Source organism: Saccopteryx bilineata, chromosome 3, assembly GCF_036850765.1.
Source record: "Saccopteryx bilineata isolate mSacBil1 chromosome 3, mSacBil1_pri_phased_curated, whole genome shotgun sequence".
Taxonomy (NCBI): Eukaryota; Metazoa; Chordata; class Mammalia; order Chiroptera; family Emballonuridae; genus Saccopteryx; species Saccopteryx bilineata.
This window is the reverse complement of record NC_089492.1, coordinates 103,983,250-104,123,403: the sequence shown is the minus strand read 5'-3', so window position 1 is coordinate 104,123,403 and position 140,154 is coordinate 103,983,250. Positions and strand designations below refer to the sequence as shown.

Sequence of the window (140,154 nt, the reverse complement as noted above, 5' to 3'; positions counted from 1 at the left end):
TCTGTGATACCTCACAACAACCTTGAATTACACTAAGTGTATGAAATAGCCAATATTTAACCTTTTTGAAATACAAAAACTCTATTTCATTTTATTCAAATTAATATGATATTTGTGTTTCACAATAAGGAAATGGAGGCTCTGAGGGAGTGAGTTATGGGACAGGTTGAGAACAAGTGCTTTGGGTGATGGGACCTGGCTCTGATCGCAGCCCACCCAGCTGAGTAATTTGTTCTCATCTGAACTTTTTTCCTCATCATTCATGAGAACAACACTAACTTTGGGCCAAATTTTGGAGGCTATAGTTAAGATGCATGGACAAAAAAGGGGCCACATACTACACCTGACAAGCTCAGGGAAGACCTGCATGGAGAGCTTTACAAACTCAGAGACCTAAAGTGACCAGAAAGGATGGTTTGAAATTCAAACTTTCTGCCTGACCAGGCAGTGGTGCAGTGGATAAAGCATTGGACTGGGATGTGGAGGACCTGGGTTCGAGACCCCAAGGTTGCCAGCTTGAGCATGGGCTCATCTGGCTTGAGCAAAAAGCTCACCAGCTTGGACCCAAGGTCTCTGGCTCAAGCAAGGGGTTACTCAGTCTGCTGAAGGCCCACAGTCAAGGCACATATGAGAAAGCAGTCAATGAACAACTAAGGTGTCGCAACGAAAAACTAATGGTTGATGCTTCCCAACTCTCTCCGTTCCTGTCTGTCCCTATCTATCCATCTCTCTGACTCTCTCTCTGTCCCTGTTAAAAAAATAAATAAATAAATAAAATAATTATTATTTATTAATTTTAAAGAGAGGAAGGAGAGAGAGAGAAACATTAATTTGTTTTCACTTATGCATTCATTGGTTGATTCTTGTATGTGTCCCAAATGGGGATCGAACCCACAACTTTGGGATACTGGGAAAGATGATGCTCTAACCAACTGAGCTGCACTGTCAGGTTGACAAAGGTCAGTCTTTACCTCAACTGAACCTGTCATCTTTTTTTCTTTCTTTCCTTTTTTTTTTTTTTTACAGAAACAGAGAGAGAGTCAGAGAGAGGAATAGACAGGGACAGACAGACAGGAACAAAGAGAGATGAGAAGCATCAATCATCAGTTTATCATTGCGACACCTTAGTTGTTCATTGATTGCTTTCTCTTATGTGCCTTGACCGTGGGCCTTCAGCAGACAGAGTAACCCCTTGCTCGAGCCAGCGAGCTTGCGTCCAGGCTGGTGAGCTTTGCTCAAACCTGATGAGCTTGCGCTCAAGCTGGCAACCTCAGGGTCTCGAACCTGGGTCTTCCACATCCCAGTTCGATGCTCTATCCACTGCGCCACCACAGGTCAGGCGGGTCCTGTTTTCTTATCCACTCAGCTACCCTATGTCTTTTGATCAAATTATTTAATCCATTTACATTTAAGGTTATTATTGATATGTAATTGTTTATTGCCATTTTATTCTTTAAAACTGTATTCCTCTTTTGCTATATTCTTTTTCTCCTTTGATCTGTTTACAACAGGCCCCTTAGCATTTCTTACAGCATTGGTTTGGTTGTAGTGAATCTCTTCAGTTTCTTTTTGTCTGGAAAGCTTTTTATTTCTCCTTCAATTTTAAACGATAGCTTTGCTGAATAAAGTAGTCTTGGTTGTAGGCTCTTGTTCTGCATTACTTTGAATATTTCTTGCCATTCCCTTCTGGCCTCAAGTGTTTCTGTTGAGAAGTCGGAGGTCATCCTTATGGGGGCTCCTTTGTAGGTGATAGCCTTTTTTTCTCTAGCAGCTTTTAATATTTTCTCTTTATCACTAAACTTTGGTATTTTAATTATGATGTGTCTTGGTGTAGATTTCTTTGGGCTTCTCTTTAATGGAGTTCTCTGTGCGTCTTGAACTTGTGATACATTTTCCTGCCTTAATTTAGGGAAGTTTTCAGCTATGATATGTTTGAACAAAGCCTCTATCCCTTGTTCTTTTTATTCTTCTTCAGGAACCCCTATGATGTGGATGTTATTTCTCTTCATGTTGTCACAGAGCTCTCTTAGTGTTTCCTCAGACTTTTTGAGTCTCTTTTCTTTTTTCTGCTCTGCTTCCATGCCTTCATTTATCTTATCCTCTAACTTGCTGATTCAATTCTTAGCCTCATCCATCCTGATTTTAATTCATTCCATTGTGTTCTTTATTTCTGATATTATATTTGTCATTTCTGACTGATTCTTTTTTATTATTTCAATGTCCTTTTTTATATTTGCTATCTCTTTATTTAGGTGTTCTTAATGACCATCTATTGTCGTTCTAAGATCTTTGAGCATCCTAACAATCATTATTTTAAACTCTGCATCTGGTAATTTGGTTATATCTGACTCATTCAAGTCCTTTTCTGGGGATTTCTCTTGATTCATTTGTGTTGCTTTTTCTGCCTTCTCATTTTGTCTGTGTAAAAGAAGGTTTTGGCCACTGGAGTCCACTGGGTGTGTCCTCTGTATTCCCTAGGCGAGGTCTGTCTGCAGGCCCACCACCCCCTTTGCTGTTGCTGCCTAGGGCATTCAGGTATGGGCATTGTCGGTGCCTGCCCACTGGGGCTGTTGCTGTGGTTCCGCCTCTCCTTCATGGGAGTGGCTGTGATCACGTTCTCAGGTGTACAAGCCTCAGTGGCCTCATCCTTTGCCCCGCCCCTGCAGGTGGCATTATGCTCGGCTCTGAGGGCAGGGCTGAACACCTTTGCTCAGCTGTGGGTTTCCACCTGATTTCGGGCTTTCGCCCTGCCCCTGAAGGAGGAGCCCACCCGTGGGATGGCTGCAAGCTTTGGCTCCACATGCTGGGTGGTACTGCATGCCCACACTCAGTAGCAGGACTCCGCCTGTTGTGGGCTTTTGATCCACCCCCACAGGAGGAGCAGGCTCCCACATCAGGCCACAAGCCTCAGTTCTGTGGGCAGGGCAAGGCCACACTCCTGCACCCTTGCTCAAGGGCGGGTCTCCGCCCCTTCTGGGGCTTCTGCCCTTCCCCCGCAGGCTGGATTGCAGGTGGCCCACAGCTGGGCTTGACCACTTTCGCACGTCCCCTCCTCCCCAGCTAGGCAAGACCAAGCTCACACTTGGGCCTTAGTGGTGGCCAGCTGGCTTCCACCCTTGCCGATAATACCACGATTCTGCTGCCCACCCTCAGGGAAGCCCTCAGCCATGTGGATGGGGACACTGCAGCTCAGACCCTAAGACTCACTACTGTAGTCCTGTAAATTCTCTCCTTCTAAGCAACTCTGCTCTAAGTACCACAGGACAGCTTGTTTGTCTGGTGTCCTGCTTCCCTTTGCTGGTATTGCTGTTTCCAGGGGAAATATTCACTTCAGATTTGGGGAGTGACTCGTCCCAGGGGTTAGGGTGGCTATCTCTCAAAGTGTTTCTCCCTGTGCCTCCTCGATTACACTCTCTCTTTGCTACTCCAGTCCTCTTCTCTCTCCCTGTCCCCTGGAGCCCCGGGTGAGTGGTTGTGAGAGAGGCTTTCTGTGCGGTCCCTTTAAGAAGAATCCTGGGTCTGAGAAATCAGTCTCTTTCTCACAAACAGTATCCTGACTTGTTTCCAGCTAAATACTGTCCATATGCCTCTTCTAGGCTCTGGGGCTGCATGCTGGGGTTTGTTCCTGGGACTCAGGACCCTTCTCTCTCTGCTAAACTCACTTCCCACCATGCGAGTCTCTCTGGGCTGCTGTTTGCTCCGGGGAGCTGGGCAGCCCTCTCCGCATTTCTGCTTTTCCTACCAGTCTCAGTGTGGCTTCTTCAGTGTTCCTTGGTTGAAGAGTCCTCTTAGTTTAGTCCAAAGTTGGTTTTTCCAGATGATGGTTCTTAAAATTAGTTTGTAATCCACTTTGGTTCTGGGAAGTGAAAGTTGGTATGTCCGCCTACTCCATCGCCATCTTGTCTCGCCAAAGGAAAATTTATTTTAAAATGCTTGGGTGCAAGCTAGCTGAATCCAGCAAAGGGTGTCAGCCCTGAGCTCCAGGATATAGGGGCTAGCAGTGAATTAGCATATCCTGGTTTATAGCCTTGGTCACTGACTTGACAATGAGCAGGAGGTAGGAGGTTTATTTGGCAGGAATGTCTCCTGGTAAATTAACACTTGGTCGAATTAGTGTAAGTCCATTACCATCCATCTAACATTCTCTCTGGAAGACAACATAAAAAAAAATTTAAGATTTATGATTTAGCTCTCTTCAAGATTGACTCTCTCCTTAGGGTTGGGTTTCTCCTAACTGTTTGCTCCCAAAGACACTTCCCAGATCCTGCTGTAAAGATAAACACCTTTCTACATTTCAAAAGGGAGGCCAGGAAGCCCTTAAGAAAGAATAGCAAGCCAATTAACTATATAACCTTACATTGGGGAATGAGAATATTGTTTCTTAATTTTTTGCTGCATCTGTTGGCATGAAATAATTTTCTTCATACATGGATTTTAGTGGCACCACAGCTCAGCTCCTCAAAATAGTTTGCAGCCCAGCTCACTTGGGCCTGGTCAAAAGTCTGGGCCAGGTTACTAAGTAAGTGAACCTTTCTACCTCCTTTGGGCCTGCATTGTTCTTGGGATGGTAGCTGAGTAGCCATTTTATCTATCAGTTGTCAGTCTGGCTCAAATAAATTCAGACAATTTTCTACAGGTTTAGACTCTTACGTTGACAGAAGCCTCTTACAAACTTTATTCAAGAGTTAGACAAATAGCCTGACCAGGCGGTGGCGCAGTGGATAGAGCATCAGACTGGGATGCGGAAGGACCCAGGTTCGAGACCCCAGGGTTGCAGGCTTGAGCGCGGGTTCATCTGGCTTGAGCAAAAAAGCTCACTAGCATGGACCCAAGGTCACTGACTCGAGCGGGGGTTACTCAGTCTGCTGAAGGCCTGCAGTCATGGCACATATGAGAAAGCAATCAATGAACAACCACGGTCTTGCAACAAAAAACTGATGATTGATGCTTCTCATCTCTCTCCATTCCTGTCTGTCTGTCCCTATCTATCCCTCTATCTGACTCGCTCTCTGTCCCTGTAAAAAAAAATAATAATAATAAATATAAATAAATAAAAAGAGTTAGACAAATAGCCCTGGCCAGATAGCTCTGTAGATTAGACCATTGTCCCCAGTCAGGGCACATATAAGAACAGAACAATGTTCCTGTCTCTCTCTCTCCCTTCCTGTCTACTGTGAACATGCTGAGAAAACATGCAGTTAGGATAACAATCAGAGACAGAAAGGTGCCCTAGGGCCCTGGTCAGCAAACTGTGGCTCATGAGCCACATGCGGCTCTTTGGCCCCTTGAGTGTGGCTCTTCCACAAAATACCATGTGCGGGCACTACCTCGATAAGAAATATACCTATCTATATAGTTTAAGTTAAAAAAAAAATTTTTTTTAAAGGAACCCTTTTTTAAAAATTTTATTTATTTATTTATTCATTTTAGAAAGGAGAAGGAGAGACAGAGGGAGAGAGAGAGAGGAGAGACAGAGAGAGAGAAGGGGGGAGGAGCTGGAAGCATCAACTCCCATATGTGCCTTGACCAGGCAAGCCCAGGGTTTCAAACCGGCGACCTCAGCATTTCCAGGTCGATACTTTATCCACTGCGCCACCACAGGTCAGGCCTAAGTTTAAAAATTTTGGCTCTCAAAAGAAATTTTAATTGTTGTACTGTTGATATTTGGCTCTGTTGACTAATGAGTTTACCGACCACTGCCCTAGGGCAAAAGCTCTAGGCTGACGAGAATCTGGGGGCGTCTCTGACCCTGTGCTGGAGACAGTGCATGCTGGAAACAGCAAAACAGCAGGATAAGATTTAGCAAGAAAAATATTTAGGCTCTGTCGGTAAAATAAGTTTGTAAATATGATATATATGTTTGCTTGCTTATAGTTTGCATTGGGTGTGGGGGACAGGATGCAAGCAGGCAGGGTCATTATAGCCTAAGGCTTAGTTTTAAGACTAAGCCTTTCCTGACCTTTTAATACTAAGATCTTTTCAAAACTAAGCTAAGATTAAAGCTAATGGCCCACCAGTTCTTGGCTCCGTTGTTTCATTACCGTCTGTCTGAATCAAATGAGAACCTGCATGGGCCAGGCGGCTGTGATGGTGGCGTGGCTACTGGCCATACAGGCTTTCAGTACAGAGAGTAGTCGTCAGCATGCTCCTTGTCCTTTACTTCACCCCCTGAAAACTTCTTCTATCTTCTCCTTTGAGTTATTTGTACTGGCTAATAAATATCTGAGTAAGGTTGGGGACGGGGCTTCAGTCCTTCAATCTGCTGACCAGGACTGTTTGCTCCTCTCGGCCCCTCAATGCATTTCATCTGGTCTCCGAGCAGTTTTTGTTGTTGCAGCACTCTCTCTCTCTCAAATCAATAAAATAAACATTAAAAAAAAGAGACAAGTAAGAAGTTACATATCTTAGAATTATCAAATAGTGCAGAAAATAAAATGAAATGAACATTGCTAAGAAAGTCACTTAAAATAGTCAGGAGGCTATTAAAGAAGTGAGACCTATAAACACCTTGTACCTCAGTTCTCAGAGCTGCTATTAAATTGCTATTACTGTTGCTAAACTCAGCTCAAGACCATAAACATCCTGGAACCATAAACATCCTGGAACAACAACTGTTCAAGGACACATGTGGACTTCCTTCCTTGCAGTTGCAGCCTACACTCCATTTGCATATGGGAACTCACCACTCTCTGCAATTCTGCATTTGGTGAAAGAATTACATTTTGTGGTGTTTGGCTTTATAAACGCTGTTTTTCTTTGTCCTCTCCAGAATGCAGTCTAGGTTGCTACCTGAGTCTGCATCTCTCAGGTTGTAATCTTTTTTGCTCAAATTTTTTTTTGTTCTTTATTACAGTCTGAACCTCTTCTTTGGTTAATGCATCAGACACAATCCCTTGATAGAAGAAATCACCTAGTCATCTCCAGAAGGTGTATACTGTATATAGATATAAATGAAGAACATCCAAGTAAGAACAAACAGAACAAGATATTCAGAACTTGCTACAGCAAGGGAGTCATCTACTATTGCTTGCATACAGCAGAGACTCAAAGGCAGGCAGAGAAGCAGGAAAGCTTCATAGTGAACAAATGGAAGGCTTCAGGTGTGCCATAACTGGAGGTAGTTGGCATGGAAAAGCTGGAGGTGGGCTAACTAGAAGGGGAGCATGCTCTGTGATAGGTTTGGGGAGCATATTTAGCTTTCTCTGCTTGGACCTGAGTTTGAAGTGGGAATAAAAGATAGAGAAACGGACCGTATAATCCCAGACTGGTTGCTGTAGAAGTGGTTTGGCTTCAGTCTGCAGCAACCAGCTCAGGAAGTCAGCCATATCTGTAGCAACCAGTCCAGGGAACCAAACAACCCTAGTAGCAATGCCTTTGAGTTACTGCCAATACAAATGATGGTGTCTGACTCCCTTGCTGTAGTATGCTCTGAATAAACAGCCTTTGCCTGTTCCCATTTGGGTGGTCTTAACTATTGCCACGTGTCTGTGTGAAGAGCCTTCCAGGCAGAGGAAATAACTCCTAAGTGAAGAGCAAATATTCTGAGATTGGGAACTGCAAAAAGGTCCAATGGCTGAAAGAGAATGATCTGGGGGAGAAGGAAGGGGGGAGCAGCAGGACTGAAGTTCAGGGAAGAAAGTCAAGGACAGATTATCTGAGCCCTTATGGGGCTTTTAGCTTTGACTCTCAGTAAGCTGGGGAGCAGTTGCAAGTTTTGAGCAGACACACGATCTGATCTGATGCAGACTGCTGAGGTGAGAATAGATTGTAATATCGTATATAATGAACAGTAACCTGCCCTGGCCAGGAACCTCTCAGTTGGTTTGAGTATTGTCCCAATACTCCAAGGATGTGGGTTCAATTCCCAATCAGGACACATATCACATATAAGAATCAGCCAATGAATGTATGAATAAGTGGAACAACAAATTGATGTTTTTTTTCTCTCTCTCCCCCTTCCTCTCCCTCTAAAAGCAATAAATTTAAATAAATAAATAAATAAATAAATAAATAAAATAAACAGTAACCCAATTCATCTGTAGTGTTCTCTACAAAGAGTGTGCAAATACAAAGAATATGGCCTCCATAAAGTCTAAGAAAAAAGAGAAGAGGCCCTGGCCGGTTTGCTCAGTGGTAGAGCATCGGCCTGGCATGCAGGAGTCCCGGGTTTGATTCCCGGCCAGGGCACACAGGAGAGGCGCCCATCTGCTTCTCCACCCCTCCCCCTCTCCTTCCTCTCTGTCTCTCTCTTCCCCTCCTGCAGCCAAGGCTCCATTGGAGCAAAGTTGGCCCGGGTGCTGAGGATGGCTCCATGGCCTCTGCCTCAGGCACTAGAATGGCCCTGGTTGCAACAAAGCAATGCCCCAGATGGGCAGAGCATTGCCCCCTGGTGGGCATGCCAGGTGGATCCTGGTCAGGCGCATGTGGGAGTCTGTCTGACTGCCTCCCCTTTTCCAACTTCAGAAAAATACAGAAAAAAAAAAAAAAAAAAAAAAGAAGAGCAGGGACTAGTAGAATTTATATTCAAAAGTCTGAACACATTTACTCTGGGATGACTCATGAATAGAGGAGGGTAAAATATCCCTCAAGAGTTTACAGTATAGGTCTGACCAGGCAGGAGGTGGCTCAGGGGCTAGAGCATCAGCCTGGGATGCTGAGGACCCAGCTTCAAAACCTGAGGTTGCCAGGGTTGCCAGCTTGAGCATGGGATCATAGATATGACCCTTTGGTCTCTAGCTTGAGATCAAGGTCACTGGCTTGAGCAAGGAGTCACTGGCTCAGCTGGAGCCCCCGGTCAAGCACATATGAGAAAGCAATCAATGAACAACTAAGGTGCTGCAGCTATGAGTTGATGCTTCTCATCTCTCTCCCTTCCTGTCTGTCCCTGTGTGTGTCTCTCTCTCTTTCTCTCTATCTCACTAAAAAAATAAATAAATAAAAGAGTTAACAGTATGGACCCTGAATAAAGCATTGACCCAGCACATCAAGGTCACAGATTCAATCCCCAGTCAGGGCACATACAAGAAGTAATTGAGTATACAACTAAATGGAGCAACTAAATGAAACAACAAATGGAATCTTCTCCCTCTCTCTCTTTCCTTTCTCTCTTTTTCTCCCCTTCTCTCCCTACCTCTTTTTCCCCCTCTCTCTCAAATCAATGGAAAATTAAAAAAAAATAAAGTTAATAGTGCATGATCTCCACCTGTACTCCCTAAGCTCATGTGACAACCCCTTCAACTAAGTTCTTAGTTGTTCCAGGCACTGATGTTGGCACAAGGGATACAGCTGTTGTTAATATTCAGGGTCTCGTGAAGAGAAGCCGCAAAGGAATGAGGCAGCAACAATACTGCAAGTGGAGGACCCCAATCTCTCCAGGATTGAGGTGCCTTAGAGAGATCAGTTATCCAATTTATTAAGCAGAAACATGACATCATGCATAAGAAACTAACAAGCAGAATAGTGTACAATTTTATTTAGTTTTGCAAAACTGATTAGATTGCTCTTGCCTTTTCTGAGACATAACACCACACCATCTGCTGTCTGATTCCTGACCTACAGAGAGCTCCTGCAGGGCCAAGCATCTGTGTCCTAGACGCAACTGCTTTCAGTCATGTATACCTGATCTCGACCTTCACTTTCTCAGGACGGGAACAGAAAGTCACTCGTTGCTTTGGCTTTCCTCCAACAGACAGCCATAGACCAAACACATCTAGAGAAGACGGAGACTGCTGAGCAAACAAGCAGTGCAGTACACCATAGATGTTAGATCACTTTAATAGGGATTTAGGCCAGCACCATGGTTCCCAAACTGAGCATCAAGGCACCCTACTGAATGAGAGTAAATTCACAGGAATACCATCGGGTCACTGCAGAAAACTACTAACTTCAAGTGGTTCAGTTTCAATATTGAGTCATGTTATATTGCTTTTGATGACATTGTTGAAGAGGAAAAAACATTTCTTCTACCATCTTAGGTTTAGCTTGGGGAGTTAGCAAATTAAACTGACAGAGAGATTAGCAAGAGGAAAGAAAGTTTATGTTTGAATTTAGCACCAATACATGCAGGAGTGCTCAGTGATAAGTAACTCAAAGGGGTGGTTAGCATTGGGGGCTTATATATCTAACTCAGTGTAGGAAAGAGAGGGGGAAGAAAAGACTTCTATAGAAAGGACAAATAGGTTTCTTTAGGAACAACAAATGGGTTTTTAGTAGAACAAACAGGAAAAAAGAAAGTTTGTGATAATTGTTTATGCAGGTATGAGTGGTCTTTCTATCTTTTTTGTGGCCACGAAACTCTTCTGGAGAAGAAATTTGAGGCATCCTCGTTTCTCATAAGTTGTTACTTTTAGTCAGATGTAGGAAGCTTTATTGAATTTCAAATGTCTTCAGATTAAAATAATCTTTATACAAACTCTACGGTTCTGAATGGGTCCTAGAGTATGTTATCTTTGTAAAGCTGAGCTTTTGTTTTTTCTGTGATAAAAAGCAAGTACCATGAGAACAATTAATGTGGAATGATGGTGGAGGTATCCAGATCTGATTACAAAGTTTAAGAAGCTGACCTGTGGTGGCACAGTGGATAAAGCGTCGACCTGGAAATGCTGAGGTCGCCGGTTCGAAACCCTGGGCTTGCCTGGTCAAGGCACATATGGGAGTTGATGCTTCCAGCTCCTCCCCCTTTCTCTCTCTCTGTCTCTCCCTCTCCTCTCTAAAAATGAATAATAATAAACAAAGTTTAAGAAGTTGTGCAATACGCAACCAGCACCCTTATCTCATTAATATTATGGACGCTGAGAAAGAAGATACTTACCAAGAAGGGCTCATGGTGGCTAACTGGGCTCAAATTTACAAAGAGCCTAGCAGCTATTTCTAAACAGGGATTTCTCATACAATTCACGCTTTAGGGAGAAGCCTGCAACTAAACTGCCTGACTCATGCATTGCACTGCTGTTCAGCACTGTGTTCCTGCCACTTGAGCCAGACCTTATAAAAGACTTCCTGGTATTTTATTTCAATGGTCAGGACCAAGACTTTCCCCATCCAATTGTGGGGCGATATCCCCATCAGCATCTTCATTGACCAATCAGAGCTGCTCCATTCTGACCAATTAGGACAGTCTAAGGGACAGGTTGCCTGACCTGTGGTGGCGCAGTGGATAAAGCGTCGACCTGGAATGCTGAGGTCGCCGGTTCAAAACCCTGGGCTTGCCAGGTCAAGGCACATATGGGAGTATGGGAGTTGATGCTTCCTGCTCCTCTCTCTCTTCTCTCTCTCTCTCTCTCTCTCTCCTGTCTAAAATGAATAAGGGACAGGTTGACCCAAAAATCTTTGCCTCTTTCTTGGGCCTTGGGAGTTAAGGTAAAATCTGAACAATGGCATTTTGTGAAGGTCCTGTCCTAGCCCAATCAGCTCTTGGTCACCAGGGAGGAGCCTACAATCTGACAAAGTCGGGGTTTTGAGGCCATTTACAAGGAAAGAGACAATAGCACAGTGAGGAACTCTGGGTGCATCTGGTCAAACAAACTAAAAGGTTGTTTTGTGCTTTGGGACAGGATGGAGCACGCTTAAAGAAAGCTGTGTGTAGTAAAATCTATATTGCAAAGTGGATCCAAGGTCCCATTTCCTTAGAAACTACAAAGTTAAGATAAATGTGGAATGGAGTATCGAAAAGTCCTTTATCCAATGCTGTCTACCTGGTTTGTAATTCGAAGCTGCTTCTCTGTGTCAAAGTGAATTAGGGACTCTACTGCTAATAGTTTCAAACAGCAAAGTTTCTGTTGGTCTATGATTTTAATAAGAGAGAGAGAAAGACAGAGAGAGAGAGAGAGAAAAACAGAAACAGACAGGAAGAGAGAGAGATGAGAAGCATCAACTCAGGGTTGCGACACTGTAGTTGTTTATTGATTGCTTTTTCATATGTGCCTTGACCGGGGTGCTTCAGCCGAGCCAGTGATCCCTGTTCAAGCCTGCGACCTAGGGCTTTAAGCCAGTGACCTTTGGGCTTCAAGCCAGCAATCGTGGGGTCATATCTACGATCCCACACTCAAGCTGGTAACCTTCAGGCTTTGAACCTGGGTCCTCAGTCCATGTTCTGTTTGCTGCACCACCGCCTAGTCAGGCAAAACCTATATAATCTATTAACCAGTGTCACCCCAATACATTCAATAAAAAGGAAAGAAAGAAGGGAGGGAGAGAGGGAGAGTAGCGCAGGTGGCCGCCGCCATGGCTGTGCACATGCAGGTTCTCATGGGACTCAGGCAGGCGGTAAAGGAGCTGTGGAGCCAGAACATGGTGGGCCATTCAGTTCATTAAAGTCTCCTAACGGGGGACAAGCAAGCAGGCAGGGAAGACCGCTTCCCTTTCTCCCTCCGGCCTCACCTGGACTCACAGGCCCCAACAAGCAAAACAGCAAAACAGCAGTCCCCAGCAAAACAGGCCGGGCCGAAATTCTCAGGGCTCCCAAATCCTTCATCTCTCTCTCTCTCTCTCTCTCTCTCTCTCTCTCTCTCTCTCTCTCTCCCTCTCCCTCTCCCCCTCTCTGGATTCTCCCTGAACTCTTTCTAGATCAGGGGTCCCCAAACTGCAGCCCCCTGAGGCCATTTATCCGGCCCCGCTGCATTTCCGGTAGGGGCACCTCTTTCATTTGGTGGTTGGTGAGCAAAGCGCGGCATCGCTCACGTACAGTACTACTTCTGGTGACGCGGGATGCACGCGTCATGGCTCCAGAAGTGCGTCATATCACTTGTTATGGCTAGCAGTGACAAATATGGAACCGGATATTGACCATCTCATTAGCCAAAAGAGGCCCATAGTTCCCATTGAAATACTGGTCAGTTTGTTGATTTAAATTTACTTGTTCTTTATTTTAAACATTGTATTTGGCCTGACCTGTGGTGGCACAGTGGATAAAGCGTCGACCTGGAAATGCTGAGGTCGCCAGTTCGAAACCCTGGGCTTCCCTGGTCAAGGCACATATGGGAGTTGATGCTTCCTGCTCCTCCCCCCTTCTCTCTCTCTCTCTGTCTCTCTGTCCACTCTCTCTCTCTCTCTCCTTTCTAAAATGAATAAATAAAAAAAAAGAAACTTTCTAAAAAAATAAAAATAAATAAATATTGTATTTGTTCTCGTTTTGTTTTTTTACTTTAAAATAAGATATGTGCAGTGTGCATAGGGATTTGTTCATAGTTTTTTTTATAGTTGACCCTCCAATGGTCTGAGGGACAGTGAACTGGCCCCCTGTGTAAAAAGTTTGGGGACCTCTGTTCTAGATTCTCCAGCCTATACCAGCTGGGGGAAAAAAAACCTTCTCCAGCAAACAATGGCCCTCACAAGTAGGAAGGCAATCCGCAATTTGCAATCTGCTGCCCTGTGGACAAGCACTGCAGCCTTCCCTAGACTACTCACACACGGCTCTGTCCCAATACAAGTGAGCAAACTTAAAAAACATTTGTTTACTCAACAGGAAGGAAGGAAGGAAGGGAGGGAGGGAAAAGAAAGAAATCCTCATGCCACTTTGCAGCTGCAGCTTGTCCTTGGGAGAAAATAGTGTTTCTTTTTACATTGCAGTTGGCTTTATGTTTGTTATCCCCTCCCAATGAATGGCAGGGCACATTTTTAACTTCTCATTCCTTGCTAATTATTACTTTCTCAGTACCAAGAAATAAGGAGGGGAGTAACTTCGTGGCGGCCAGGTAAAAGGAGAGGCCAGCTGCAGCCTGCCTTTCCAGCAGCAAGGGGACAGCATTCCAATGTGCCTGTGTACTCCTCCAAGTGCCCAAGGTGTGACGTAGGCACTGAGTGACTGGCCGGAAAGAACAGCTGGGGGAGGAGAGACAGGCCAGCAGCTTTCAGCAGCCTGGAAGCATTCTCCTACCTCACTCATGGCCGTCTCTGACTTGTGGCTAGCTTTCTTAGAAACTTCCATATTACCTCAGACCACATCAGCGCCAGTATTGGGAGAGCTAGCACTAGCATTCTCTGGCTCCTGGAGACATCCTGGGTGGAATTGCCAGGTGCTTTTCTAATTACTAAAGTGCTCCTTTCACGTTGAATATGTCTTAGCCTCTGATCTCCAAGGTCAGGCCCCAGTCTCCCTTCCTAGATAACTACATTCTTACCCTTTGCCTTCACTATTCTGGGACCACCCTACCTTGAAGCACGCAGACTGGTTTCAGTCTTGATGACCTCGCCCACAAATTCTGGCTACCAACAGGGGTGTTTCTGTAGTGTAGTGATTATCATATTCACCTAACAAATTCTGGCAACCTGGGTGTAAAGCCAGTAGCTGCAGCCACCATCACAGCTGCCTGGCCCATGCAGGTTCACACTTGATTTGCACAGACGGTAATGAAACAACGGAGCTAAGAACTGATGGGCCATTACTTTTAATCCTAGCTCTCACCCGGCGGGCAAGAAATACACACAATGGGAAAACACTTCCTTTTCCATTCAGGGCTCCCAAAGCCACAGACTTATCTGGGTTTCTACCTCACCAGCCTTATTCATCTCTGTTGGTCAAGTAAGTTTGTAAATATGATATATATGTTTGCTCGCTTATAGTTTGCATTGGGTGTGGGGGACAGGCTGTAAGCAGGCAGGGTTGTTATAGCCTAAGGCTTAGTCTTTCCTGCCCTTTTATTTTATTTTTTTTTACTGCCTTTTTTTTTTTTTTTTTTTTTTAGAGACAGAGCGAGAGTCAGAGTGAGTAATAGATAGGGACAGACAGACAGGAACACAGAGAGATGAGAAGCATCAATCATCAGTTTTTCATTGTGGCACTTAGTTGTTCATTGATTGCTTTCTCATATGTGCTTTGACCGCAGCCTTCAGCAGACTGAGTAACCCCTTGCTCAAGCCAGAGACCTTGGGTCCTAGCTGGTGAGCTTTGCACAAACCAAATGAGCCCGCGCTCAAGCTGGCGACCTTGGGGTCTCGAACCTGGGTCCTCTGCATCCCAGTCCGACGCTCTATCCACTGCGCCACCGCCTGGTCAGGCCTTTCCTGCCCTTTAATACTAAGATCTTTTCAAAACTAAGCTTTTCCCCACACCCTTGACTGTTGCATGATGTGGGGTGGTGCACTCTCATGAGGAATCCCATTATGCCTCAGATAAGTGACTTTGTATCAGAGACTTCCTTGTTTGTATATTGGATTAAGGGTTTGGATTTCTACACTATAAAATGGGGCAGAGGAGCTCATGCTGGAAGAGAGCAGAGAAAGGCCACATGGAGGAGAGGAGAAGCAGCCAAGATGGCAGAGTGCTGAAGGAGAAGCCAGTTTGTGCAGAGTTTGTACAGAGAGAAGGAGATGGGGAACAGAGGTGCATAAGGCTGGTGAGGTAGAAACCTTTGATTCTAGGAAACTCAGATAAGTCAGTGGCTTTGGGAGCCCTGAATAGAAAGGGAAGTGTTTTCCCACTGTGTGTATTTCTTGCCCGCTGGGTGCGAGCTAGGATTAAAGCTAATGACCCACCAGTTCTTGGCTCTGTTGTTTTATTATGGTCTGTCCGAATCAAATACGAACTTGCATGGGCCAGGTGGCTGTGATGGTGGCCGTGGCTACTGGCTTTACAACCTCTGTTCCCCATCTCCTTCTCTCTGCACAAACTCTGCACAACTGGCTTCTTCAGCACTCCACCATCTTTGCTGCTTTTCCTCTGCAATACTAATTTCAGGAACGGAGCGAAAGCCCCTGGTCTGACTCATTTTATATTGTAGAAATCAAAGCCTTTAAGCCAATACACAAATAAGGAAGTCTCTGATACAAAATCACTTATCTGAGGCATAAATAGGATTCCTCATAAGAGTGCACCAGTCAAGGGTGCAAGGAAAAGCTTAGTGTTGAGAAGATTTTAGGATTAAAAGAGTGGGAAAGGCTTAGTCTTAAAACGAAGCCTTAGGCTATAAGGACCCTGCCTGCTTACAGCCTGTCCCCCACACCCAATGCAAACTGTAAGCAAGCAAACATATACATCGTATTTGCAAACTTACTTGACCCACACTGGGTAAATTACTTGTGTTATAAAGTAGTGTAGTCCGCAGGTTACACAGAGACACCAAGGCAGGTTACAGAAGAAATTTTAGGAGGAGCTTTTATTAATATTAATATTAAGCTGACAAGGCATACATGGGGTATAGCTAACCCAAATCATGCAGCCCAGAAACTAGCTCTGAGGCTGGTTATATAGACATGATCACATACTGGTTGGGGGAGAAAAGGAGGAGGGACATGGTACAAAAGTCATTTACTGATAAGCTTACATCGAGTTATAGGATTTATTAAAAGGAAAAACATTCCTACACATCAAGACCCCAAGATAACACAGTAGTGATAAATATTTTACATATCAACACAGTAGCAGTAAATGTTTTACATATCCAAGACATTCCCAAATCTTCTAGGATCTACCACCTATCCCTGTCGCCACAATAGTGGGAAATGAAATGTTTAGCTTAGGATAAGGAGAGAAGCTAAATGAAATTACCTTTGCTAAGACTGTTGGGGATAGCTTATTAGGATACCTATTAAGCTAGTCCCTGCTTGCTTAGTTTACAAGTTTTATACATATAAAGAATTTCAGAAGGATAATTATTAGAAAGCTATAAAATGTTATAGAATACAGGTTTTTCAAGCAAGGGGAGTGGGCTCGTGATCCTTTTGTCTAGAGGTATATGTCACTCTCATGACTCCAGGAGGGGAGGAAGAGTAATTTTTAATTAAGATATGTAAACATTGTCTCCTAAAGGCTCTTAAGGAAGGGTTAGAGGAAGTTTTCAGATAAGCTCGATCTTCTTGTTTTTTCTTCCTCAGAAAGGAGGGGTTAGGGGGACTGACTCTTCCTTTTAAAATACTAATGTTAACAATTTTTGCAAGTCCTTGGCACCTTATCACACTTGCACTTGTGCCTTGGTTGCCCAATCAGATAAATGGGGATCAGGTAAGATCTACCTCATAGGGTTGTTAACACAGTGAAAGGCTCAGTCTCTCTGGCTCCATTTTATTTAGGCCTACATTGTTCCCACAGCCTTCAGGCTAATAACACCTCTTTAGATATGCTAATCATGAAAGGATTTTTGCTTGGGGCTTGAGTTTTTACAAAAACAGCCCTTCCCATTTTCCCTTCCCTTGACATAAAAGAAGTCTGAACTCTGTACTTTCTTAAGACAGATTTGATGATTAGGGTTTTCATCCTCTTGATTGGTGCCTTCTTGATCAATAAAACTTTCCTTACTCCAAGTTCTGATATTTTGAGTTTTGGCCTCTTGAAGCACCAGACACATGAACTTTGAACCAGTAACAAGTTAATGGAAGGATGGAATGAGATGCAATATAGATGGCTACCAAGCATATAGTGTGTGCCCAATAAATATAAATCCCTTCCCTCCCCATGCTCTTTCTGCCCCTGCAATTCTCTTGCCCGCTTCCCTTCACCAATCCAAATCCAAAAAGCCTCTGCCAACTCAACTGAAGTTCCTGCCCAGCCCAACCCCTCTTCCAAACACACAGTCCCCTCTCATCAGGGGAATTACCTTTTTTTTTTTTTTTTAGTATTTTTCTGAAGTTGGAAACGGGGAGGTAGTCAGACAGACTCCCGCATGTGCCCGACTGGGATCCACCCGGCATGCCCACCAGGGGGCGATGCTCTGCCCATCTGGGGTGTTGCTCCGTTGCAACCAGGGCCATTCTAGTGCCTGAGGCAGAGGCCACGGAGCCATCCTCAGTGCCCGGGCCAACTTTGCTCCAATGGAGCCTTGGCTGCAGGAGGAGAAGAGAGAGACAGAGAGGAAGGAGAGGGGGAGGGGTGGTGTTGGGCAGATAAAATGTATTATGCTCACTTTGTTAAAGATGGTGCTACCCATGTGGAGGCCGTTGCCCAGGTGATATTAATGTGTGTCTCTGTGGGCTGTGGGCAAGCAGAATCCTTGTAGCCTGGGGCTTGGTTCTAGGACTAAGCCTTTCCCACCCTTTTTTTTAAAAATTTTTTATTTATTCATTTTAGAGAGGAGAGGGAGAGAGAAAGAGAGAGAGAGGAGAGATAGAGAGAGAGAAGGGGGGAGGAGCTGGAAGCATCAACTCCCATATGTGCCTTGACCAGGCAAGCCCAGGGTTTCGAACCGGCGACTGCAACATTTCCAGGTTGACACTTTACCCACTGCGCCACCACAGGTCAGGCTTTCCCACCCTTTTTGATGTGTGGTGGTACAATCCCATCATGCCTCAGATAAGTGACTTTGTATTAAAGACTTCCCTATTTTGTGTATTGGATTAAAGGTTTGGATTTCTACACTTTAAAATGGGGGCAGAATGGGAGCTTGCTGTCTTGGTTCCTGAGATTAGCATTAGAGAGCAGAGAGCAGAGAAAGGCCACATGGAAGAGGCCAGGAGAAGCAGCCAAGATGGTGGAGTGTTGAGTGAGAAGCCAGTTAGTGCAGAGTTTGTGCAGGGAGAAGGAAGGAGATAGGGAACAGAGGTGAATAAAGTCTGGTGAGCTAGAAACCTTAGATTCTAGGAAACTCGGATAAGTCAGTAGCTTTGTGAGCACTGAATGTGAGTGGGTTTTGGAGCCCAGTGTGTGTTTTTACTTGCCCGCTGAGTGCAAGCTAGGATTAAAGATAATGGCCCATCAGTTTTTGGCTCCGTTGTTTCTTTACCGACTGTCCGAATCCAATGCGAACCTGCATGGGCCAGGCTGCTGTGATGGTGGCCCTGGCTACTGGCTTTATAGGTGGAGAAGCAGATGGGCGCTTCTCCTGTGTGCCCTGGCCGGGAATCGAACCTGAGACTCTACCACTGAGCCAACCAGCCAGGGCCTCATCAGGGGAATTTCAATTTCAAAGAATAGTATCTTCAGGTCACAGACCCCAACTTGTCATTTGAGAGCTTTGGCCCCAACAGCTGTGGCATGCATTTGGTCCTGGTGATATATCTCAAGTTGTCATTTGCTATTTCATGGTGAATCAAAAGAATGAAGAGACTCAGTAAGCCCGATGGAACCCTAGAGTTGGTATATAGATTATTTATTTGTTTGTTTGTTTGTTTATTTTTGAGAGAGAAAGACAGCAAGGGAGAGAGATCAGAAGCATCAACTCATAGTTGTGACACTTTAGTTGTTCACTGATTGCTTCTCATATATGCCTTGACTGAGGGGCTCAAGCTAAGCCAGTGACCCCTTGCTCAAGCCAGCAACTTTGGCCTTCAGGTCAACGACCTTTGGGCTCAAGCTAGTGACATGATCCCACACTCAAGCTGGTAACCCTGTGCTTAAGCTTGGGAAGACTGCACTTAATCCTCAGCATTCCAGGTTGACACTCTGTAAAGCCAGTAGCCACGGCCACCATCACAGCCACCTGGCCCATACAAGTTCGCATTGGATTCAGACAGTCAGAAAAGAAAAAATGGAGCCAAGAACTGGTGGGCTATTAGATTTAATCCTAGCTTGCACCCAGCGGGCAAGAAATACACATAGTGGGAAAACACTTCCCTTTCCATTCAGGACTCCCAAAGCCACTGACTTATCCAAGTTTCCTAGAATCAAAGGTTTCTAACCTCACCAGTCTCATTCACCTCTGTTTCCCATCTCCTTCTCTCTGCACAAATTCTGCACAAACTGGCTTCCCCCTCAGCACTCCATTTTGGCTGCTTCTCCTGGCTTCCTCCATGTGGCCTTTCTCTGCTCTCCTACAGCATGGGCTCCTCCTAGAACGTAATCACTCTTCTCCCGGAACAATGTGATCTCTCTTCTCTTTAAAACCTTTTGGCATGAAAGCCCTCCCCCAACACATATTAACATAATCATGCCCATCCCAAGCAATCACCTGGGCGACAGGCTTCCACGTGGGCAGCGCCATCTTTAACAAAGTGAGCATAATATATTTTATCTGCCCAACACACTCTATCCACTGTGCCACCCCTGATCATGCAGTATAAAGATTATTTCAAGGTGAAGATATTTGAGATTTAACAGGAGCAGATAGAAGCCTTCACAAAGCTTTTCTTATCTGACTAAAAGCAGAAACTTCTATTTTATTTATTTTTTAAAATATTTTATTTATTGATTTTTAGAGAGAGGGGAGAGAGAGAGAGAGAAGGGGGAGGAGCAGGAAGCATCAACTCCCATATGTGCCTTGACCAGGCAAGCCCAAGGTTTCGAACCAGCAACCTCAGTGTTCCAGGTTGACGCTTTATCCCACTGCACCACCACAGGTCATGCCAGAAACTTCTATTTTTTTTAAATGTATGTTGTATTGATTTAGAGAAAGAGAAAGGAAGGGAGAGGGGGTGAGAGACAGGAACATCAATCTGCTCCTGTATGTGCCCTGACCAGGGATCAAGCCAGCAACCTCTGCACTTCTGGATGATGCTCTAACCAACTCAGCTATCCAGCCAGGGCTAAAAGCAGAAGCTTCTGAGAAGTGAGGACTGCCATAAATTCCTTCCTTGGGATGGGTCTTCTTCCAGGAAAAAGACTGAGAACAAATGTACCATAAATTCCTTCACCAGGGATACTTTATGGCTCAGAAGACAGAGAGACCACAGGTACTACAACACAGGAGTTCCATGCCAGGGATGTCAACCTGGCGATTGGTTATTCCGGAAAACCACCAGAAGGACCAGAGGCAGAGGACATAACTGTCTATTACTCACAGTTGCAGGGGAAGCCCCAGTGGCAGCAGATCAAGGCAAACAAGAACTCAATACACTTCATGGGAACATCCTTGAAACAGGCTGTGTTTCTGCCTCCTATGGCTGCTGGCCAGATAGCCATCTGGCATCTCGGGAGGAGAAAGGGCCATGTCCTGCATGGACACTACAGGCACCTACATAAAAAACATTCACACAAACATTCTTATCTGTCTTTTGTTCCCCCCCCCAAACCCACTTATCTTTCCTAAAGAAACCTATTTGTTCTCCCCATAGGAACCTCTTTTCCTTCTCCCTTTTCTCTACTAAGTTAGATAAGCCCCAAATTCTAACCACCCCATTGTGTTACTCACTGAGCATTCCCATGGTTATGTGTGGTCCACCTATAAATAAACTCTGTCTTTTCCTTTGCTAATCAGTCTTTTGCCAGTTTAATTTGAAGGCCCCATTCTCTCTCTCTTTTATTAATGTAAAATTTTCTCTGAAGGTAACCAAAAATTAATAAATTATTTTTTTAAAAGGTCTGGTTTTATTTTTTATTAATTTATTTTTTTTACAGAAACAAAGAGAGAGTCTGAGAGAGGGATAGATAGGGACAGACAGAAACGGAGAGAGATGAGAAGCATCAATCATTAGTTTTTCCTTGTGACACCTTAGTTGTTCATTGATTGCTTTCTCATATGTGCCTTGACTGTGGGGCTACAACAGACCAAGCCAACAGACCCCTTACTCAAGCCAGCGAACTTGGGTCAAGCTGGTGAGCTTTGCTCAAACCAGATAAGCCCACGCTCAAGCTGGTGACCTCAGGGTCTCGAACCTGGGTCCTCCGCATCCCAGTCTGACGCTTTATCCACTGTGCCACTGCCTGGTCATGCTAATCAATTATTTTTTATGTGACTGTGAAGTATTGACTCGACTGCATCCAATAATCAAAAATTACTTTTATAACATTAAAATAAAGTCATTTGGCCTGACCTGTGGTGGTGCAGTGGATAAAGCGTCGACCTGGAACGCTGAGGTCGCCGGTTCGAAACCCTGGGCTTGCCCAGTCAAAGCACATATGGGAGTTGAAGCTTCCTGCTCCTCCCCTCCCTCTCTTCCCCCTTCTCTAAAATAAATAAATAAAATCTTAAAAAAAAATAAAGTCATTTGTAAATATAATATTAATTGAGACTTTCCTGTACTATGACTAATCCATTATAAACAGATGCCAATCTTAACACAATTCTAGAATAACTGCAGCTATACCATGAATAGACAAGAAAGCACAAAGACTCATTGGCTATACTATACCAAATGGATAAAAGGTATAATTGATGTTATAGTGTAGGTCTATACAGGATGCGACCAAGAGTTGGTTTACAGTTGTGAGTACACAAAAGACAGTTTATTCTGTGTTGTTTATTAGTTATTGTATTATTTTCCAAATGAACTATAAACCTACTTTTGCTCCATACTATATAAATAAATAAATAAAATCCTATCTCTTTTTATTCTGTATATATGCTTAGCTTTCTTGTACAAACAAGAGAACATTCTATTCCATTTAATTCAATAAGATGAACTCTAGAAAAAGATTGACAAGATTTGATAATCAACTTCTAAATTTTATGTTTATTTTTCTATTTATATCAATTTCCTGCCATATATGACATAAGTAGGAAAATATTTTCAGTAAAGTGACCAAGTAAAAATTCAAGGAAAGATGCAAAAGTCTTGAAGAACTCTGGCAAGTTACATACATCTCATGTTGCATTTGGTTTCTCATCTCTTCTTTGCTTCAAATCTATGCAAGTTTCTTCTTTTTTTGAGCAATCTGTGAATTTTCAGCTTCCTTTTTGGCTTTTACAAAGTTATGGCAGGCAATCACTTTGGCAATTTTTAAAAATTTATTCTTTTTTTTTTTTTTTTTTTTTTTTTTAGAAAGTACAGAGAGAGAGAGAGAGAAAGAGGGGGGAGGAGCAAGAAGCATCAACTCCCATATGTGTCTTGACCAGGCAAGCCCAGGGTTTTGAACTGGCGACCTCAGCATTCCAGGTTGACGGTTTATCCACTGTGCCTCCACAGGTCAGGTCTCACTTTGGCAATTCTTACACCAAACTCTTTGGTAGCTTGTTGGTTGCTGAATTTCTTAGCTTTCTCAATATTTCACTGTTCCACAGCCTGGCTTATGCTCCTTTTAAGGCCTGACTTCTCAATTTTTAAAAAAATGTTTATTTTATTGATTTGAGAATGAGAGAGAGAGAGAGAGGAAGAAGAAGGAGAGAGGGAGAGAGAGACAGGAACATCAATCTGTTCCTGTATGTGCCCTGGCCGGGGATTGAACTGGCAACCTCTAAACCTCAGGACGACGCTCCAACCAACCAAGGCTCAATTTTTTTCTTTTTAACAGGGGCTTCAAACCTGTCATTTACTCCAAAATACAGAGTCAGTTCCTCTCAATGGGTCTCATTTGAGAACTGTTCACTATGAGATTCTTCTTCATTTCTTTTTTAAAAATGTTTATTTACTGATTTTAGTGAGAGAGAGAGAGAGAGAGAGAGAGAGAGAGAGAGAAACATTTGATCTGTTCCCGTATGGGTCTTGACCGGGAATCAAAGTGACAAACATCTGTGCTTCATGATGATATTCTAACCAACTGAGCTATCTGGCCAGGGCTCTTATTCATTCTTCAATTTACCTTTTCCAGAGTGTTTTTTTTTTTTCCTTCTGAATCTTGAAGTTCAGAGTGTTTTGATGAAACTGAAATTTATTTCACTCATGTAAGGGAATTCCAGAACACTCCTCTGATGCATTTACATTGGCCTCTGTTTCAGTTTTTAGTCCCTCTTGTAGGGAAATCTGATTGATATCTTAGAGGGAGGGGATTGTTTTGTTTTGTTGTTTGTTTGGGCTTTTTTTTTACATTGTATTTATTGATTTTAAAGAGAGGAGAGAGAGAAAGTATGGGAGGGAAGGAACAAGAAGTATCAACTTGCTTCTCATATGAGCCTCGACCAGGCAATCTCAGGATCTCAAACCAGCGACCTCAGCATTCCAGGTTAACACTTTATCCACTGCACCACCACAGGCCAGGCCATATCTCTGGTTTTTCTATTTTGTTTTGTTTGTTGGTTTGTGACAGAGACAGAGAGAGATAGAGATAGAGAGAGGGACAGATAAGGACAGACAGACAGGAAGGGAGAGAGATGAGAAGCATCAATTTGTTATGGCTCCTTCATCTCTTCAGTTGTTCATTGATTGCTTTCCCATATGTGCCTTGACTAGGGGACTACAGCAGAGTAAGGGACCCCTTGCTCAAGCCAGCAACCCTGGGCTTCAAGCCAGTGACCTCTGGGTTCAAGCCAGCGACCATGGGGTCATGTCTATGATCCCATGCTCAAGTCAGCGACCCCATGCTCAAGCTGGTAAGCCTGCGCTCAAGCTGGCTGAGTCTGTGCTCAAGCTGGCTGACCCCGCACTCAAGCTGGCGACCTCAGGGTTTCAAACCTGGGTCCTCCATGTCCTAGTCCAATGCTCTATCCACTGCATCACCTCCTGGTTAGGCTATATCTCTGTTTTTGTAATGGTCTTGTCACCAGAGAAGGCCCAAATCCCTGGGGCTTCTCCCTCTTCAGTTCTTGTCACACTTGTTAGAAAGAATTCAGGCAAGAGACATGGTGCAGCATCCAAGCAAAGCAAGCAGTTTATTAAGCAAAATTATACACTTGGCACAAGGCACAGCTGGGCAAACTCAGCTAGTCTGAACATCCTGCCCATGGGGGTCTTAGGAGTTACATACTCTTAGCTTCCAGGCTTTGTTTCCATTATCAGGGCTAATAGACAAGGTTTCAAGGTTCTCCTTTGTAGTTTTTCTAGTAACTGTTGGGACACCTGGTTATCTTGTTTCGTTCAGTCTCAGGACTGCTGGCTTCCCGATTTAGGGGGTGAGACAAACACCTCTGGTTTCCTTGCCTTCTCCTGCCCTGATAAATGTCTTTCCTGCCTAGCAGTCTCACCTTTAGCTTCTCATAAGTTAAGTCCAGAGGTCTCTAATGTGTCTTCTTCTTCAAAATTTAAGCCAAGAGGTAGCAGCCCATTCCATATCTTTTCTGTGGTTAGAAACCAGCTGCCTTGCAGTGGCAGGCCCTGTCTCTTGTTGTTTTTTTTTGTTGTTTGTTTGTTTGTTTTGTTTTGTTTTGTTTTTTACAGAGACAGAGAGAGTCAGAGAGAGGGATAGATAGGGACAGACAGACAAGAATGGAGAGAGATGAGAAACATCAATCATCAGTTTTTCGTTGGGACTCCTTAGTTGTTCATTGATTGCTTTCTCATATGTGCCTTGACCGTGGACCTTCAGCAGATCGAGCAACTCCCTGCTCAAGCCAAGCCAGTGACTTTGGGTCCATGCTGGTGAGCTTTTGCTCAAGCCAGATGAGCCCGTGCTCAAACTGGCATCCCTGGGGTCTCGAACCTGGGACTTTCCGCATCCCAGTCTGATGCTCTACCCACTACACCACCGCCTGGTCAGGCAGGCCCTGTCTCTTAACATAAGATGGTAGAGGATAAGTCTTCCTCCCCACAGAGATTCTTTCCTTGACCAAACTCTAGTCAGACTCCTCTGAACTAGGCCCTGACTTTTGGGTTTCCAATTAATCTCTGCGTTGTCCACTTCACCAAGAATCCTGCTAGGTGGGTTTAGTGAAAACCCCACCAACCCTGTTTGACCACCCTTAATATCTTTTCTCTCTGACTTGCCTTCAACAAAAATCCTATTAGGTCATTTTAGCAAAGAATTACTCTGCCCCTTAGTAATTTTCTATCTACTCACCCTGCCCCACCCCCATGCCTGGACTATATATCCCCACTTTTCCTGTGTTCACACTTGAGTATGATTTCTCTTTCGTACTACAAAACCTGTTATAATAGCTCCTCTTGAGTAAAGTCTGTCTTACCCTCTTTAACAAGAGCCATGAATGATTCTTCCAATATCTGCCCCTCCACCCAACTCCCAGCCTTTATCATCTCATTGTATATAAGGAAAAACTGAGAAGTTAAGTAGCTAAACAAGTGAAAGATGAAGGGTTTGGACTCTGGGGCCCAGATTTATCACCATTTACCGCTGTGTGAGCTCAGACAGGTTACTTGATCTGTCTGTGTTTGAAAGAGGCACATTTAGAACATGAAGCATATAACAGTATCCATCTCACTTGGTTGTTGTAAAAATTAAATGAGTTAATAATATCCATAGAGAACTCAGAAAGGTCTAGCGGAATAAGTACAATATAATAGTTTTTTTCCTGTCCCTATGTTAAATAATACTAGGACCAAGCAAATATAATTTAGCTGCTTGCTCCTGGAAATATCAGCTCCTAAAAAAATAAGAGTTTAAACAAACTAAGCAGTTGACTTATCAAGATTATAATTTGCTCATCAAGACTTTCAAGACCCTTGCCTCCACATCACTGATCCATTAAGTCAGAAATTCTGCCCCATCCAACCAGTTTCTCCCCAGCATGACCCAACCTCAGGGCAAGTCTTCTTTCTGCAGTTCTAGGCCCATATGTCCAATGGCTTGCTTGTCTCACGAGCATCTCATACTTAACATAGTCATATGTTGCTTAACCACTGGGATATGTTCTATGAAATGCATCGGTTGGTGATTTCATTGTTGTATGCACATCACAGAGTACACTTATACAAACCTAGATGGTATAGCCTACTACATACCTAGGCTGTATGGTATAGCCCTTGCTCCTAGGCTACAAGCCCAGACAACATGTTACTGTACAAAACAACACAAGATTAAATCAGGTACAAGAGAAAATGATGCAATCAGGAGGCATAGTAAATGTGAGATATAGGAGGTTGCTGCCAGCATAACACAACATACTGTCTTATGACAAACTTTTTTTAATAAGTAGAAAGAGCCTGACCAAGCGGTGGCGCAGTGGATAGAGTGTCGGACTGGGATGTGGAAGGACCCAGGTTCAATACCCCAAGGTCGCCAGCTTGAGCACGGGCTCATCTGGCTTGAGCAAAAAGCTCACCAGCTTGGACACAAGGTCGCTGGCTCCAGCAAGGAGTTACTTGGTCTGCTGAGGCCCCCGGTCAAGGCACATATGAGAAAGCAATCAATGAACAACTAAGGTGTCGCAACGAAAAACTGATAATTGATGCTTCTCATCTCTCTCCATTCCTGTCTGTCTATCCCTATCTATCCCTCTCTCTGACTCTCTCTCTGTCCCTGTAAAAAACAAACAAACAAAAAAATAAGTAGAAAGAGTACAAACTAAAATAATGATAAAAAATATAATATAGTAAATATATAAATCAGTAACAGTCATTTATTATTGTTATCAGGTATTTTGCAATGCACATAATTGTATGTGCTATACTTTTTTAATTGATTTCTTTAGAGAGTGAGAGGAAGGAAGGGACAGAGAGATAGAGAGAGACATAGATTTATTGTTCTACTTATTTGTGCATTCCTTGGTTGATTCTTTTTTTTTTTTTTTTTTTTTTTTTCCATTTTTCTGAACCTGGAAATAGGGAGAGACAGTCAGACAGACTCCCGCATGCGCCCGACCGGGATCCACCCGGCACGCCCACCAGGGGCGAGGCTCTGCCCACCAGGGGGCGATGCTCTGCCCATCCTGGGCGTCACCATGTTGCGACCAGAGCCACTCCAGCACCTGGGGCAGAGGCCACAGAGCCATCCCTAGCGCCTGGGCCATCTTTGCTCCAATGGAGCCTCGGCTGCGGGAGGGGAAGAGAGAGACAGAGAGGGAAAGCGCGGCAGAGGAGTGGAGAAGCAAATGGGTGCTTCTCCTGTGTGCCCTGGCCGGGAATCGAACGGGGGTCCTCCGCACGCTAGGCCGACGCTCTACCGCTGAGCCAACCGGCCAGGGCCTGGTTGATTCTTATATGTGCCTTTACTGGGGATCAAACCCACAACCTTGGGTATCAGGTTGATGCTCTAACTGAGCTTGTGACCAGGGCCAAAGCTGAACTTCTTTAAAAATGTTTTTAATTGATTGATTTGAAAGAGAGAGAGAAAAGCATTCATTTGTTGTTCCCGTTAGTTATGTGTTCATTGATTGCTTCCCATGTGTGCTATGACCAGGGATTGAACTGGCAACCTTAGTGTTTAGGAACAACACTCTAACCCAGTGGTAGTCAACCTGGTCCCTACTGCCCACTAGTGGGCTTTCCAGCTTTCATGGTGGGTGATAGTGGAGCAACCAAAGTATAAATAAAAAGATAGATTTAACTATAGTAAGTTGTTTTATAAACATTTATTCTGCCAAACTTAGCAAAAATCTGACATAAAGTACTTGGTAAGTAATTATTATTATATGCTTTAACTTGCTGTAACTCTGCTTTGTAAATTTTATAAAGTAAAGTTACTTCCCTACTTTATAAATCACCATTACTGTGGAACCGGTGGGTGGTTAAAAAATTTTACTACTAACAGAGATACAAAAGTGAGCGGTAGGTATAAAAAGGGGTACCTGCTCTAACCGATTACACTAACTGGCCAGGGTCAAAGCTGAACCCTTGAACCCTCCTGCCAATTTGTCTTCCACCTCTTCTCTATCTTAGTAAGTGGCACCTCTCTAGTCACCCAGTTGCTCAAACCAGAAACCTTTTTTTTTGCAAGAGAGACAAAGACAGACAGACAGGAAGGGAGAGAGATGAGAAGCATCAACTCATAGTTGCATCACTTAGTTGTTCATTGATTGCTTCTCATACATGCTTTGACGGGGGGGGGGGTTCCAGCCCAGTCATTGAACCCTTGCTCAAGCCAGCGACCTTGGGCTTCAAGCCAGCAACCTTGGGTTTCAAGCCAGCAACCTTTGGGCTAAAACCAGAGACCTCTGGGGTCAAGCCAGTGTCCATGGGGTTATGTTGATGCTCCTACACTCAAGCCTGTGAATCCACGCTCAAGCTGGCAACCTCAGGGTTTTGAATCTGGGCCCTCAGCATCCCAGGTCGATGCTCTAACCACTACACAACCATCAGTCAGGCACAAGCCAGAAACTTTGAAACCTTCTCTTTTTGTACTCTCTATATCCAAAGCTTCAGCAATTTCTGCCAGCTCCACTTTCAAACACAGAGCATAACTGTCCCTTCCCTTTTCTCCACTCTTAGTACCTTCCTGGTAACTTATCTCCCTACCTTCGCTCTTATCTCCTTAACATTTATTCATCTCTATGTGACCAAAGTGATCTTTTTAAGAGCACAATCAGATCATGTTGTCTCCCTCACCCCCCACTACACTTTCCAGTGGATTCCCACCACACTTGGAGTCCAGGCCGAGTTTCATATCACTTGCCCTGCCACTTCTCCGATCTTATTTCATGCCACCCCTTTCCTTGCTCACTACGCTTCAGCCATGCTCACAGCCTCTTTCCCAATTCAGAGCCCAGAACAATGACTGTGTATACTTAGCTTTTGTGGTATACTGACTGCATCAATGGCCTCCTTTCTTCCTGTAACTGTATAGGTCCCTCGCACTTTGTCTCTGGGATCAACATGTGCCTTGCTTTGGCCAATAGGATGTTAGCAAACATGACTGCAAGCAGAGGTTTGAGAAGCACATGTGCACTCCCACTTAGCCTCCTGAACAATTGGGCTTATTCTTTCTTGGGTCCTGCCATTGCCATGACAATATACCCTGCTAGTCCGCTGGAGGGATGTGAGAGGAATGCAGAGAGATCTCAGTCAGCCCCACTGAGGCCATCCATAGCTGGCGGACTCTCAGAGGTGACAGGGAGCCCATCAAGAGGAGCAGAACCACTTACCTGGGCCACACCTGACTTCAGGCTTGTAGCCCTCCTGCCACGTGAGAGCAGAAAGAAACAAAAACCCAACCCACAGGCTCACAAATAATAATAACTAGTTATTACTTTAGCTCACTATGGTTTTGTGTAATTTATTCTACAGCATTACTGTGACGATAGGTAACTGATAAAGCACTCAATGAATACTTGTTGGCTATGTGAGTATTTGGTGGATATTAGGCAAATAGAGCAAAGCAGGAGATAGGGGAGATGTCTATGGGCCGAGGAGACCTCCCTTTTAGCACATCTCCCTGCCCCCACTCTCTCTCAGTCTCGCTTTCCCTTTGTAAGCTGCACCCATGAGGCTCTGGCAGGAATGCATCAGGCTGGGCGGAGAAGACAGATGGCATCAGTGGGATTTGCCCAGCGCTGGGCCTCCAGTTGGGAAGCTGGCCCTGGTGCTCTGCCCACAGCCCTGCAGGGAAGGTGGGATGGAAGCTGAGAGTGAAGGTGTGAGGGGGCCAGGTGACCTGAGCAAGCCCCTGGCCTTCCACCTCCTCAGCCTTCCCCAGGAAGCCGCTCTTTCCCGGAAGTAGTCAGCCTGGCTTCGATCGGAAACCAGCCACAGCCTCACGAGGGCTGCTCCCAAGTCTGCTCAGATCCTAAGACAGAAAGGACACCTTTCACCTGACCAGGCCGTGGCGCAGTGGATAGAGCATCGGACTGGGATGCGTGGACCCAGGTTTGAGACCTCAAGGTCACCAGCTTGAGCGCAGGCTCATCTGGTGTGAGCAAGGCTCACCAGCTTGAGCCCAAGGTCACTGGCTCGAGCAAGGAGTCACTCGGTCTGCTGTAGCCCCCCCCCCCCAGTCAAGGCACATATGAGAAATCAATCAATGAACAACTCAGGAGTCACAACGAAGAATTGATGTTTCTCATCTCTCTCCCTTCCTGTCTGTCTGTCTCTCTCTCTGACTCTCTCTGTCTCTGCAACAACAACAACAACAACAAAAAAAGGACACCTTTCTGCTGGTCACCAGAGAACAAAGGTGGGAGAAGAAACTCACCCCTACAGCAGTGAAAAGTGGGAGAACGGGCCCTTCCCCCTACACACACACCCTCAACTACTGCAGGGGCCTCATTTGGGTTCTTTCAAGGTGGACTCTTTCTGTGTCATTGTAGGGGAACTCACTATAGAGATGCACTATGGCTCCTGCAGCAGAGGCTCAAGAAAATAATTTTCCTTTCACCTTTCTAAATTCTTCTGGCTGGGCCAATAACAAAATTAGCATGAAACAGATTAACAGGAGAAAATGTCAAAGCCCTGGCAAGGTAGCTCCATTGGTTAGACTACTATCCTGAAATGTCAAGGCTGTGGGTTTGATCCCTGGTTAGGGCACATACAAGAATCAACCAATGAATGCATATATAAGTGGAACAACAAACTGATGTTTCTTCTCATTCTCTCTCTCTCTCTCCCTTCCTCTCTCTCTAAAATGAATAAATTTTTAAAAATACAATTTAAAAATGCCTGAGATTTATTACAGACATGCATGAGGGGTGCCACAAGAATATGAGATTGGAGGATGCATCAGAAAGTTGAGGTTTACATTCCAGTCTGGGCAAAGGAGAGAGAGGCAGGGGTCGGGGATTTTAAAGGGAAAGCAGGTACTTCACAGGTAGATGAGAAAACACAAACATATGATAAACAAATTCTTGCTGGGCCACAGGAAACAATTGGACACAGAGGGGAGTCCAACAAACAGGTCTTGCTAGACTTCTCTCTGCTCCTGTGGTTTGTATTATGTATGCCACTAAGGTGAGGCTCCTCTTCTTTCTTTCTTTCTTTGTTTTTGTATTCTTCCGAAGTTGGAAACAGGGAGGCAGTCAGACAGACTCTCGCATGTGCCCGACCGGGATCCACCCGGCATGCCCACCAGGGGGCGATGCTCTGCCCATCCTGGGGCATCACTCTGCCACAATCAGAGCCATTCTAACACCCGAGGCAGAGGCCACAGAGCCATCCTCAGCGCCCAGGCAAACTTTGCTCCAATGGAGAGGCTCCCCTTCTTTAAGCAGGTTTTGTATCTGAATTCCTATAGGCAGGTAAGAGGAAAGGTCATGGGTTCTTTCTGAGTCTCTTATATCTTTCTCTCTCTCTCTTTTAAAATTTTTTAATTTATTGATTTTAGCCGGAGAGGAAGGGAAAGAGAGAGAGAGAGAGAGAGAGACAGGAATATCAATCTGTTCCTGCATGTGCCCTTATTGCAGGAAGGAAGACAAAAATGCCCAGACAACTTGATGAAGGAAGTAGGATTTATTTAGCCGGCAAAGCAACGTGACCCCAAAAGAGGCGACCAAACACGTGCTCCCCGAAGTTAGATTTTTTACATTTATATACCTTTTACAGAACACAGGTTTATATGCAAGGGGCTCATGTTCCCTTTGTCTAGACCAGTGGTTCTCACACATTTTGAAGTTGGGGCACATTTAAAATCCTACAAATAATTGTAGGTGCACTATATACAAATTTTTGAGAAGTATGTTATAATAGTTAAGTCAAATATTAAATCAAAATCAAATATTGAAGGAAAAAAATATTGTATAAAAACCAAGCGTGCTTTTATGGTAATTAAATGAAATAAATACGACAAAATTAAATTTATTCTGACATTAAAAAACATTTTAATGCTACATTTTTTGAGTTATGCTTTTTAGAATTCACAAAAAAGAGGGTTAGAAATAAAAAAAGACAAAAAGTATCTTATTATATAAAATATATATAGATACATTCTTTTTTATTTATTTATTTTTTTTACAGGGACAGAGAGTCAGAGAGAGGGATAGATAGGGACAGACAGACAGGAATGGAGAGAGATGAGAAGCATCAATTACCAGATTTTCATTGTGATACCTTAGTTGTTCATTGATTGCTTTCTCATATGTGCCTTGACCGTGGGCCTTCAGCAGACCGAGTAACACCTTGCTTGAGCCAGCGACCTTGGGCTCAAGCTGATGTCCTCGGGGTCTCGAACCTGGGTCTTTCACATTCCAGTCTGATGCTCTATCCACTGCGCCACCACCTGGTCAGGCTAGATACATTCTTATAAGGTATTATTTTTCCCCGCTGAGGAAGAAGGAAGGGGCTGGAGCCACGAAGTGTGGAATAATAAAAGGCTTTATTGAGTACAGCACATCCTGCCCGATGAGGTTCCCTGGCCCCAGGGACATAGAGGGCAGGGAAATCGCATGGGGTGACCCGTGTGGGGGATATTTAAAGGGTCTCTAGGGTGGTCGAGCTAATATGACGTGGTGAAATCTCACTGGCTGACGAACAGTCTTTTTTTCCAAAGGGACTCCTGGGAAGTTTCTTTTGGCGTGCTTGGCTGTGGGCGGTTCTAGCTAAGTTCCTGGATCTGGGTTCCTCACATGACTGTCCCCATAGCTGACCACCCCACAATTCTTAGTAAGATTTAGTAAATTTGGCAGGTCCCAGTGCAAATGTGTTAAGTTTTTTCATTCTTGTGTTTATGAGAAACATGAGCCTGGTGTGTCCTAGCGATTTCTTCAATGTTTGGGCATATATTTGAAAGGCAAACTCTCATTTCCTTATAAATACATTGAAGAATTCCTCTCTTTTTACTCTTAATTGTGTTGAGTGCAAAAACCCCCCACCATACATATCACCTTAACTTTACACCAAACAAAGGATAGAAGAAACTTGCCTCCAGTTTTTCTGGGGAACGTGGGGGGGGGGTAGTGTAAACAATCCAGCACCACACTTAACAGCTTTTTGCAACCTAATCAAGCAAGTGAGGTAGGGGCAGACTTTCTGCTTATAGCCAATTCCCCACACCTCTGTCCCCCCAAAATCTAAACTCCAAAATCCCTGTTGGTTTTTAGTCCCCAACAGGCACATATTTCTCTGGAATACCATAGAGTGCACCGAGAAATCTTCTAGGGTGCACCAGTGCCAGGGTGCACACTTTGGAAACCACTGGTCTAGAGGTACTCAGCAATCACAGGACTCCAGGATGGGAGGTTGAGTTTAGGTGAGGTCAGAGAATAAGTGTTGGAATTTGTTTAAGAAAAGAGAAAAGAAGGGATTTTCAGATAAATTCCATCTTCCTTTCTTTCTTCAAAACTTTCTGGTGCAAAAACCTCTCCATTAGCAAAATAAAGGCCCTTCCCAATCAGGAAGGTAATTTGCAATTTCACAGACCACGTTTAGCTGGAACTGCCCAGCACCCATTGCAAACTATAAGCGAGCAAACATAAAATCATATTTTACAAACTTATTTGGCTAACATTCTACCACTTTTGCTCACTTTGCAATATAACCACAGGCATCCCTGTGCAGGGAATGAGGTACATTATATAAGCAAATTACAGTAACAGTATGTAAAGCCAGCAGTCACGGCCAGAGCCACTATCACAGCAGCCCAGCCCATGCGGGTTCGCATTGGATTCGGACAGTTGGTAAAGAAACAACGGAGCCAAGAACTGGTGGGCCATAGTCTTTAATTCTAGCTTGCACCCGGCGGGCAAGTAAAAAACACACACTGGGCTCCGAAACCCACTCATATTCAGTGCTCACAAAGCTACTGACTTATCCGAGTTTCCTAGAATCAAAGGTTTCTAGCTCACCAGCCTTATTCTCCTCAGTTCCCCATCTCCTTCCTTATCCCAGATACAAACTCAGCACAAACTGGCATCTCACTCAGCACTCCGCCATCTTGGCTGCTTCTCCTGGCCTCCTTGTTGGGCAGATAAAATGTATTATGCTCACTTTGTTAAAGAGGCCATTGCCCAGGTGATATTAATGTGTGTTGGGGTGGGCTAAAGGCAGGGAGAATCCTTGTAGCCTGGGGCTTGGTTTTGGGATTAAGCCTTTCCTACCCTTTTTGATGTAGGGCAGTACAATCCAATCATGCCTCAGAGAAGTGACTTTGTATTAGAGACTTCCCTGTTTTGTATATTGGATTAAGAGTTTGGATTGCTACACTATAAAATGGGGACGAAGTGGGAGCTTGGGCTCTTGGTTCCTGAGATTAGAAGAGAGAGCAGAGGAGAACAGAGAAAGGCCACGTGGAGGAGGCCAGGAGAAGCAGCCAAGATGGTGGAGTGCTGAGTGAGATGCCAGTTTGTGTAGAGTTAGTTTCTGGGATAAGGAAAGGAGATGGGGAACAGAGGTGAATAAGTCTGGTGAGCTAGAAACCTTTGATTCTAGGAAACTCGGATAAGTCAGTAGCTTTGTGAGCACTGAATGTGACTGAGTTTTGGAGCCCAGTGTGTATTTTTACTTGCCCGCCGGGTGCAAAGCTAGAATTAAAGACTATGGCCCACCAGTTTTTGGCTCCGCTGTTTCTTTGCCGACTGTCCGAATCCAATGCGAACCTGCAAGAGCCAGGCTGCTGTGATGGTGGCCCTGGCCTTGCCTCCTGGCTTTACATTTGGCGTAGTCTGTGGCAGGATTCAATACAGATCGGCAAGGAGCCTTTGAGCGGTGGAGTAGAGGACTGGCTAGTGTTAGAGTTCCCCATGGCTGTCCTTTTGGGGATTGTAGGCTGGCTGACTTTTACAGCCATGCGTGAGGAAACAGAGCTCTGTGGAAGAGGCTGCCTGGGACCTGCAAACCGAGCAGTGGAAGGAGTTGGAGCAAACGCAGGAGAAACCGATGCTGACCCTGGAGCTGGAGGAAGCGCTGGAGGAGGAGGCCGACCAGGTTTGCGAGATTCACCTGGAAATGGAGCAGCTGCTGGAGGAGGATTCACAGGTTCGTGAGTTGCCGATTGCCCTGGACGTTGTGGAGAGCCAGCAGCAGCGGGAGGCCAGGGCTGAGGCTGAAGCTGAGGCCGGGTCCGGAGCGGCAAGGTCTGCGGAGCAGAAGGTGGTGGCAGCCCGGGGCTTGTGCCTGGCAGCGGGAGCTGGTGTTTTCAGTTCCTCTTTGGAGGATGAGGAGAATCGGACTGGAATTGTGATCTGCAGTCTCCAGAAGATGGAAGCCCAGCTGGAAGGAGCACCTACTGCGGCCCCGGTAGGTCTGCGATTTTGGGACATAGGGCTGGACATGCTTTCAGGAGCAGAGATGGAAATGCTGACTGCCATTGCCACGTGCCCCTCTTTGGGACAGTGTAAGACCTGCCAGGACGGCAGGAATGAGGGGGGTGGCTGACGCCCCATGTAGGTGGACTGATTTCCTGGACTACGACCGGAGTGGGCATTGGTTCCTTTGTTGGATGGACTTACGGATTATGGATTTTGGACAATGTGAAATACCCTGATGGGGGTGGGGGGGTGGCTTTGCTGGAAGCACTCCCCTGCCCCGGGAAGCTTTTCCCATAGGCCGAGGACATTTTGCGCTTTGGGCTAAGTGCTCAGAGACTGGTGAAATGTACCTTTGTAATTGTTGAAACTGTATGATTTTTGCTGTTGTAATCTGTGTAATGTTCTAATTTCCTTGCACAGGAATGCTGGTGATGTAAATTGTGGGTAGTAAAGTGAGCATAGGGGTGGATTGTTGGGCAGATAAAATGTATTATGCTCACTTTGTTAAAGAGGCCATTGCCCAGGTGATATTAATGTGTGTTGGGGTGGGCTAAAGGCAGGGAGAATCCTTGTAGCCTGGGGCTTGGTTTTGGGATTAAGCCTTTCCTACCCTTTTTGATGTAGGGCAGTACAATCCAATCATGCCTCAGAGAAGTGACTTTGTATTAGAGACTTCCCTGTTTTGTATATTGGATTAAGAGTTTGGATTGCTACACTATAAAATGGGGACGAAGTGGGAGCTTGGGCTCTTGGTTCCTGAGATTAGAAGAGAGAGCAGAGGAGAACAGAGAAAGGCCACATGGAGGAGGCCAGGAGAAGCAGCCAAGATGGTGGAGTGCTGAGTGAGATGCCAGTTTGTACAGAGTTTGTATTTGGGATAAGGAAGGAGATGGGGAACTGAGGAGAATAAGTCTGGTGAGCTAGAAACCTTTGATTCTAGGAAACTCGGATAAGTCAGTAGCTTTGTGAGCACTGAATGTGACTGGGTTTTGGAGCCCAGTGTGTATTTTTACTTGCCCGCCGGGTGCAAAGCTAGAATTAAAGACTATGGCCCACCAGTTTTTGGCTCCGCTGTTTCTTTGCCGACTGTCCGAATCCAATGCGAACCTGCAAGAGCCAGGCTGCTGTGATGGTGGCCCTGGCCTTGCCTCCTGGCTTTACACTCCTCCACGTGGCCTTTCTCTGCTCTCCTCTGCTCTCTCTTCTAATGATAACCTCAGGAACCAAGAGCCCCAGCTCTCATTCTGCTCCCATTTTATAGTGTAGCTTCACAACCTCTAATCCAATATACAAAATAGGGAAATCTCTAATACAAAGTCACTTCTCTGAGGCATGATTGGATTGTACCACCCCACATCAAAAAGGGTGGGAAAGGCTTAATCCCAAAACCAAGCCCCAGGCTACAACAATCCTGCCTGCCCCCAACACACATTAATATCACCTGGGCAACGGCCTCCATGTGGGCAACGTTATCTTTTACAAAGTGAACATAATACATTTTATCTGTCCAACACAGTACATGCCATACAATTTCAACAATTACAAAGGTGCTTGTAAAACCAGTAGTCACGGCCACCATCACAGCCACCTGGCCCGTGCAGGTTCACATTGATTCGGTAATGAAACAACGAAGCCAAGAACTGATGGGCTATGACCTTTAATCCTAGTTTGCACCCAGAAGACAAGAAATACACACAGTGGGAAAACATTTCCCTTTCCATTCAGGGCTCCCAAAGCCACTGACTCTTCCAAGTATTCCTAGAATCAAAGGTTTCTACCTCACCAACCTTATTCACCTCTGTTCCCCATCTCCTTCTCTCTGCACAAACTCTACACACAAACTGGCTTCTCCTTGCAATGCTAATTTCAGGAACTGAGAGAGAAAGCCCCTGGTCTTTCTCATTTTATAGTGTAGAAATCAAAACCTTTAAGCCAATATACAAATAAGGAAGTCTCTGATACAAAGTCACTTATCTGAGGCATAAATGGGATTCCTCATAAGAGTGCACCACCCCACATCATGCAACAGTCAAGGGTGTGGGGAAAAGCTTAGTGTTGAGAAGATCTTAGTATTAAAAGGGTGGGAAAGGCTTAGTCTTAAAACTAAGCCTTAGGCTATAATGACTTTGCCGGTTTACAGCCTGTCTCCCATACCCAGTGCAAACTATAAGCAAGCAAATATATATATCATATTTACAAACTTATTTGACCGACAGTACCCTTCTCTGAACACTTTGCCTAAAAGTAAAATGTCCTCTCCAACAGGAAGAAAAGTTTCCTGGTTCAGGAGGGCTTCCTTCCTTACCCTGACTGGAGATTAAACCAGTAACCTCTGTGCTTCAGGCCAATGCTCTAACCAACTGAGCTATCTGGCCAGGGCTGGCTCTTGTTTCTTAAAAATAACTGATAGATATGTGTATTCCAAACTGCCCTCCAGATGTTCCGCTTATCTGTCAGACCTCACCCTTACTGGACTATTGCCCCTGAGACAGAGGAATTCCAAAAAGCTGACAAGCCGACCCAAGGAGGGGCTCCGGACATACCAGGACTTTTGATTCAACACCCACATGCTCGAAATTCTTCTTGACCCCATATAATTTGTCCCCCTAGCCTGTACTGGTGCTCTTCTCCCTGAGAAGTGCCTGGCAGGGTTCCTTTCTTCCTTTCAATAAAGCCTGTTATTCTGGTCTTTCGGACTCCCATGGATTCCAACATTTGGTGCCGAAACCCGGGACAGGGTACTAACTAACTGCCTAGTTCAGGGGTCCCCAAACTATGGCCCGCGAGCCACATGCGGCCCCCTGAGGCCATTTTTCCAGCCCCCGCCGCACTTCCAGAAGAGGCACTGTTGGGCAGATAAAATGTATTATGCTCACTTTGTTAAAGACGGCGCTGCCCACATGGAGGCCGTTGCCCAGGTGATATTAATGTGTGTTGGGGCAGGCAGGATCATTGTAGCCTGAGGCTTGGTTTTGGGATTAAGTCTTTCCCACCCTTTTTGATGTGGGGTGGTACAATCCAATCATGCCTCAGAGAAGTGACTTTGTATTAGAGACTTCCCTATTTTGTATATTGGATTAAAGGTTTGAATTTCTACACTATAAAATGGGGGCAGAACTAGAGCTTGCGTTCTTGGTTCCTGGGATGATTAGCATGAAAGAGCAGAAGGAGCAGAGCAGAGAGCAGAAAGAGGCCATGTGGCCAGGAGAAGCAGCCAAGATGGCAGAGTATTGAGTGAGAGGCCAGTTTGTGCAGTTTGACGCTGGAGAAGGAAGGAGATGGGGAACTGAGGAGAATAAGGCTGGTGAGCTAGAAACCTTTGATTCTAGGAAACTCGGATAAGTCAGTGGCTTTGTGAGCACTGAATGTGAGTGGGTTTTGGAGCCCAGTGTGTGTTTTTACTTGCCCGCCAGGTGCAAGCTAGAATTAAAGAAAATGGCCTATCAGTTTTTGGCTCCATTGTTTCTTTACCGACTGTCCGAATCCAATGCGAACCTGCAAGGGCTGGGATGCTCTGATAGTGGCCCTGGCTGCTGGCTTTACAGGCACCTCTTTCATTGGTGGTCAGTGAGAGGAGCATAGTTCCCATTGAAATACTGGTCAGATTGTTGATTTAAATTTATTTATTCTTTATTTTCAATATTGTATTTGTTCCCATTTTGCTTTTTTACTTTAAAATAAGATATGTGCTGTGTGCATAGGGATTTGTTCATAGTTTTTTTTATAGTCCGGCCCTCCAATGGTCTGAGGGACAGTGAACTGGCCTCCTGTGTAAAAATTTTGGGGACCCCTGGCCTAGATGATCCCTCTTTGCCATCCAAACTTACAACCAGGGAAGCAATGGGCAGCGGCAGCTTGTCCGGGCTTACTCCCTGATTCTGTTTGGATGTGTAATTGTAGGTTGATTGGCCGGCAGTCTAACCCTGTCCTGAACCCCTCCCTGCTGGACCAGAAAGGTGAGGAGTTTCTCCCTTCCCCTTCCCCGGTTGGCCTCCAAATTTCTCTCTAAAAACACCCCTTCCTGGTCAGATGATTTTGACTTCAGACCCCATATCTACAGGTGGTCTGCCTCTACTCCTCTACTGGACTTCTACGAAAGTCTAGGCGCGCCTAGCCAGGCCACTCTCCTACGTCCCGGGATCTCAGCCTTGGGGTGTGTAAAGCCAGCAGCCAAGGCCACCATCACAACCTCCTGGCCTATGCAGCTTCGCATTGGATTCAGACAGTCGGTAAAGAAACAACAGAGCCAAAAACTGGTGGACCATCATCTTTAATTCTAGCTTGCACCAGGCAGGCAAGTAAAAACACACACTGGGCTCCAAAACCCACTCACATTCAGTGCTCACAAAGCTACTGACTTATCCGAGTTTCCTAGAATCAAAGGTTTCTAGCTCACCAGCCTTATTCACCTCTGTTCCCCATCTCCTTCCTTCTCCCTGCACAAACTAGCTTCTCACTCAACACTCCACCATCTTGGCTGCTTCTCCTGGCCTCCTCCACGTGGCCTCTCTCTGCTCTCCTCTCTGCTCTCTCCTGTAATGATAATCTCAGGAGCCAAGAGAGCAAGCTCCCGTTCTGCCCCCATTTTATAGTGTAGAAATCGAAACCTTTAATCCAATATACAAAATAGGGAAGTCTCTAATACAAAGTCACTTATCAGAGACATGATGGGATTGCACCACCCCACATCAAAAAGGGTGGGAAAGGCTTAGTCCTAAAACCAAGCCCCAGGCCACAAGGATCCTGCCTGCCCACAGCCCGCCCCCAACACACATTAATATCACCTGGGCAATGGCTTCCATGTGGGCAGCGCCATCTTTAGCAAAGTGAGCATAATATATTTTATCTGCCCAACAGGGTGACGACCTCTTGTCTGAGACTCTCTTTCTACGGAGATTTTCTCCTCTTGGAACTTTGACTGAAGGCGGGGTCGCCCCCTTCTCTCACCAGTCTCCTCTACTGTGGGTTCCTCCCAGTCCAAACCTTCCAGCCAGACTCCCCTCAGAACATGGAGTGCTCCCAATCTCAGGCCTCAGAGACTACTTGTTGGGCAGATAGAATGTATTATGCTCACTTTGTTAAAGTGGCGCTGCCCATGTGGAGGCCGCTGCCCAGGTGATATTAATGTGTGTCTCTGGGCAGGCAGAATCCCTGGGGCTTGGTTTTGGGATTAAGCCTTTCCCACCCTTTTTGATGTGGGGTGGTATAATCCAATCATGCCTCAGAGAAGTGACTTTGTATTAGAGACTTCCCTATTCTGTATATTGGATTAAAGGTTTGGAATCTACACTATAAAATGGGGACAGAAAGGGAGCTTGCTCTCTTGGTTCCTGGGATGATTAGAGGAGAGAGCAGAGCAAAGAGCAGAAGGAGGCCACGTGGAGGAGGCCAGGAGAAGCAGCCAAGATGGCGGAGTGTTGAGTGAGAGGCCAGTTTGTGCAGTTTGACGCTGGAGAAGGAAGGAAATGGGGAACAGAGGTGAATAAGTCTGGTGAGCTAGAAACTTTTGATTCTAGGAAACTCGGATAAGTCAGTAGCTTTGTGAGCACTGAATGTGAGTGGGTTTTGGAGCCCAGTGTGTGTTTTTACTTGCCCGCCGGGTGCAAGCTAGGATTAAAGACTATGGCCCACCAGTTTTTGGCTCCGTTGTTTCTTTGCCGACTGTCCAAATCCAATGCGAACCTGCATGGCCCTGGCTGTGGCTCCTGGATTTACACTACTCCTCTACTCCTTCAGGACTCCTCTACTCCTTCAGGTCTCACCCTACTCTCTGAGGTTCACAGTTTGGGAGATTTCTACTCTAAGCGGCTGGTTCCTACAGACTTTCTTAAAAGTCTAGGCACCTAGCCAGGTTGCTTTCTACTACCATTACAATATCCTAAGAGTTCTTGACAATTTCTGCCACCGGACGGGGAGGGCATCAGAGATTCCTTACATACAGGCTTTTATTCTCCCTTCTCTCCTATCCTTAATTTCTGTGCCTTCTGTTCTACACACAGGTCGTTTTTGGCCAAAGAAACCTCACCTAAAACCTTCACTCCTAATCTCTCCTTCTCCGTGGACTCCCAACTCTTTCTCTCCTGCCTGACCCCTGAAAGCACCCCTCTCTTGGGACCCCTCTTTGGTCCCTCTGCAAATCTCTTCAACTTGAGTCTCTTCCCTCCAAGAGCCCCCTCCCTTCACAGAAACTTGTTTCTCACTCACTTGCAAATACCACACTCTCTTTCTCCTCCCCTGCTGGTCAGTGGCTTCTCCCTTCTCCACTGTGTTCTTCATCCCCTCCCCCCTCCTTAGAAGCTGTGGCTCTGGCTGCAGAGCCTGTCTCTTCTCTGACCCCTTCTCCCTCCTTACAAACTGTGACTGTGCCTCTTTCTTCCTCACCCCCTCCCCTCTCCTCAGAGTTCTAAATCTTTTTTGACTCCTCTGACCACATGGCGCTTTAATCTTCTCCTCCTCTTACAGATTCTGACCCTCCTTCTTTCCAACCAGCTGCTCACACTGTCCATCCATCTGCTTTCTCTCTTCCTCCCCTCTATGCTGCCAACTCCCTGCCATCTCAAAAAACTTAAAAAAAACAGAATTGTATATTAAGCTATGTAAGTAATCCGTCTTGTCTCTTTGTTTGTCAGAAAATATCTCTAGTATAATTTGAATTGAAACAAGTAAATTGTGCTAATTTAAATTCCTTAATTTATAACTTTTATGTAAAGTCTTTGTTTAATGTGTAACTGTGTCTGTTTCTAAGGCCTTAAACCAATAATTACCCACCTCTTAAACCAGCCTTACACATCCCCATGGACTCTCCCTGCAATACCCCCATCCTTCCTGTTCAAAAACCTTCAGGAGTTTATCACCTCATGCAAGCCTTACACCTAATCAATGAGGCAGTAATTCCCCTCCATCCAGTAGTCCCTAATCTCTACAAGTTACTGTCACACATTCCCTCAAACACCATTCACTTCACGGTCCTAGACCTCAAGAATGCCTTCTTTATCATTCTTTTACACCCTGACTTTTACTTTCTGTTTACCTTTATTCGGACACTAAAGCAGCCCAGCAATTTACGTGGACTGTCTTACCCCAGGGGATCAAAAACAGCCCACACCTGTTTGGGCAGGCACTAGCTCAGGATTTAGCAGCATGCAATCTCAAAACTAGTATTCTCTTACAATATGTAGATAACCTACTCCTCTGCAGCCCCTCACTGCCTGCCTCAAGGAGACACACCACCACCCTTCTTAACTTCCTCGCCATAAAGGGATATCGTGTCTTCTCTGCTAAGGCTCAACTTTATTCTCAGTCCATATTCTATCTAGGCATAGCCTTAACCCCCACCACCTGAGGTCTCACCCTAGATCAAACTCAGACCCTTCACAGTCTCCAACCACCTACCACCACAGATCAAATCTTTTCTTTGCTCAGTCTAATAGGCTTCTTTAAACAGTGAATTCCCAATTTTGCTCTCTTAGTCAAACCCCTCAGTGAGATCTTCTGAGCATGGCTTTTAAGGTCTATAATGGCCAAGGAAATAACAGAAAAGGCAAATAAGGCCCAAAAGAAGTCAGGAAATACCAGCTTTTGGCATACACTCTTAAAGGTTCCAGTGCCCTAAAGGGTTTTATAGGATTTCATCAGGGCCCTGCTTCAGAGTGGAAAGAAAAGTCATTGAACTGAAGCCTGCCAGGCTTCCTGGCCCCACCAGTTTACACGTCTGTGCTGTGGAAAGAAGGGCACGAGAAGGTAAGCTGCCCCCTTGCTCCATGGAGGAAGGGTTCAGTCTCTTCTAGCCCTGCTCCAGCTACTTGTGACCTGACCTTGCCCAGCGTGCTGGGAATTGCCTCTGAAGGCCCAAGGACATCATTCATGAGCCTAAGGTATTTCTTCCAAGTTGCAGATAAGCTGATCTCATTTCTTGTAAACACAAGGGCCATCTACTATGCCTCGCTTGAATATTTAAGTTTTATTTATCTCTCAAAGATCTCTACTTGGGTATTGACAGTCTGATTTTATTGCTTTATTTAATGTATAGCATCTCCTTTGTTCCTCTTGTCTTAATGCCCCATGCCTATTGTAGGCTGGGACCTGCTGCTAATTCCAGCTAGAAGAAGTGGTCAATAGGGCTTAAACTCTAACTGCAAAGTGTAGAAATGTAACCACCCTTTCCCCAAGTACTTGCAGGATTTACAGGTTACTCAGCAAACTGTTCAAAGACTGTCCAAGAGGTGCTTTCAGCAGTATATCACCCAGGGACTGACTTTCACGTGGGCAGGTCCACATACCATATCTTGACAACTCCCACTGCTGCTAAAATAGAAAAACAGCATGCCTTACTCCAACCACAAACTGGAAGCTGGTTGGTCTACGTATGGTGAATATATAAAAAACTAAGGACTCTTTTAATCAGACTTTGGAAAAAGGGAAACTAGGGTAAAAAGAAAGTCAACTTAATTGTCACTAAAGGTTAAAGATTTTTAAGTCAAGAGTTCTGAGTAGAAAGGAATTGTATGGTTTTGATAATAGAAGGTATAAGGTATGGAAATACTTTTGAAATAAAAAGGAAAAGCAAGTTGTTATGGTGGCCAGTTATTTCTGGATAAGAGAGTGCATGAAAGTTGAAGGTTTATGTAAGTTGTAGAAGGTTTATGCAGGTTGTAGGAGATTTGTACCGAGAAAAAAGAATTTGTACAGTCAGAAAACTGGTTTTCAAAGAATGTTTAATCAGTCACCCTAGTTAACAATCCTCTACTCTTCCCACTTATTAGGATGACTCTTTCCTCCACCCTCACCATCTGGACCTCAGAAACAGAGAAACAAAACCGACCCCCTGTCCTTCTAGTCTCTATTCACGTCTCAGCCTGCCTCACCAAATCAGGTGCTTTCTACTTGTGTGGGACCAACACCTATATATATCTCCCTACTAATTAGACAGAAACCTGTACCCTAATCCACCTCACCCCAAATATCAACCTAATGAGCCTCTTTCAATTCCTAGAACACTACCTGTCAATCTAAGGACCCAATGAGCTATACAGGTAATTTCTCTTTTTGTTGCTTTAGGAAGCCTAGCAAATTTGTATACATGGAATCAGTGGTTTCACACAAACTGGGTGTCTTGACTATTGCCTTTCATTAGTCCACTCACTCTCCTATTTATTTTTCTAACTTTTGGAACCTGCCTCTTACGTTTGTTCACTAGTTTCTTACAGAACCACATGCAGACCTTTGCCAATCAGAAAATTGGAAAAATTTACCTAACCCTACACACCAACCCTGAAACCTGCCCTCGTGAAACAGAAAAACCTGAAACCCTATATCAGCAAAACTCCTAAATTCTATCTTTCAACCTCTACAGGTCCCCTAACCCTAAAGCTCTTCCATATCCCTGAAGAACTAAGAGAATGAATAGCATTCACCTCTTAATGCTTCTCAGTCTTTTTTTTTTGTTTTTTTTGTATTTTTCTGAAGCTGGAAACGGGGAGAGACAGTCAGATAGACTCCCGCATGCGCCCGACCGGGATCCACCCGGCACGCCCACCAGGGGGCGATGCTCTGCCCCTGCGGGGTGTTGCTCTGCCGTGACCAGAGCCACTCTAGTGCCCGGGGCAGAGGCCAAAGAGCCATCCCCAGCGCCCGGGCCATCTTTGCTCCAATGGAGCCTTGGCTGCGGGAGGGGAAGAGAGAGACAGAGAGGAAGGAGAGGGGGTGGAGAAGCAAATGGGCGCTTCTCCTATGTGCCCTGGCCGGGAATCGAACCCGGGTCCCCCACATGCCAGGCCGACGCTCTACCGCTGAGCCAACCGGCCAGGGCGCTTCTCAGTCTTTTTACACTTCACATAGTAAGGGGACAAGATCATTGGGTATTCTTGGCTGAAGAAGAGCCTACAAACAGACATGAAACATTTCTTTTAGCTCAAACTAACTGCTCTCTCCAGGGCTGCCAGGAAAAAAATATCTCTAACTTTATCATGGAAGAACTTTCACCCCCGCTATACAACCCTCCGTATCTCTGCATTCCTGATCTCCAAATACTTGCCCCTTTCTTTATCAAGTTCCTACAGGCCTGGATGAAAGAAATCTCTAGGATTACCTACAATCAAATGCTCCTACACCCCTATTCCCCAATACCCCAAGGAGAACTTCATGAATGAAATATCAAATAGGTAGGGACGACAGCAGGAAGAAGCCGCCCCTCAGCCTGAGAAGTTCCCTCCTGAATGTTCTCCAAACTCCCTTCCTTTTAAACCACACATACTCAGTCCTTCTAAAACTTACACCAACAGGTTCCCTGTCTCTAAAAATCTCCACATGTCCTCCCATTCGAGAGGAACCAGACCAGCACGTCTCATGAGGCTCAACCAGGAGACCATGTATCACCATGTCACTCTGTCCACTTGGCACTCACAGCAAGCTACTAACAATTATTACCTCGCAAAATTTTTTTACTTCCTCACTCAGGTTTTCAGAGACATCACCTGGTTCAGACCTTACAACATGGAAATTGATGACCTCCTTAACTGGATGAGGGAGTTGGCTTGGCAAGGTTCCCTTCTTGAGTTCTCTCCAAAAGAAGCAATAATTTTCCAATTTTTTTTTCTCTTTCTCCTCATCACCCCTCACCATATATTATAAAATTAATAACTGCCTTTCTTTTATATGTAACCACAGAGTTAAGAAATGATACATACGTGTATTCCAAACTGCTCTCTTGATGTTCCGCTTATCTGTCAGACCTCACCCTTACTGGACTATCGCCCCTGAGACAGAGAAATTCCAAAAAGCTGACAAGCCGCCCCAGGAGGGGCTCCGGACATACCAGATTTTAAAAATATTTTATTTTATTTTATTTTATTTTTTTACAGAGACAGAGAGAGTCAGAGAGAAGGATAGATAGGAACAGACAGGAATAGAAAGAGATGAGAAGCATCAATCATCAGTTTTTTGTTGCGGCACTTCAGTTGTTCATTGATTCCTTTCTCATATGTGCCTTGACCGTGGGGTTACAGCAGACTGAGTAACCCCTTGCTGGAGCCAGCGACCTTGGGTCCAAGCTGGTGAGCTTTGCTGAAACCAGATGAGCCCACGCTCAAGCAGGCGACTTTGGGGTCCTGAACCTGGGTCCTCCGCATCCCAGTCCGACACTCTTGCCTGCGCCACCACCTGGTCAGGCTTTTAAAAATTTTTTTAAAGATTTTATTTATTCATTTGAGAGGAAGAAGGAAGACAGAGAGAGAAAGAGAGAAGGGAGGAGGAGCAGGAAGCATCAACTCCCATATGTGCCTAAACCGGGTGAGCCCAGGGCTTCGAACCAGCAACCTCAGCATTTCCAGGTTGACACTTTATCCACTGCGCCACCACAGGTCAGGCAATACCAGGACTTTTGATTCAACACCCACATGCTCGAAATTCTTCTTGACCCCATATAATGTGTTCCCCCTAGCTTGTACTGGTGCTCTTTTCCCCTGAGAAGTGCCCGGCAGGGTTCCTTTCTTCCTTTCAATAAAGCCTGTTACTCTGGTCTTTCAGACTTCCATGGATTCCAACAATAACCAGCTTAAAATCAATATCCCAGAAGGCATATTTGGGGGTGGTGAAGCTTTGGTACCTGTATGGCCAGGGGCTACCACTGCCATCATGGCCATTTCCATGCATGTTCTCATTAAATTCAGGCAGATGGTAAAGAAACAGCAGAGTCAGAGGATGATGAGCCATTTTGTTTATTGGTGCCTCACCAAGACAGGCAAGCCACAAGAAAACCTGCTTTTCCCATGGAAGGCAAGGGATCAGGGAGGAGAGAAAAAAAAATCCTCCTGCGCCTCTCAGTGGTGGGGCAGAATCTCCCTTCCAGTAAACATTAGCAAGACAATGGCGCTTCCCAAGTAGGAAGGTGACCCTCAACCTCACAGACCACCGTATCTGGCGCTGCCCAGCCCCCAATGCAAACCACAAGCGAGCAAACACATACATCATATTTACAAATGTAATTTGACCAACAGTACCCCTCACATGACATCTCTGCCCTCAACTCTTTGCACATGCTGCCGCTTCTCCCTGCGCTGTCTGCTTTCCTCTGCTTAGCTCATCCTTCTTGCTCTTCAGGAAGCCCCCCTGATGCTCCGGGGAGGGCTGGGTGGCTCTCCAAGCTCCCACCACAGCCTACTGACCTGTCATGGTCTCTCTCCCATTCCAGTCCGTGAGGGCCATGAGGGTTTATCATCTCTGTATTTCCAGCTATATGCCAGGACATCCTCAGTTCTGTATATACGTTTAAAGGGGGAGGCAGAGATAGAAATTAGAGACTGGCACTGGCCCTCCACCTGTCTAGGGAGACAAACAATAGGAGACTATTTACAGAGGTCCAAACAGAATCAATAGAAATCACCAAGGGATGATGATGGCGCCTGCAAGCGCAGCCAGCAGTGAGAAGTGAAGGGCATCGTGACATGTCATCCCCAAATACACCGCTTTAGCATGAGGATGAAGTTGAGCTGAAGACAGCTGAGAATCAACAGGTGCAGGAAGCGTTTCCTGCTCTCCTCTCACCTGCTTAGCACACATTTCCCTGGTGAAGGCATCCATCCGCCTCTCCCATGCCAGGAGAAGAGTGACTCTTATTACCAGAGACAAAGAGTCAGCAGCAAAAATCAATCTGCAGAAACAACACGTACTTGTTAGGTTTGCGTCCAGGGCTCCTTTAAATTCAAGGTTTTTAAAACTCAAACTCCACTCACCCAACCTCCCGTTAGGGCAGCTTCTTCATTAAGCATCACCCTCACCCGACTTCTTAAGCAACTCCCCCACCCCCGCTCTGGGAAGGTTCTGTGAAGTGTCCTTGGGACAAGGCCTTCGGGAGGGGCCCGAGGGTTGGGAAAGAAAGACAGTCTATGACCAAGGCCACAAACCAGGATATGCTAATCTGAGCATGTCCAGGTGCAGGCAACCTCATGCCAGCAAATGCCTGTAGCAGCTGCTGTATCAGACACCCCTTCCTGCAGCTCTCTGCTGATGCCACTAGGGTCTCAGCCTGTCTGTTTTGCAGATGTGTAAATAAACTTCTTGCAAAACACATCAGGCCTGTGCGTCCCTCCTTCTGCCGACCTAACAGTACTAAAATAACCCTTATCTTCCACTGGTTTCCCCTGTGTATTTCCTAATCACTTCCCCACAATTTATCATCCCTTCTGATAGATACATGAATTTACCAGAACTTCCAACTGCCCTTTTGTTGTCCCACCTGGCTGCCTGACCTCACCCTTACTTACTGGATAATTGCCCCTGAGGCAGAAAAGTTCCAGAAAGCTGAAATCCTAAAACCATAAAAGGGAACATACCAGAACTTTTGACTCAGTACTTCCTCAGGCTCTTCCAAATGCTATAAAATTTGCCCCTAGTATGTAACCGGTGCTTTTCTTCCTGGGAGAAGTGCCTGGCAGGGCTCCTTTCTTCTTTTTAATAAAGCCTGTTACCATGGTCTCTTTTGGACTCCCATGGATTCCAACATTTGGTGCTGAAACCCGGGACAGGGTAGTAACTAACTGCCTGGACGATCCCTCTTTGCCGTCCAAACTTACAACCAGGGAAGCAATGGGCAGCGGCAGCTCATCCTGGACTTACTCCCTGATTCTGTTTGGATGTGTAATTGTGGGTTGATTGGCCAGCAGTCTAACCCTGTCCTGAACCCCTGCTGGACCAGAAGGTAAGGAGTTTCTCCCTTCCCCTTCCCCGGTTGGCTTCTCATTTTCCACAAATTTTTCTCTGGTCGGACGGTTTTCTCTGACACACCTCGTGTTTGAGGGTTTGACTCTCAGTCTCAGTGGACTGCACGGAAGACTGGGCGCCTAGCCAAACCTCTCCACTCTCTCGACTTCTCGTCCTCGGAGCTCCCTGACAGGCGGTGACGACCTCTATCAGGGATGACTCCCCCACACGGAGATGTTCTCCTCTTGGGACAGTGACAAAAGGCAGGGACGCCCCCCTCTTGCTCACCTGTCTCCACAGCTCTTCAGAGTCTAAGCCTTCTGACCAGACCCCTCTAGGATGTCTCATAAAAAAAAAAAACCTCACTAAGTTGGGCCTCTCTTACCTTAAGCTAAAAAAACTCATTTTCTTCTGTAACATGGCATGGCCCAAATACAAATTAGACAATGACTCCCATTGGCCTGAAAACAAGACATTTATTACGACATACTGAGAGATCTAGATAATCTTTGCCACCGGACGGGAAAGGCTTCTGAAATTCCTTACATGCAGGCTTACTTTAACTTTTGCTCCTGTCCTTAATTTCTGTACCACTTGTTCTACACACAGGCCGTTTTTTGGCCAAAGAAACCTCACCTAAAACCTCCACTCCTAATCTTTCCTTCTCCATGGACTCCCTACTCTCTCCCCTTCCTGCCTGACCCCCGGAGGCAACCCTCTCTTGGGACACCTCTCTAGTCCCTCTGCAAATCTCTTCCTCTTGAGTCTCTTCCCTCCAGAAAGCCCCCTCCCTTCACATAATTGTGTTTCTTATTCACCTGCAAATACCATTCTCTGTCTCCTCCCGTGCTGGCCAGGGGCCCCTCCCTTCTCCACTGTATTCTTAAACCCCTCCTCCCTCCTTACAAACTGCAGGGTCTGCCTTTCTCCTCCTCACCCCAACCCCCCCTCCTCACAGGCTACAGCTATGCCCTTCTCCCCCTCATCCTCTCCCCTTTCTTTTGAGCTCCAAATCTTTTTGACTCCTCTAACCACGTGGCACCACCACCAGTACCTCAACCTCCTCCTCCTCCTCCTCCTGCAGATTCTGACCCTTCTTTTCCATCCAGCTGCTCACACTGTCAATCCATCTGCTTTCTCTCTTCCTCCCCTCTATGCTGGCAACTCCCTGCCATCTTGAAAAGCTTAAAAAAGCAGAATTGTATATTAAGCTATGTGAGTAAGTAATTTGTTTTGTCTGTTTGTCAGAAAATATCTCTAGTATAATTTTAATTGAAATAAGTAAAGCACACTAATTTAAATTCCTTAATTTATAATTTATATGTAAAATCTTTGTTTAACATGTAACTGTGTGTGTTTCTAAGGCCTTAAACCAATAATTACTCACCTCTTAAATCAAGGCTTACTCATCCCCATGGACTCTCCCTGCAATACCCCCATCCTTCCTGTTCGAAAACCTTCAGGGGCTTATCACCTCATACAAGACTTACACCTAATCAATGAGGCGACAGTTCCCCTCCATCCAGTAATCCCTAATCTCTACAAGTTACTGTCACACATTCCCTCAAACACCACTCACTTCACGGTCCTAGACCTCAAGAATGCCTTCTTTACCATTTCTCTACACCCTGACTCTTACTTTCTGTTTGCATTCAGGTGGACTGACCCAGACACTAATGTAGCCTAGCAACATACATGGACTGTCTTACCCCAGGGGATCAAAAACAGCCCACACCTGTTTGGGCAGGCACTAGCTCAGGATTTAGCAGCATGCAATCTCAAAACTAGTACTCTCTTACAATATATAGATAACCTACTCTTCTGCAGCCCCTCCCTGCCTGCCTCAAGGAGATACACCACCACCCTTCTTAACTTCCTTTCTGTGAAGGGATATCATGTCTTCTCTGCTAAGGCTCAACTTCACTCTTAGTCCATAGTCTATCTAGACATCTCCTTAACCCCCACCACCTGAGGTCTCACCCTAGATCGAACTCAGACCCTCCACAGTCTCCAACCACCTACCACCACAGATCAAATCTTTTCTTTCCTCAGTCTAATAGGTTTCTTTAGACACTGGATTCCCAATTTTTTTCTCTTAGTCAAGCCCCTCAGTGAGATCTTCTGAGCATGCCTTTTAAGGTCTATGATGGCCAAGGAAGTAACAGAAAAGGCAAAGGGCCTAAAAGAAGTCAGGAAATACCAGCTTTTGGCATACACTCTTAAAGGCTCTAGCACCCTAAAGCAGTGGTCCTCAACCTTCTTTGGGCCATGGACCAGTTTAATGTCAGAAAATATTTTCACAGACTGGCCTTTAGGGTGGGATGGATAAATGTATTATGTGACCGAGACAGGCATCAAGAGTGAGTCTTAGACGGATGTAACAGAGAAAATCTGGTCATTTTTAAAAAATAAAACATTGTTCAGACTTAAATATAAATAAAACAGAAATAATGTAAGTTATTTATTCTTTCTCTGCAGACCAGTACCAAATGGTCCACAGATTGGTACCGGTCCGTGGCCCAGGGGTTGGGGACCACTCCCCTACAGGGCTTCATAGGATTCCATCAGGGCCCTGCTCCAGAGTGGAAAGAAAGGTCATTGAACTGAAGCCTGAGAGGCTTCCTGGCCCCACCGTTGACACGTCTGTGCTGTGGAAGAGGGACACGAGAAGGTAAGCTGCCCCCTTGCTCCATGGAGGGATGGTTTAGTCTCTTCTAGCCCTGCTCCAGCTACCTGTGAACTGACCTTGCCCAGCGTGCTGGGAATTGCCACTGAAGGCCCAAGGACATCGTTCACAAGCCTAAGGTATTTCTTCCAAGTTGCAGATAAGCTGATCTCATTTCTTGAAAACACAAGGGCCATCTACTATGCCTTGCCTGAATATTTAAGTTTTATTTATCCCTCAAAGATCTCTACTGTGGGTATTGACAGTCTGATTTTATTGCTTTATTTAATGTATAGCATCTCCTTTATTCTTCTTGTCTCAATGCCCCATGCCTATTGTAGGCTGGGACCTGCTGCTAATTCAGCTAGAAGCAGTGGTCACTAGGACTTAAATTCTAACTGCAAAGTGTAGAAATGTAACCACCCTTTGCCTAAGTACTTGCAGGATTTACAGGTTACTCAGCAAACTGTTCAAAGACCGTCCAAAAGGCACTTCCAGCAGTACATCACCCAAGGACTGACTTTCACATGGACAGGTCCACACACTGTGATCCTGACAACTCCCACTGCTGCTGAGGGTGACTCTTTCCTCCACCCTGGAGCTCAGAAACAGAGAAACGAACCGATCCCTTGTCTATCAATTCTCTATCCACCTCTCAGCCTGCCTCACCCAATCAGGGGCTTTCTACTTGTATGGGACCAACACCTATATGTGTCTCCCTACTAATTGGACAAAAACCTGTACCCTAATCTATCTCCCCTCAAATATCAACCTAATCCCACCCCATGAGCCTCTTTCAATTTCTAGTACACTACCCGTCAATCTAAGGACCAAACAAGCTGTACAGGTAATCACTCTTTGTGTTGCTTTAGGAATCTCTACAGAAATAGGTCTAGGGGCAGGGAGACTGGCCACTGCTTTGTCTTTCTCTCTCTCTCTCTCCTCTCTCTTTCTCTCTCTCTCTCTCTCAAGCCCAGAGAATTCGTAAAGATAGAATCAGTGGTTTCACACAAACTGGGTATCTTGACTATTGCCTTTCATTGGTCCACTCACTCTCCTATTTATTTTTCTAACTTTTTTTTTTTTTTTTTTTTTTACAGAGACAGAGAGTGAGTCAGAGAGAGGGATAGACAGGGACAGGCAGGAATGGAGAGAGATGAGAAGCATCAATCATTAGTTTTTCATTGTGCGTTGCAACACCTTAGTTGTTCATTGATTGCTTTCTCATATGCGCCTTGACCGCGGGCCTTCAGCAGACCAAGCAACCCCTTGCTGGAGCCAGCGACCTTGGTTTCAAGCTGGTGAGCTTTTGCTCAAACCAGATGAGCCCGCACTCAAGCTGGTGACCTCGGGGTCTCAAACCTGGGTCTTCCGCATCCCAGTCCGACGCTCTATCCACTGCGCCACTGCCTGGTCAGGCTATTTTTCTAACTTTTGAACCCTGCCTCTTACATTTGTTTACTAGTTTCTTACAGAACTGCATGCAGACCTTCACCAATCAGAAGATTGGAAAAAATCTACCTAGCCCTACACACCAACCCTGAAACCTGCCATTGTGAAACAGAAAAATCTGAAACCCTATATCAGCAAACCTCCTAAATCCTATCTTTAAACCCCTACAGGTCCCCTAACTCTAAAGCTCTCCCGTATCCCTGAAGAATTAGGAGAATGAATAGCATTCACCTCTTAATGCTTCTCAGTCTTTTTACACTTCACATAGTAAGGGGACAAGATCGCTGGGTCTTCTTGGCTGAAGAAGCAAGCCAAACGGACATGAAACATTTCTTTTAGCTCAAACTAACTGCTCTCTCCAGAGCTACCAGGAAAAAATATCTCTAACTTTACCATGGAAGAACTTTCACACACACACACACACACACACACACACACACACACACACCCTAACCCTACCCCACGCTATACAACCCTCTTTATCTCTGCAGTCCTGATCTCCAAATACTTGCCCCCTTCTTTATCAAGTTCCTACAGGCCTGGATGAGAGAAATCTCTATGATTACCTACCATCAAATGCTCCTACACCCCTATCCCCCAATACCCCAAGGAGAACTTCACGAGGGAAATATCAAATAGGTAAGGATGACAGCAGAAAGAAGCTGCCCCTCAGCCCGAGAAGTTCCCTCCTGAATGTTCTCCAAACTCCCTTCCTTTAAACCACACATACTCAGTCCTTGTAAAACCTACACCAACAGGTTCCCTGTTTCTAAAAATCTCCACATGTCCTCCCATTCGAGAGGAACCAGACCAGCACGTCTCATGAGGCTCATCCAGGAGACCATGTATCACCATGTCACTCTGTCTACTTGGCACTCGCAGCAAGCTACTAACAATTATTACCTCGCAAAATTTTTTTACTTCCTCACTCAGGTTTTTGAAGACATTGCCTGGTTCAGAGTTCACAGCACGGAAATTGATGACCTCCTTAACTGGATGAGGGAGTTGGCTTGGCAAGGTTCTTTTCTTGAGTTCTCTCCAGAAGAAGCAATAATTTTCCAATTTTTTTCTCCTCTTTATTTTCGTCACCCCTCACTGTATATTATAAAATTAATAACTGCCTTTCTTTTATATGTAACCACAGAGTTGAGAAACGATAGATACATGAATTGACTAGGAATTGCAACTGCTCTTTTTCTCTTCCGCTTGGCTGCCTGACCCCACCCTTAATTACCAGACAATCACCCCTGGGACTGAGGGGTTCCAGGAAGCTGGTTGATTGCCCAAGGAAGAGTATTCCAGAAAGCCGAACATACCAGCACACCCTTGCTCGAGGCTATTCCCAACCCTATAAAATTTTGCCTCAGTCTGTTTTTGGGGCCCTTCTTTCGGAGAAGTGCCCCAGCAGGTCTTGTCTAATAAAGCCTGCACACCTGGAGTTCGAGTGCTGTCTTATTCTTACAAGGTCCACACACCGTGACCTTGACAACTCTCACCGCTACTAAAGTAGAAAAATGGCATAACACATATATGTGTCTCCCTACTAATTGGACAAAAACCTGTACCCTAATCTATCTCACCCCAAATATCAATCTAATCCCACCCTATGAACTTCTTCCAGTTCCTAGTACACTACCCGTCAATCTAAGGACCAAACAAGCTATACAGGTAATTAATTCCTCGTCTTGTTACTTTAGGAATCTCTACAGAAGTAGGTTTAGGGGCAGGGGGACTGGCCACTTCCCTGTCTTATTCCTACTCTCTCTCTCTCTCTCTCTCTCTCTGAAGCCCAGCGAATTCATAAAAAATAAACCAAGACATGAATGAGTGGTTTCACATAAACTAGGTGTCTTGACTATTGCCTTTCATTGGTCCACTCACTCTCCTATCTATTTTTCTAACTTTTGGACCCTGACTCTTACGTTTGTTCACTAGTTTCTTACAGAACCATATGCAGACCATCTCCAATCAGAAAATTGGAAAAATCTACCTAGCCCTACACACCAACCCTGAAATCTGCCCTCGCAAAACAGAAAAATCTAGAGCCCTATAAATACACCCTTAATCCAAACAATGGTGAAAAAAACCCCTTGTTCTCAATGCTAGCACCAGTTATAGGACCAATCCTAATTTTGTGCCTAATTTTAATGTTTGCCTCTTTCTTTATCAAGTTCCTGCAGGCTCGAATGAGAGAAATCTCCAGGATTACCTACAATCAAATGCTTTTACAACCCCTACTCCAACTGCCCCAGGGAGGGGTTAATGAAGGAGGCCCCTGAGAGGGATAACAGCAGGAAGTAGCTCCAGAAGATAGCCTGTCTGAGACAAAACTCTTTCCTGAACCTCATACCCTTTCCTTCCCCCCACCTCTTTTCCTTTTTATCATACCACAGAGTTGAGAAATGATAGATACATGAATTTACCAGAGCTTCCAACTGCCCTTTTGTTGTCCCACCTGGCTGCCTGACCTCACCCTTACTTACTGGATAATTGCCCCTGAGGCAGAAAAGTTCCAGAAAGCTGAAATCCTAAAACCATAAAAGGGAATATACCAGAACTTTTTTTTTTTTTTGTATTTTTCTGAAGTTGGAAACAGGGAGGTAGTCAGACAGACTCCTGCATACGCCCGACAGGGATCCACCCGGCATGCCCACCAGGGGGCGAGGCTCTGCCCATCTGGGGCGTTGCTCTGTTGCAACCAGAGCCATTCTAGTGTCTGAAGCAGAGGCCACAGAGCCATCCTCAGCACCCGGGCCAACTTTGCTCCAATGGAGCCTTGGCTGCGGGAAGGGAAGAGAGAGACAGAGTGGAAGGAGAGGGGGAGGGGTGGAGAAGCAGATGGGTGCTTCTTCTGTGTGCCCTGGCCAGGAATTGAACCCAGGACTCCTGCACACCAGGCCGATGCTCTACCACTGAGCCAACCAGCCAGGGCCTATACCAGAACTTTTGACTTAGTACCCCCTCAGGCTCTCTCAAACGCTATAAAATTTGCCCCTAATCTGTAACTGGTGCTCTTCTCCCCAGGAGAAGTGCCCAACAGGGTTCCTTTCTTTCTTTCAATAAAGCCTGTTACTCTGGTCTTTTCAGACACCCATGGATTCCAACACCTTCAAGCCCAAACCCTCTTTCCTTTATTAAAATGGTATTGTAAAGTACAGTACCTTACTTCCACATGTTTACATAGAGACACCAAGTCCAAATAAATTTTTTTTTTTGTATTTTTCTGAAGCTGGAAACGAGGAAAGACAATCAGACAGACTCCCGCATGCGCCCTACCGGGATCCACCTGGCACGCCCACCAGGAGGCGACACTCTGCCCACCAGGGGGCGATGCTCTGCCCCTCCAGGGCGTCGCTCTGCTGTGACCAGAGCCACTCTAGCGCCTGGGGCAGAGGCCAAGGAGCCATCCCCAGCACCCGGGCCATCTTTGCTCCAATGGAACCTTGGCTGTGGGAGGGGAAGAGAGAGACAGAGAGGAAGGAGGGGGGGTGGAGAAGCAAATGGGCGCTTCTCCTATGTGCCCTGGCCGGGAATCAAACCCAGGTCCCCCGCACACCAGGCTGATGCTCTACCGCTGAGCCAACCGGCCAGGGCCCCAAATAAATTTTTGAGGAGATTTATTAATAAGCTGGCTACATATGACGTACACGGGCATATCTGACCCAAATTGTGCAGTGTCAAATATATCTCTGAGGCTGGTTATCTACCCTTGACCACATACAAGTGGGGGGAGGCTCATGGCACAATCATTAACAAGCTTATAACATTTGTCTAGGGTAGGGGTCCCCAAACTATGGCCCGCGGGCTGCATGCAGCCCCCTGAGGTCATTTATCCGGCTCCCACTGCACTTCCAGAAGGGCACCTCTTTCACTGGTGGTCAGTGAGAGGAGCATAGTTCCCATTGAAATACTGGTCAGTTTGTTGATTTAAATTTACTTGTTCTTTATTTTAAATATTGTATTTGTTCTCGTTTTGTTTTTTTACTTTAAAATAAGATATGTGCAGTGTGCATAGGGATTTGTTCATAGTTTTTTTTATAGTCCAGCCCTCCAATGGTCTGAGGGACAGTGAAACGTTTGGGGACCCCTGGTCTAGGGGATCTGTAAAAAACGTTAAAACTTTCAAAGTAACACAATAGTGATGTCGTTTTACAAATCAAAGATATTTATAAACCTTTTAGTGTCTATCTCCCCTCCTTTGCCAAGAGGTATCTGTTACTCTCAGGATTTCAGGAAGGGAGGGAGAGTTAAAATCAGTGTAGGGTCGGGTATGTAAATTCTGTCTCTTATTGAAAGAGAAAGAAAGTTCTTCAGATAACCTTAATCCTTTCAGAGAACTAAAATTAAATGACCTATTGTCTAGCCCTGGCCAGTTGGCTCAGTGGTAGAGTGTCGGCCTGGCATGCAGGAGTCCCGGGTTTGATTCCCGCCCAGGGCACACAGGAGAAACGCCCATTTGCTTTTCCGCCCCTCCCCCTCTCCTTCCTCTCTGTCTCTCTCTTCCTCTCCCGCAGCCAACGCTCCATTGGAGCAAAGTTTGCCCAGGCGCTGAGGATGGCTCCATGGCCTCTGCCTCAGGTGCTAGAGTGGCTCTGGTTGCAACAGAGCAATGCCCCAGATGGGCAGAGCATCGCCCCCTGGTGGGCGTGCCGGATGGATCCCGGTCGGGCGCATGCGGGAGTCTGACTGCCTCCCCATTTCCAACTTCAGAAAAATACAAAAATAAAATAAAAATGAAAAAAAAATGACCCATCGTCCTTGCAAGTCAGGAGACTTCCATATCCTCCCTCCATTTTCCAAAGAAAGGATGGGACAAAAAGCCTGACTTTTCCTTTTTAAAATGGTGTTGCCAATATTAAGTTTTACAGTTCTTTGGCACCTTACCACAGTATATAAGCCCCGAAGTCTAACCAGACCTTTGAGTGTTGTTTGTGGGGGATAAACAGACTTTCCTCTGTCTTCAAGGTTCTTCTGGCTGGTCTAATAATCACAGAGACATGAGACAGATTAGCAAGAGAGAATAACCAAATTTAATACATACATATGTAGGAGAACCCCCACATACATGAAAGAGACACCCCATGTTGGTCAAATAAGTTTGTAAATATGATATATATGTTTGCTCGCTTATAGTTTGCATTGGGTGTGGGGGACAGGCTGTAAGCCGGCAAAGTCATTATAGCCTAGGGCTGTGGTCAGCAAACTTATTAGTCAACAGAGCCAAATATCAACAGTACAACGATTGAAATTTCTTTTGAGAGCCAAATTTTTTAAACTTAAACTATATAGGTAGGTACATTCCTTATCGAAGTAGCGCCTACACATGGTATTTTATGGAAGAGCCACATTCAAGGGGCCAAAGAGCTGCATGTGGCTCGTGAGCTGCAGTTTGCTGACCAGGGGCCTAAGGCTTAGTTTTAAGACTAAGCCTTTCCTGCCCTTTTAATACTAAGATCTTTTCAAAACTAAGCTTTTCCCCACACCCTTGACTGTTGCATGATGTAGGGTTGTTGGGAAGATAAAAAATACTATGCTCATTTTTACTAACCTCACCAGTCTGAGGTTAGTAAAAGTGAGCATAGTATTTTTTATCTGTTCCTCATCTCCTCTCTGCACAAGCTGGCTTCTCCTTCAACACTCTGCCATCTTGGCTGCTTCTCCTGGCCTTCTGGCCTTACTCTGCTGTCTTCTCTAATGCTAATCTCAGGAACCAAGAGAGAGCAAGCTCCCGGTCTTCCCCACTTTATAGTGTTGAAACCAAAAACCTTTAATCCAATATAGAAACAAGGAAGTCTCTGATACGAAGTCACTTATCTGAGGCATAATGGGATTCCTCATGAGAGTGCACCACCCCACATCAAAAAGGGTGGGAAAGGCTTAGTCCCAAAACCAAGCCTCAGGCTACAAGGATCCTGCCTGCCCACAGCCTGCCCCAAACACACATTAATATAATCATGCCCATCCCAAGCAAGAAGGGTGACAGGCTTCCACGTGGGCAGTGCCATCTTTAACAAAGTGAGCATAATATATTATATTTGCCCAACAGCCCTGATTCAAGTTCTAGGTACATAGTTAAAGGGAGGGGCAAAAGTTTCTCTCTCTCTTTAAATTTTCCATTGATTTGAGAAAGGGGGAAGGAAGAGAGAGAGAGAAGTAGAGAAAGAGAAGTATCAACTTACTGTTCCACTTAGTTGTGTACTCATCGGTTGCTTCTCATTTGTGCCCTGGCCAGGGATCAAACTTGCAACCTCAGTGCACCAGGATGATGCTCTATCCACTGAGCCACCTGGCAAGGGCCCAGAAGTTTCTCTTGAGCCTAAAATTAAAATTGCTGTTAGCTCAAAACAATCCACATACCACAGAAGTACATCTTTGGGTGGCTTGTTCTGAACTCTCACACATTTCTTTTCTGTGAACATATGGTGCACACAAATATTAATAATAAATGTGTGACTCTTTTCCTGTCTTTAAAATTTTTAATTTGCAAGCCCTCGGGAACTTAACCTAAAAGAGAAGAGGAAAAGTTTCTTTTCAGGCCTCTACTCCCTGTTAATGTAAAGAACCTGAACTTCCGAGAATATTAGAAAGTTTTTATTTGGCCCTGAGAACTACAGTCCAAGAACAGGGTTTCAAGAAACCTTGAGAGAGCCTGACCAGGTGGCGGCGCAGTGGATAGAGCATCGAACTGGGATGCAGAGAACCCAGGTTCAAGACCCCGAAGTCGCCAGCTTGAGCGTGGACTCATCTGCTTTGAGCAAAGCTCACCAGCTTGGACCCAAGGTCACTGGCTCGAGCAAGGGGTCACTCGGTCTGCTGAAGGCCCGCGCTCAAGGCACATATGAGAAAGCAATCAATGAACAACTAAGGTGTCGCAAAGAAAAACTAATGATTGATGCTTCTCATCTCTCTCTGTTCCTGTCTGTCTGTCCCTATCTATCCCTCTCTCTGACTCTCTCTCTGTCTCTGTAAAAAAAAAACCAAAAAAAAAACAAACCATACAAATTTTGAGAGAGTGGGTTCAACCTCAGAAAAGGTGGGGTGCTTACAGGGGCGGAGGAGTAACCCAAACATGTATTGGGTTTGTTAGAAGTTTCCATTAAGGTACATGTGGTTCAAAGACTAACAGTTTTACCTCAAATGGAAAGAATGTATAGGGAAGATAAATTTGGGTCATTGTGCCCCCTGACATCAGAGAGTCTGGGGATAGGGTTTGGAAATAATTAAATTATTTCAAAGCTCTTTGAAGTGATTTTTATCAGGATGTAGAAAGAACAGGCACTGTTTTCTGTAATCATTGATCTTCAGTGCTGAAGCCATAGGAGACAGACATGGCTTAGTGAGAAATTTTAGAAAGGCTTGCAGTTCTCTTGTGGTTACTGATTAACTAAACACCGGCTCCTTTCTTTACCCCTTATCCCTGAAAGTGTAAGGAAAGAGCCCTAATCAGAACTGGGGGAGACTGCAGCTGTAGGAAAGGCCATAAAGCTGTGGCCTCAGGTAGAGAAACAGCCACTGCCAACCCTCAGACCAACAGTGAGAACGTGGGGAGCAACCTTCTTCCCTTCTGGCTGAACCCAATCTGCAGCCAGAGAACAAGGGAGGCCTGGTGAAGCCGTCAGCCTCCTGCACGGAGCAGGATGGCGAGGGAATATGAAGGGAAGAAGAAGAATGAGCAACATAAGTCCTGAGTGTGGACTTCCCTGCGTCCTGGAGAGCAGGATGAATCTTAGGTCAAATACATAAAACAAGAATGCGAAAGGTCAGCTGGGTCCAGGTAGAGGAGGGGCCCTTGGGGAGACACCCCACCACCCTTCCAGGTGATTCTGGCCTCTGCAGCTCTCAGAGGAAAGGGCCAGCAGGAAGGTCTCCCTAGCGTGTGGGGCAGGAGACACCGCTGCTGTGTGACTGTGTGGTCAGGCCTGTGTCCTCAACAGCCCGAGAAAGCAGGCCACGAGTGGACCATGCTTGCAACCCTCAGCACTTGATATACATACCCTGACACAGAGTAGGGCACAGAGAAAGTATGGGGTAGGAATGGGTCCCCCAAAGGGGCCATGTGGAGCCTGGATGGAAAAAGCAGACTTACACAAAAGTAAGTACAGTATAGGGCTTCGCTCTAGAAACAGACTCCTGCTGATTTTAATCCCTCCAGTGCTGCCCTCCGTTTAGATTTGACTCCCCACGCGACGGAGTGAGCTCAGAGGAACCAGGAGGCTCCCTCAGGGTGGCAGAGGGAAGGGAGGCACGGATTTCAGCAGTTCTTCCTTTGGTCCTCGAAGTTTTAGAGGCTTGAGAATCTGCACTTTGCAGATCAGCCGCTTGGGGGCGACAGAGCGGCTGACTCAGCCTGGGAATGGACCTTAAGTCCAACTACACGGCTTGAAAAACACCTAGATGTCTGACCCTGGCCCGCCTTCCCGGCTTCCTTCCAGTAGTGCCTGGGAGGACCTCTGCGCTTGGATAGAGGTCAGCACCGAGACCAGACGGCCGCCCTTGAAGCCCTGGCCCAGTACAGGGGCTGGCTGACTGTGGCTGCAGGGTGCCGCGCAGCCACCAGGGGTCGCTCCTCTCTAAGACGCGTAATTAAATTCGAATTTCAGATATACAATGAATACTTTCTTTTTTTGCATATGTCCCACGTAAAGTTTAGCTAAATCTGGCGTCTTAGTTTGGAGACAGACCTTTGCATTCAGATCCTCACGTCACCATTCACTGAGTGACAGGAGTAATTCTCTTTACTTTCCTGAGCCTCAGTTTTTCAGTCTATAAAATGGGTAATGGCCCTTCATGGAAGTAACATGAAGTGTGTGTTCAGGTAAGGGCTCAATAAACCTTAGCATCTTTTCTTTTCTTTTCTTTTCTTTTTTTTTTTTTACAGAGAGAGTGAGAGTCAGAGAGAGGGATAGATAGGAACAGACAGACAGGAACAGAGAGAGATGAGAAGTATCAGTCATTAGTTTATCTTTGCGACACCTTAGTTGTTCATTGATTGCTTTCTCATATGTGCCTTGACCATGAGGCTACAGCAGACCGAGTAACCCCTTGCTCTAGCCAGCAACCTTGGGTCCAAGCTGGTGAGCTTTGCTCAAAGCAGATGAGTCCACGCTCAAGCTGGCGACTTCGGGGTCTTGAACCTGGGTCCTCCGCGTCCCAGTCCGATGCTCAATCCACTGCATCACCGCCTGATCAGGTGGCATGTTTTCTTTTCATTCGTTAGGTGCCACTGATTCTTGACTTAAAAAAAAATTTTTTTTATTGATTGAGTTTTAGATGGACGAGAGAGAGAAAGAGAGGGAGAGAGAGAGGAGAAGCAGGGAGGAGCAGGAAGCATCAACTCCCATATGTGCCTTGACCCAGCAAGCCCAGGGTTTCAAACTGGCCACCTCAGCATTCCATGTCGACTCTTTATCCACTGTACCACCACAGGTCAGGCCTAACAGTTTATTTTAAATTTGTTTTAGATTTTATTTATTGGCTTTTAGAGCGAGGAGATAGAATGAAAGAGAGGGAGAGAGAAAGATGGGAGAGAAACAGAATGCATCAATTCACAGTAGTTGCTTCCTGTGTATGTCTTAATGGGACAAGACCAGAGTTTCGAACCAGTGGCCTCAGGATTCTTGACTTTAAGATGTAATATCCTCTAGCTGAGAGCTGACCAGAAATAGGAGATTGCAAGAGGCAGGGGTGAGGAGCCAAACCCTCTACACTGCAGGCTTACAGTCTATATATTAACATGACTTTACTCTTCCACTGTCTTTACCAGCCTGACTTTACTATTATAGGAAACTCTTGCCGAGGACGATAAAAGTTGCAAATAACTTTATTGTTAATGCTAGTAACTTTGTGAAAGATCCACTTAACTTTAAACATCCCCCAGGATGTTTAAATCTGGCAATGCATGAGACATTTTTGTTTCTCATGACTGTGAGTGGGGAGGGCCACTGGCATTCAGTGGGTAGAGGCCGGGAATTATGTTAGACATCCTACAATGCACAGGACAGACTCAAATGCCGAAAGTGCTGAGCTCGAGGAACTCTGGTTTAAGTGCACCGCAACTGTTCAACTCGTCAACAGTGCTAAGTCAAACAAATAAACAAGGAGGCCATTAGACTGAGGCAGCTCTAATGCTGAGGAGGCCTGAATAAGCAAACCAAAATCTAAGCTTGTACATGCCTCAAGGCTGCAAAATGCAAACCTAAGAACAACCAATCACAAACAGCCAACTAGCCAATCAATAATTTCCTTAGTTCACTTCCACCTTTTCCTATTAAAGGTTTCCTCCAGCTCCCAGCCATGGAAGGCTTTTAACCATTTCAGGTTTAGTACTGCTCAAACAAATCCATTCTGTTCAAATAAATTTAAAATTTTTTATTTTTTTTATTTTTATTTTTTTTTAAATTTTTATTTATTTATTCATTTTACAGAGGAGAGGGAGGATAGAGAGAGAGAGAGAGAGGAGAGACAGAGAGAGAGATAAGAGGGGGAGGAACTGGAAGCATCAACTCCCATATGTGCCTTGACCAGGCAAGCCCAGGGTTTTGAACCGGCGACCTCAGCATTTCCAGGTCGACGCTTTATCCACTGCGCCACCACAGGTCAGGCTAAAATTTTTTATTTTTTAACAGTTTGAAACCTCAACAGACAATTTGCTCCCTAAGACTTTTCAAAAATCTTTGCCTTCAGATCTTAGCCTTGCTGTGTCCATCAATTCTAAACTATTATAATATGATCCTCATTCAATTCTAATCAAGTTCCCGCATGGAAATACCCACCTCAACCAGCCTTCGCCCTTTCTCCTCCAAGATGCTCCTAAGACCCTGGTAGCGTTCTGCCTCACCACAGTAAGGAGAAAATTCATTTGGTCTTCAGGATAGTTTTGGTGACATTGTAAGGAGCCAGTGTTCCCCAGGCACCTTTTCTGCCACACCTGGTTGGAAGGTGGGCTGCTCATGGGTCTCCATTCCTGTGTGAGGGGACAAGGAGGATAGTGAGCAAGTCCAGCCCCACCCCCCAGACTGGGCAGAACCCATCACTACAACCTCCTTTCTACCCCTGGGTCTTTCCAGGTGATCAGACTGCACAGATCCACCACAATCCAGAGTAAATGGAGAGAGACTTGGGTTCTGTTTCTTACCTCTGACTTTTAACCCACTTGGAGGTCCCTGGCAGGTCTTTCAGAGCCCACACCTGAAGGTGAGGATCCCTGCACTGATGACATACAATCTTCAGGGCACTCTGAAGATGCAGAGGCAAGGAATAGCTCCCATTGTTCACCCAGGGAGTAACAACTCCCTGGCCTGGTTCATTTAAAAAGATTTGAAAACTAGCCCTGGCCAGGTAGCTCAGCTGGTTAGAGCATCATCCCAATATGCCAAGATTGTGGATTTGATCCCTGGTCAGGGCACATACAAAAATCAACCAATAATTGTGTAAATAAGTGGAACAACAAATCGATGTGTGTATGTCTGTGTCTCTCTCTCTTCCTTTCTTTCTCTAAACTTAATAAATAAAAATAAAAATAATGGTAAAATAGAGCAGAGGAAAAGAAAGTAAGAAAAGAGGAAGCACTCTTTTCCCAGCACCTGTTAATATTTGGTGTGTTTCCTTCTACGCTGTCACTTATACATATAACCTATGATCATAGCCCATGTACAAGGTCGTATCTTATTTTTTCCACTTATAATGAGGACATTTCCTTGTGATAATAAATCTCCCTGGAAAACTAAGCTTCATGGCTTCAAAATATTGCATCAAGTAGATATAACCTAATATTTACTTAAGAATTCTATGTCCAGATGACCATTTTCAGTTTTTCACTATTGTAAATAATACTGTGATGAACATCTTTGAGCAAAAGGCCTGCTTTCCCCTTCCTCCAGTTATTGGTGTATTGTCAAGTCCAACAGCAAATATTTGCTTCTTGAGAGACGTGTGAGGAGTTTATTTCTGTGTTGTTGTTGTTTTTTACCCTAGTACTTAGTCCAGAGCTTGGCACAGCAGATATTCAGAACGATTAACTAACTGGGTGATGGTGATTTCCCGCAGTTCTTCATTCTCCTGCTCCCTGTGGGACCCTTGCCTCCATTTGGCTACCACAAGCCATATGATCCCATTCCTGTGAGGCTTTGGTTTTGACTCACATCACCTCCACAGGTCATCTATTCATGTTCAGACCATGTTGGACCAGGTACTTGGTGTTTGCTTCTGGGGGACGCTAACATCACCTGGGGAACTTTAGCAAAAGGCAGCTCTGGCTCCGCTTCCAAAGAGTCTGATATAATTAGTCTGAGGGTGGGGCCCAGGCATGGAACTTTTAAAAAGGTCAGGAAATGATTATAAGAGCAGTCAGAGGGGAGAATCCCTGAATTAAATGGTCCCCGAGGTCTCTTCTAGCCCTCAGGATCTGAGATACGATTGGGTCAGGTTAATAAAGTAGAGACTCTAGAATGTTGCTCTGGGAAAATAGAGCGTATGAACCATTACTTCCAGGAGTAACCTGGAAGACCTCAAGAAAACAGTATAAAGAGTCTTTCTCCACCTTCTGGAAATATTCTGGTGTCCATCAACCCTTCCAATTAATGGTCCTGCAGGGACTGCAGTCTAGCCTGCCCTTTGATTATTTCCATTTCACAGATGGAGAAACTGAGAATAGGAAAAGTCCTGAAGACAAGTGTCCAGATGCTGGCAAAATATGTCGTAGGAAGCCTTATGGGTTTTTTTTTTGTTGTTTTTTTTTAATTCATTTTTAGAGAGGAGAGAGAGAGGGTGAGAGAGAGAGAGAGAGAGAGAGAGAGAGAGAGAGGAGAGAGAGAAGGGGGGAGGAACTGGAAATATCAACTCCCATATGTGCCTTTACCAGGCAAGCCCAGGGTTTCGAACCGGCAACCTCAGCATTTCCAGGTTGACGCTTTATCCACTGCGCCACCACAGGTCAGGCTAAGCCTTGTGTTTTTAATGATTCTGCTCAGCAAATGTCTGTGTAGGAGAAATTTCTGGAAGGTGGGGATGGGTGGGAAACCTTTAAGACTAAAAGGAGTATTTTTGCCCTGACCGGATAGCTTGTTTGGCCAGAACATCGTGCTGAAGCACAGAGGTTGTCAGTTTGACCCCTGGTCAGGGCACATACAGGAACAGATCAATGCTCCTGTCGTCTCTGTTTCTCTCCTTTCTTCTCTCTCTAAAATCAATAAAGTAAACATTAAGAAAAATAGAAGTTTATTCTTTAAAAAAAAAAAGAGTGACTAAAAGCCAACATTTAAGAAGAAAGCATCTGAAAACAAATAAAATATTACTTTTTTAAAAAAGTAGTGTTTAGCAGCTTTGTGTATCCAGAAAGTGAATGCTGAGCTCATCGGGATTGCAAGCCTGGAAAGCAAACCAAAAAGAGAGAGAGCAAGAGACTGACCTGCCCTGGTGCCTGCAGCAGTCTCTCCTGCTGCAGAACATCAGCCGACTGTAATCCTGACGGGGCAGGACATGCCACCCCAAAATATGGCACCTTGGTATAGTCACTATTTTAAGCTGATGGAATTTGAGAAATGGCAATTGCAGGCGGGACTCTCTGACCTTCCCCAAAGCAGGTTATAAAACCCTCATGCGAGCGATGCCCTCTCTATATCAGAGAAAAGGAGCCTCCCTAACTCCAAAGATGAGGGGATGGCTGGGAGGAGTCCAAATGAACATGCCTTAGTTAGGCCCTGGCCAGGTAGCCCGGCTGGTTAGAGTATGTGGATACACCAGGGTGGTAGGTTGATCCCCGGTTGAGGCACCTATAAGAATCAACCAATGAGTGTATAAATAAGTGGAACAACAAATCAGTTGTTTCTCTTTCTCTCCTTTTTCTCCTCTTTCACTTTTCTCTCTCTAAAAGTCAATAAAAAATACAATAAAATAACAGGCATTGCTAAATTTTACTAATCATAGCTTATACCTTTGTTGTCACATTTTCCCATAACTTTCCACCCTTCATCGAGCCTAAAAATGTGTATTAACTGCTTCTTCTGGTCTTCGTTGTCTTAGGAAGACTCACTTGTCTCTTAAAACTTAACACTAAAAAGCCTGACCAGGTGGTGTTGCAGTGGATAGAGCATCGGACTGGGATGTGGAGGACCCAGGTTTGAGACCCCGAGGTCGCCAGCTTGAGCGCGGGCTCATCTGGCTTGAGCAAAAAGCTCACCAGCTTAGACCCAAGGTCTGCTGGCTCCAGCAGGGGGTTACTCGGTCTGCCGAAGGCCCGCAGTCAAGGCACATGTGAGAAAGCAATCAATGAACAACTAAGAAGTTGCAACGCGCAACGAGAAACTGATGATTGATGCTTCTCATCTCTCTCCGTTCCTGTCTGTCTGTCCCTGTCTATCTCTGCCTCTAAAAACAAACAAACAAACAAACAAACAAACAAACAAACTTAACACTAAATAAATGTGTGTGCTTTTCTTGTTCATCTGTCTTTTGTTACAGAGATCCAGCAGAGAGCCTGGAAGAGCAGAAAATAAGATATTTTTCCACTTTGATTCTTGAAGGATTTTTTTTTTGACAGAGTCAGACAGAGGGACAGACAGACAGAAAGGGAGAGAGATGAGAAGCATCAATTCTTCATTGTGGCACCTTAGTTGTTCATTGATTGTTTTTTCTCATATGTGCCTTGACCGAGGGGCTACAGCAGACTGAGTGACCCATTGCTCAAGCAGCAACTTTGGGTTCAAGCTGGTGAGCCTTGCTCAAACCAAATGAGCCCGTGCTCAAGCTCAAGACCTCGGGGTCTCAAACCTGGGTCCTTCTGCATCCCAGTCCGACTCTCTATCTACTGCACCACCGCCTGGTCAGGCTTGAAGGATTTTCTTGTGTCTTTAATTGCAGGAGGCCCTGAAAGGGGTCTCACGCTCCACTGCCATCCTCTGAGCCTTAGGCCGCCAGCAGTCAAGACAGTAGCAGGAATCGGGAGAGAGCCCGGGAAGCCCCAGTGGGGGTGCAGCTGTTCAGAGAAGGCAGCAGGAAGCCAGTTCTGCCTGCCGGCGCGAGCAGCCAAGGGCCGCCTCTGAAGAGAGAGACATTCAAGTGAAACAGCAAACGAGTTTTCCTAACAGCTCATTCTCTGATCCAGTAGTGAAATATTGACTGGATGTACCTGAACCACCTTCAGGGGCTTGTAAGACACCCCCAAAGAGATTAAAATGATTTCCCCAGAGAATACCATGACTGCATGATAGCTCAATAAAGAATGGAAAAGAAAACACCACCTTATAGGAGAAAATAAGGATTTTCTCCTATTTTTTGGTGAACATGGGGTGTTAGAAGCATAGCCCCTAGGAATACAGTCTGCAGGAGGAAGGCAGGTTCCCGCGGGCTTACAGTCCGGGCTTCTTCCTGACCCACCAGCCCGGAAAGAAGGGTGGGCAGCACCCCATCAGAGTTCTGACTTACTCCCATCGCCACCGCGGGATGAAATGCAAACCTCTTTCCCGCTGAGGACCCTCGGCCCTAGGACAGAAGACGGAAATGAAGCATACTGTCTGGACAATTAATTCTCTTTTCTTTCACTTAAAACATTAGTCCAAATTTCACATTTTTAGCAGTAACAAACAGAATAGCCTTGTATTTACATGCCGATGTGTTTTTATATAGCTACCACCTTCCCAAAGAGTGAGACGTTTGCTTCCTGTTTCATAAAGGAGATGAAATGGGTTAAATGAGAAATACTTCCCCTATGGAAATAAAACACTACTTGCTCATTGCAAAGATCATTTTTATGTCTTCTGACTAGCAGGGAAGACTTGCTGAAACGAAACCCACAGATGTCTCAATAGCTTTATTTGTTCACTATATTTTGGGCTCCATTATTGAAGCAATTTCTGTTGGCAGGCACTGTTCTACCAATAATTTTTTGAGCAGTTAAGTTTTTTTCTTTTAAATGCAATAGAACTGAACACATCCCTCTCTCAGGATTATCCAGAGTGGGGTTGGGTGGTACACAAGAGGGAGAGATCATGTTCCTAATTGGATTTTTTGTTGATCCAAAATGTATACAGATTCACAGATAACCAGATTTCTATGAAACTCTGGGCTCTGAGGGGCACAGAAAGCTTCCCGATGGTCCTGCTGTTATTCTTGTAATTCCACTAGGATCCTCCTCTCTGAATTAAGGCAGTGTATCTCATGCCTGGCAGAACTGTATCCTTAGGGCTTATTTAGGATTTGTGTTAGATGATTTTGAGGAGTGTTCAGAGAAGCAGGGTTTGCTCTGAATAAGATAGTGTCCAAAAGCGGAGGTAGTTCTGTCATTGAGAATCTTAATATTTCTTAATAGAAAACGGGAGAAATGAAGTGAAGCGAAAGCTGTGATTGGCAAAGAAGTAGCAGTCCCTTGTATTAGATACATAGGATGTTTCTGTAGTTTGGACTATATGCTTGTTTGGTCCAGGTTCAGGCACCAAGTATGTTCCAGGCGAGCTCTCCTGTTTGTTGGCGTGCTGGATCGGCTCACAGAGAGGTCTGGTCAGGTTGGACATTCTGTGCGGGCATTCATGGTCGACAGCAGACCACCACAGCCTCGCTCAGGCCGGTGCCTGCTTCTCAGGGGTTGTTTTCCTCTGTCTCATTGCTAGTGCCATTAGGAATGGACTCTTGCTAGTGTACAGGTTCATTTCTCAGCCAGGAAGAAAGGGGTGGGTCCTGAAACAGGTAAATGTTGAAGAGGAGGAAGCCCACGCACTTACTCTACAGTATAGTCTGGGAGGCATGAGGGCAGGGATTGAACAGCCTGTGTGCTTTAAATGGCCCCAGTCATGACATCACTGCACAGTCATCGGTGTGCACGATTATGGCTTTGAATTAGCAAGGAAAAGTTAAATGATACCTAGTGAAGTCTTTTAAAGAAGGCAGCAAAAAAGCAATCCATTTTTACCACTATAAATGTAAAAATCATCAAAATATGTAGCCATGTACTTGCTTCGGCAGCACATATACTAAAATATGTAGCAAAAAATAGATTCAGCGTAGGTGTATGTGTAGCCCCAGCCTCCAGCTAGGGGGAAAGGTCTGAATACCCCACAGGGAGATCTGCAGTAGGTCAGAGACACTGCATCTCCTGGTGCTAAGGGTGAGGCAGCTGCCACTGTTGAGAAGTCCCCGATGGAACAAGACAGATCGAGTTCCTGCCCTTGGGGACATGCCAGGCCGAGGGAGGGAGAGCAGGGGAAGCCCAGGCCTTGCTCACCGGCAGTGGTGGGATCAGAACTGTGGCCTGGCCTTTCTTCTGGGTGGCGTGGGACACAGTAGCCAGAGCCCAGCCTGGCCTTTTACTAGAGGCCCAAGTGGAGGCTCACAAAACAGATTTTCTACAAAATGTCATAACGGAAGGGGACAGCTCAGGTGAAAGAGCAAAGGTCTGTCTATGGGCCTATCGGGAGGCCCATGGCAATGTGACAAGCAGACAGACTACCAGAAGGCTCAAAGACCTGAGAAGTGCCTTGCAAGGGAAATCCAGTAGTTTAGTGGTTGTGGAATGTCCTCAGGAGTATGGAGGGAAGGGGAAAGACTGAGATAAGTAACAATCACATAAATAATAGCTAACGGTTACCAAGGGCTTGCTATGTGCTGGGTACTGTTCTGTTATTCCGCCTGTTAGCACAGACCTCACCAAAAAAAATCCTATGAACTAGGTACCACCATTTTCTCCATTTCCCAGAAGGGACAGGGAAGTACAGGATGTCACAGAGCTTTCCCATGTTCTGGTGAGAATGGGAACTAGGGCTGGGTCTGAGCAGTCCAGGTCCAGAGCCATGCCTGTCTTGATCACTCATGAACAGTGGCATGGATCCTCACTGGGCAGCCCCAGAAAGCCCGTGGTTTCCTCAGAGAAAGGGGGCACCTGCAAGCTGATTCTAAAGTTTATATGGAAGGCAAAAGAACCAGGAGAGCCAAAACAATTTTGGTAAAGGGCAGTGTTAGAGAACACACACTACCCGATTTCCAGATCTACCAGAAGCTCTAGTAGTCAGGACAGTGGAACAGAATGGAGTCCAGAAATAGATCCACATATATATAGTCTATTGACTTTTGACAAAGATGCAAAGATAATTTAATGGAGAAAATAAAGGCTTTTCAAGAAATGATACTGAAATAATTAGATACCCATATGCATAAAAACTTCAACCCATACTTTATACCTTGTAAAAATGAGATCAAAATGGATCTAGACATAAATTTACAACAAAATCATTGAACTAGGAGAAAACACTTGTGGCCTTGGGTTAGACTGAGATTTTTTTACATATGTCATTAAAAGCATAATCTACAAAAGGAAAAATTATAACTCTAGGCTTCATCAAAATTAAGAACCTCTGGCCTGACCAGGTGGTGGCGCAGTGGATGGAGCATCGGACTGGGATGCAGAGGACCTGGGTTCGAGACCCTGTGGTCGCCAGCATGAGTGCGGGTTTATCTGGTTTGAGGGGAAAGCCCACCAGCTTGAACCCAAGGTCGCTGGCTCCAGCAAGGGGTTACTTGGTCTACTGAAGGCCCGCGGTCAAGGCACATGTGAGAGAGCAATCAATGAACAACTAAGGTGTTGCAACGCGCAATGAAAAACTGATGATTGATGCTTCTCATCTCTCTCCATTCCTGTCTGTCCCTGTCTATCCCTCTCTCTGACTCACTCTCTGTCTCTGTAAAAAATAAAAATAAATAAATAAATAAAAATTTAAAAAAAGATATACCTTTAAAAAAATTAAGAACCTCTGTTCTTCAAAAACACCGTTAAAAGGATGAGAAGACAATCCGCAGCTGGGAGAGAATGCTTTCAAAACATGTATCTCATAAAAGACTTAAATCCAGAATATATAAAGAATTCATAAAACTCTATAATATAAAGAAAAATAGTTAACTCAACTTTTAAAAATGGGTAAGATATTTGAACAGACACTTCCCCGGAGATGATATATGGGTGGCAAAAAAGCACATGCAAAAATATTCAATATAATTAGCCATTAGGGAAATGCAAATTTAAACCACATGGAGATCCGCTACACCTACTAGAATGGCTAAAATTAAAGCCCAGCAAACCCTAGTTCCGGTGAGGATGCAAAGCAACTGGGATGCTCCTACACTGCCGGTGGGCATGCAAAAAACAGCCTCTTGGGCAAACAGTTTGGCAGTTCTGTATAAAGTTAACATTTTAACCACACCACCACCTCAAAATCCTACTCGTAGGTATTTACCCAAGAGAAATGAACATCTGTGTATAGCAGCTTTATTCATAATTGCCAGAACCTGGAAAACGCCCAAGTGCCCCTCAAGGGGAAGCACAGATAAATAAAAATGTGGTGCATCCGTACAGTGAAATGTTATTCAGCAATAAAAAGGAATGAGCTATTGATGTGTGGAACAGTATGGGTGGATCTCAACTGCCTTATGCTTGGTGAAAGAAGCCAGATTTAAAGCTACATACTGTGTTTCCATTTATGTGACATTTGGGAAAAGCCAAAACTAGAGGGACAGAAAACAGGTCAGTGGTTGCCAGGGCCTGGGTTGGGGGAAGGGCTGACTACAAAGGGACACAGCGAATTTTTTGTGCCCTATATTTTGGTTGTGGTGAATGACTAACTTATAGAGTCAAAACTCATAATACTAAACACTAAAAGGGGTGAATTTTACTATATGTAAATTATGTCTGCCTTTTTTTAAATGAAAGAAAAAAAAAGGTAGGTTTCAGCAGCTTTTTGGCACCGACCAGAGTTGGTAAATTCTACAAGGGATCTATCCAGAGTCCAGCCCATGTCCTTAGGAGCCTCATCAGCTGTATTTTCAGGAAAGAGAAATTTTCTAAACACAAGAAGCTTTGCTGCCTGCACATTGGTGGCTTGAAACCTGAGGGCGGCTGGACTTGCCTGGGACTCCGGTCTGCATTGGGAAGGTGCAAAGGGCAACAGAGCGCAAGCAGGAGTCCGGCCGGCCGCCAGAGCAAGCTCCGGGCTGGCTGACACCCCCTGTTTCCCAGCATTTCTCCACCCCATTCCTCTGCTTCCTCTGAGGGACTCCTTCCCGTTCCAGGTGGCCTGGGGAGCTTTCTATCATGATGACCTTGTACCCGTCTCATCCACACCCCAGGAACAGACACAGGCTCCGGGGTTATGTAGCCACACAAACATTCCTTCCCACAGGCCACCGTGACTCATTCTGGAAGGGCACACCACCCAAGCAGAGCCAAGCAGTACGTTCCTGGAGACTGCTAAATAGATGTTGGGAAGGAAGAATTTCTCACTTCATAGAGGTTAGGTTGCAGAATTAGAAATAGTTAGAACCATGGCTACTGGTGGTCATCTTGGCTAGAGAGGGTAATCAACAGAGTTGAGAGAAGGGGAGGGGGCCAGGGCCCTGATAACATGCTCTGAACCCCTGGATCCATTTATGCAGAAAGCAAGAGCTACCTCTGAACTCCCCTATTACCGAACCATGAGTAACCTTTCCTCTTGGCTAGTTTCTCTCCAGCTGCAAGTACCCCCCGACACAGTTCAGTACTCCCCGTGGTCCTGCACTGCTGAGAGTTCCACTCAGGTGACTTGCGTCACTGGTGACAGACACTTTTTGTGCCAGGCACTGAGGACACAGGGCCCATGAAGGCACAGTCCATGCACTGGAGAAAGTCACACTTTCATAGAGGAGACAGATGTGTCAGCAAACGGGTAAGGTTAGCTAATGTGAGCTGTTATTACAATGCAGAAGCCCAGCACTTGCCCCAGCCTGGGACTTCAAACAAGCCTTCTTGGAGAGGACTGCTGAACTGAGTCTTGAACATCACCCAGGTGGGAGGGGAGGGGAAGGGTCTTTTGGGCAGAGGCAGAAGCAAAGCCCTGGCAGAATGGAGCAGCATGATGTGTACAGAGAAACGCAAGCCTTTAGGTTTTTCCGGAGAAGTGTTGTCCAGTGAAACTCTCTGTGGATGAAAAGTGTTCTATTTATGCTGTTCATTATGTAGCCTGTAGCTGTTCAGCACTTGAAATGTGGATAGTGCAACTGAGAGGCTGAATTTTAAATTTTATTTCAATTAAAATGTAAAGAACTGCATGCAGCAGGTGTCTACCATATTGGACAGTGTAGTGGCTCTGGACAGTGATTTGCAAGGCAGGATGCGTAAGGGGCTAAGCAGGCTGGGGGAGCTCAGTCAAGGGCTGTGGATGCCATTTATTTATTTGTTTGTTTGTTTGTTTATTTTTTCAAGGCAGGGAGGCTGAGAGACAGATTCCTCCATGCACCCTGACAGGGATCCACCCAGCAACCCCCGTCTGGGGCTGATGCTCTGCCCATCTGGGGCCACTGCAACTGGAGCCATTCCAGCACCTGAGGTGAGGCCATGGAGCCATCCTTAGTGCCTGGGGCCAACCTGCTTATTCGAGCCATGGCTGCAGGAGGAGACAAGAGAGAGAAAGAGAAGGGGAGGGGTGGAGAAGCAGATGGTCGCTTCACTTGTGTGCCTTGACCAGGAATCAAACCCAGGACTTCCACATGCCAGGCTGATGCTCTACCACTGAGCCAACTGGGATGTCATTTTAAGGGTGTTGGACTTTAACCTGTAGGAGATGGGAGAAGCTACGAGGGCCTGAAATATGGCAAAGGCAGGGGGCTGGTGAGAGGGGACGGATTCCTGAGGCTTTAAGAGGATAGAATCAGCAGGATCAAGTGATCTCTTGGTTTTGGAGAGTGGAGTTGCATCTACTTCTTGAAAAGGTTTACAAGAAAGATGAATTCTTGGGTAGGGGGTTTGGATAGGGCGCTGCTCCTAGGCAGATGGACTAGAGGCTCAGAGAGAGTCCTGCAGCATGCAGCGAATTCCAAGGCCCCACTTTCCTACAAGGCAACTCTGTCAAGGTCAACTATGTAGGTCAAAGAGACACCTTGCCTAGCTGCTGTTTCTTGTTAACTTGAAGGATCATATCAGCTTTAAAAACTGCTGAGTCAGATTGTAAATACTGACACCAGTTTCCACTCATTCCAATTGCAGGAACGGGAAAGCTCCCCCCCCCAAAAAAACAGAGGCAGTTTAAAGACTTTGGTAATTAAGAGAGTACTTGAATAATTTAGGAAAGTCCAAGTGTCACTGAGAGGCAGAGACTGCCCCCCACTGGGTCTCCGGGGGGTGGAATGGGTGGGGGGCAGACACTCCTTAGCTTCAAGACAAGGCTGTGACCTGGATTCCAGGGTGGGAATGTGGGAACCCAAGCCTAGGAATCTTTTCCTAAGTAATCAAAGACATTATCCTCTGTCTGAGATGCGCTGCCAATGTTCCCTCCAGCCTTGGTTTCCCATGATTCATTCATTCACTTATCAAATATTTATTGAATAACTACTATGTGCCAACTCTCTGCTAGAAGCTGGGACTATTGGAACAAAAGCCACAGACCTTGCCTTGAAGGAGCTTTAAGTTTTATGGTGTGATTATAATGCAGTGGATAACATCACTGCGACCCATATATGTCAGGCACTCAGCATTTTCTGTGGGTTTAGTCTTTGTAAAACCCTCTGAGGTAAGAACAATCCCCAATTTATAAATGAGGAAAGTAAGGCATAGAGACCTTAAGTAAGTTACTCAAGTATCCAGAAGCCACTCACTTAAATACTTATCCTAAAATCCATAATAAGTGGGCAAAAATTTTCTGTTGAGAGACTGAAGATACAAACAATCAATGGCTAGACCACGTATGAAAGTAGAACTCTGACCCATTATCTGCAGCATCCAGCCCAGGAAACCAACTCATCTACGGTAACCAGCGCAGGAAGCCAGCTTGCTATCAATAAGTCAGACTTGTAGGAAGTTAGACCACTGTCTAGCCACCGGCTTAGGAAGCCAAACAATAACCCCAGCAACAATGGCTCCAAACAAAAAGATTTAATTGGCCTGACCTGTGGTGGCGCAGTGGGTAAAAGCATTGACCTGGAATGCTGAGGTCACCAGTTTGAAACCCCAGGCTTGCCTAGTCAAGGCACATATGGGAGTTGATGCTTTCTGCTCCTCCCTCTGTTCTTTCTATCTCTTTCCTCTCTCTGTCGCTTTCTCTCTCTGTGTCTCCTCTCTCTAAAAAAATGAATAAATAAATAAAAAGATTTGATTAACTACCGACAGCTTCCCTAATTTTTGTCCCTGCTTCCAATTTAGGACCAAAGAAAGCCAAATATGGGTTCCTAACCAATCACAGAGGTTGTCTCCTTCTAGCTAGCTCACCTTCAACCTCCTTGTACCAACAATCTCCAGTTCGAGCACACTTGAAGCTCCCCCTCCCACCACTGCCCAGCTTGAGTCTCTGCCAATAGTGGCGATGGCAGCTGACCTCCTTGTTTCTTTCCCCACTGTGAAGGGCCAGTTAGAAAATATTTTTGGCTTTTAGGGTCATACAGTTTCTGTACTAACTACTCACTTTTGCTATTAGAATGTGAAAGCAGCCCCAGACAGTATGAGTGGGGGTGGCTGTGTCCCACTAAAACTTTATTAATAAGAACAATTTATGAGCTGAATTAAGTTCCATGGGTCTTAGTTTGCTGAATGGGGCTTTAAACTATGCTGTTTCTTTGAATAAGAATGTCCAAAACTCCAAAATTGCGAAAATTGATACTTTTCTTTCGTCGAGGATTTCATTTCTAAAGCAGTTTCTCATCTGGTGGTTGATTTGGTCCTGCCAGATTACAAGCCCTTTGAGGTGAAAGACCCTGTTTTATTAATTTTTCTGTTCCCTACTGGGCTTACCTAGCAGACAGGGCACACAGTAGATTCTCAACAGATGTGTGTTAAGATGAGTTGAGTTGAATCAAATCATCAGTATGATTTGGTAATATTGGAAGCTTAAAGGTTGGTATTCTCTGACTCATTTTTTCTTCCTCTCTGCCTGCTTTATAGATCCCAAACTTTGTAACCTCTCCCTGCTCCCTCCTCCAGGCCTTCCTTCCGGAGATCCCACATTGGAGGTAGCCAGGCTCAGCTGGGCGCATGGCATGGCCTGGGGGTCCTTCCACCTGTTTCTCACCAGCTCTCCTTCCACTGCTCTCCCGCCCCGTGCCTGTCCACAGTGTCGGCCACACCTAAGTCCTCCTTCTGGGCTCTGGCTCTCCCGCCTTATCATTTCTGTGGGAACCCTGTCTTTTTTTCCTTTTGTATGTCTTCACTACTTCCTCATTGTTCATTCTTTCTTCACATTAACAAACCCGGCATCTAGTAGATGCTCAATAAATCTTTGTCTAAAATCAAATTTATTCACGTGTATTTTCCAAACAATACCTTGCACACTTAGACTATATATTCTTTGAATTTTGATAGACGCATACTCCCATGTTATTACCACCCCTCCCCCATCAAGATATAGAACTTTTCTCATTACCCTAGAAGGTTACTTTCTGCCTCTTTGTGGTCAATCTGTGACCCACCTTCCTCTCCAAGTAAGTATTAAAGTGATTTCAGTCATCTGACTTAGATTTGTCTTTTCTCTTCTAGAATTTTATAGAAATGAACTCATACAATATGACCCCTTTTGTTTCTACTTTCAGTCAACATAATGCTTTTGAGATGTTTCTATGTTGTTGTATTAACATTTCATTCCTCTTTAATGTTGAGTAGTATTTCATTGTATAAATATTCCACAATCTGTTTACCTTTTGAATGGCAGTGGTTATTTCCAGGTTTGGGCTAGCAAAGATAGCTATGAACTACATGCTTTGGCCATGCTTTGTTTTTTAAGGAGGGATAGTTTCATTTATCTTGGGTAAATGTCTAGGAGTGGAATTGATGGATCATAGAGGAGATATATGTTTAACTTTATAAGAAATTGCTAAACTGTTTTTCCAAAGTGGTTATATAATTTTTACACTCCCATGTGAGCATTCCAGTTGTTCTACATTTTTCATAACACTTGTTATTGTCAGTCTGGGTTTTAATCATTCTAGTGAGTATAAAATGGTATATTATTGTGGTTTTAATTTGTATTTCTCTGATAATTAATAATGCTAAATACCAATGCTTATTATCCATTTGCATATCTTTTGGAAATGTCTAAGTCTTTTCACTATTTTTATTGTGTTTTTTTTTAAAAATGATGTAGGAATCAATTCTTTATATACTCAGGATATAAGTCCTTTGTCAGAATATGAATTACAAATGTGGAGTAGGATACAGTCATATTCTAGTGTATGACTTGCCTTCTCATTTTCTTAATGATGTCTACTGGTGAACAAAGATGATACTACCTATCTCTAAAGGTTACTGTAAAGATTAAAACAGAAAGCTCTAAGCACTCCTGGTCCAGACTGTAATCTGCATCCTGATGCTCCTACAAATACCTGCTACCTTTGTTCAGTTGTGCCTGTGGGTCTTCAAAAGCTCTTTTACCTGATAAAGTTGGTTACCTATTCCATCCCCATCTCCTGACTTCTCCAAACATTACAGCTTGCCCAACCTCTTTACCACCATAAGAAAAATGAAGACAAAACTTCCTCGCCTTAAACTCGTACCCAACACCTTCAATTTTATAGAAAAATTCTTTTACAGACTCCACTCCTTCTCCCTCCCACTTCTATACCCCTAAAAAGTGTTCTGTGTTCATTTCTGTCATTGTATTTATCACATTATTTTAATCTTTTAAACTATTTTTAAATTATTAAAGTAATATATGTGTTATAGACTGAATGTTTGTGTCCTCCCCAAATTCATAAGTTGAAATCTTACCCCACATGATATTAGGTCGTGGGGCCTTTGGGAAATGATTAGGTCATGAGGATGGAGCCCTCATGAATGAGACTAATGTCCTTATAAAAGAGACCCCAGATCGCTCCCTTGTCCCTGCCACTTCACGAGGACACTAGAAGACAGTCAGTGTAAACCTGGAAGCAGGTTCTCACCAGACACCGAATCTGATGTTACTAGATATTAGACTTCCCAGCCTCCAGAACAGCGAGAAATAAATTTCTATTGTTTATAAGCTACTATGTCTATGATATTCTATTATAGCAGCTCGAATAAATGAAGACAATTTGTTGATGATGAGAACAGTTATGCAATGAAAGAAGATACAAATGAGAAATTATAGCCTTCTTCCTTAGTCAGCCCAGTGCCATACCAGAGATAACCATTTTAATTTTCTCGTGATTTTTTCCAAGACATATTACATGCTCAGGTATGTATGTATGTGTGTGTGCGTGCACACACATACTGTGCACACATGTATTCATTTTTGTTTTCACATACCGGACCTTGCTCTTTAAATCAGTGCATCCATTGCTTTTTCCACTTCATGTATCTTGTACATCTTCGCAGTTATGACGCCTCATTTTTCTTCAACAGTTGCCTGGTGTTCCTCGTGGATGCACCAAGATTATTACTTCAGTCTTCTCTCTCTGGATGTTTAGTTTGGTGTTGTCTTTTGCCACTGGGCTAAATTATAATTTAATTGTCTGTCGGAGACTGTGTTTTCAACCTAACTGGGGAGGGTGGGGGCTGCATTTTATCTTTGGTTGTATACTAAGCAACTATATATCTCTGTCCTTGACATGTTGCCAAAGCGATGAGCTGGATTCTATTTCTTGGGCTTTCTCCTTCTCTAGGGTGGGACACCAGCAAAGAAAGGTCTCCCTGAATCTAATGTAATTTATTACATTACTTAATCCTTGCCTCCTTCTGGTTCAGCTGGCAGGGCAGCTCCGTCAGAAGAAGCCAGCTCCCACTAATCTGGCTCCTCCAGGTTTCCATGAAATGTGATCTCAGAAGACCCCTCACTAGAGGCCACAGCCCCTTCCTGCAGACCTCAGCTGGCCTTTCCCTACCCCCTTCCTTAGGGAACCACTGCTTGGAGCTCTCCTGCGCACTGTGTCCCCTTGAGAGTCCTGCCCTGCTTCTCCCAGCATCGCTTCCCTCTGCATTCAAGCCCCTGGTACAAATACACCCGGGGGAGGTGTTCACTGTCGCTTCCCAGGCCTTTCTCGGCATGACTATTTTACACTTCCTCAGTAAACTAGATCGTTAAAGCAAGGAAAAGGAGTCATCCGTGCCACACTGCTACATGCTGGCAAGGAGCTGGGTGTGGAGGTGGTGGGAGAAGACGGGGCTTCTCATCTACTCCAGGCAATGCAGAAATTAGGTCCCTCACCTGAGCGCCAGCCTTCCCCAGCAATGTGAATGGGTGGCTCTCGCCAGGCCAGCGGTAATTCCTGCTCACCTGTCCACCTTCAGGGTGCTCCCAAAGGTCACTGGATTTCTGCTATGTCATTTTAGTCCCTGCCTCTGCATTTGTCCTAATCATTGAATATGAGAGCCACATCTCTGAGACCCTCGTATCCAGCACCCACACTTCATAAAAGGCGAAATGAGACCGGGGAGATGAAGGGACTGCTCAAGGTCACACCCTGGTTGGCAGGTGGGCTCACTCACGTAGGGATCCTGACTCACAGCAGGGGGCGCTGTCCACTCCACTGACCTCAGGTAGCGGATCTGTCGACCTGTCGCCTGCTGGTTTATTCCCACTCATCCCCCCCGCCCCCGCCCCAGCCCAGGATTATCAGACTGGCTAAAACTTACACAAAATTTCCTGTACCCCAGGTCCGGTTTGAAGTATTTTCATATATTCATTTTTAAAATTATCTCAATGCCCACCTGACCAGGTGGTGGTGCAGTGGATAGAGCAACGAATGCGAGGACCCAGGTTCAAAATCCCAAGGTCACTGACTTGAGTGCATGCTCACCAGCTTGAGTGCAGGGTTGCTGGCTTGAGCCCAAAGCTCACTAGCTTGAAGCCCAAGGTCGATGGCTTGAGCCCAAGGTTGCTGGCTTGAGCAAGGGGTCAGTTGCTCTGCTGTAGCCCCCCGGTGAAGGCACATATGAGAAAGAGATCAGAGAACAACTAAGGTGTCGCAACGCAGAATTGATGCTTCTCATCTCTCTCCGTTCCTGTCTGTCTGCCCCTATCTGTCCCTCTCTCTGACTCTCTCTCTTCTCTGTCAAAAATAAATAAATAAATAAAACAAAAATATTTCAACACCTTATGACTATTTTACAAGTGAGGAAACTGAGGGTCTAAGAGGTAAAGTAATCTGCTCAAGGTCACACAGTGACAGAGCTTCAAGTCTAGGCAATAGGGCTCCAAATTCCATGTTAACTTCTGTACCAGCCTTCGCCTCAGACTAACAAACTATGTCAGACTCTGTTCTAAAAGTGTTCATGCATTATTTCATTTCATCCTCATCACAGCTCTGAGAAGAAACTACACTATAATTGAGCTCATTTTATAAACCTCTTTGGGGCTTAGGTCGGCTGGATAAACTGATGAAGTTCACTTGGCTGGTGGAGTCAGGAACGAAGGGGACTAGAAACATGTTGGTTTGGAATAGGGTTATTTTCAGGGGAAGGCAATTAAGAAAGAGCAGATACAGGGAGTAAAAAAGCTCTCTGCCCTCCTCCGTTGTGGCTAAAAGCAGGATATTAATTTCCACTGTAAAGGTGTCTCTCTCTTCCCTACCGGGAAGAGGAGGACAACTCTTAAACTCTTAATTACCAGGCACAATTCTAGACCCTTTTCAGCCCAGAGACGGCATCAAGAGAAATCCACACAAGAAATCTTACTAAAATAACCCTCATCTTCCATTAGTTTCCTCCCATGTATTTACCATCCCACAGTTTGCCACCTCTAAATGACTAAACACCTTTTCCTTTGTCTTGTCACTTCTCTACACGTGTATTGCTCTTTGTGAAGATGCTATATAAGCGCCAAGTTCTAACCACCCCTCTGTGTTACTCATCACTGACTTTCTCCCATGTATATGCATGCTGCATGTAAACCATCTTTTATCAGTTAGATTTTCAGGGCTCCCTGCAGCCATCGAAACTAGGAAAGTAGAGGAAAAGTGTTTTCCTCTCCTATAGTACTAAATCCAGATCTGTCGACTACAAGGCTACACCTCATACTACCTCAAAAAAAGAGAAAAAAAGCTCAGTAAATCGAAAATGAATGAATAAATGGCCCTGCATTAATTTACTAAGGCTGCCATAAACAACACTGTAGGCTGGGTGGCTTAAACAATAGAAATTAATCTTCTTGCAGTTTTGGAGACTGGGAAGTGCAAGGTCAAGGAGCTGGCTGATTTGGTTTCTGATGAGAGCTCTTTTTTTCTTTCTTTTCTTCTTCTTCTAAGTGAGAGGAGGAGAGATAGAGAGACAGACTCTCACATGTGCCCCCATTAGGATCCACCCAGCAACCCCCACCTGGGGCCAATGCTCTGCCCACCTGGGGCCATGCTTGCAACAGAGCTATTTTTAGCGCCTAAGGTGGAGGCTCCACGGAGCCATCCTCAGTGCCCGGGCCCAATGCATTTGAATCAAGAACCAATTGAGCCATGGCTGCAGGATAGGAAGAGAGAGAAAGAGAAAAGGAAGAGGGGAAGGGTGGAGAAGCAGATGGTCTCTTCTCCTGTGTGCCCTGACCAGGAATCAAACCTGAGACATCCACATGCTAGGCCAACACTCTACCACTGAGCCAACCGGCCAGGGCCCTGGTGAGAGCTCTTATTTCACCTTGCAGATGGCCTCCTTCTTACTGTGTCCTCACATGGTGGAGAGAAGGCACGCTGGTGTCTTTCCTTCTTCTAATAAGGACAACGCCTCTATTGGATTAGAGCCCACACTTATATTGTATAAATTAAAAACATTTTTTTCCATTGATCTGAGAGAGAGAATAAAAGGAAGGTAGAGAAATGGGGGCAGGGGAGGAGAGAGAGAGAGAGAGAGAGAGAGAGAGAGAGAGAGAGAGAGAAGCATCAACTTGTTGTTCTACTTAGTTGTTTCATTTAGTTGTACACTTATTGGTTGCTTCTCATATGTGCCCTAACCAGGGATTGAACCCACGACATAGGTGCACTGAGAGGGTACTCTATCCACGGAGCAACCCTGCCAGGGCAGAGCCCATACTTATGACCTCACTGAACCTTAATTATCTTGTAAAGGCTCTATTCCTAAATAAAGTCACATTAAGGGTTAGGGCTTCAACACATGAATTTGGGGGAGGACACAATTCAATACACAGTAAATTCTTTTCCTTTCCCCCTGGTCAAAGGAAATAATAATAACAATATAACAAGAAAACTTGAAAATCAATCTGTGGACATTGAGAATAGTCATTGGGTACTTACTGCCTTTAGTTGGTCACAGGAAACCCCCAGAGGGGAGAAAACCACCAGCCTGTTTATGTGAGTACTGATGGTGTTGTGATTTCTGTACATAGTGAGGCCTTGGCAGTGGCCACACAGGCTCTCAGGTGAGAGGAAACCCAGATGCGGGTGAATTGCCACAGAATATGGAATGATCATGGACTAATAATATCTGAGGGATTATACTAGTTATGCCCCATCTGTCTGTATACTTTCAAAATCAGCAGATCTGTCCATACCTCTACTTTTCCAAGCAGTGAGGCATGTCTCCAGGTTGGAGAGCACACCTATGCTCCAGGAAGATGGCATTCCCCGGCTCCCTGGAAACAGAGCTGTGGGGACCTCTCAGGACCTCCCCTGTGTATCTCTTCTTCCGGATGTTCGTGCATATTCTTTAATACCCTTGGAAATAAACCGGTAATCTAGTAAGTAAAAAATGAAAAGAAACAAACAGATAAAAACTTTCGGTAGAAATGAATTGCATTTTGTTATGGACTGAAAGTTTCTGCACCCACAAATTCATATACTGAAGCCTTAATCCCCAATATAATGATACTGGGATTTCCCAGCCTCCAGAACTGGGAGAAACAAACTTTTGTCCTCCCCCCCGCAAAAGAAAACAACTTTAGGTGACCAAAGGCATGTTAAAAAAAAATGTTCCAAAACTTGGAAATGGGAAAAAGGGATGATTACTGTTTTTTCTTTTAGGGTCATGCTGAGCTAATGTAGGATATTCACCAGTTTAGTATCTAAATTAACAAACTTTGCAAATATTTTGTCTTTTAGCCACTACAAAGACTTCACTCTCTAATTCTCTTTGAACTAGCCTTACCATCTTGCTGGTTGCTTCAGAATGAGTTAAAGAAATATTTGACATGTGCTTTTTTTTATTATTCACATAAGATTCACATTTTTAAATTTTTGAAAAATTATACCATCTTGGTAAGGTTGGCATATTTTATTACACTGAATAAAAATGTAAAAATAAAATGTATACCATCTACTATTTTGCAAAAGCAAAAATGTTTAATACCAAAATCTAGGAACGCTGTAATGAGGTGGGGTGGTGGACAGTATTTAAATGGGTAGCGTTATGGTTGTTGGTTCCTTTAAGAGTGGCTAACGGCCGACCAGGCAGTGGTGCAGTGGATAGAGCGTTGGACTGGGATGTGGAAGGACCTTGGCTTGAGACCCCGAGGTCACCATTTTGAGCGTGGGTTCATCTGGCTTGAGCAAAAAGCTTACCAGCTTGGACCCAAGGTCACTGGCTCCAGCAAGGGGTTGCTCGGTCTGCTGAAGGCCCACGGTCAAGGCACATATGAGAAAGCAATCAATGAACAACTAAGGTGCCAGGTGTCGTAAGGTAAAACTAATGATTGATGCTTCTCATCTCTCTCCATTCCTGTCTGTCTGTCTGTCTCTATCCCTCTTTCTGACTCTCTCTCTGTCCCTGTAAAAACAAAACAAAACAAAACAAACAAATAAAAAGAGTGGCTAACAATGCAGAAAGACCCTCCAGGACTGTTGGCCAAACAAGTGTGTTAGTCTTGCTCACTTGTACTTTGCCTGGTTGGTGCATGAGCATGGGGCAGCATCACATGTGTATGGTCTGTGTAAGGCTGCAGGTGTTTGCCATTGGGAGGGGCATTTTTTGCTATGTACTGGAGAAGAGGTTTTTCCCCGGGCCTGTTTGCTCATCAGCGCTGAGAGAGAGAAGCAGTTTGCTCTGCCTGCTTGCTTGTGTGCCGTTACGAGACTCTAATAAACGGAATGTCCACCATCCTCCAGCTCCACGGTTTCTTTATCCAATTTAAACCTGCATGGCCATGGCCACCAGTCTTACAGGGACTCACTTTTTTTTTCTTTTCCAAAAACAGCTTTGTTGAGATATAATTGACATACAATAAACTGAAACTATTTAAAGTTTGGATGGATAAGTTTTACATGTATATCCCACTGAAGCCATTGACGGGGTCAGGGCACACTACCCCTGAATATGGCACCATGGCACACTGAATATTTTGAGCTGAAGGACTTGCTCTTCTTCCTCAAACAGGTCATAAAACCCTCATGGGAGTGGTGCCCTCCCTATCCTGGAGGAAAGGAGCAGCCTTATCTCCAAAGACAAAGGAACATGGAGATGAGCTCTAACAAGCAGGCTTTGCTTAGCTTCTCGATTCCCTATGCTGTGTCATACTCTCTGACACATCAGATTCCTCTGGGGGTGGCTAGTGAGTGCCACCCCCAGAGGACTGTCCACTCTTCATCAAATACTCAGGCCTGTTTCATTGGGTCTTTGTTTCCTTACGAAGGCTCCCATAATATATAAACATTATATAAATAGCCTGACCTGTGGTGACACAGTGGATAAAGCATTGACCTGGAACACTGAGGTCACTGGTTCAAAACCCCAGGGCTTGCCTGGTCAAGGCACAGACCAAAGTGGACGCTTCCTGCTCCTCCTTCTCTTCTCTCTCTCTAAAGTGAATAAATAAAATCTTTTTTTAAGCCTGACCAGGCAGTGGTGCAGTGGATAGAGCGTCGAACTGTGATGCAGAAGACCCAGGTTCGAGACCCTGAGGTCGCCAGCTTGAGCCCAGCTCATCTGGTTTGAGCAAAAGTTCACCAGCTTGAGCCCAAGGTCGCTGGCTCAAGGAAGGGGTTACTCGGTCTGCTGAAGGCCCGCGGTCAAGGCACATATGAGAAAGCAATCAATGAACAACTAAGGTGTTGCAACGCTCAACGAAAAACTAATGATTGATGCTTCTTATCTCTCCGTTCCTATCTGTCTGCCCCTGTCTATCCCTCTCTCTGACTCTCTCTCTGATTCTGTAAAAAAAAAAAAAGAAAAAGAAAAAAAATTTTTTTAAATCTTTTTTAAAAAAAGTTAAATAAATGTATATGCTTTCTTCCTGTTACTCTGTCTTTGTCAGTTAAAATTTCAGAACCAGCCAGGGACCCCCAGAGTATTTGAGGAGATCTTCTCTTCCCTACACCATCATCCTAATCAAGATAATGAACACATACATTACCCTATAAATTTCCTTATACCAGCAATAGAACCCCCCAAAAGCGAGGTGTCGTTTATTTTGCAGGACCACACAGAAGGTGGGTGCTGAGAGACCTGAGTCAGTGAGAGGATTCAGGAAAAGACTGGGCACAACAGATCAGATAAATCTGAATACTCATTCTTTGGTGAGTGCCTGCTGCTTACCAGGCTCTGAGCAAAATCTAGGGAGGATGCTGTGCCCCAAGTGTAGAGATCAGTGGTCAGTGGCTTAGGACAGCCAGCAGGAGGCCAGTTCCTGAGCCTCCCATCCCAGCCCTCTCCTCCTTCCGAAGTCTGGGAGGGTCAGTGTGGAGTATCAGTAGTGCCAGAGGAAGAAAAATCTCTACTGGAAGCACCTCTTTCTAATAAAGAGGCTGCTTTAATCTCAGAAACAAGATGGAGACAGTAGGCTTGTCTGCAAAAGCTGCCCACAGGGACAGCATCCCCACTCCTGAGCGGGTTTGTTCTAATAAAGATACAGGCAGCGGTTATTGGACACATTAATTTTTCTAACAGATTCTCTTTGATTTCAAGGCTAGCACGCCCAGAGGCCAGTGAGCCAGCATTAACCTGGATGCGGGGAAGAGCTGACTGTTTGGGCAAGCCTGGAAGAAGTGATGAGGATGCCCAGGGTCACATAGGGCAGGATGGGGAGCCTAGTGGCCTTTCCTGAAAGGGAGGGGAGGTGGCAGAATGAGGGACTGATTTCTGTGTAGTAATCTTCCAGTGGAAGTTGAGCAATGCATAGATAGTATCTTGCTGGATTGGTATTACCTTCCTTTTGAGAGACTAAGTGAAAAGTCAGTTTCTCTCTCCTGAGCATACAAGGTGTGCGCGTAGAGAAGGACTAATGATAACCAGCCCTACCACCAAAAAGACTTCAACTGAGGAGGGTTACCGTATGTGGGTGAACATAATAGGGATATGATGAACACAGGTGGAAGGGTGTGCTGATCATCATGAGGGCCAGGGGAAGGTCTATAAGAAGTGGGTGTGATGCCTGACCAGGTGGTGGCACAATGGATAGAGCATCAGACTGGGACATAGAGGACCCAGGTTCAAAACCCCGAGGTTACCAGCTTGAGTGCTGGCTCATTTGTTTTGAGCATAGCTCACCAGCTTGAGCCCAAGGTCTCTGGCTTGAGCAACACAGGTCACTCGCTCTGCTATAGTCCCCCAGTCAAGGCGCATATGAGAAAGCAATCAATGAACAACTAAGGTGCCACAACAAAGAATTTCTCATTTCTCCCTTCCTGTCTGTCTGTTTCTATCTGTCCCTTTCTCTGTCTCTCTCTGTCTGTCACACACACACACACACACAAAAGTGAGTGTAGGAGGGAAGTGGGCAGGCCTAGAAGCTGGAATTTTAGGGAACCCAAGTGTACTTGGTGTGTTTTTGTTTTTTGGTGTGTTTTTTTTTTACAGAGACAGAGAGAGAGTCAGAGAGAGGGATAGATAGGGACAGACAGCAGACAGGAACAAAGAGAGATGAGAAGCATCAATTATCAGTTTTTCGCTGTGACACCTTAGTTGTTCATTGATTGCTTTCTCATATGTGCCTTGACCACGGGCCTTCAGCAGACTAAGTAACCCCTTGCTCGAGCCAGCGACCTTGGGTCCAAGCTGGTGAGCTTTGCTGAAACCAGATGAGCCTGCGCTCAAGCTGGTGACCTCGGGGTCTCGAACCTGGGTCCTTCCACATTCCAGTCCGACACTCTATCCACTGTGTCACTGCCTGGTCAGGCAATACTTGGTGTTTTTAAAAATACACATGTATAGCTCTGGCTGGATAGCTTGGTTGGTTAGTATGTTGTCCCATTATGCAAAGGTTGAGGGTTCTATCCCCAGTCAGAGCACATACAGGAACAGATCGATGTTCCTGTCTCTCTTTTCCTCCCTTTATCTCTAAAAGTCAATAAAATAAATATTTTTTAAAAAATGCACATGTTAAAAAAAATGCATGTACACACACACACACACTGCATTCCCCCATATCTTTGAGGGATATGCTCCCACACCCCCAGTGGATGTTTAGAACTGCAGATGTTTAGTACTGGACTATATATATTATATATTATATATGAGTTACTTGAACGAAACACTGTGATACCTTGATAATTATGATCTGACAACGGAGATGGCTACTAAGTGACTACTGGGTGGAGCATGGATACGCTGCACAAAAGGATGGTTCACATCAGGGTGGGGCAGAGAGGAAGGCGCAAGATTTTATAAGACAACTCAAAATGGCACACAATGTAAAATTTACAGATTATTTCTGGAATTTCCCATTTAATATTTTTGGACCATGATTAACTGAAACCGCAGATAGGGGGTTTAAACTTGTATAGGGCTAAGAAGATGACTGCAAAAGGATCTAGAATATATTATTGTGAAGTTGTTTTTTCTGAACTCCCCTTACCTGCCTAAAAGCAGAGCCTCCCAAAGAATTCAACTATTATAAATCTGCCCTTCCAGGAGTTCTGTGATCAGGGGTAAGCAATCACCTAGACAGATATTGTCACAAAGCTTTCACCTCTCCTATCTATTCTCGTAAGGGACTATTTATCACCCCTAAAAGTCATTTTTTTTCTCATAAGGCCCCTTTTTCTTCATCCAGTTCCCCTGGTAAGATGGTATATAAGCCCAAAGTTCTAACCTCCAGAGTCACATTTTTCTATGAATTCCCACATACATACATTAATAAAATGCCTTTTTTTCTTCCTAATCTGCCATTTGCCAATTTAATTCACAGGTCTTCCCAAAGATTAATCCTAAGAGGGTAGAGGAAAAGGTTTTCCTTCTTGATGATAGCATGTTTTTTAAAGCTTAATTTTTAAAGAGAATATACCATTGTTTGGCATTCTTATTTACTGTTAACTAAGGGATTATATTTTGTGTGGTTGCATACTAACTTGAAGATTTGTGTCCAGTAGAAATGCACATGATTAACATATAGGAGAAAAAAAATAACCCCAAAGGTCATTTTTTATTGTCCTATTGGACATTAACCTATAACTAGGCAATATTTTTATTTTTATTTTAGATTTTATTCATTGATTTTTAGAAAAAGGAGAGAAAGAGGAGGGAGAAGCAGGAAGCATCAACTGTAGTAGTTGCTCCTCCTACGTGCCTTGACCGGGAAAGCCCAGGGTTTCAAACTGGCGACCTCAGCATTCCAGGTTGACAGTTTATCCACTGCACCGCCACAGACCAGGAAGCAATCTTTTTCTAATATTTCTTTATTAAATTATCTGTAAACTCCCAACTTTATATTCTAAGATAATTGTAGATGCACATGCTATTGTAAGAAATAATAGTGATTCTAGACCCTGGCCGGTTGTTCAGTGGTAGAGCGTTGGCCTGGCGTGCGGAAGTCCTGGGTTCGATTCCTGACCAGGGCACACAGGAGAAGCGCCTGTCTTCTCCACCCCTCCCCCTCTCCTTCCTCTGTCTCTCTCTTCCCCTCCCGCAGCCAAGGCTTCATTGGAGCAAAGTTGGCCCTGGTGCTGAGGATGGCTCTGTGGCCTCTGCTTCAGGCACTAGAATGGCTCCAGTTGCAGTGCAGCAATGCCCTAGATGGACAGAGCATTGTCCTGTGGGCTTGCCGGGTGGATCCCGGTCGGGTGCATGTGGGAGTCTCTCTGTCTCCCAGCTTTTCACTTTGAAAAAGATGAAAGAAAGAAAGAAAGAAAGAAAGAAAGAAAGAAAGAAAGAAAGAAAGAAAGAAAGAAGGAAGGAAGGAAGGAAGGAAGGAAGGAAGGAAGGAAGGAAGGAAAAAAAGAAAGAAAGAAAAAAAGAAAGAAAGAAAGAAAGAAAGAAAGAAAGAAAGAAAGAAAGAAAGAAAGAAAAGAAAGAAAATAGTTATTCTATGTACTCTTTACCCAGTTTCCTCCAATGGTAATGCAAAACTGTGGTGCTCTATCACAACCAGGATATTGACACTGATGCAGTCATGATGTAGAACAAATCCATCACCACAAAAATCCACCATCTGCCTTTTTATAGCCACACCCGCCTCCCTCCCCTCTCTACTTCACCTGCACTGACATCTAGAATATGCTTTTTATCAGGCTTACCATCTCACTTCTTCCTTCATTAAAAAATATAATAAAATCTTCAGCACATGTTTATTTTATATTGGAATAAATTTTGTTTTTAAATTTTTAAATCTTGTTTTGAGGATTGCTTTGACACTGGGCTGCCTGTGAGATTGACAGCTCCATGCTTTTACCATTTGGAGTGGGTTTCTATCTCCTGAGACAAAACATGCTTAACATACCTCACTCATCTAAAACACAGCTATTGGGTGTCTCTAAGGTCTTCCCTGTTGGTCCAAAACTCATAGCCCTAAGGCGATTAGATTATTTGGGGTGGCAGGCATGGCAGACTCCCATCCAGAATGACTACTCCATACCTGTTTGCAATCCTGACTGCCTGAAGAGACTCCAGCTGAAAACCTGAACAAGATGGAGAGAAAATAATGGAGAGAGGCAACACCCTGAAGATGGTCAGAGAGAAAAAAGGGAGGCATCTGTTTGGAGATTGTTTAAATTTTACTGTGATTTTCAAGAGATGCTGGACTCAGGGCTGTGGTGAAAAGAGGTTGTCTCTCATATATCCAATTTCAGACTCTTAAAACCGATGTGATCTGTTCTATGAGTGAGAGGTGCAAATATGATTACACTTCTTCGATCTCTCTGACTTTTCAAATCAATCTTTCCAGCTCTCACTTGCCCTTATTAGCACAAAATCCACTCTCTTCCTCTGGAGGCTTCTCTGTCTCAAATTACGACAAATGTTACTTGGTGTTGCTGTTGAAGGCCGTCCTGCCCAGATCAGCAGGGCTGGCCCACTGCTGCAGGCCCACACCTCGCAGTGCCCCACCTGGCCTCCCAGGCTGAGCCCTTGTCCATTACAGACTCTCTGTAATGGATGTCTTCATTGTTCCCAAAGTGCATTGCTGCACAAGACCCATGTGGGTGCAGAGTCTTCCAACCTCAGTCCGTATAGCCCTTGAGAACCCTCACAGAGGCTTCGGTGTCCTTTGCTGCCAGCAGGCCTTGGTCTTTTCATCTGCTTTAGTCAATTATGAGAAATTCAGATAAGATTTCAAATGTTTGCACTTTAAAGTCATCTTTATGTCCAAATTGTGATCCCTTTACTCCCATACTACATATCTGATCCATCAGCAAATGTGTTCAGCCTTATGTTTAAAACATGTACAAAACTCACCTTTTCCCACCACCTCCTCTGTTACCCTGGTCCAAGTCTCACCTTCTCTCACTTAGATCAGAGCAGTGGCCTTGGAAGTGGTTTCCCTGAGGTTCCTGCTCAAAGTCACCTTATCATTAAGACCTTTCCTAATGACTGCAAATAAAATAGCTGCCCCTCCTGTTCTCTTTACTCTGACACATTTTCCTCAATCATTTATACTGCCCTATGACAGTATTTTACTTATTTAAAAAACAAAACAAAACTGTCTTTCTGACCAGACAGTGGCATAGTGGATAGAGTGTTGGCCTGAGATGCTATGGACTCAGGTTTGAAACCCCAAGGTTTCTAATCAAGCTCTTGGTTCCAAACTCAGTTTTAGCCAGAAAAAGTCCTCCTTTGGTTGATTTTTGTATATACTGGATATAACAACTACAGGCTGTCTTTGATTTGTTTATTTATTTTGAAATTAAATTTAAAGGGGTGACATTGATCAATAAGAGTACATAGGTCTCAGGTGAACATCTCTATAGCATTTGAACTGTTGACTGTGTTGTGTGCCCATCACCCAAAGTCAATTCATTTTTGGTCACTGTATTATTTGTCCCTCTTTACTCCCTTCCCCTCAACTTTCCACCCTGGGTAATGATTTCACTTTTATCTATGCCCCTGAGTCTCAGTTTTATAAGGCAATAAACCCAGTGATAATCTTGTCCTTTGGCTTTTATATTTGAGTTTAACTGGATTTAAGTGTTGCAGTTGTTTGTTATCCTTCTTCTTCAGTCTCTTGTTGTACCCTAACATGTTTATTTTCAAATAGTGGTTGAAGAAACGGATTAAAAAGCGTGGGCAACAGTGAAACCTCTAACTGGATTGCAGCCAACAGGAAGATTGGTATCTTCCTTCAGTAACTTGGGGTAACGAACTGATGAGGACAGGTATATCGACATTAGCAAAAGCAGTAAGTTTACCTGGATAAGGGCCTTGTTTTACCTTTTTCTCTATTAAAGTTAAGTTTTGTTTTATCCAGAATGATTGCCTATTAATAATTTTTCTTTATTTTAGTGTTTGAATTTATTTTATTGAGTACTAAACTGTAATATACATAGTACTTTACTTTAAACTTTTTTCTGTTAATGGAAAAGCATTAGTTTCCTATAGGAGAAAAGACTGATAATTTTCTACCCTGCACTCTCATTAGTTTCATTAGTTAGGAGAATGATATGGGGGATTACTTGTCTGAAATTTATTCTGAGCCAGTGGAAACTAATTAGAAGTAAAGAAAGTGATTTTGCCATTGTCAGAGCCAAGAAAAGGTGTTTGGATTTTAGCCAGACAGGTATTCTGGGTTTTAAGAGGCAAACTGGAGGATGAGAGTGTTTCCAGAAACTAAAATCACTTTAGTATAGTATTTAAACAAGCCTCGTGAAGGGGAGAGGGAGGGTGGAAGAAGGAGTTATCATAGAGGTATATTTTTGTGTGTAAGGAAATATCGGATCAAAACCTAAATTTTTAATGATTGTATTGAAATCTGAAAAGGGTGCAAAGTAAATGATAGGTACCGAAGAGTAAGGACTGGCCTGGCTCGGGGGTGGCAAAAATATGGCCTGTGTCTTGCTTTACCCACGGCTAGTGTTGCAAGTGAATCATGCTCTTCTTCCTTGTGTAAGTCTGAAAATGCCTCAGATTCCTCAAAATAGCATTCCAAGTAGCACTATCAGTCATCTGAGTTAGAAGGATGGGTGAATCCTGTTTGCTTTCCTGCCTTCAAATCCTTAATAATGTTGGCAGAGTAAAAGCCCAGAATGAATTGAGGCTTATAAAAATCTTAAAAGCAGTGAAAGGAACACTTTTAAAGGTTATTAGATAAGAAGAGGTGTTACTATTTGACTGAAAGAGGGCAAAGAGGGGTCATTTGGGGACTAAATTGAGTGGAATAATTATTGGTAAGAGGATTATCACCCAAACAAAAAAATTAATAAATCTCCTAACTTAGGTGAATTGTGGTCTGGGTTATTTAATAAATTTGAAGATGAGATCAGTGAGTCATTACTGGTTATTTCTGAGTAATTTTGAAAAAGGTTGGAAGTAGAATAAATGTACTTCCAATTTCCAAATTTTGTGATTCCACAAACTACATGTGAGCATATAACTTAATTTTTTCTTATGTGAAATCTCAGAAGCCAACGGTATTATTAGCATGATAGATTAGGGAATGATTTTTAGATCTCAGCAAGATATTTCAGTGTGGACTGAGAAGTGTGTGGCCTAGGCTGTGAATACAGAAAGGGAGGGATATTTGGGGTTAATTGAATGATTTCTTGGAGTACAGATAATAGATTTGTGTCTTCCTAATGGAATGCTTTAATGGTTTTCTAAAATACTGTGTCCTCATCTTTTTTTCCCCCCTAAATAAACTGTATACTGCTCTTCTGGTCAGTTTTATTGATGACGTTCTTGAACTACTATGGTCTTCCCTTCCCTTTTACATGTTCTTGATGCCACTTAGAAGCATAAGAATGGATCTCTGTGTTTGACTCTTGAGTCCCATTATGGTAAAAATTAACGGTGCACTACTTATTCTTATGTGTGGCTTGTCTGCATTTACAGAGTATGATGACCCTAGAGCCTGATCCTTCACATGAGCAAAGAGGCCCTGAATTTTCTGAAGGTGGGATAGGTTCCTTACTTTGACCTTGGTATTGTGTAGTTGGTTATTTTGAGCAGACCTAATATGTGAGTTGTCCTTTAGTAATTCCCCAAGAATGTAGTGACATCTTAAAAATACTTTTCCATCTCTGTGGCTCAGAAAGGAACAAAAAAGCCAAAGTCTAAATTAAATTAAACCTCTGTAAAATTTGAAAATATTGTATAATAATTAGGTAATGGGTAATGTTTAAAGTTTTCAAAGATTTTTAAATTTGTTACAAAAATAATATATTTTAATGACAAAATAAATTGTTGAATAGTTTAAAAAAACAATTCCATCACCCAGGATGAACTCATTAACATTTTTCTGCATATCCTTTAAAACTTCTCTTGATATATAGGTATAAATACATATTTTTATTTCACAGGAATGGGATTAAACCATCTATTGGGTTATATAGTCCTTTTTTTTTCCTTAATACTTTATGATTTGCTTCTTTCTTTGTCAACAAATGTAAATATATAATTTTAATAATTGGATTGTATTCTATTATTATTAGCCACTGACTTGCACTAAAGAATTCACCACATTTTAGGACTTTCTTCTTTTCATTTTATTTCATCTTCACTGGCTACCTTGTCAGGTCATTTACAAATGAAGCAAGTGAGACACAGATAGGTTAAATTACTTGTCCAAGGTCACACAGCAGCAAATAGCAGAGCATAAATGTGTGTCAAACCATACACATATGGTACCTTGCTAAACCATCCTTTTTTTACATACTCCATTTTGAACATTTAGATTGTTTTTGAGCTATTGTTATATATCACATTGTGATGGACATCCACTGGACACCTAAGTAGAGATGCCCCACATTGAGCTTTTGGCTCAGGAAGAAGGCAGAGCTAAAGATGTGAACAGTAGAGATTGGGGACAGGATTTATAGAACAAAAGGTTTCTGTATAAGATTTGGCCTCAGTTAGGAACAGAGACAGTTCTTCAATGGTGACAGGTGTGAGGGGCAGGTAGGCACTGGTGGCATTGGTGATGGGTCAGTGAAGGAGTTCCCTCTAAAGGTTTGTTTCCTCTGTGCAGGATGAGGCGTCTCTGATGACTGGTGTGGAATATGGACGAGAGCAGAGGGGAAGGTATGGGACACTGTGGGCAAACAGGAAAGGCACTCTGGAGGAAGGTGTGCAAGGATTGCCTGATGGAGTGAGTGCACCTGTAAGATTTGGGGTCATAAATAGAGAGAGGCAGCACATTCAGCCCTGATGTAAGATTCTTTCCAGCAGCATCTGGATTTGCCTGGACAGGGTTTAATGGGGGGGGGGGGGAGGTAAGGAAGCTAAGGGTATTTGCAACCTAGGCATAATGAGATGGACCGTGGACTCAGCTGAGTAACAGAGGTGGTGGTGGGGGTGGCAGCTCCAGTATGATATGACCCTGTGTCCCAGGCCCATTGGCAAGACTTGCTGAGAGAACTGAGGACACTCTGCCCCATCCAAGTGCAATAAGCTAGTTTGTTACCTGGGCATTGTCAAGATCACCCTCCCTTCTCCCTCCCTGGGGTGGGGAGGGGACAGGCAAAAGGAGGCAACTGTGTGTTATGATCATATGGAAGATTTTTATAAGTAATTTGTGGCTAATAATGAAAAATTGAAGCTCGGGAATTAATTTCCTTTCGTTGAGCCTATTGAAGGTTATCCCTTTCAGGTCACTTTATCTCACTTATGTTCAGCTAAGGTTCCTTGAGTGGGAGAGAAATGACTAGAGTGAAAGCCAGCCCTGTAAGCAGTGTGCAAAGTCTGCAGTGTAGCTTTGTACGCAGAGCCTGCAGTGAGCAACATCCAAGTGACTCCAGGGGCTTCTGTCCTTATGAATGGTAATGCTTTAGGGGGCTTTGAGCCCTGTAAGTGACTCACGTTTGCTACTCCTGCTGCAGAGTTTTTTGTGGGGTCTGGAATTAGGGCCTTACAAATTCATATTCCGAGGTTATCACGGAGACGCCTGACAGTCTACCATTATCTCTTCTCCCCCTTTTCCATAGTAGGAGTTATAGCCTGGTGGGCTTCCCAGCTACATGCTACCTCCCAGCATCCCTGCAGTTGAGTGTAGCCATGAGACTAGGTTTAAGAAACTCAGTGGAGTGGTGGAGGTGATGCACGGCACTTCTAGGCTGGTGTTGTAGGCACTCTGTGCCTCCTCTATGCTCTCTTTCCAGTTTCTACCAACCGGACCACAGAGAGGCCTGCAGCTTGGCCTCAGTCAAGGGCAAAGCAAGAGGGAAGGTAAATAAGATGGAAAGAACCTGGGCTCTCAAAGATCTGCCAGGCAGGAATGCTCACATTGGATTCTGTCTTAGGCCAGCTTCCTTAGAACAGATTCTGTCCTGGAGGCTTCCTGGAGTGTTCTCTCAGGAGCAGCCCCAGCAAGGGGCAGAGTGGAAGCTGAACCGCAGTGAAGTTAGATGAGAGGCCGCAGCTCATCCTGCAGGGAGCTCTGCAGCCAGGATGGCCCTTTGCAGTCAACCTAGATTGAGGCAGGGTGGGGGGGGAGGCTAGTATTCTATATCTGCTAATGCTTCTTAGATGCAAGCTGCCCCTGGAAGGGGTATAACTTCAATGAGGCAGCTCCCTCTGACCAAGGGCAATGCCCAGAGAGGGCTCAGCTATGAGCTCTCAGAAATCAACCCCCTCCCCCTAGGCAGCTGGGGAGATGGCACCTCAGTCCTGAAGGGGGAACCGGGTATCTCAAAGCACTCATTGCAGATGTCACTAAGGGAGAAATGTGTGTTCTTCCAGCCATCGATTTCTTGTTGGGTCTCTTTATCACAGCATCCTCTCTTTACCCAACTCTGACAAAGCTCTGCATATTTACAGGTGCATAGCTTGTACAGCCTGTCCTGAGACACAGGCAGGTCAGCGGTTCGCAAGGTGAGGTCCACAGACCAGCAGAATCAGCATCAGCATCAGCATCAGCTGGGAACTTGTTTTAATTGCAATTCTCCTGCCTCCCTGCCAGACCTACTGAGTTAGAAACTGGGGATGGGGCCCAGCGACCTGTGCTTCAACAACCCCTCTGAGGCACACTCAAAGTGGAGAGTCGCTGCCCTAGATTTTCTTCCTTCTAGATTCAGAGCACCAACTACCGTGCTGCACACACAAGGCCTGGAGGGCGATCAGAGCAGCTTCTCCTTCAGGCCCTGGGCTGCATATTAAGATGCTCACAGCCTGCAGTCCCAGTCCTCCTACTTGCCCTCTGATACTATCGGCCCCCTTCTTTCCTCTGCCCTGGACTCTCACAGCTTTGGGCCCATCCACTTGGTGTCCAGTCCCAGGTGTGCTGGCTACTGGCTGACTGACCTTAGTCAAATTTGTTGCTGGGCTTCAGTTTCCTCATCTGTATAATGGGGATAAGACCCACCCTACATAACTACTGTGATACCAGCATAAGATAACATACCTGACACCAGGCATTTCATAATTGTGAGCTCCCATCCTTTAATATTCTTCCTGGGCCCACCTGCTTTGTTCCAATAAAGATTTCAAGAATAAACTGACCAGGCGGTGGCGCAGTGAATAGAGCATTGGACTGGGACGCAGAGGACCCAGGTTTGAAACCACAAGGTCGCCGGCTTGAGTGCAGCTTCATCCAGCTTGAGCGTGGGCTCATCAGCTTGAGTGCGGGGTTGCTGGCTTACGTGTGGGATCACAGACATGACCCCATGGTCGCTGGCTTAAGCCCAAAGGTCACTGGCTTGAAGTCCAAGGTCGCTGGCGTGAGCTCAAGGTCTCTGGCTTGAGCAAGGGGTCACTCACTCTGCTCTAGCCCCCTGGTCAAGGCACATATAAGAGAGTAATCACTGAACAACTAAGATACCGCAACAAAGAATTAATGCTTCTCATCTCTCTCCCTTCCTGTCTGTCTGTCCCTCTCTCTGTCTTTCTCTCTTTCTCTCTCTCTGTCACACACACACACACACACACACACACACACACACACACACACACAAGATTTCAAGAATAGGTCTAACCTGACCAGGTGGTGTCACAGCGGATAGAGCGTTGGACTGGGATGTGGAGGACCCAGGTTCGAGACCCTGAGGTCTCCAGCTTGAGCGCAGGCTCATCTGGTTTGAGCAAAGCTCACCAGCTTCAACCCAAGGTCACTGGCTTGAGCAAGGGGTTACTCGGTCTGCTATAGCTCCACGGTCAAGGCACATATGAGAAAGCAATCAATGAACAACTAAGGTGTCAAAACACAAAACTAATGATTGATGCTTCTCATCTCTCTCCATTCCTGTCTGTCTGTCCCTATCTATCCCTCTCTCTGACTCTCTCTCACTGTATCTGTAAAAAAAAAAAAAAAAAAAGAATAGGTCTTGTTCATACGGAAAGGCAAACTACTAGTAACTAAAGTTACAGTGACCCTCCCAAGGGAATTTACACTTTAGCTGCAGCCCAAGGATTGCATTACCACTAACTTTTTAAAAGCTGGGTGGTAGGGAGAGAGGTGAGGCTTCCTTCCTGGCTCATACTTCCTTCCTGAAATCACACTGCATGTGGGCCCCTCTCCCATGTCTGGATTTGTGGTGACCCTTCCCCAAACTTTGACCTTGAGGTGCCTCCATTCTAATAAAAGTGCCCCTATGTACAGACATCTGAGCAAACCAGCTGGGCTGCGGGTTGTGATGTTGGGAGTTATCCAGTGAGCCCCAAATGCCCCACTGGATCAGGATGGAGATTCTTTCTAGACCTGCTTCTTTCATCTGAAAGTTGAAAATCATCCTCAAGACATCTCATGGCCCAAATCTCAGGGTTCCCCAAGGTCAGCCTGACTCCAAATCAGAGAGAATAAGGAATTTCAAGGACACCCCTAAAAATCCTCTCTGACCTGATAGTCAAGGGCTGACAGTTTGTAATCCTGGGGCCAACGCCTTCTATCCTGCATTGAGAGAGCAGACACTCAAAGGAGGAGGGCCAGCAGCTTCCATTTAGGTCAGAGATGCTGTAGCTACAGCAGGCTCACCTGAGAGCGGGTCTTTGTAGGTGGGAGCTCTAGGCAGCTGGAGACGGAGGGCTCCTAGGTCAAACAGGACACAAATTCCAGGTCACAGATCATACCTCATCACCCAGCATGATGCTGGCATTTCATCCCAACTCATGCTTTTCTCTGAGGTCTTCATCAATTCCATAGGGCAACTTCCTACTTTCTATGTCAGTAGTCAGTTATAGGAAAAGTCACTTCCTATCACCATATGCACAGGCAGTCCACCCTCAGCACTGCTCTGAGATGCTGCAGGCCTGAGAGGCTCACAGAATGCATCAAAGGAGCTGGGCCTTGCAATGTCTGTCTCCAGACCTGCCCAGTGGCCAGTAGGGATCACTCAATTCTGTTCTAGCTTCAAGATCCTGCAGAGATCTTCTGCAGTGTCCCAAAACAGGGAACCTGGGGTTTGTGCTGAGTCAATGCCAGTTATAGCCATCTATATTTGGACAGAGAGCTTTGGAAAGAACTCATTGAGTTCTTTTTCATGCATCTCATCTGTCCTCCACCTCACCTCTGTGAGGAAGGGATGGCAGGCTTAGACAGGGAAGCAGGCTCAGGGAGACTATGGGATTGACCTCAGTTACACAGCTAGTAAGGGGTGAGTTGGGACTTGTTCCCAGACCTTCCATCTCCAAATCTGGTTCATTTCCCATTGACGATGGAACAGTTCTAGTGGCAAAGCCTAGAGCAAGTCTGCTACCTTTTATGGCATCTGTCAAAGAAAAAGAGGGAGGAGGGAGGTCTGGACTGAAGGCTACTGGGAGTCCAGTGGAAGGGTCTGCTGTTTCCCAGCACTGGGCATCCTTCACGGGTGCTGCCCAGTCAGGAGGGGCGGGATTCTGCAGTGGCTTTCTCTTATGGTTTGGAATTGTGTGTTTTTCCCAGGAGACAGAGGCCTGAGTTTAGATGAGTGATGTCCCCAGGGAAGTTGCTTTGTATATTAAAACTGCTCTCCACTAAAGACTCCAAGATGGATCAAGAGGAGAGTCTTTGATTTAAGAGAAAGAAATAGAATCGAGGCATGGAAGTCACAGCTGCAGGCCTGGGTCCTTAGAAGAGCTGGAAGCTCATGTTCTCTGGAGACACAACTGAATGTTTTCATAAAGTCATGGGTGTGCCATTACCCTGCCACAGTCCTCCTGGAAGGGGGTGTGAGGTGTGACTTGCCTGTTGAACTGCCAGGCACAGTGGTACAGCGGAGCACTATGCCCGGCCACCATCAGTGTCTCTTCAGACCAGTCTGGTCACAATTGCATTGAGGAAACTGAGGCAGCTTGGCAGGCTCTCCTTCCTGTGATGTCAGAGCTTGAGTCAGGCTGACTCCTGCAGAAACTGCTTCACAGAGCAAAGAATGTCTGCTCTATCTGGACGCGGCAACTCACACACTCCCTGCTTTTCTCTGGACGCCTCAGTGGATCCTTTTGTCTGTTATTCGGAGTGTTCTCAGAGCTACGCTGTGATAGGGGGAGGACTCTAAGCACCTGGGAAGTTTTGGCAGTAATAGAAAAACGTCAAGGTTTGATGTACCATAAAAAACCTTGCCTTAGAATGAAAAAGTCTGTTCCATGACATTATCCTTGCAACTATATTGAAGTAATTAAACAGTCCTCCTGGTGTAAGCAAGCAAGGAGTATGTTCTGTAGCCTTCTCAGGCCTACCTTCTATGAATACGTTTGCTCATTCTTAGGGAAAGAAATATCTCTACTGTTATTTTCTCAGAGAAGCTGGTTGACCATAACCCAACATTACAGTCATAGCGGGCCAAACATCTTTAAATAATCTTTAAATATATTTTGGTAGCTATTATCAAAACCTTATTGAAACAACATGTTCAATGGATAAAGAGACTTCATTTTGCATGCATATAGGACCATGAGTAAAAAGAAAAGTGGTTGATTTTTAGCTATGTTAGAGCAAAACAAATCATGGTTAAGTAACAGTGCAATTTAGGGGACGGCCATGGTCCGTCCCTTCGGTGGTTAAAGATCATAAGGATTTGAGAGATGGACATGCCACATCAACCCGGTTCTTGGTTACAAATGAGCCTCTAGTTGATCTTGGGTTCACGTTTTCTGTCACTTACTGTTCCCTGAAAGACTGAGATGCCTGTGATCACATGAAATAAGGGACAGGGATGTAATTCATCTTGACTTCTGATCCATCAGTTATTTGTATTATTTTTTTTTTATTTATTCATTTTAGAGAGGAGAGGGAGAGACAGACAGAGAGAGAGAGACAGAGAGAGAGACAGAGAGAGAGAAGGGGGAGAGGAGCTGGAAGCATCAACTCCCATATGTGCCTTGACCAGGCAAGCCCAGGGTTTTGAACCAGCGACCTCAGCATTTCCAGGTCGACACTTTATCCACTGCGCCACCACAGGTCAGGCCTTATTTGTATTATTATGCTGGCGCAGACCCTGTGATGCACTTCCCAGGGCCTCTAGACCTACTCTTAAGAGTTTCTGTGTACCCCTTCCCCAACTGCCTTTATCTTGAACAGTCCCCACCAGTGACTGTCTTAGGCAGACAGCTTTTAGGTCATTACTTTTCTCAGCTGAAAGCACCAGGACTCTTCCTGAGATAGCCCATAGCCAGTGACAAACCTGTGCAGAAGCATGTAAGGTTATAGTTTCCAAAAATGGTCATTGCAGTATCTCTGGTCCCACATGTTCTTCTAGACCCTTTTCGCTGCTCCACCAAGAGCTGGAGTCTATTTCCCCTCCCCTATCTTTGAAACTGGGTGGGCCTTAGTGATGACTTCCATACAGAATGTGGTGAAAGTGACACAGTTTGACTTATGAGGCTGGGCCAGGAAAGGCAGTATTGCTTCCATCTGCCTCTCTCTCTCCAGACACGTGGCCTTGGAACTCAGCCGCCATGTTGTGAGGAAGCCCAGGCCACAGAGAAGATATGGGTGAATTTGTTGGTCTCAGCCTAACTGCCTCTGGGATGAATGGCCAGACCCAGTGGGGGTAGAGGGAGTAAGCCTCCAGAAGATTTCAGGTCCAATTTTCCACTGACAGAGTGGAGAAGAGGTAATCTATCCCTGCAAAGTTCTGCCTAAATTAAAGACCTGTGAGAAAAATCCCTTGTCATTCCTTTAAGCCACGGCCTTTGGGGATGGTTTACTGTGCAGACATTGATACCTGATATAGATTTAAGTGCCTGGGAGAAGGGTGCTACCATAATAAGGCCTAAAAATGGGACTTCAGCACTGGGTGGTGGATGGAGGCTGGAGGGGCCTAGAGGAAATGGCTAATAAAAACCTAAATGGCTTCAAAGGGAATGTCAGGACAAGCTGGGTGGCCCTGGAGGTTCACAGCAGTGCGTCCAGTCCTACACACTCTGGAACCATGCCACGCCCAGTGAAGAAGTGGAGCTGTATTTCTCCTCCCCTTGACACTGGGCAGGTCCCAACTTGGCTGGGTAGCTCAGTTGGTTAGACTGTCATCCCAATATGCCAAGACTGTGAGTTCAATAACTGATCAGGGAACATAACAAGAATCAACCAATGAATGCATAAATGAATGGAAAAACAAATCAATATCTTTCTCTCTCCTCACATCCTTCCTTTCTCTCTCTAAAATCAATAAGTAAAAAAAATTTTTTTTTAATGGGCAGGCCTCTGTTTATCCTGATGGGAGAGGGCAACATTAAACTGTCATTGTTTTAAAGCCCCTGCAGTGGAGGGGCAGGAAAAGATGGACTCACAGAACTAATCTATCAGTACTCTTAACAAACACTTTAAAAACCAACTCTACGTAGCATATGCCTAAACTGACTAATAAAAAATGCTTAGTAACACAGGATTTGAATTTCCTTTTTTGTGTTCATACTCAATTCTAAGCCTTTCCTGGGTTAAAAACTCTAACTCACCAAGGGAACAATGATGTTACCATTTCGAGGGAATTAGGGCCCATTCCAAGCAAACAGGGATGACTTTCTTGCTATGCCAAGGTTACTCACAGACAACATTTTGGGCTGGAATGTGAGATCTGGAACTATAGACTCTGGAACTAAGGAGACTTTTCTCATGACAATAGGGACAGTTGGAGCCCAATTACATAGTAGCTTTGCTTAAACTCTGTGATTCCAGTTCATAGCCCCCTGATGGTGTGGCCTGCCTGTGTACCCTGGCTCACATCCTCCCTAATTGACAAGTAGTTGGTTTTTTAACATTTATTTATTTATTTATTTATTTATTTATTTATTTATTTATTTTTAAGACTTTATTTATTCACTTTAGAGAGGAGAGAGAGAGAGAAGGGGAAGGAGCAGGAAGCATCAACTCCCTTATGTGCCTTGACCAGGCAAGCCCGGGGCTTTGAACCAGCAGCCTCAGTGTTCCAGGTTGATGCTTTATCCACTGCGCCACCACAGGTTAGGCCCTAATTGCCAAGTTTGGTTTAAGCCCCCACCCTCCTTCCTTTCTCACTCTGTTGGAACTCCTTTTTTGACTACTTACTGCTCTTCTGAATTCTTTTCATGCTCTTCCAAGCTGTCAGGGCCACACCACTTGAATATTTTAAATCCAACCGGATTCTGAACATCCAGCCTGTCTTTGTCTGGTTCCCATTGAGGCCATTTCAATGACAGATGGAACAAACAAAGATGATCCTTGCTGAATTATTTATAATAATATAAGAATTGAAAACACATAAAATGTCCAATAAAGAAACTGTTGATTCTCAGGTCACACTCAGGGTAAGGCAGCAAGGGAGAAACCTGCCGTAGCTTCTTCTGGCCTGGGAGATCTCAAGCCAAATGCAGCACTCAGCATAGACAACCCACACAGTTCTAAGCCAGCGCTGAGTGCACAAAGCAAGTCTACCAGCTGCCCAAGAGGGGCCAACAGCAGCGACCTGTGTCTGCGCATTGCACACCTGCTCGCAGGTACACAAAGACATGAGGCATGCCTTATTTCCCTATGTATGTGACACTCCCATGTATAAGGCGCACTTTAATTTTGAGGCCTGAATTTTGAAAAAAAAATGTATTACATAAAGTTATTGAACTCAAGTTTTATTCATCATAAAATTCATGCAACTCCTCATCACTGTCAAAACTCCCATCCATTAGCTTGTCCTCATCTGTGTCTGACGACGAATCACTGTCTTCAACAAGAGCGCAAAAACAAGTGCAAAAAAGCAGGAAATGCAAGTAAAAAAAATCTACAACCACCGTAGAAGATGCACCCAGTTTTTAGACCCCAACATTTTCGTAAAATGGTGCATCTTATACATGGGGAAATACAGTAGCTAAAGAACTTACCTCATATCTGCGCAGAGCTTGAGATACAGAAACCCAGCAATGAGAACAGGCCTGCAACCTGTCTCCCACACAGTGAAAGGCCAGGTAAGCTCATTCATGCCTGTTGGGCAAACAAGTGTGTCAGGCTTGCTCGCTTGTACTTTGCCGAATTGGTGCATGAGCACGGGGCAGCACCATGTATGTATAGTCTATGTAAGGCTGCAGGTGTTTGCTCTCAGGGCGGCAGATTGTAGATTGCGGATTGCCTGCCGTCATTGGGAGGAGCCAGTTTTTGCTATTGTTTGCTGGAAAAGGGGTCCCTCCCCCACCTGTTTGCTCATCACACTGAGAGAGAGAAGCGGTTTTCCCTGCCTGCTTGCTTGTCTGCCATTGCAAGGCTCTCATAAACGGTATGGCCCACCATCCTCCGGCTCCACAGTCCCTTTACCGTCTGCCCGAATTCAGTGTGAACCTGCCTGGCCACGGCCACTGGCCTCACAATGCTGAGGTATGGCTCTGGGTGTTTACTTAGGAAGGGCTTCAGGAGTGCCATCTGGTTGAAGGGGAACTGGTGGACTTGGGTGCAAGCTTGTCAGTGTTTTTGTTTTAAATGGAGATTATAACTCGCCACCCTCCCTACCCATTGCCACTTAGACCAGGAACGCAAAGAAGGCAGGCAGTACCCGACTCCACCAAAGAGACCCTCCAGCGGTGGGGTTTTCAGGCACCAGAAGTAGGGCCAGAAAATTGCTCTTGACTTGGGAGGTCCCTTGAGAGCAGAAAATTGTGCTCAAATCCCTCACAACAAAATATGGTCTCCGGCTCAGCGAGTGGATAGGTTGGCAAGAATGGCTGGGAGTTGCTTTCCAGGTAGGAAAGCTGAAAGAGCAGTTCACACCTGGGCAGGCAGTACTCTCCAGAAGGCCTGAGGGTTTGTCACCTGCTCCTCCAGGTGCTGAGTTGGCAGAAGACTTCGGCAGTCACTTAATGCAGTACCTAGTCTCCGTGTCTGCACTAGCACAGGCCCCAGACTTAGAATTAATCAGCCTTCACATCTGTGAATGACATTTTTCACATGGAAGTTGAGGAAGTAAAGGGGAGTAGGAGGAAAATTCAAGCAGCTGGGGATTCCAGCTTCTCATGCAGGGAAAACCCCGGGCCAGGGCAGCATAACCTCAGAGCAGGTGCTAGCCCACACCGCACAGAGTAGCACATAGGAAGGCACTGACACTCAAATGCTCGTGGCTTGGCCTACAGAAAGCTAAGCAGGGAGGTAGCTGGGGCAATGGAGGCAGCCCTGAGCCCTGTCTGCTAATCTTTAAGGAAGGGTGAGATTTGGGCTGTTGAGTGTGGGTATGAGCAGGACAGGGCTAACATGAGCAAAGGTTTAGATGTGGGAACATGCTGGGGTCAGTGAGAAGACTGGTCTAGCTGGAACAGACCGTTTGGGGCACATGGGGAAGGACCAGATATTGAACTTCCTTGAATACCAGGCCAAGCAGTTTAGACCTTATCCTGAGGGCACTGGGGAGTCACAGATGGTACTGGAGCAGGAGACCGATTTCATGTGCATATTGATGTATAAGGATAAATCTAGCCTGCTTCGTGCAGAAATCATTTGCAGCTGAGAGTCTAGGGGCAAGGAGGCCAGCAAGCCTCTAAAGCTTTCACCCAGCATGAGGTGCTGGGGCCTAATCTTAGAAACACCAAGTGGAAGAATCCACAGAAATTCCGGGCTCCAGACTCACCCCGACACTGCTCCTTCTTGGCTTTTGCCATCAACAGCACTGATCTGGCTATTTCTCATCTGTGGGTGTTTTCCTGGAAGAACTTAGTAGACTCCAAGAAAATGATTCAGTGGACATATGCAGATCTGAGATGATGAGCCCATGTCAAGAGGGATGTGCACAGGCTGAGTGTGAGGAAGAAGCTGGCTTTCTGCAAGACAGGCTCAATCCTGTCTCTGCAGATTGGAGTGCCAAGCTTGGGTTGGGTATGAAGCTCTGAGGAACTCAGCTGATCTTGCAGTTCTGCAGATTGGCAGCCAGAAAGGCTCATCAATGCCCCAGCGCAGCTACAGGGCGCAGAGTGGGCAGTTGCTGATATCTCATGTTTATTCCCAGCTAGTGGCCTCAGGAGGCGTTTTGCTCTATCGGTCAGCCAGAATAACTATTGCTACAGATCTGGAGCTCACCTACTGGTCACCATTTCCTGTTAAGATGTGTGAGAGCACAAATACCCTGCAGAGACCTGGATGCTGAAAACTACAAAACATGAAAAAAAGAAAAAAAAACCCCAACTACAAAACATTGCTGAGAACAATTAAAGATCTAAACAAATGGAGGGATATGACCTGTTCATGGCTTATAGGACTCAGTATTGTGAAGATGTTAATCCTCCCAAATTTTTCCATAGAGTCAATGAAATCGCAATCAAAATCCTAGGAGGTTCTTTTTGTAGAAATTGACAAGCTGATTCTGAAATTTACATGGAATGACTGCAAACAACTTTGAGAACACTGGGGGAGCACTGCCTCTCTCCGAGTTCACTAGGAAGTTCATCCAGACAGAGTGGCATTGGCATAAAGATAGACAAATAGATCAACGGTACAGAATAAAAAGCCCAGAAGTAAACCCAAATGTATTTGGACAAGTGATTTTTAACAAAGGTGCAAAAGTAAAGATACAGAGGAGAAAGAATTGTCTTTTCAACAAATGGCACAGAAGAATGAACTTCAATCCATACCTTCTCACCATATAAAAACCTCAAAAATAATCACAGATTTAAATGTAAAGTCGAAAATTATAACCCGTATAGAATAGAACAGGAGAAATCTTGTGTCTTGGGTTAGGCAAAGTCTTCTAAGGTAAGGCACCAAAGTATAACTCAAAAAAGAAAGAAACTGATGAATTAGACTTCATCAAAATTAAAATTCCCTCTGTTTGAAAGACTCTTAAAAGAATCAAAAAAATAAGCCACAGGTTGGGAGAAAATATTTATAAACCATATATCTGATTAAGGCTTTATATCTAGTATATTTAATGAACTCTCAAAACTCAATAGTAAGAAAGCAAGTAACCCATTTTTTTTTAGATTTTTTAAAATTTATTCATTTTAGAGAGAGGAGAAAGAGAGAGAGTGAGAGAAGGGGGAGGAGCAGGAAGCATCAACTCCCATATGTGCTTTCACCAGGCAAACCTGGAGTTTTGAACCGGCGACCTCAGCATTCCAGGTCGACGCTTTACCCACTGCACCACCACAGGTCAGACCACCCATTTTTTTTTTTTTTTTTTTTTTTTGCATTTTTCTGAAGCTGGAAACAGGGAGAGACAGTCAGACAGACTTCCGCATGCGCCCGACCGGGATCCACCCGGCACGCCCACCAGGGGGCGACGCTCTGCCCACCAGGGGGCGATGCTCTGCCCATCCTGGGCGTCGCCATGTTGCGACCCTCCTGGGTGTCGCCATGTTGCGACCAGAGCCACTCTAGCGCCTGGGGCAGAGGCCACAGAGCCATCCCCAGTGCCCGGGCCATCTTTGCTCCAATGGAGCCTTGGCTGCGGGAGGGGAAGAGAGAGACAGGGAGGAAGGCGCGGCGGAGGGGTGGAGAAGCAAATGGGCGCTTCTCCTATGTGCCCTGGCCGGAAATCGAACCCGGGTCCTCCGCACGCTAGGCCGACGCTCTACCGCTGAGCCAACCGGCCAGGGCCCTTTTTTTTTTTAATTGGCAAAAGATTTGAACAGACACTTCTCCAAAGAAGATACAGATGGCAAATAAACACATAAAAAGATGTTTAACACCATTAGTCATTGAGAAATGCAAATTAAAATCACAATGAGATATTATTGCATACCTATTAGACTGGGGAAAATTAAATAGACTGACCGCCCCAAGTGCTGGAAAGAATGTGGAGTGACACGGGAACACACACTGCTGCACGGTCACTTTAGAAAACAGTTTGTTAGTTTCTTGTAAGTGAAACCCTATGATATCCACTCCTAGGTATTTACTCCAGGAAACCAAAGCATATGTCCATTCAAAGACAAATAATAGCTCCAAATTGGAAATTTCCATCATCCCAAATGTCCATCAACTGGGGATGGATAAACAAATTGTCACACAGACATGCAATGGACAATCCATACAAATCCAGCAATAGAAAAGGAATAAACTATTAGTACTAGCAACAATATCGATAAACCTCAAAATAATTATGCTGAGTGAAAGAAGCTACACTCGCCCTGGCCAGATAGCTCTGTTGGTTAGAGCATTGTTCCGAAGTGCAGAGGTTGTTGGTTCAATCCCTGGCCAGGGCATATACAGGAATAAATATTCCTGTCTCTCACTCTCTCCCTTCCAACTCTTGAAAATCAATAGAATAAACATTAAAAAAAAAAAAAAAAGAAGCCACACTCTGTTTCATTCTAGAACATGGGACTCATCTGTAGTTTGATTAGTGGTTCCCGGGAGTAGGTAAAGAGGAAGGCAAAGGAGGGAGGAACTACAAAGGGGCACAAAGAAACTTCTGGGGATGACATTCACTGTCTTGTGGTGATCTTTTCATGGATATATACACATTAGATGTTGAGACATTGTACAGTTTATATGTGTGTAGTTTTTTGTTTTTATTCAGTGAGAGGAGGAGAGGCAGAGAGACAGACTCCCGCATGCACCCAACTGAAATCCACCCAGCAAGCCCATTAGGGAGTGATGCTCTGCCCATCTGGGGCCTTGTCTGTTGCTCAGCAACTGAGTTCAAGAGGCAGAAGCCATGGAGCCATCCTCAGGGCCCAGGGCCAACTTCTCCAATTGAGCCATGGCTGCAGGAAGTGGAGGGAAGGGGGAGAGAATCGAGAGGGGGAGGGGTGGAGAAGCAAATGGGCCCTTCTCCTGTGTGCCCTGACTGGGAATCAAACCTGGGACATCCACCTGCCAGGCTGACGCTCTACCACTGAGCCAACCAGCCAGGGCCTATATCTGTGCAGTTTACTATTTGTAAATTACACCTCAATATACCTTTTGGAGGCAAAACCCGCAAAGTTCTCTGCATTCCATTCAGAATAAAAGCCAAAGTCTTTACTGTGGCAGAGCTACCTGGCTGGCGGATGTCTGTTCAGTGCTATTTCCCCAGCTTCCAGAACAGTGCTTGGAACATGGAAAGAGCCAAATAAGTATTTTATTTCTTGAATGATTGTCTAGCAGGCCCTCATTTAATCATAGTTATTTGACAACAGCTGTTAAGAACAAGGTAGGGTTCCTCAAACAATTAAACATAAAGTTACCATATGACGCAGTAACTCCATGGCTAGATATATTTCCGAGAAAAATGAAAACAAATGTCCACATAGACAAAATTGTTCATAATAGCCGAAAGGTAGAAACAACCTTGTGTTTGTTTCATCATCAAGTGATGAATTAACAAACAATGCAGTCTGTCCTACAGTGGAATATTAGCTGATCATGAAAGGAACAAGCACTGACACATGCTACAACATGGATGAACCTTGAAAACTTATGCCAGGTGAAGGAAGCCAGACAGAAAGATCACATATTATTGATCCCATTTATACAAATTGCCCAGATTAGGTAAATCTATAGAGAGAGGACATTGCATTGTGCTTAGTGCTAGGGGTATTGACAGGGGGATGGGTGGCAGGTTCAAGGTATAAGGTACGGTATTTCTTTTTGGAGTGATAAAATGTGTTCAAACTGTGGAGATGATTGTAGTACGTATCTGTGAATATACTAAAATAAATTGAATTATAAACTTAAATGGGTGAGTTGTATGATGTGTAGATTATATATCAGTAAAGCTATTTAAAATAAATAACATGGTGGCCCTGGCCAGTTGGCTCAGTGGTAGAGCATCAGCCCAGCGTGTGGAAGTCCCAGGTTCAATTCCTGGCCAGGGAACAGGGGAGAAGCATCCATCTGCCTCTCTACCCTTCCCCCTCTACTTTCTCTCTGTCTCTCTCTTCCTCTCCCACAGCCAGGGCTCCAGGAGCAAAGTTGGTCCGGGTGCTGAAGATGGCTCCATGGCCTCCGCCTCAGGCACTAGAATGGCTCCAGTTGCAACAGAGCAATGCCCCAGATGGGCAGAGCATCACCCCCTAGTGGGCATACCGGGTGGATCCTGGTCAGGTATATGTGAGAGTCTCTGCCTCCCGCCTCCCCACTTCTCACTTCAGAAAAATACAAAAGAAAGAGAAAGAAAGAAAGAAAGAAAGAAAGAAAGAAAGAAAGAAAGAAAGAGAGAGAGAGAGAGAGAGAGAGAACGAGAGAAAAAGAGAAAGAGAGAAAGAAAAGAAGAACATGGTGGTGTGCCAGGGGAAAGCAGAGCTCTGGCTCAGAGTCTGAGTGGAGAGCCAAACTCCTGTGAGTTCACTGGCAGGGTCAGGACCAGATCAAGTGCAGCCTAGGAATGAAGGTGGCACAATATGCCCAGTGGAGAAGGGGCTGAGGTCCCAGAGAGGGTACTGGATTTGCTCAGGCCATCCTGATGGTGAGCCCTGAATGGAGGAAGAGCTCTTTCTCTTGGGAGAAGAGTGAATCCAGGTCGCTTGCAGCCCTGCAGCCCATGGCTGGGGCTCTGCCTTCCTTGAGCTTTACTGAGCGACGTGACGTCCCCCAATTGCCAAGCAGTGATAATACCTTCTATTTATACCAAACACCTCTCCTCCCAGGAGAGCAGTGTTTTCCCAACATTGATTCAATAAGCCAGCTAGACTGAATTAAATTAAAATTCGCAGCAGCCACTCACAACAAGCCTGCCACTTTCCCCTGCCTGTCCGCTCCTTCATGCACTGCTTTGCCGCTCACAGCAAAATAGGGAAGTCAAAAACACCAGTCTTCCACACGTCTGCCCCACTGAGGGCCCTCCACCCACCCTGCTTCAGGCATGGGAGAAGGGGCTTGCACCACCCCAGGGCCTTTCCCTACTAGGAGAAATACAGTGCTGAAGAGAGGGGTCTTCAAGTGTAACATTCTTCTTTCCATAAACATTTAAACCACTAAAACCCAAAGGTGAGAACTTCTAATGGTGGGATATCAGGCACAAAAGAGAAATATATTAGGGAACCCTTTTCTAAACCTTAATTCACACTGCATAGGCAGCTAATCTATTTTGCCTTTGCAAAAGGGCAGCATAGGGTCCTGGTCAGCATGATCAGAGGGTTTTCCATGGGACAGAGACTTCTGACTCCCTGGAGAATGAGAAGAAAGGTTCTGATGGAGTCTGCTACCTCTTTCCCCTTAGTACAGATCTGAGTGGTGCTGGTCAGTCCATATTCCTGGCCTCAGGGACAGAGAGCCAGAAAGGGACAGAGGGGAGCTTGCATGGTCTGGCTGGATTGATGGGTGGGTGTATGTTGGGTAAACAAATGTTTTTTTAAGTTCGCTCACTTGTATTGGGACAGCGCCTTGTGCATATGGTCTATGGAAGGTGTGGTGCTTGCCCTCTGGGCGGCAGATTGAAAATTGTGGATTGACTTCCTGCTTGGGAGAGGTCATTGTTTGCTATTGTTTGCTGGAGAAGGTTTTTTCCCCCCAGCCCAGCCTGTTTTCCTAGAGAGTGCAGAAAGAGAGAAGGGTGGGAGGAGAGGAGAGCTGAGGGGCTTGGGAGCCCTGAGTGAAAGGGAAGTGGTCTTCCCTGCCTGTTTGCTCATCTGCCATTACGAGACTTTAATAAACGAAATGGCCCACCATTTTCTGACTCCACAGTTCCTTTACTGTCTGTCCAAATCCAATACAAACCTATATGGCCACGACGGCGGTGGCCACTGGCCTTACATCTGGTGCAGCTGGCAGGGTTCCGATCAGATTCGTATGGAGCCGCCAACACCCTTGAGGAGTGGGGTAGAGGACTGGTCGTTGCTCCCCAGTGTATGGTTCCCTATGGCTCTCCTTTAGGGGACTGTGGACTGGCTGTTTTTCACAGCCCTGCTAGAGGAAACCAGGAGCTCTGTGCAGGAGGCTGCCTGAGGTCTGCAGACTGAGCAGCAGCAACTGCAGGAGCTGGAATGGTCACGAGAAAAAAAGCTGCAGGTACGGTGCCTGAAATTGGAAAGGTCTCTGAAAAAAGGAGGCCTAATAGGTTTGTGAGTTGCAGTTTCCCCTAGAGGTTGAACATTGGCAGCGATAGTTGTTGGAGCAACAACTGTGGGTTCAGCTTTAGGCCTGGAGCCGGCAGCTGCAGGAGCAGAAGACGGAGCTGTGCCGGTGGAGTGACTCTGAGTCAACCGGGAGCAGGTGTTTCCAGCTCCTCTTCTGAGGATGTAAGGCCAGTAGCCGTGGCATCCATCACAGCCGCCTGGCCCATGCAGGTTCAGGTTTGATTTGGACAGATGGTAATGAAGCAATGGAGCCAAGAACTGGTGGGCTATCATCTTTATCCTAGCTTGCACCAGGTGGGCAAGAAATACACACAGTGGGAAAACACTTTCCTTTCCATTCAGGGCTACCAAAGCCACTGACTTATCCGAGTTTCCTAGAATCAAAGTTTTCTACCTCACCAGCTTTATTCACCTCTGTTCCCCATCTCCTTCTCTCTGCACAAACTCTGCACATACTGGCTTCTCCTTCAGCACTCTGCCATCTTGGCTGCTTCTCCTCTCCTCCACGTAGGCTTACTCTGCTCTCCTCCTAGAATGTAATCCCTCTTCCCCCAGAACAACGTGATCTCTCCTTTTAAAACCTTTTGGCACGAAAGCCCTCCCCCAACACACATTAATATAATCATGCCCATCCCAAGCAAGAAGGGCAACTAATATTATCACCTGGGCAACGGACTTCCACATGGGCAGCGCCATCTTTAACAAAGTGAGCATAATATATTTTATCTGTCCAACAATTCACCCCTATGCTCACTTTACTACCCACAATTTACACCACCGGAAAGGAAATTAGGCACATTACACAAATTACAACAACATGACAAATCATACAATTTCAACAATTACAAAGGTACATTTCACCAGTCTCTGAACACTTTGCCAAAAGCACAAAATGTCCTCGGACTTCTTTCTAGCCATGGGAAAAGCTTCCTGGGGCAGGGGAAGGCCCTCTTGCAAAGCCACCCCCACCCCCATCAGGGTATTTCACATTGTCCAAAATCCATAAGTCCATCCAACAAAGGAGCCAGTGCCCACTCTGGTCATGTCCAAAAATCAGTCCACGCACATGGGGCGTCAGCCACCCCCCTCATCCCTGCCATCCTGGCAGGTCTTACACTGTCCCAAAGAGGAGCACGTGGCAATGGCAGTCAGCATTTCCATCTCTGCTCCGGAGAGCATGATGGCATTCACCCCTATGTCCCAAAATCGCAGCCCTACCAGGGGCATAGTAGATGCTCCTTCCAGCTGGGCTCTCACCTTATGGAGACTGTGGATTGCAACTCCAGACCGATCCTCCTCATCCTCCAAAAAGAAACTGAAAACACCAGCTCCCGCTGCCAGGCTCAGTCCCGGGCTGCCACTGCCTTTTGCTCCACAGACCTTGCAGCCCCAGCCCCAGCCTTAGCCCTGGCCTCCTGCTGCTGCTGGCCCTACACAACATCCAGGGCAATCTGCAACTCATGAACCTGTGATTCCATTTCCAGGCGAATCTCACAAATCTGGTCGGCCTCCTCCTCCAGCGCATCCTCCAGCTCCAGGGTCAGCATCTGTTTCTCCTACGTTTGCTCCAGCTCCTTCCACTGCTCGGTTTGCAGGTCCCAGGAAGCCTCTTCCACAGAGCTCTCTGTTTCTTCACAAATGGCTGTAAAAGTCAGCCAGCCTATGGTCCCGAAAAGGACAGCCATGGGGAACCATAACAGCAGCCAGTTCGCTACTTGACCGCTCAAATGTGGTGGTGGCTCCATACCGAGCTGTATCGAATCCTGCCACAGACTACACCAAATGTAAAGCCAGTAGCTGCGGCATCCATCACAGCCACCTGGCCCATGCAGGTTCAGGTTTGATTCATACAGACAGTAATGAAACAACGGAGCCAAGAACTGGCGGGCCATTACCTTTTTTTTTTTTTTAATACAGTGACAGAGAGTCAGAGAGAGGGATAGATAGAGACAGACAGACAGGAATGGAGAGAGATGAGAAGCATCAATCATCAGTTTTTTGTTTTGACACCTTAGTTATTCATTGATTGCTTTCTCATATGTGCCTTGACCATGGGCCTTCAGCAGACCGAGTAATGCCTTACTTGAGCCAGCGACCTTGGCTTTAAGCTGGTGAGTTGATTTTGCTCAAGCCAGATGAGCCTGCGCTCAAGCTGGCAACCTCGGAGTCTCGAACCTGGGTCCTCCGCATCCCAGTCCAACGCTCTATCCACTGCGCCACCGCCTGGTCAGGCCCATTACCTTTTTTTTTTTTTTTTTTTTCTTTTCCATTTTTCTGAAGCTGGAAACAGGGAGAGACAGTCAGACAGACTCCCGCATGCGCCCGACCGGGATCCACCCGGCACACCCACCAGGGGCCACGCTCTGCCCACCAGGGGGCGATGCTCTGCCCATCCTGGGCGTCGCCATGTTGCGACCAGAGCCACTCTAGCGCCTGAGGCAGAGGCCACAGAGCTATCCCCAGCGCCCGGGCCATCTTTGCTCCAATGGAGCCTTGGCTGCAGGAGGGGAAGAGAGAGACAGAGAGGAAAGCGCGGCGGAGGGGTGGAGAAGCAAATGGGTGCTTCTCCTGTGTGCCCTGGCCGGGAATCGAACCCGGGTCCTCCACACGCTAGGCCGACGCTCTACCGCTGAGCCAACCGGCCAGGGCCCCATTACCTTTTAATACCTAGCTTGCACCCGGCAGGCAAGAAATACACACAGTGGGAAAACACTTCCCTTTCCATTCAGGGCAAACTCTGCACAAACGAGCTTCTCCTTCAGCACTCCACCATCTTGGCTGCTTCTCCTCTCCTCCACGTGGCCTTACTCTGCTTCCTCCTAGAACATAATCCCCCAGGACAACGTGATCTCTCCTTTTAAAACCTTTTGGTGCAAAAGCCCTCCCCAACACACATTAGTATAATCATACCCATCCCAAGCAAGAAGGGCAACTAATATTATCATCTGGGCGATGGGCTTCCACGTGGACAGTGCCATCTTTAACAAAGTGAGCATAATATACTGTATCTGCCCAACAGAGGATGAGGAGTCTCGAGCTAAAGCTGCCATCCACATACTCAGAGCTTGGCCAGTGGTCGTTCAGAGGGTAAAAACCCAGCAGCAAAGGGTACCTACTGAGCCCCTGGTAGGCTTGCTGTGATTGTGCAACATAGGGGTGGATGGCATCATGCTCTCTGGAGCAGAAGTGGAGAGGTTGGCCACTGTTGCCACATGCTCCTCCTTGGGGCAGCGTCTTCAGAGCTGCCATGACTACAGGGATGAGGGGAAAGGCCTGAGGCTTTATGTGAACCTAGTTGACTGTAATGGACCTTTACCTAGGTGAAATGCACAGACAACTGGGCTGTCTATCGTGAACTGACTCTTGGACTACAACCAGAGGGGGACAGCTGATCTCTTATTAGATGGACATGCCGCTTTTGGACAGTATGAGAGACCTTGATGGGGGAGGAGGGGAGGCCCAGCTCTGGTGGAGGCCCTCCTGCACCAGGAAGCTGCTCTCATCTGGTTGGAGAGATGCACCAAGAACACTTTAAGGTTTCCATGGACATTGCCCTGGACTATACAGGCCCTTCCACCTACTGTGGAGTATGGGGCTAGAGATGGGCCTCCAGTTTGTGCCTTGGGCAGAGTGCTCAGAGTGACATTGTGAAGGGCACCTTTGTATTGTTGCAATTGTGTAACTCGTGCTGTTGCTATAGTTTGTTTATGTAATGTACGTCCTCATTCCTCACCCAGGGATACCTGTGGGGTAGATTGTGAAGTGAGCAAAAGGGATGGAATGTTAGGTAAACAAATGGTTTTTAAGTTTGCTCACTTGTATTGGGGCAGAGCCATGTGTGTATAGTCTATGGAAGGCTGCGGGTGCTCGCTCACAGGGCAGCAGGTTGCAAATTATGGATTGCCTTTCTGCTTGGGAGGGGCCATTGTTTGCTATTATTTGCTGGAGAAGGGGCTTTTCCCCCTATTCAGTTTTGCTAGAGAGTGCAGAGAGAGAGAGAGAGAGAGAGAAGAGAGCTGAAGGGCTTGGGAGCCCTGAGATTTTGGCTCGGCCTGTTTGGCTGAGCCCTGCTGACACTGGTGGGGGCCAGTGAGTCTGGGAGAGTCCAGAGAATGAATTGGGTCTTTGGGAGCCCTGAGAGAGGGGGGGAGCATTCTTCCCTGCCTGTTTGCTTCTTCGCCATTACGAGACTTTAATAAACGGAATGGCCTACCATTTTCTGGCCCCACAGTTCCTTTATCGTCTGCCCGAATCCAGTGCGAACCTGCATGGCCACCACGGCAGTGGCCCCTGGCCTTACATTGTACCCAACCACTTCACACCAACACTCACACAGAATTTCATCTTCTCTGTGTCCTTATCCAGCTCTGCACCTGCCAGAGTGTTTGGCGGGATCTCCTGCACACATCCCTGACACTGCCATGCACAGTCAATGAATCAATCAAAAGTGTTTTTTGTAGGCCCTGTGTGCCTGTCCTGGGCCACATTCCACAAGGATGGGCGCATCTGTGGGGGAGATGTGAGTGGCTTTAAAGATGAGAGCCGTAGTGTCTCCCTGGGCAAGGAGAAGCCACATGGCACAAAAGCTCAGGATCTCAGGGAGGGGAACCACCTAGGGGTCTGGCAGTCATCTCCCTGCCCTACCCCACCCCTCATCCCTCAGCCAACATCAACAGCATGTAAAGGGCAGGTATTCCAGTCCTCTTCAGCTGAGCTTCTCAGGACGCAAGGATGCAGGAGTCGGGCTGGGGCAGGGAGAATGTGGGTACTGGGCTCTTTGTCTGGGCCCAAGTCAGGCAAGTATCCAACTTACTGAGTCTCTACAATGCTCTTTCTGAATAAATAGTGCTGACCCCCACAGCCACTGCCTAGTTACTTGAAAACTTAATTAACCATTACCATCTAGCTCTTTGCCTAAGAAGCAGGGCATTTCTCTCTAGAGGACAAGGGAGGTGATTTGCAAGCTTTCTATAATTTAGGAGGAATCTAGCATGCAAGAGAAAAGGTCAGGAAGCAGATGAAGAAGACAGTCTTGGAGAGTGTTTAGTTGGATGGGGGCTGGAGTGGGAACTGAATAATGAAGTTGACCCCTCCTCCTTCACTCAGTCCAACCCACTAAGCTTCACTCTATTCTCCACCAGCTTCCACCCTCAACCTGACCCACCTGGTTCACAAACATAAAAATAATCCACGCAGACTGTTTCCTGTCTGGGGAAAAAATGCAAACTGAAAAATGGAAAGTCTATTATAATCACAAATTAACTTCCTGTGAGCTCCTGTTAAATGCAGATTTACTCCTGTGTGCTGTGTCCTCCACTGGGAATTTCAGCCAAAATCCCACATTCACTTTGACTGCCTGTCCCACTAACAATATGCCCTGTGGGCCTTATTTGTTGGATGGACTCTGGAGCCAGGCTGTCTGGGTTCAAATTTAAGCTCAGCCATTTTCTTGTTGTGTAGCCTTGGGGCAATTATCTAACTTTGCTGTGCTTCAATTTCCTCATCTATAACTGATAGAATTGTTATGAGGACTAAATGTATTAATCTACCTAAAGTACCTAGAATAGTTCTTGCAGCCCTGGCTGGTTGGCTCAGCCATAAACATCAGCCCAGCATGTGAAAGTCCCAGGTTCGATCCCCAGTCAGGGCACACAAGAGAAGCAACCATCTGCTTCTTCACCTGCCCCGATCTCTCTCTCTCTCTTCTCCTCCTGCAGCCATTGAGCATAGTTGGCTCTGGATGTTGAGAATGGCTCCATGGCCTCACCTCAGGCGCTAAAATAGATCAGTTGCCAAGCAACAGAGCAGTAGCTCCAGATGGGCAGAGCATTGCCCTATAGGGGGCTTGCTGGGGTGGATCCCAGTCTGGGCACATGTGGGAGTCTGTCTCTGCTTCCCCACCTCTCACTTAAAAAAATGAATAGTTTTTGCAATATAATATGTGCTAAAAAAATGTTAGTCTGTGATAAAATTATTCACATAATTTGTCTACAATATGGTTGAAACTTTCTCTTGTAATATGAATGGGGATTTTCTTATTTATCCATGGGAAAATATTTACACAATTTTTCAGAGATTAACTGGTTCCCCAATCCATTTTTGCAAATCACATCTTAAATTTCTCAACTGAGAATTCTCTGTTCACAAAGATGTTTGTCACATCTTGGGATAAGGGCATTGCTGTAATTTCCACTTAATGGTGTGTCTCATAGGTCCTTGGGGGCTGAAGATGGGAATTTGAGTCAGTTATCTGAAGTAGAGTCAACATAAGCAACTTAATTTGGTTTCATCTTTGTCGTTCTCTGCTAAAATGGCCAAAGTGATATCTTCAATGCCTGTAACTTCTAGTGTTTTCTGATGTTCCCAGGGACACTGCGCTCTATTCAAGAGTAACAAGTTCAATCCAGGTAACAAGTATAAGAGTAACAAATACAACCCACACATTCAAAAAAAAAACATTTAGCACATTCTCTTTCACCAGCAGAAATGACCAATGGGCCAGAAGAGCTCAGCTCAGTCCCCCAGGCACTCACTAGCTGGGCAGGACACATTTTTCTCTCTCCACCAAAAGGCTGTCCTTCTCCAGAAGGTTTTCATGATGAAGTGATGAGTCCATGTATAAGAAGGGCTTTGAGGCCCTGGCCGGTTGGCTCAGCGGTAGAGCATCGGCCTGGCGTGCGGGGAACCCGGGTTCGATTCCCGGCCAGGGCACACAGGAGAAGCGCCCATTTGCTTCTCCACCCCCACCCCCTCCTTCCTCTCTGTCTCTCTCTTCCTTTCCTGCAGCCAGGCTCCATCGGAGCAAAGATGGCCCGGGCGCTGGGGATGGCTCCTTGGCCTCCGCCCCAGGCGCTAGAGTGGCTCTGGTCGCGGCAAAGCGACGCCCCGGAGGGGCAGAGCATCGCCCCCTGGTGGGCAGAGCGTCGCCCCTGGTGGGCGTGCCGGGTGGATCCCGGTCGGGCGCATGCAGGAGTCTGTCTGACTTGTCTCTCCCCGTTTCCAGCTTCAGAAAAGAAAAAAAAAAAAAAAAAAAAAAAAAAAAAGAAGGGCTTTGAAAATTTATTTTAATCACAGTTTAACTACAAACAATCCTAATGATGACTTTTATCATTGATATCAGTCCAAGTTTGGTCTTTGGCAAGGCAGGCAATGGGTGTGTTGAAGACGACCCATCAGGGTAGATAGCTTCTCCCCTTCAGGGTTTCTACAGCAGCACGTAAAAGACAAAGCACAGGAGAGTCAAATCCCTATGATCTGAGGCTACTAATTGGTATTTTGTTACAAGTTTGATGTGGTCTGTGATTGGATAAATTCTTTCATTTAAATTAAAATGGTTGTCAGTGGGAAAGTAGATGGGGAATTGGAAAAAGATATGTGATAAAAGAAAATTTAAAAAAGTGTGTTGAGAGAAATGGCGCCATGAGGAGGGCTCCTGATACCTTTCCCCGAAATTTCAACAAATTCAACAACTAGAGACAGAAAAACAATCCCAGGAGCACCTGAAATACACATACATCAAACAAAGGTACGATTGAGCGAAACGATAGCTAAATATATAATCGACTCTGAAGGAAATAAGATGGAGAACGGAGCACTCTGCCTTCCTCACTGACCTGAGCAAGGGCTACTTTCACTTGGAACTGAGAGAAAGCGAGGGATGGGGGCATGGAAAAAGCTGGGCTAGGGTGGAGACGTTCAAGCCGAGGAGAGAGTGTGCCTGCTGCTCAACCCACATGGAGCGCAGAGCTAACGCCAGCGGCAAACCCTGGCAGAGGTGGGCAAGCAGTTGCCTTGTTTACTCCCAATATCCTGGTCAGCGAGCACAGACAGTGTGCGAGTGGTTCCTCCTAGTACCCCAGACATGGGCGCCTGCATTCCTGGACAGAGGGGCAGGGTTGGAGACTGTCAGCAGTAGCCTTCTCCATGGGCTGTGACCAGAGTCTCGTGTAATCCCTGCTCCCTGAATAACAGCACGGGGAGTGCGCAAAAGCCAACTTCCATATGCCCAAACCTCTCCGGGTGGGGCACCTCCACCAGCCATACAGGCTAGCAAAGCACATTAGAAAAAATATGGAAGTGCTAAGGGGAGGGGCTTGCAGGCAGCTTGGAGAGAGTCTCTGGAGCAGATCCTTGGATACAATCGCTGAAATTAGCTTAACCCACAGTCTGCTCACTGCTCAGCTGGCTTATGCCGGCAGCAGCTCTGGCTGACAAGGTCTTCTTTCTCAGGTCTGTGATCTAAGAGAACCCAATGGGGAGACGTGATATTTTTTAGGGCCTCTTGCTTTGCACGCAGTAGCTGGGGCAACTTCCTACCAGCCAATACAGGGTAAAAAAAACACATTCCTAGGGAACAGACCTCAGAGAACACTGCAGAAGTTGGGCAGGCTAGACTGTAGGCTTCTTAACAAGGGAGAAGCCTGCAGAGAGCAGTCCCATGAAACACTAAGGAAAATTTACTAGACATACCTGGGGAACCTTAGAAAGGAGCCTGAACAGAAGTCACTCACCCCCCTACCTGCTTAATCTGGTGGCTCTGGTCAGCAGAGCTTTCATACTCAGGGCTATGCTCTAAAAGGACCTGGCGGAGGGACTTGGCAGCTTTTAAGATCTCCCATTCTGCAGGCAATGACTAGGGGCATCTTCCTGCCAGCCAATACAGGTTACAAAGTGCAAAAAGCCTGGGGAGAGTGGTCCCGCAGAGTGTTGAGGCATACTAGACACACCTGGAGGCTCATAGAAAGACACTTTCAGAGAAATTTGCTCCCAGCCCTGCCTGATTACTCAGGCAGCACTGGATGGCAAAGCCTTACCCAGATCCCTGCATTGAATGGGGATAGAGTGGGGATTTGTCAGCTCTTTGAGCCTCTTACTCAGGCAGTGGCAGGGGCAACTTCATAGCTGGGTCACCAGGCTGCTGGTTTAGGAAGGAGAGACTTGGAAAGAGGCTCCGGGAAAATGGACTCTCTCATTGTTGGAGCCTGCAAACGCTAACAAGCCCTGACTACCAATGAGTCTGAGGCCTAGTATATGTCATCGCCATAGCGACACATCAACTGCAAATCTCTACCTAAGCGTGCAACAGGGGCAGAGCCTGGGGTACAGTGCCACCGACCAAAAAGAGAGAGAAGAAGGAAAAAGGAAGAAGATAACCTCTCAAAATTAAGAATAATCCACAATCTTTATAACTTTTTCCACTTTTTTTCTTTCATTTTTTATCTTTATTTTTTTTCTTCCACCTTGGTCCTTTTATCCTCTTTTCATCTTATTCTTTTCTCTTCATCTTGAAATTCATTACCCATTCTTTTTATTTTCTTTTTTCTTTCTCTCTATAAGGGTTACATTCCAAAAACCTTAACTCTCTCACTTTTTTTCTTCTTTTTTATCTCTCTCTCTTGGTTTCTTCTTTTCTCTTTCACTTTTCCTCTCATTCGATCCTCACTCACAAACAAATTATTTTATTTTGGATTCAAATTTTTTCTTTGTGGCATTTTGTGTGCTTTTTACTTTGCTTTTTAACTCATTAGTATTTCCCCCAACCCCAGCTTTCCATTCTATGTAGTTTTTGTTCCACTTAATACAACAGTATTTTTTCTTTTTTTTCTTTTTCTTGTTTTCTTCTTGTCTTTTTCACTATATCTCTCATTTGACCATCATTTACAAGCAAATTATTTTATTCTTGATCCAAATTTTTTCCTTGTAGCATTTTGTGGGTCCTTACCTCGTTTTTTGCCCCTTTGTCACATCTCCCCAACTCAGGCCCTCTTTTCTAGGTAGTTTTTGTTCCATTTAGCACAATACAATTCTCAGTTTTTCATGGTATTTTCTCAAAAAAATAATTAAAAATTTTTTCTTATTCTTTATCAATTCTTATTAGTGTTATTAACAAAACCACCCTCAGATACCAGTAAGGAAAAGGAAATCAAATATCATGGATACAAAAGACAGAGATGTAACACAGATAGATGAGAAAAAGTCTACAGAAAAAATTTTTAATAGATTGAAAACCTTGGAGTTAAATGACAGAGAATTTAAAATAGAAATCCTAAAAATACTCAGAGATATACAAGAAAGCACAGAGAGGCAATTTAGGGAGCTCAAAAAACAACTCAACAAACAGAAAGAATATATTACTAAGGAAATTGAAACTATGAAAACGATTCAAACAGAGATGAAAAACTCAATTCATGAACTGAAAAACAAGGTAACAAACTTAGCTAATAGAACAGGCCAAATAGAAGAGATAATTAGTGACATAGAAGACAGGCAACTAAAGGCATAACAGAGAGAAGAAGAGAGAGACTCACGAATTTAAAAAAAAATGAGAAAGCCCTACAGGAATTGTCTGACTCCATCAAAAAGAGCAACATAAAATAATAAGTATATCAGAAGGAGAAGAGAGAGAAAAAGAAATGGAGAACATATTCCAACAAATAATAGACAAGAACTGCCCAAGCCTATGGAAAGAACTAAAGCCTTGAATTCAAGAAGCAAACAGAACACTGAGTTATCTTAACCTCAACAAACCTACTCCAAGGCACATCATAATGAAATTGGCATAAACCAATGACAAAAAAAAAATTCTCAAGGCAGCCAGGGAAAAGAAGAATACAACATATAAAGGAAGGCCTATTAGATTATCATCAGATTTCTCAGCAGAAACTCTACAAGCTAGAAAAGACTGGACCCCAATATTTAAAGTTCTGAAAGAGAGGAACTTCCAGCCAAGAATACTATACCCATTAAAGCTATCCTTCAAATACAAAAGAGAAATAAAAACATTCACAGATACAAAAAAGATGAGGGAATTTTTTTTTTAATATTTTATTTATTGATTTTTTAGAGAGAGAGGAGTGAGAGAGAGAGACAGAGAGAGAGAGAAAGGGGGAGGAGCAGGAAGCTTCGACTCCCATATGTGCCTTGACCAGGCAAGCCCAAGGTTTCGAACCGGCGACCTCAGTGTTCCAGGTCGACGCTTTATCCCACTGCGCCACCACAGGTCAGGCAAGATGAGGGAATTTATCACCAGAAAACCCCCACTTCAGGAAATACTAAAGGGGGTTTTCCAACCAGATACAAAGAACAAAACAAAACAAAACCACAAGTAAATGCTCCACCAAGAACACAATAAAATCAAATTTAAACTGACTACAAAAACAAAAAAGGGGAGAGGACGAAATTTAAAGTAGCAAAGGAGGATGGAGTGCAGAAGCACTCATGAAATAGTGTACTACAATGAACATGGTAGGTAACTTTCCATTACTTAATGGTAACCATCCCTGAAAAAAACCACAGAAGCACATGACTTAAAAAAAGAAGTAACAGAGGAAAGAAGTATGGATTACAACCAAACATAAGCAAATGATTGAAAAACAAAAGAGAAGAATCAAACAAGATGCAAAAATAACAGAAAATTAATATATAAAATGGTAATAGGAAACCTTCAAGTGTCAATAATTACACTAAATGTAAATGGATTGAACTCACCAATAAAAAGACAAAGAGTAGCAGAATAGATTAAAAAAGAAAATCCAACTGTATGCTGCCTACAAGAAACACATCTAAGCTACAAGGATAAAAACAAATTCAACGTGAAAGGCTGGAAAACAATACTCCAAGCAAATAACATGCAAAAAAAATCAAGTGTAGCAATACTCATATCTAACAATGCTGACTACAAGACAGCAAAGGTAATCAGAGACAAAAATGGTCATTTCATAATAATTAAGGGGACACTGAATCAAGAAGACATAACACTTCTTAATATATATGCACCAAACCAACGAGCACCAAAATATATGACAGCTACTGACTGACCTAAAAACAAAAACTGACAAAAATGCAATCATACTTGGAGACCTCAATACATCGTTGATGGTTCTAGATCATTCATCCAAACAGAAAATCAATAAAGAAATATTGGCCTTAGGCCCTGGCCGGTTGGCTCAGTGGTGGAGCGTCGGCCTGGTGTGCGGAAGTCCCAGGTGTGATTCCCGGCCAGGGCACAGAGGATAAGCGTCCATCTGCTTCTCCACCCTTTCCCTTCTCCTTCCTCTCTGTCTCTTTCTTCCCCTCCCGCAGCCAAGGCTCCATTGGAGCAAAAGATGGCCCGGGCACTGGGGATGGCTCCATGCCTCTGCCCCAGGCTCTGGAGTGGCTCTGGTCACAACAGAGTGATGCCCTAGATAGGCAGAGCATCGCCCCCTGATGGGCGTGCCGGGTGGATCCCGGTTGGGCACATGCGGGAGTCTGTCTGACTGCCTCACCATTTCCAGCTTCAGAAAAATACAAAAAAGGAAAAAAAAAAATATTGGCCTTAAACAAAACACTAGATCAATTGGATATGATAGACATCTACAGGACATTTCATCCCAAAGTGCCAAAGTATACATTTTTCTCTAGTGTACATGGAACATTCTCAAGAATTGACCATATGTTGGACCACAAAAATAACATTAGCAAATTCAGAAAAATTGAAATTATACCAAGCATATTTTCTGATTATAAAGCCTTGAAACTAGAATTCAACTGCAGAAAAGAGTTTTAAAAAACACATAAAAATGTGGAAACTAAACAACATACTTTTAAAAAATGAGTGAGTCAAAGAAGAAATAAGTTCAGAGATCAAAAGATGCATACAGACAAATGAAAATAACAATACGACATATCAGAATGTCTGGGATGCAGCAAAAGCAGTAATAAGAGGGAAGTTCATATTACTACAGGCCTATATGAACAAACAAGAGAGAGCCCAAGTAAACCACTTAAATTCACATCTTAAGGAACTAGAAAAAGAAGAACAAAGACAACCCAAAACTAGCAGAACAAAGGAAAAAATAAAAATCAGAGCAGAAATAAATGAAATAGAAAACAGAAAAACTATAGAAAAAAATTAATAAAACAAGAAGCTGGTTCTTTGAAAAGGTCAACAAAATTGACAAACCCATGGTAAGACTCACCAAGGAAAAAAGAGAAAGGACTGATATAAACAAAATCCAAAATGAAAGAGGAGAAATCACCACAGATATCATAGATATACAAAGAATTATTGTAGAATACTATAAAAAACTATATGCCACAAAATTCAACAATCTAGAAGAAATGAACAAATTCCTAGAATATTACAATCTTTTTAGACTGAGTCATAAAGAAGCAGAAAACCTAAACAGACTCATAAGCAGGGAGTAAATAGAAAAAAACTATTAAAAACCTCCCCAAAAACAAAAGTCCAGGGCCAGATGGCTATATTAGTGAATTCTATCAAACATTCAAAGAAGACTTTGTTCCTATTCTACTCAAAGTCTTCCAAAAAAATTGAAGAAGAAGCAATACTTCCAAACATATTTTATGAGGCCAACATAATCCTCATACTGAAACCTGGCAAGGACAGCACAAAAAAAGAAAACTACAGACCAATATCTCTAATGAATACAGATGCTAAAATACTAAACAAAATACTAGCAAATCGAATACAACAACATATTAAAAAAATAATATATCATGATCAAGTGGGATTCATCCAGAATCACAGAGATGGTTCAACAAATGTAAAACGATTAACATAACACACCATATAAACAAAACAAAGAACAAAAACCACATGATCTTATCAATAGATGCAGAAAAGGCATTCGAGAAAATACAACATAATTTTATGTTTAAAACACTCAACAAAATTGGTATAGAAGGAAAATATCTCAACATAATAAAGGCCATTTATGATAAACCATCAGCTAACATCATATTAAATGGCATTAGGCCCTGGCCGGTTGGCTCAGTGGTAGAGTGTCGGCCTGGCGTGCGGAGGACCCGGGTTCGATTCCTGGCCTGGGCACATAGGAGAAGCGCCCATTTGCTTCTCCACCCCCCCTCCTTCCTCTCTGTCTCTCTCTTCCCCTCCCACAGCCAAGGCTCCATTGGAGCAAAGATGGCCCGGGCGCTGGGGATGGCTCCTTGGCCTCTGCCCCAGGCGCTAGAGTGGCTCTGGTCGTGGCAGAGCGACGCCCCGGAGGGGCAGAGCATCGCCCTCTGGTGGGCAAAGCGTCGCCCCTGGTGGGCGTGCCAGGTGGATCCCGCTCGGGCGCATACGGGAGTCTGTCTGACTGTCTCTCCCCGTTTCCAGCTTCAGAAAAATACAAAAAAAAAAAAATGGCATAAAACTGAGGACTTTTCCCCTTAAATAAGGAACAAGACAGGGTTGTCCACTCTTATTTAATGTGGTGCTGGAAGTTCTAGCCAGAGCAATCAGACAAGAAAAAGAAATAAAAGGCATTCATATTGGAAAAGAGAAGTAAAGGTTTCACTTTTTGCAAATGGTATAATCCTATACATCGAAAACCCCAAACACTCCACAAAATGATTACTAGAAACAATAAACCAATACAGTAAGTTCACAGGATACAAAATTAATATACAAAAGTCCATTACCTTCCTATATGCCAACAATGAAACATCAGAAAACGAACTCAAAAAAATAATCCCCTTCATGGTTGCAACAAAAAAAATAAAATACCTAGGAATAAACATAACAAAGAGTGTAATAGACCTATATAATGAAAATTACAAAGCATTGTTAAGGGAAATTGAAAAAGATACAATGAAATGGAAAAATATTCCTTGTTCTTGGATAGGAGGAATAAATATAATCAAAATTAGTATATTACCCAAAGCAATATACAAATTCAATACAATTCCCATCAAAATTCCAATGGCATTTTTTAAAGAAATGGAACAAAAAAATCATCAGATTTATATGGAACTATAAAAAACCCCGAATAGCGAAAGCAATCCTAAGGAAAAAGAACGAAGCTGGGGGCATTACAATACCTGACTTCAAATTATATTATAGAGCCACAACAATCAAAACAGCATGGTATTGGCAGAAAAATAGACACTCAGACCAATAAAACAGAATAGAAAGCCCAAAAATAAAATCACATATATATGGTCAAATAATTTTCTATAAAGTGGCCAACAACACACAATGGAGAAAAGAAAACCTCTTCAACAAATGGTGCTGAGAAAACTGGAAAGCCACATGCAAAAGAATGAAACTCGACTACAGTCTGTCCCCTTGTACTAAAATTAATTCAAAATGGATCAAAGACCTAAATATAAGACCTGAAACAATAAAGTACATAGAAGAAAACATAGGTACTAAACTCATGGACCTTGGCCATAAAAAGCACTTTATGAATTTGACTCCAAAAGCAAGGGAATTGAAGGCAAAGATAAATGAATGGGACCCCATCAGACTAAGAAGTTTTTGGACAGCAAGAGAAACTGACAACAAAACAAACAGACAGCTAACTAAATGGGAGATGATATTTTCAAACAACAGCTCAGATAAGGGCCTAATATCCAAAATATACAAAGAACTCATAAAACTCAACAACAAACAAACAAACAATCGAATAAAAAAATGGGAAGAGGATATGAACAGACACTTCTCCCAGGAAGAAATACAAATGGCCAGTATATATATGAAAAGATGCTCATTTTCATTAGCTATTAGAGAAATGCAAATCAAAACTACAATGAGATATCACCTCACGCCTATTAGATTAGCTATTATCAACAAGACAGGTAATAACAAGTGTTGGAGAGGCTGTGGAGAAAAAGGGATTCTCATCCACTGTTGGTGGGAATGTGAAGTAGTACAACCAGTATGGAAGGAAGTATGGTGGTTCCTCAAAAAAATAAGAACAGACGTACCATATGACCCAGCAATCCCTCTACTGGGTAATATACCCCCAAAACTCAAAAACACTGGTACATAAAGACACATGCAGCCCCATGTTCATTGCAGTATTGTTCACAGTGGCCAAGACATGGAAACAACCAAAAAGCCCTTCAATAGATGACTGGATAAAGAAGATGTGGTACATATATACTATGGAATACTACTCAGCCATAAGAAATGATGACATTGGATCATTTACAACAACATGGATGGACCTTGATAACATTATACTTAGTGAAATAAGTAAATCAGAAAAAACTAAGAACTGTATGATTCCATACATAGGTGGGACATAAAAATGAGACTAAGAGACATGGATAAGAGTGTGGTGGTTGGGGGGGCAGGGGGAGAGGAAAGGGAGGAGGTGGGGGAGGGGGAGGGGCACAAAGAAAACTAGATAGAAGGTGACGGAAGACAATTTGACTTTGGGTGATGGGTATGCAACATAATTAAATGTCAAAATAACCTGGAGATGTTTCCTCTGAATATATGTACCCTGATTTATTAATGTCACCCTATTAAAATTAATAATAAAAAAGTGTTTTATAATTCATTCATCTTTTTATTATTTCTTTTTTAAAAAATTTTGTTGAGATAAAATTTATGTAACTTAAAATTCACCATTTTAATGTGTGCAATTCAGTATTTTTTAGTGTATTTACAGTGTTGTGCAAGCATCACGTCTAATTCCAAAGCATTTCTATCACTCCAAAATGAACCCTTGTGCCTGACCAGGTGGTGGCGCAGTGGATAGAGCATCGGACTGGGATGCCGAGGACCCAGGTTCAAGACCCTGAGGTCACCAGCTTGAGTGCGGGCTCATCTGGTTTGAGCAAAAAGCTCACCAGCTTGAGCCCAAGGTCGCTGGCTCAAGCAAGAGGTTACACAATCTGCTGGGGGCCCATGGTCAAGGCACATATGAAAAAGCAATCAATGAACAACTAAGGTGTTGCAACAAAAAACTGATGGTTGATGCTTCTCATCTCTCTCCGTTCCAGTCTGTCTGTCACTATCTATCCCTCTCTCTGACTCCCTCTCTGTCCCTGTAAAAAACAAACAAACAAACAAACAAAATGAACCCTTGTATCTCCCAATTCCCTCCTCCCCCATCCTCTGTCAATCACTAATCTATTTTCTATCTCGTATAGATTTGTCTATTCTGGACATTGCATATAAATGGAATCATATAATAAGTGGACTTGACTTCCATCATTTCTTGAGTATCCATCATGGACCAGGTACTATGTGAGTATTTGCTCTCAAGAGATGCTTGCTCTCCCTAGCTAGGGAGAAGGAGCTGTAAGAGATGCTTGCTCTCCCTAGCTAGGGAGAAGGAGCTGTAAGAGATGCTTGCTCTCCCTAGCTAGGGAGAAGGAGCTGTAAGAGATGCTTGCTCTCCCTAGCTAGGGAGAAGGAGCTGTAAGAGATGCTTGCTCTCCCTAGCTAGGGAGAAGGAGCTGTAGCAGCAGAATTTTCCTGCTGGGGAATTTGATGGTGTCTGGCAGAGGCGGTGGCATGTCTGTTGCTATGTTGACAAAGGAAATAGAGTTTCCAGTAAAAAAGGAAGGGCTTCCAGGAAGACAGAACAGCAAAGAGCCGTGCGTATTTGGGGAAAGCTGAGAAGCCCCTTGGGCTGTAGCATCTGGTGTACAGAGAGGTAGGGATGTTGGTGAGTAAGGAGACAAGGCAGCAGGCAGGCTAGATCAGAAAGAGCAGAGCCTTGAGGGCTGCCTAAAGAGACTGAGATTGCTTCTCTAGGCACTGGGGAGCCACTAGAGGTGCACAAGCCAGGGAGAGGCCGGGTGTATGTTTCAGAAAGGAAGCCACCATGGAGAGTGAATTATAGAGGGAAGATTCTCAGGTGAAGAACCCAGATACTGCTATAGCCCACAGGAGGCAGGGCTGGGACTGCCACCATGGCAGTGGCAGTGGGCTCGGGAATAAGGAAGATCCATTTGAGAGCAATTTCCAAGGTACAATAGAGAGGTGTTAGGTGTCTGCCTAGATTTAGCCAGTGAGAGGGAGGAATCAGGGCTCTGGACCAAGTTCCGTCTGACCCATGATGAGACCTCAGGAGAATCAGAGGCCACCTGGAAATCCAGCATCCTTGGCTTAGAGCACAGCAATGGCTTCCTCTTTTTTTCTAGGCATTCTCATGTGGTTTCTCAAGCTCTGATGGGGGGGTGCTCTGCTTGGCCTCATAACCCTCACAGTTGCCTTCTTCAGTTCTTCCCTCATGCCAAGAGGCCTTTGCACATGCTGTTCCCTTTGTATGGCTTCTCTCTGACACTCACATACCTTCTTCCTGGTCAATGCCTGCACATCTTGGCCTTTTCTCGGCTACTCTCTTTACATGCATTTTCACAGAACCATGCAGTTCTTCCTCATGCTATTGTCATGTGCTTGTTTTTAATTTACTTATGATTTTTGCTTACTCAGTAGGTCGAAGCTTTGTGGCAGGAACAATTTGGCTCTTGTAGCCAGCACCTAGCAGCATGCCTGGCCTGTAGTTGGTGTTCATAATACTTGGTGGGAAAAGAAATGAGCAAATGAGTCCTTTGCAATATGGTTTCTGTTCAGAGCAGTGGGAAGAGAAGAGAGTCACAGGAATTGTGTCATTTTCATGGGGGCCTCCTCCACCCTCACCTGGGCTTTTTTCCTGATAAAATCTGCTTATGGGAAATGCCAAGGGTAGCCACTGTTTACAAGGTAAATCCAGCCAGTGCTTCACTGGCTTATTACTCTCAGGTACAGTGTATTGTGCTTTTCATATATAACATAATGAGGACTCACATAATGAGAAAACACCTCCCAGACTGTAACCAACCTACAGGAGGGCATTTATTCAGCCCTTTCCACCCTGCTCAATAAGGAGGGAAGAGATTGGAGATTTCTGGCAAAATTTTCCAGAGCTAGTCTCCTCTCTTCTCCTTTTTCATTCTCCCTCATCTCTCTGCTTGACAACCTCAATTGTTCTACTACAAGGGCATGGATTGCTAAATGCCAAACAGAAAGGTCTGTAAACCAGCCTCCCTGAGGCTGCAGACTGACCATCTCAGGGGCCCTGGAGGTAACACAGACACGCGTTCATGGCTGTGCTCCTGAGAGAGCCCAAGTCCCAGGTTCCCAGGCCTCCGCCAACCTCCCTGACAGCACGGCAGGAGAGTCTGGAATAGTAATGGAATTTTCTTCAAACTCGGAAGAGGTATCTCTCATGAGAAAGGTTTATTTATTTAGTTTTTGTTGTTGAATAGAGACAGAGAGAGAAGTAGCCACTCATTGTTCCACTTAGATGTTCCATTTCTTTGTATGCCCATGGGTTGCTTCTCATATATGTTCTGACCAGAGGTCAAACCTGCGACCTTGGCACATTGGGATGACACCCTATACACTGAGCTACCAGCCAGGGTGTAAGAAAGGTTTTTAATGACATCACCTCATTGCTCCTGAGCTGATCATCCAGGTTACTTGGTTATAAGCATGATTCTGCAGCAAGGAAGGGGATGTTTGTTGGTACATTCGGCTCAAACAATAACCCATAAGTGGCTTGAAAGAAGGGAGGGTAGAGGGTGACTAGCCAAGGTCACATAGCAAGTGAGTAGTAAAACTGGCCCCGGACCTCACTTTACATTTCTTTTACCTTTCTTTATGACATAGGAATATGGCCAGTATTTTTTTCAGACTAACCCTGTAAGGCCCATTGCAATGGATTCAGGGGTACTAGCCCACAAATGCCACAATGCAGGAGACTCACCTGGGAAGTCTGCTGAGCCTGCAGTGCCCAGATACTGGGATTCTGCAGGTCTGGGCTGGAGCCGTAGGCACTGCATATTCAGTAGAGCCCCAGGGAACTTGGATGCTCAGGCCCAGGACCACATGGAGGTAAAATACATTCCACTTCAAGCCCAGCCAATCCAGTGGGCATTCAGGTTGATGAAGGTTGCAAATGCAATGCACATGCAAAAAAGAAAAAGATTGAAAATGCATTGAGGATGTGAGAAGCTCTGACTGCCTCTCTGGGCCTAAGCTTCCTTATCTGCGATTCCGACTGCCCTCCATGCACTCCCACCAGCCTTCCTGCTCCATCCTAAAATAAAGGCAGTTTGTAATGAGTCAGATCCTTAATAGCATATTGCCTGGCACAGAGTAAATGTTTATAAATATTTGTGCCATGGAAGGAAGGAAGGAAGGAAGGAAGGAAGGAAGGAAGGAAGGAAGGAAGGAAGGCTGACCACACTCACAAGTTCATCTAAAGAGAAAAATTTCTCTCCACAAGGAACACTGCTTCCACCAGAAGCCCTGTTGACATATAATACCTAGAAAGGGATCCCCAAGACTCTTCTCCCCACCCCATCCTTAGCTTTATTAATCCTATCTCTCCGGACACCACCCCCACTCTCACACCCCTCCTCCAATCTCCCTACCCACCAAGACTCATTTCTGGGCTATTAGCAAGAGAAACAGCCCATTTCCTTGTCAATTCTTTCAGTTGACTGTGATCTGTGCTATGATCTATCTTCAGCATGGGAGTTTTAATTGATGTCTAATGAACAAATAAATCTTTTGTCTTTGCACATGTTTTGCAACCCGCAGACAAGTTAATAATATGAAGAATGGTTTAGTTATAAGAACAATTGCTTCCAAAAACTGCCTTGTCTCCAATGCCACCTTCTATTCTCTCTCCTCTTGGGCTCAACCCTCTTTCTTAGAGTTGCTTAGCTAAAACAAATGCTCTCATCTCCAAAGATCAGTTCAATATTCTTAGACCTCTGACTCATTTGAACGATGAAAGATTAGCCATGGCAACCCCAAAGCATCTTTCTCCTTGTGCCCTCCTCCTCTGCTTTGTTTTTGCTTTTATTTCTGGTAATCTAGTGTTTTTGAATTAGAAAAGTTGCTGACATCTCAGTTCTCCCAAATGCAAGAACATGGGAGAATAAAGTGGGGAAAAGAAAGACTTCACAGGTAGGTCAACCATAATGAGACCACAGGGTACACAATACCTGAGAGAAGAGGGAAGATTGGGAAACGAGAGGGGGAAATTGAAACACATGAAGGACTCAACATTTGAAAGTCTAAATTCTTATCGCAGACTGATTTCAAGCTGGGACTTCTGAATATTTAGAATATTTGTGAAAGAGATTGGGCAACATTGGGTTAAATATATAAAGGTTAATTTTCCCCCTGCCTGGAAGTTGGTTAGTATATTGTTCTGATGTGCAAAGGTTGCCAGTTCAATCCCCAGTTGGGCACATACAGAAACAGATCAATGTTTCTGCCTCTTTCTCTCCTCTCTCCCTAGAATCAATAAATAAATTTTAAAAACTAAAGGTTAACTTTCTCCCATAAAAGAAGACTAGAGTCTGACTGGTACTGGTGCAGTGGATAGAGCATTGACCTGGGACACTGAGGTCCCAGGTTTGAAACCGTGGGGTTGCCAGCTTGAGTGTAGGATCATCAACATGATCCTATGGTTATTGGCTTGGGCCCAGAGGTCACTGGCTTGAACAAGGGGTCACTGGTTTGACCTGAGCCCCCTGGTCAAGGCAAGAAGCAATCAGTGAACAAGAAATTGATGTAACTACAGGTTGATGCTTCTCATCTCTCTCCCTTGATCTCTCTCTCTCTCTCTCTCTCTCTCTCTCTCTCTTAAAGATGACTAGAGATAAATTTTCCTCTGTTCTGTAAGTTCATCTTATTATCTCGTTCCTCCACAATGTGGCTTCCATCCTCAAAGTCACCTCATGATTCCAAATGGCAACTGGAGCCCCAGCCATCACATCCATATTCTAGTAACATGACTGAGCATGAGGAAGGAAAAATGGTAAAAGCCTTCCTGGAAGTTCCACATATTATTTTACTAAAACTTAAAAATATAGTCTCACTTAATTAAAAGGAAGGCTAGAAAATGGAGCCTTTTAACTGGATACATTGACACCCCAAATAAAATGAGTATTCTGTTGCTGAAATATAGGTGGAGAATGGATTTGAGTGGGAACTAGCAGTCTCACTGAGAAGCCAAACCCAAACATGTACTGGTATTTTAATGGGGAAAGAAAGAGTAATGAAAAAAAATACAGGGGAGAAGAAAGAAGGAGGAACCTAAAGAGTCCAGAATACCTGCAATGTGAAATTCAGCTAAAACTTTATTTGGGAAGGCACTATGCCAGCAAATTATACTTTCTCTGTGTAAGAAAGCAGTGTAAGCTCCATGATCACTACTCAATCCCAGGTACCTGGAACAGTTCATGGCACATACGTTTTCAACAAATATGTTTAAACTGAAATATTTTTGAACATGTAATGTTAAATAAAAAAGCAAGTTTAAAGCATACTGGATATCACGTGATTGCACGCACTGAAGTCGTATTAAGCGGCTGAGAGGCCAGCCAACAAGGTCATGGATTACAAAAGACAGAGGCCCTTCCCTCTCCTCCTACCACATCCACTCACTGCTTGCCACAGTTACTTGAACACAATATGCTTCTCATGTCAACTCTCCTGGCTGGGATATTCCTTCTCTTTTCCAGCCCATTGAACCCTGTCAAGCCATCAGGATCAGCTGACATCTCGCCTTCTACCCAAAGTTTCTTCTGACTCCTACAGCCTTCACCACAGGTGCTTTCTCTGATCTCTCATGATCAGTACCACACAGTTAGCTCCTACCTATGTCTGTTATGTCATAGTCTTTACTGCTTCGTATATGTGTATCTTGTCTCCTCAACCAGACTTTAAGCTCTTGCAGGAAGAGCAGAGCCCAACACACACACACATACACACACACACACACACACACACACAGTTTATAGCATATTGTTTTATACCCGATAAGTTCTCAATAAATATCTATTCAATGATTATTTGGAAATATACCAGGAGGCAGCTGAACAATCACAGGAAATCTTAGCAAGTTCAGTTGCAAGACACAGACTCACGACCCAAGTACATGTTGTCTACAAAAGACTGACTCAAGATCCAAAGACACAAATAGATTGATCGTAAGGCTGGAAAAAGGTAGTCCATGCAAACAGCAAGCAAGAGACTTGGAGTGGCTACATACACTAACGTCAGATAAAATGGACTTTCAATAAAAAATTGTTACAAGAGATAAAAAGGGACACCACATATTGATAAAGGGATAAATCCATCCAAAAGCTGTAACAATTATAAAAACAGATGCACCAAATAACAGAGCCCAAAAATAGATTGATCAACAGTGAAATATTTGAGGGGAGAAATAGACAGCTTTACAATAATAGTTGGAGACTCCCATACTCACTTATAATAGTGGATAGAACATCTACATCAGGGGTCCCCAAACCTTTTACACAGGGGGCCAGTTCACTGTCCCTCAGACCATTAGAGGGCCGGCGGACTATTAAAAAAAACTATGAACAAATCCCTATGCACACTGCACATATCTTATTTTAAAATAAAAAAACAAAACTGGAACAAATACAATATTTAAAATAAAGAACAAGTAAATTTAAATCAACAAACTGACCAGTATTTCAATGGGAACTATGGGCCAGCTTTTGGCTAATGAGATGGTCAATGTGCTCCTCTCACTGACCACCAATGAAAGAGGTGCCCCTTCTGGAAGTGCGGCGGGGACCAGATAAATGCCTCAGGGGGTCGCATGCAGCCCACGGGCCGTAGTTTGGGGACCCCTGATCTACATAGAAGATAAGTAAGAAAATAGAGGTCTATTCAGTCCAAAAGGAACCTCTTACTCTAAGTATTAATTGGAAAGAAAAGGAGACATATTACTCCTGTTAAAGAAGTGCCTCTGCACTGTTTGTGGCATTGCTTATCTATGGTTGTTCAGATGCACTTTACCATGAACTGCCGCCACCTTACTCACCAAGGTTACCCTACTCTCAAGTCACAAGTCTAAGCTTAGCCCTTGTCTTCAAATCGCACACAGTGCCAGGGAGATAGACCTATGGGTCATCCAGCATCAGTTACAGCCTGTGCCACCAAAGCATTTAGACACTTGTCTGAGCCTAGCTTCTAGTCAGACTCCTCTTCCTCAGAATAAAATGTCATTACAAGAGGCCTTTCTTCCGGCTCCTGGGCTGTAGTTAGATACTGCCCACATCTTTCCTCATAAGGCTCTCTGACTCAAGGCAGACAGATCAGACATCTTTTCCCTCCATCCCAGAAGGCCCCAGGTAAAGCTGGTTCACTCTTCCTCGGCCACCACCTCTGTAAAACATGGTTTGAGGAAAGTTTTGCCAAATTACCTAAGACATAAAAGTTTTTCTAAAACCCTAATTTCAGGAGAAGGGGAAAGGAGGGTTTGTACAACTAAGAAAGCAACTCAAGTGACCCTTCACAGGATAGAGATGATCAACGTCTTCAGATTTATGTATATATTACTTAGATAAATTATTGTATCTTGTTACACAACTAATTGCTAATGAACAGTGCAGACAATGAATATTAGTGAAGTTCTGAGATCAGGATGATCAAAGAGATTTAGAAGCACCTAGGACACTTTGAATCTGCTACTTGGAATGTATAACTTTTCATCAAAATTTTACCAATATAGCCTGACCAGGCGGTGGCACAGTGGATAGAGCATCGGACTGGGATGCGGAGGATCCAGGTTCAAGACCCCGAGGTCACCAGCTTGAGCGTGGGCTCATCTGGTTTGAGCAAAGCTCACCACCTTGGACCCAAGGTCGCTGGCTCAAGCAAGGGATTATTCGGTCTGCTGTAGCCCCACGGTCAAGGCACATATGAAAAAGCAATCAATGAACAGCTAAGGTGTCACAATGAAAAACTGATGATTGTTGCTTCTCATCTCTCTCCGTTCCTGTCTGTCTATCCCTATCTATCCCTCTCTCTGACACTCTCTCTGTCCCTGTAAAAAAAGAAAAAACTTTTACCAATATATTAATTTTTAAGAGAAAGTATTTTCTGGAGTAAATTCCTTTAATTTTATAATCAACTTTCTTTCCAGCACAGCTAAATTGTTTCTATAATTTTAAAGAAATCATTTTTTGGAATAAATTATCTTCTATTTCCATTTTTTTCAAAATCAATTTGCTCAATTAGTTGCATTTGCATTTGTTTTTAAAACAGCTTTACTGAGATATAATTCACATACCAAACAATTCATCCATTTAGCACGGACAATTTGATGCTTTTAACATATTCACAGAACTGTGCAATCATCACTACAATCAATTTTAGAACATATTTTATTACCCTCAAAAGAAACCTCATACATATTAGTAGTTACTCCCATTCCTCCTCAACTCCCCAGCCCTTAGCAACCCCTAAGTAACTTCTGTCTTTATAGATTTGCTTGTTCTGGACATCTCATACAAATGAAATGATATAATATATCACCTTTTGTGATTGACTTCTTTCACTTAGTATAATGCTTTCAAGATTCCCTGATGTAGGCCCTGGCCGGTTGGCTCAGCGGTAGAGCATCGGCCTAGCATGCGGAGGACCCGGGTTCGATTCCCGGCCAGGGCACACAGGAAAAGCACCCAGTTGCTTCTCCACCCCTTTGCCGCGCTTTCCTCTCTGTCTCTCTCTTCCCCTCCCGCAGCCAAGGCTCCATTGGAGCAAAGATGGCCCAGGCGCTGGGGATGGCTCTGTGGCCTTTGCCTCAGGCACTAGAGTGGCTCTGGTAGCAACATGGCGACGCCCAGGATGGGCAGAGCATCCCCCCCATGGTGGGCGTGCCGGGTGGATCCCGGTCGGGCGCATGCGGGAGTCTGACTGTCTCTCCCTGTTTCCAGCTTCAGAAAAATGAAAAAAATGAAAAAAAAAGATTCCCTGATGTTGTGGCATGTATCAATACTTCATTCCTTTTTATTGCTGATTGTATGGTTTTATCTCATTGTACTTATTTGTTAATCATTGGTGGACATACGATTGTTGGCTATTATGAATAATATTGCAATAAATATATATGTTTTTGTGTGATGGATGTTTTTATTAATTTGGGGTATATATCTAGGAGTAGAATTGCCAATTGATTGCATTTGGCCTTTTTCCTGGTTAAGATTACTGACATTGTGTTTTCTTTCATAAAAGATAGAAACAGATGGCCCTGGCCGGTTGGCTCAGAGGTAGAGCGTCGGCCTGGCATGTGGGGGACCCGGGTTCGATTCCCGGCCAGGGCACATAGGAGAAGCGCCCATTTGCTTCTTCACCCCCGCCTTCCTCTCTGTCTCTCTCTTCCCCTCCAGCAGCCAAGGCTCCATTGGAGCAAAGATGGCCCGGGCGCTGGGGATGGCTCCTTGGCCTCTGCCCCAGGCGCTAGAGTGGCTCTGGTCGCGGTAGAGCGACACCCCGGAGGGGCAGAGCATCGCCCCCTGGTAGGCAGAGCATCGCCGGTGGTGGGCGTGCCGGGTGGATCCCGGTAGGGCGCATGTGGGAGTCTGTCTGACTGTCTCTCCCCGTTTCCAGCTTCAGGAAAAAAAAAATACAAAAAAATACAAAAAAAAAAGATAGAAACAGAGAAAGAGAGAGAGAGACTATCACTACTTAGGTGTCTTGTCTGAAGTTCTTGAGGATATGGAAGAATCAAATGATCTTAGGATTACAATGATGGCCTAACAGTGATTGGGTCAAAATATCCTACAAAGAAAAAGTTTACTGGCAAAAAGGTATAATCTAAATTAAGCTGTATATTTGAAGAGCTAGAGAAGAGGAGGAAAAAGATGGCACTCCAGCAGAAGCCATAGAGGAGCAAAGGGCTGATGATTGTGCTGAGTATGGAGTACATGGGGGATAGGAGGCAGTAGAAGGTGAAGATGGAATGATTTGTTGGGAATCACAAAGTCAAAGGTTTAAAGACCAAATTTTTTTTTTTTTTTACAGAGACAGAGAGAGAATCAGAGAGAGGGATAGATAGGGACAGACAGACAGGAACAGAGAGATGAGAAGCATCAATCATTAGTTTTTCGTTGCGCATTGCGACACCTTAGTTGTTCATTGATTGCTTTCTCATATGTGCCTTGACCACGGGCCTTCAGCAGACTAAGTAACCCCTTGCTCGAGCCAGCGACCTTGGGTCCAAGCTGGTGAGCTTTACTCAAACCAGATGAGCCCGCGCTCAAGCTGGCGACCTCGGGGTCTCGAACCTAGATCCTCCAGATCCCAATCCGACACTCTATCCACTGCGGCACCGCCTGGTCAGGCTAAAGACCAAATTTTTATTTTATTTTTTTGTATTTTTCTGAAGTTTGGAAACGGGGAGGCAGTCAGACAGACTCCCGCATGCGCCCAACCTGGATCTACCCGGCATGCCCACAAGGGGGCGATGCTCTGCCCATCTGGGGCATTGCTCTGTTGCAACCAGAGCCATTCTAGCACCTGAAGTGGAGACCATAGAGCCATCCTCAGTGCCCAGGCAAACTTTGCTCCAATGGAGCCTTGGCTGCGGGAGTGGAAGAGAGAGACAGAGAGGAAGGAGAGGGGGAGGGGTGGAGAAGCAGATGGGTGCCTCTCCTGTGTGCCCTGGCCAGGAATTGAACCTGGGACTCCTGCACGCCAGGCCAACGCTCTACCACTGAGCCAACCGGCCAGGGCCTAAGACCAAATTTTTTATAGCTTTGGGGGAGCCATTGGAAAGAATGGTCTAGGAACATCAGTTTTATAATCAGATCAAATGGGCACAGCAATGACT

The 140,154-nt window shown here is 44.9% G+C and overlaps 1 pseudogene; it reads right to left on the bottom strand.

The window, feature by feature from the left end:
• Positions 1 to 22,374: 22,374 nt before the first annotated feature.
• LOC136329834 (protein FAM204A-like) lies at positions 22,375 to 105,197 on the bottom strand (annotated as a pseudogene).
• Positions 105,198 to 140,154: the final 34,957 nt, after the last annotated feature.